Source organism: Camelina sativa, chromosome 15, assembly GCF_000633955.1.
Source record: "Camelina sativa cultivar DH55 chromosome 15, Cs, whole genome shotgun sequence".
Classification (NCBI taxonomy): Eukaryota; Viridiplantae; Streptophyta; class Magnoliopsida; order Brassicales; family Brassicaceae; genus Camelina; species Camelina sativa.
In genome coordinates, this window is record NC_025699.1 from 2,542,377 (window position 1) to 2,656,110 (window position 113,734).

Below are 113,734 nucleotides of genomic sequence, written 5' to 3' on the forward strand. Positions count from 1 at the left end.
AAAAAAAAAAAAAAAAAAAAAAAAACATCAAATTCCCGCTGGTGATATATGCTTAGGCTTCATGTGGGCAACTGGCAAGTGGCAACGAGAGGTGTGAAAGCAATGTCATCTTAAATAAATTAAATAAATAAAACAATTCCAAACGATCCGAGGCATTATAATCCTTTTACCATCAACAAATGGTTTTCCAAAAATTGTACCGGTTTTTTTGTTTAATAAATATGTACGGCTATGTCCACTTCTTTATAAAATAATTTGTTCCAAATCTGAGTGTGAGTGAGTTACTTAATTTAATTCACCCTAAAATGATGCAAATATGGTGCTAAAGAAAGATTTCATAGTTATGGAGAAAAAATTTCGTACCAAATAAAAAAAAAAACATATGGAAAAATTTGTTCATTTTCTCTCAATGACATATAATTTACAAGATGTATAGGGAAATGCGATATTAATGTGACCGTTATGTTAACTATATAGATGTTACGTACCCAGAAAGAGAGGCAATTCCGAATAGACGAATAGTCCGGAAGTGAACATATTTTTGATTTTAGAAGCTTTCTTAACTACGCACATTATATCTAATATGGCATTAGCATGCAAGACACTTGTATTGTATATCCCAAAAATGAGGTCAACAGTAGAAGACTCATGCGTCATGTCTAGATTTTCATGCTCCAAGATCCAAGCTTATACTATATCTATATATTGTGTTGGGCGGGTTTTATGGAATTCACAGACGACGAGAGTTTGATCAACGAAGTGTTTTCATGATGTACTGTGTGAAATATAAACTCGATGACAAATTTAATTAGAGCAATGCATAATCGTTAAATCAGGGAAGCATGTCGTTAGCGCGATATGCAACAAAAACGGATAAGAAAATTATCGTGAAATTTAACAAACCCAAAGTGACAGATCGAGATCGACATGATTATAATAATCCGTAATAAACAACTTAACACCAAATCGAAAGAAGCGAAAGATAGTTTAAACCTAAACCCTCAAGACGTCTCAACACGTATCGGGAGACTAAACCGGCCGGCGGCTTAAAATTATACGCTCATTAGTACCGAAGTCGAACTCCTGGTTGAGTGGAATTCTTCTACCAGAGTAATGGGGAGAACTGTCTCCTGGCTTCTGCCTCGGCGTCGAACTCGTCCACCGTGGTCACCACCTCCGCCTCCACCGTCACCACCGCCTCCGCCTCCACCACCTCCGCCTCCACCACCTCCGCCTCTAACTGGAAGTTCCATTATAGCACGTTGGGAACAAGGACCACAGCACTTGGTAAACAAAATGTTCTTTACCAATACAACAAACCAACAAATGAAGATCCCAACTATTCTAGCCTCGTGAGATTTACAGTAGTGTGTAAAAATAGACAAGATTATAGAAGCTATCCCATCTATGAACCCTAAATCATTCCCCACATGGCAAAGTTTGAAAAGAGAGACAAGGCTAAGATAACCACAGACAAAGCAGGAAGCAATATCTATTTCAGCTACAGATTTATCTGCAACATGGTCACTAATGTAAACCATTAACCTTAAAATTGACATTTCCCCAGCACTCTTACCTAGACAGTAGAAGTTAAACCCAACCTTTCCCTGAATATTAAAAAATCTCCTCATATTGCGTTCCCCAGCAAGAGTTGCAACCAAAACCAGAATAATGATAAAGATAAGGAAAACCCCATCTATAGTCCAAAGAAGTGGGATTAAATAAGATCTCTCCTGAGGTTTCTCATGTGTCTCTACAAACTTTTCCCATAGACTCGATCTCTCAAAGTAAAGAAACGCTCTCCAATAACACAATAGACCTTGCAGCATTAGTGTGAACCTAAACCCATACAACCAAGAGATCCATCCCAAAACCCAATTTATTCCCAAGAAAAGAGGTCTCAGTATGAAGTGGGAAATAGGACGCAAAACAAACTGGTAAACGAGACCGAGAAGAAGGGGATGGAGAACATACTCGTAAACGGGACGGAGAACATACTGGTAAATGGGAAGTAGAACAAGAAGAAAAAACCCTAAAAGAAATTCTCCACAATTAACCATTGAAAGAAAAGCTAGTCAGAGAGAGTAGAAAGCAAAGGGTAGAAGAAGAAGAAGAAGATGAAGCTCGGATTTGCAAATGGTGGAGAGAGAGAGAATCAAAGATGGGAGTGGCACTGGTTTTTATTAATAATAGGAAATCCATTTAACCTTTTTTCATCCTACAAAATGGTGCCGTCATTTGTCGAAATGCACATGCATTCTAAAGAAAGATGGGAGTGGCACGTGGATGGTTTTTTTTTCGAAATTTTTTGACCAATGGATTTATTTGTAAGCTTCATTACTGAAGCACATAAAATGTATTTAAGCAGAATTTTCTTAGGGTAATTTTTATAATTTCAAAATTAAATAAGAAATATATGGTTTTGGTTAAGTTGTTAGGTATGTGTATTCAGTTCGGATCATCAAAACTTTACAGTATATTATGTGACCCGCTTTATTTGAACTTTTTTGGTTTCAGAATTTTTTAAAAAAAACATTATTTAGACCAAGATAATTAAGTTTATCACATAACGACAAAAAAAACACCAAGACTAATGCAGAGTAACCTAATTATGACTAGTAGTAATCATTTTTCTTTTGTAACGTCGTATTAGTAAATATATAAGTTGATATGGTAATCTTATTATATTCAACAACTAATCTAGTGGCCTTAATTAATTTTTGGTTCTTTCACTTTTTTACTCATTTCACCTAAATACCATGTATTTTGTCTTGCATATAAAGAGAGTTGTACAGCGACGGGGTTGAAGGTCGCGATACTTTCCCAACGGCAACAAATACACACAGTGACATATATATATATATATATATCTATACTTTTAAAATTGAATATATTATTAAGTTTAATAAACTTCATACTTTTATAACAACTTGTTGGGAACTGTAAAATCCAGCCGGCTGTTCATTTTATCTTTCGAAATTCGATTTGACGAAGTCGTTTATTTCTTGTTAGGTGAAAACGATACTAGCTAAATTAATCTTCGTGTATACTAGACTTGTACACTAATTAATAATATAAATAGAGAAATTCTAATGGCAACGTACGTGCGGTCGTATATTTGTTTATTTTTGCTCTCATATCAGACGGAAATATAGATGATACAAAATTACAAATAGTTCTACCGGATAATTTAAATACGTTGAATTAATTAATAGACTGTGTTACATTTTTCCTGAAAAATAACGTATTCAAATAATTTGCAAGATAGTGTAGAAGATAAGAAAGTAAAATAGACAATGCTTGATTAGTCACGTGACAAGGTCACATCAAAACTTAAAAGGTCAGGTTCATAAAACAAATACCCTTCATTCCGAAAAAAAAAACAATTTACATGTAAAAGGCCAATAAGCTCTCGGCTTTAATGGGACAATAAACCAGAAGCATTCCTTATTTGGTTTCATTCACTGTATTCTTGAGGTCCCCTCTGGCACGTCAACGTCTACAAAAGAAACCCTCTGATACACATGTTCGACTCACTACAAAAAAGACATATCCAACGTTATACATTTTCTGTGTTTAAAAAAAAAAAAAAAAAACGTTATACATTTTCTAATAAAGCTAATATTGATCATCATACCGAACCGGATTTTCTAACGTTATTTTATATCCTTGAGATTCTAAGGGTATGTATGAAATATGGTAATCGTTGGTATCAGATTATCAGCAACATTCGTTAAGTTTATAGCATCTCACTAAAAGACTTGCATCTACCTTAGTTATATAGAAGCTTGCGGCGAAGTTCTATGGACCATATCAAATAATTGAGCGGATTGGGAAGGCTGCGTATCGCTTACAGTTGCCTGCATCGTCTAAAATTCACCCTGTTTTTCACGTTTCTCAGTTGAAACAGGTGTTAGGCGTTCACCATCAGGTTTTACCGTTTCCTCAATCTTTCTCTGAAGCAGATGAGGTAGTGATTGAGCCGGAGAACTTGTTGGCCTCGCGTTATTCTAACTCTGGTGTGTTGGAGGTGTTGGTTAAATGGACAGGTTTACCAGACCATGAGTCGTCTTGGGAGGAGGTTCGTGTGTTGGAGGTTCAGTTCCCTTCTTTTGCACTTGAGGACAAGCTGCGTCTCATTGGGGAGGGTATTGATAAGCTCAGAAGGGTGTACGTGAGGCGTGGGAACGCACGTGCGGGAGTCAACGCGAGTGAAAGGAGTCAAAGTTAAGAATTCAAATTCAAATTCGAAGTGAAGAAAGAAGAAAAGTTACTTTTAGCTTTCAGAAATATCTGTAACAAACTTTACAATAGTATAAATAAGGCTTTCTCATTGTTTAGAGATCATGTTGAATCATTTGTAAAAGTCTCGTGTGTGAGATTTGGAGTTGAGCTAGTGATGTGCTAGTGTTCACTCTTGGTTGTAATCCCCTTTCATATCAATAAAGCAATCGGAGTTTCTTCTTATCAGTAAAGTATCCTTATCATGTATGTGTATGTCTTGAGGACTTGAAGTGAGCACTTGTGACTTGTCTACGGTTGTATCTCAGCTCATCATAAATCCAATCTATATATATATATATATATATATATATATATATGCAACTTTCCTATAATTGAGTTTAAATTAATGCACCCTTAGCAAAAAAAAATATACTAGTAGTAAAGTTATATGTGGCACAAACAAATGAGAGATATTCTCTATATTAATTACCTTAATTTATGCCTTTCATGTAAAGTGCCTCTTCGAGCCCTAAATGAATTAAAGACATTCTCTATTTTTTTCCATTCTTGCTTGTAGTCCCCACATTATAAAAGTTAATTTAATTTGTTACATTTACATAAATTAATAGTATAATACCAATTGCTTGTTCAACTGACAAGGACCTCTTTGACTATATGTTACTCATGTGGATAGTTTTACAAAGAATGGAACAACATGCTGGTAACTCGCAAGAAAGATAATTTGATTTTAATTTTTTTGATAAACATCATTTCTATATTATAACGTCCTCTCCCTAATTAACTTTAATAAAAGTATTCTGAATATGAACAAATAATTAAGTAAAAAGTCAATCATGATAGCAAAAGCCAAAAACAAATTAAAACAGGTTCACAAATTTCCATAGTTAGCGTGTATGTGACCAAAATTGTTTTCTTTATTTTTATTTCTGTCACACTATTCATATTGTTTTGTTTCAGTAAATGAGGAGCGCCTGAGCGGTACGTGGACTTCCTTCACACCTCCCTAGTCTATACGAGACGAACACGATGGACCGGTCCGTAACAACTTCTCATTTTTCTTAAGTGAGAGCGAGTGACCTAACTGCACAACAGCCAAACACCCTTTAAAGTTTAACCAATATCCAAATATTAACAAGAATGAAAATAAAAATAAGAAAAGACCAATAAAAATATCATATAAACGTATCATGTTTTTATGTAACCGTCAGAAACTTTCTTAAATATCTCCACACAAAAAAAAAATTACTCTCAGGAAATATTAAATTTCGAACTGGAATAATGTTACTATAGTTGTATAAGGTTCATTCTTCATCGACTCATAATAGCTATTGGTTAGGCTGATTCACAGAATTAATGCTATCGTCGATTAGTAATTTAAAATAATATGTACTGTTATCGATAAAATAATTTGCAGTATATCCCAAGATGGCGTAAAGTCGACTACAAAGTTTTTTTTCTTTCTTTTTCTGCATTTATTTTGTCTCGTTATACTATATATATAAGTGAAGTTTTTTTTTCATTAAACAGTTTGCTCTTAAATATGAAAAATCTTGGCTACTAAAGGTGTAATTAAGAAGCCGGGAGTGATAACATATAAAGAAAAACTTAGTAACTCAAATTATAAAAGTTAAGAATCTTTAAAATATTCTATGATCATCGGCAGAAAATGGCTGTTAATAGTATCTTCTGCTACAAAACATAATTTTTTTATACAAATTAACTTCAACTGAAAAGGTAGACAATCGTTATGTTTATACGTCGGGCTATCCCAGCCCGTCCAACGCGTACGGTAGACCAATGGACATCTCTCCGAAACAATAAAGTTATTGTAGCCTTCCAGGCTTCCAGCTAACAGACAGCTCTAAAACAATTACAAAATTCTGACAATTTTCACAATATATCTAATTAAATAATAATATCATGCAAGAGAAACATATTAATAGATTAGGGTTGATTTTAAATATGATTTTTTTTCCTTTTCAGTAAAGAAAATCTAAATGCATACTATCCAAAGTTTATAAAATTTATCCACATGACTACAAGAATTTAAGATTTGAACATGCAATTTTCATGTTGATTAGGTTTTTTTTTTTTATTAATATGATTAATCGTTTTCTTGCAGAGATCTTGTGTAAATTGCTAACATTTTATGAGACTAGTTTTTTTTGGTAAGAACATTTTATGAGACTAGTTACATAACACATAAAATTTACACTTGAATAAAATGCGGACTACAAAAGAAGAAAAACCCACTAATTTATTATTGATCAAGACCATCAATTGTTTGTAGCCGTTTAAGTGTATTAAACTATTAGTTCTACTATTAGTTATAAACTTTATATAGCTCATTAGTTGTTTGACCCAAAAAAATTAAATGTGAAAAGAAGAAAGAGTAGACCCACTTCCAAGCAAATAAGTATTACTTTTTTTTTTTGCCAACAAGCAAATATTACTATTTGAAGAAAAAATTAGAAGCTAAACAAATACTACTATAAAACCTAAAAAAAGTTCATGATTACCTCTTTTTGATGGTTTTTAGAAGATAAGCAAATATGTTAATTACCCTTTTAGGCAGAATAATAACAACCATTAAAATGATTTTTTTTCTTTCTTTCTAAATATGAATTCTCTTTAATGTAATCATACGAATTTTAGATTTTCAAACAAGTAAATCCAGTGATCAAGGTTATTCAAATTTGGATGAACCTAACTTTAATTTACACAAAAGATCAAACGCAGTATTGCTTTTTTACTAAAGTTTAAAATTTTAAAATAAGCAATTATTTTATTATTTAAAAAATACGATTTTGTATCTCAACAAGAAAATAAACAAATACATCAAACTTGGTTATGATTAATAATTTGATGAAATGAGCAAAATTAACGAAATATAGTTGGATTTGGAAGCGTAAGATTAGAAAGACTATTCTAGATGGAAAAAGCGAGCTAGAAAAAATTGATGCTGGACTGGAACACTATAGGAAACGTTTTCAAAACATAGCAAGCGATATAAATATGCAAAGTACCATGCACTCAGCCAGTCAACTAACTCAATCTTCATTTTTACCAAAGAACTTGTTGACTACTTTGGTATCTAAATTCTTTATTAGAATTTACTGATTAACACCAATTAAGAAGAACACAAATATATTTGCGTTAATCAGTAAATTCTAATATATTTGACTTTTTCCTAGCAGCATGTACATCTTGTGTACTAATCCTCAAAACTAACCTTTTTTTAAGACAACCAATTTATTTTCTTCTCTAAATACATAAGTATCCACAAGTATCAATAACAAATACTTTTATCTTTTGTATAATTGAATATAAAAAATACCATTGGCGGCAAATAGCAAACAAAAGAAACAAAAATCTAAGCACTCAATAAAGTGGATTGTTTAAACAACAATACATAGTCAAATCAAATTCCATATATGACAATGGATTGCAATCTTAATTAAAAGAACATTAATAGAAAATAAAGTCACTAAATATATTGGATTTGGCATTAGAGATTAGTAATTCAAGATGTACATGGCGATTATTGAATCTATCAAGATTATATAATTATTTGAGTTTTGGCGAAGATCCCATAAAACGATTATTGAGTGTCGCAAGACTATAGAATTATTTTTGGTTTGTATTTTCTGTTTGGATTTAAATACGTATCCACACAACCTATACAAGTTGAAAAGAAAAATACATTTTAACTTAGTTACATGCTATTCACAGCAAATTGATTGACTCTCCTTTCGCAGCTTCTCCCAGAGACACAAAATTAGTCGAGGAGTTTGGTAATGAACAAGAATGTAATTTGATTTACAGTCACTGTTATGAAATCTTTTGTCATTGATGTACTTGACTCTTTTTATTGTCTGGTTGAACTGTTGAATCCATATCCCCATCGCCACATCTTCCAATTTGAAAAGCTTTCAACAAAAACAACATAAGAACAACAACTTCACTTAGTAATGATCTCTCTGATTGGTTATATAACCAAACTCTATGATGAAACTACAAATTAAACTCACTCTTAGATCTCTTTGACGATGACCCTTCACCACAAACTTCGCGATATCATGAGAGATGATGTAGCCAGGGCCATGTGCCCATGGAGGATATGAATCTAAAGGCCATTCCTTCACAAAGAGAAAGCCACCATATACTGTATGAGTTTCTAAGCGGATAGAGCACACAAAGGTGTGAGAAATATTGAGAAGTCTTACCTCTTTACGGATAAACCATTTGCTGCCTTGTTCACGGTCCGGTGATGAAGCAAATGATATCAAACCGTACAAAAGGGCAGTAGACGGCTTTGCTTTTAGACTTGATAGGAGTTCATCGATCCGCACAAACGCGTCATCATCCGTCTTCATTATGTATTTTGCTGGGAGGACTTTGGTCTGTATCATAGAAACATCAGAGAGGGATGGATTAACCAGACAAGGCAAGAAGTGATATGATATCTCACAGTTTCTATGTTTTGTGTAAACAAATAGCTTACCCCGAGAATACAAAGCGCAACTGTTTTCAAACTAAGTAAACCATAGTAGTCAACAAACGGCATAAACTGAATGTCTCCATATGCCTTAGCTTCTCTCCACATCTCTACATTGACCTTTTCATTTGTGTGCTGAGCAACAAAAAAAGCCAAGTTATTGCTTAGAAATGTATAAATCCAAGGATAAATGTTAACTTGCAGAAATACTTACAAGGCCTATGAGAAATCGAACAGCCACTTTGCCAGATCTTACTGCCTCATATTGCATCCAAGATCTTCTCAATGCCATACGCCGCTTGAAATTATTTCCAGTGGAGAAAACACCCACCAATAATTCGATTCTTGTCCCAGGAAGAGATGGAGCTTTAAGTTTCTCTTCTATAACTAAAGAAGCATGGCCATCCGGAATGGGCAGTCTTGTGGCTAAGACAGATAACATTTTCAAACCACCTGAGACCTTGACAGCACTGACTAACCACGGCTCGAGCTTCTACAAACTAAATATGTCAGTTTCAAACAAAGCAACAATCTCACAAACTAACTAACAGGGCCTAGTTATCTATACCTCTCTGTAAGCAAATGAAGTCTCGTGCTGCCCATTAATTGTCATATGAAAACCTTCTACGCCAAACCACAATGTGGCAGTAAAGGGAGTCCCTTTGAGAAATGGAAAATTAGCATTTGAAAGAGAAGAATCCATAGTTGCTTTATCATTGGAACTCTCCTCCGAAGTGATTCTACCGTTCTGTTTGTTGCAGAGAGGAAGTTTATCGACTACAATGGTTGCCAAGAGACATTTCAACAATCATCAAGATGGCATAAAAGGGAACAAAATATGTGAGTTCTGTTACCTAAATGGTTTTTAAATGATCCATGATATGGACATCGCACTTCGTTTCCCCAACCGAGCTTTTCTGTCCATGTATCTTGCACTATGGATGGCTTAGAAAAATTTACATTGTAACGCAAGATAATAGGACGGCGGGTTTCTCCTGATAATCCCGAGCCAACGAGCTGAATCTGAAAGCTTTTAGACTGTTCATCAGGAACACCAACCAAAGTTATTGAAGAATCTTCAACTAAACCACAAGGAAGCTCAAGTACAGGCTTTAAACCAGACAAATCCCCATCAAATGCAGTGACAAAATCAGGACAGTTTCTTCCAAGTTCCTTGGATACCAAAGCAGAAGATGCTCCTTTCTCTTTATTGATCAGAAAAACCAAATCTTTCATCGCCAATGTAGCTTCTTCGATCCCCTGAGCAGTTTCTGGCAAAGCATCTGGCCTTTCAAGAAACGGACGCATACGAGACCATACAAGAAAACCATTCAACTTTTCTTCTCCTCCGGAGATGCTCATGTTTGAAAAGAGATAATCAAGATCTTCCTGAACACTCTCTCCTTCTATACTACTAGAATCATCCGTAGTATGATTTGTTGGAAGTTTGTGATCAGATTGATCATAACGGATAATAATGATCAAAGTAAGAACCATGATGAAGATTCCCACCGACCAATTCCTCATTCTGACTGTAGTGAAAACAGATTTGAATCTCACCACTGACATGACTTGCATCATTTAGTAACCTAAGTAAAAACCAAGATTCCGAGTTAGATTTAGCATAATCCGATTCTTACTCTCCTAATCCTAACAGCCTGAAGGGTACTTATCATAATTAAATATAGAAGAACTCAAACAATGGTCAACGACCCAGAGAACTTTGGCTTTGGTGTTGGATATAACTAAACTAACCCGAGGCATTACCCTAAAAGAAGAAAGATTAAACTGAATTGGTGCAGAAAAGATAAGACTTGGATGGATACAAGTAGACCCAGAAGCAAGATCATGGCATATAGACAGTAGCACTAACAGGGAAATATATATATAGCTCAAAAGAGAGTTTTTGAAACATCTAAGTCACACTGTTTGAAGAGCTGAAAAAGTTCAGTTCTTTATAAAATTGAGAAGCTTACCCGTTTTTTATTGATGTATGGTGACTTTAATAGAAAATAATTCATGGGGATGTTCAGATGGAGATCCAAGATCACTCAATTTGCAGTTGCAGAACCCAGAGAGACCAAGGCATTACCACAGCTGAAGCAAAGACTCTACGTTGCGTATTATCATAACGATGTCGTTTTTATTACAACGAAACGATGTCGTGTCAATTTTTATGTTTAATTTTTTTTCCGCTTTGTGAGATAATTAATGTGTATTGTCATATTTTGAATTTGTTTAATAGGATAGTCCAATCAATATTAAAAAATATATTTAACCTTTTTTTTTTTTTCATCCTCTCTTCATTAGCCAATCAAAATGTTCTTTTATTTCATATTTATAAACTAAATCAAAACTAAAATTAAAAATAAATAAGTTAAAGAAACAAAATAATGTTAAAACTTTTATAAAAAAAATTATAAGTCGCTTTGAGTTTATAAAAAAAGGTTTATGATTTAGAGGTTAGTGCTTAGAGTTTATATTTTACAATTAAACGAAATAACATGTAGGTTTAGGCTTAGAAATGAGGAATTAGGGTTTATATTTTACAATTAAGCGAAATTATATGTTGATTTGGGTTTAGAAAAGAGGATTATGATTTATGGTTTAAGATTTAGGGGTTAGAGTTTATATTTTATAATTAAACAAAGTTATATGTCGGTTTAGATTTATAAAATAATGGTTAGAATTTAAAATTTATAATTAAATTAAAGGAGATTAGGTATCAGTTTAGGTTCTACTAAATTATTTTTTTTTGTTATTTTTATTTATTTAATTATTTTTATTCAAATGTAATATGATGTGGCACTAATTCATTGGTTAATTAAAATTAAGGGTTTTTTTCACCTCTAGCACCATCAATATAAATACCTCCAAATAGTAAGTTTGGGGGATGAAAGTGAAGTCGCCGAATTCAAGTGGTGAGTGTCTCACCGAATTTTTGGAACCCTATATTTTTTTGGATCCTCTTAGTTTTTAGATAGATTTTAGGTTTTTTTTTTCATTGATGCTCTGTTATTGGCTATCTATCTCTGTGCTTCCTTTGATTAGGATTTTTTTTTGCTTTCTTTGATGCTCCGTTCACTGTACTAGGTCTCTTTGTGCTTCGTTCGATATCATTTACACTTTGTAGAAATCGAACTTCAGCATAAATTTTGAAGAAAATTAATTAGTATTGCATGCTAATTCGTATTGTATATGGAATATATGAAAATATAAATTTGGGATTGCTAATTTAGTGAAAAACTTTTGATAAAACCAAAACTGAGACTCAACAATGAAGCTTAAGCCAATCTATTTGCTGTGAATAGATATATCAACCATATATTTGGTTAATCAGTAAATTCTAATATATTTGATTTTTTCTAGCAGCATGTACATCTTGTGTACTAATCCTCAAAACTAACTTTATTACTAAAGAGAACACATTTATTTTCTTTCTCTAAATACATAAATTTCCACAAGTACCAATAACAAATACTTTTATTTTTTTGTATAATTGAATATAAAATATACCATTGGCGGAAAATATGAGAGCAAACAAACAAAAGAAACAAAAACCTAAAGTACTCAATACAGAACAGTGGATTGTTTAAACAACATTACATTATCTCTCCGTGATAATAATCTTCGTTTCAATTATAAAAATCTCATAATGACATACAAATGGAATAACTTAGCAATATGTATATGGTTTGTTGAATTGTTGGTTTAGAAGGTTAGAACAAATATGCTATAAAAGAAAGACACTACAACACTATACTAAACAGACTTTCCTAAATTAGAAAGTCTCTGTTCTCCTCCTCCTGCTCCTCCGGCAGCAGATCGTGGACTGAACGGAGCTCTTCCAGCGGACGACCTTGGACTTATCTCTCCACCTCCTCCTCCTCTAAAATCACTTAAGCTCCGGATATATACTTTCTCCGACACTCTTGGATTCTGAAAACTCACCACCCTTCTCATCAACTCCACTCCTCCTGCCACCGGAGAACTTACTGCCGATCCACTTCCTCCGAGCTTTAAGCTGCTCACTTTCCTTATCTCTCCTCTGCTTCTTGTGAACATTCCGTCCATCACTTCTCCACTATCCGCAAACGACGTCGCACGGCTCACTTCCCCTTCCTGCATAAAGACGAAAAAAAACAGTATGTTACGTGTTACCGGTGTAAATTTTCGATAAAGCCCTAAACTTTTGTAGAGAGGAAGAGGAAGAAGAAGAAGAGAGTTTTAATACCGGTTTGAGGTTGAATGATAAGATAGCAGGTGCTTCTTCATACTCTGCAGCATCCAAGTCTTGAAGATGAGCTCCTTTGAAGAAATTAGGCAACACATATTGCCTAACCGGAACAAGAAACATTATCATCAACGGGAACAAAACTCCAGCCACCGGAACCCACGTTATCCCAAAGCACACCAGCAAGTAAGCCGCTTGAAAAAGAGTAAACATCGCCATTGTCTTAAACGGAACCGTTTCAACAAACACCGCATGATTATCTTCAAGAACTCTGTATAATAAAAAGACCAAAAGTCACAGAAGTTATAATAATGTAGCAGAAACAAGATACTGTATACTCTTGATTGGTGAGGAAAGGTTTGTTTTTTACTTGAATCTCCTGCTTGGAGCAGTGAAGAGAAGCACGATCCTTTCCCAGAATTGATTCCCTGGGAGGCTTTCGATTGCCATGTAAGCGAAGTAACCCCATAGAACCGAGCTTGGGATTCTTTTGATTACAGGCATTGCTGCAACACATCCAGCCACCATCATAGCTTGAAGAAAGTTGCTTACTCTTTGTTCTTTTACTTCCACTGGCAATATATTCTCGACTTCTGTCTCTACATCAAACACTGTTTCATCGACCAGTGTATCTGCGTTTGAAGCCTTTTGAATATGTGACTGTTTAAGTCCCTGAATCTGATATGCCCAGTGCTAAATCAGGAATGAGTAAATATGTCAAATTATAGACTGATATAGATGGATTCAAACGTACACGAGAAGGCTCTTGGTGTATCAGAGGGTTCTGCATTTGTTGGTAAGCTTCTTCCATGCTTTCATAGACTTCTCCTATTGTTGCATTGTTTCTGATGCATTTACGCGCAGCTGCCACGAGTTTGTTTCGAAGTAACTGCACATCCACTGGTCTTAAATAAATGCCTTTTGACAAATTTAATAGAAGTCCTACATAAAACACTAGTATGATAATCAAACCTGGTGATTCAATGTTGCCAAGCTTTTTGTGTGCATTGGAGACTGAGGGATGACACCATTGGATGGAGGAATCCCGAGGAGACCGCAAAGGATCGTCTACAGATGAAAATTTCCAACGCTTAATATTATGTAAATGATCAAGTCAAGAAAAACAGATACTTCATCTCTTACCAAGAAACCTAGAAGAAACAGATCATAATGGTAAGCAGGAGGCTTTCTGAGATTGAAATCTTCCTGCTGTGCGAGTTGCGAGGCTACACTATGGTCAAAGTAGTAAAGAACTGCAATCATTGAAGCTGGAACAACCGCTAAAAGAATGTAAAGCACAGGCACATCCACCATCTCCTGCAGTTTTATTGATCATGCACTTCTGATGAATATCAACATAAAGCATTAATAGTAAAGAGGGTAATAAGTAGAGAGGAAGTGATTAGTGCCTTAATGACAGTCCAATTCTGATATGCACCAGGAGACCATGGATTAGGACTAACAAGACGTCTTGGTATTCCTTGAGGAACACTTTTCCAAGGTATGTATGATATACCAGTCCACACAACCACCATTACTGGAACACCGTAATCTGCTATAAACCCGCGTAACCATTCTGCAATCACAAGGATACCAATGTTCCTGAGGTTCTTGCTTGAAGTAAGAAAATGAACTTTAGCCATTCCACAGTTAGAATGAACATTAAGGTTCCTTACCAGCACCAAATCTCCAAGACCTTGCTTTTCGGCTTTTCAGTGCAGTATACAGAAGTCCAGCAGACAAAACCAAACCGAACATTCCATTTGCAAACACCCAAGCAGGTTGAAACTCAGCTAACCTTGGATTTGTTCTTCCAGGGACACCAAACTCATCCACAATGCCCTGAAAAAGTGGAGTATCAACATAAAAGAACAAGCTTTTGATGCAAATGCTGCTAGTATAAGTTAGGACAGAAATAAAATAAAGGAAGCTCTTTTAATTTACTCTAATGGCTTCTTGCATAAAAAGCATGGCTATTAGGATACCAAACAGTTCCCCAGCAAGTCGAGTGAATCGATTGATGAAGGTGCAAGCGCCTAATACAGCTAACAAGAACAACAACAGCCCCGTCCACAAGCAAACCCTTAAAAAAGAAACCAAAGAAGACAATGCCTCATCTCATAAAGTTTTGAGACTTTAAAAGCTTTTTAAAAAAGGAATGCAAAGAGAAAGATCTGAGCTTACCATCCAGTCCAAGCGAGAAAGAGAGTAGAGCCCAAATCCGTTCTACTTTTAGCGAAATTGAACATGAATGTGTACATGATAACAGTAAGCTCTGCAACACCAAGAATCAACAATGGTTGTCCTCCAATAATGGAATGTATCACTCCACACAATGCTGTGGAGACTAAGGTTTGTACCGCAGTGATCTTCCCATCTTGTCAAGTTTACAAAAGAAACCAAACTCTGTTAATTTCATTAAAATCAAAAGGTAGTAAAGATGAATAAGGGAACCAATTCTGATACCAGTATCTCTTTCCAACTGTTCTCCAAATGTAATCACAGGAATCGCGGATACAAAGAATATGTAAGTTGTTGGTGCCAGAATCCTATAAAATATGTTGCATAAAATTAAGTTTTAAGTATCAAAAAAAAAAGCTCAAGCGTTACCACTTCTTGTAAAAGCAAGAAAAGATGAATATACCTAAATCCAGCTTTGAGACCACTGATCCAATCTTGCTTGTAACATTTGAGTCTCCCTTTGACATCTTTCTTTATGCCTTGAAACGGGACAAAGCTTTCTGCTTCGTCCATGTAGATTTGTTCTGTTCAAGCTTCCAACTTGACAGTGTCCTAGTCCCTACAAAACAACACTCAGTTCTGTTACTTAAAGCTAAAAACCCAGGAAATCTTGAACAAGATTATGATGAATGGTTAAGACAAAGCACTATTATAATCAAGACTGTAAATGAGTAAATCTAATCCAACTATAATGTTTCAGATTCAATACTTTTCCAGTAGCTGAAACAAAAAGGTGAGTAACAATTTTTAGCGGGCGTAATACTCTTTTGTTACTAAAGAAACTCAGATCCAAATATGTAGAAACCTTAAAAAGAAACTTTAAAAACGCTAATTGCGGAGGATGTCTTTTTAAAAAGGAGTTGTGTAGATTTGATAAAGGGGTGATTTGGCAAAAAAGGAGAGAACTTTACAACACACAATGTATTGTTGGAAAGCTCAAAGAAAATCAAAAGAAGTAAAAAGACATGGGGATCTAAGCTTTGATTCAAGAATTGACTGGGAGAGAAAAAAGAATACTTACCAGAGACAAAACAGCACCAGAATGGCTAAAAGAAGACAACTTTCTAAAGACTAAAAGAGAGGGAGAAGTAGAGAAGAATTTTCTAAAATGTGCGTAGCTTTCGTTTTTCTACGCTTTTGACCTCTCTAAACAAGAGCCGTGGGAGATTTTTTAATGTATCAGTTAAACAAACTGTTGCAGGTTAAAATTGTTGGAGAAGAAGAAAAAAATAAAGTACTGTAAGGGTTAGATTAAAAAATGAATAAAGCGAGTGTGATGTGTTGAGATCTGATGAAAGAGATAGAGATGTCTGTCTCTGTGCTCTCTGCCAGCCTCGGTATTCAGACCGTGCTCGTGATTGGTTTGGTTTTTGTACTCTTGTTCCGCGCCTAACCCGGTGTTTAATTGTCTGCGTCTCTTTTTTCACTCTTTACCACCCCCAATTTTTATATAGATGAGATAAAGTTTAGGGAAATTCTATAAATAGCACGATTTTAAGTTTTTAGTCCAAAACTAACACATCCTTTCAAATAACTTTACATATCATTAATAATATAAAATATTAACAAAGTTAAATTAAAACAAGGGTTAAAAAAAATGTTGAAATGGTGAAAATATGAGAATTAGTGTTCCACCGGCGAGAGAGAATATAATGAGAGAGAATCGGAGCATCGACGGTGACTATCACCGTTAACACGGCGGCGACGACTAGCGGGACGCTGATTTTGCTGAAGAGAAGAAATACAACTTTGAGTCAAAGTGAATCACTTGCGAACGGTGGTGTTAGGGAAACTTGTGGCACAAATAGAGATTTGAGACACGGTGAAGCTATGTGACGAGGAGGTCTAGTTTTGTAGCGATAGAGACTAATGCCACTGCCACGCAGCACCGGGCACAGAAGGTTACGACTCCAAAGCCTGAGAAAGTAGGATGGAAGAGAGTGGTGACTGGTGAGGATATTTGCCAAGCAGCTTCTGATTTTAAACTCAAGGTAAGCTTGATTCTCTATTTTGAATTCTAGATCCTCGATTCTGGATTCGATTCTTAGGTGTCATTGCTTTAGATCCTATGGTGTGATCGACTTCCCTTTCTTATTTTCAAAAGTTTTACATGTTCAATAGATTGCCTGATATGTGATTTGGGTCTCTCAATCATGAACTCTAGTTTCGTCCTTGTTTTTGTTTATTTAGTTTCTTGATTTGATAAAATTGTGTTGGTGAATTGAAATTAAGATGATGATGACGACGTTTAAGTCTACAAGGAACTTAGCTATTTGGTCCTTGGAGATTTCATATCTTTAAATTTTGTTAGGATTATCTCAGATTAGATTTGCCCATTTGTTCATTGTTCATGACAATAAACTGTCAGTAGAGGAAGAATTATAGATATCTAGCATTTGATGATGCATGCTTGTTGTTTTCTTTGAGTTTCGTGATTAAAGATAAATTCGATTGAATTGTTCTATTCAAGATTTCTAGAGCGACAATAGTTTGATTCATTTTTTCAATTCTTGATTTAACTTGTACGTTGCATTACCGCTAAGGAGCTGGGGATTTTGATGTGTTCCCTTGGACAAAACCCAACCAAAGCAGAGCTTCAAGACATGATTAATGAAGTGGACGTGGATGGTAATGGTACTATTGATTCCCTTAAGTTCTTGAAATTGCTGCTGAGTATGGCTATATTCGAAGGTAAGCAACCAAAATTTCTTATTTCCATGCATTACCCTTTATCTTATAACTCAAGATCTATCTGGCAACTATGCAGGCTGAATAAGATAGTAGAATATTAGAAATGGTGTGACAGCAAAAAATTGTTCATTGCAGAACATGTGATGGAACTGTACACCAAGATGACCAATGGATCAACAATCAAAAAGACAAGGAGACTGCTCTTGTTTGGAGTTATGATGATGCTAACCCTTATTTTAACTCATTTCCTTTAAAGCTCTATGTTAAATATGTGTGTAAACCACTGTTTTTATTTGTATTTTGCCTCAATGTGTACTCGAAGTAAAGGCTTAGATTATTGGTTAAACACCAGTTCTCGGGTTCACATCCTAATATAACACTTTATGAAGGCTTTCCTAAATTCACAGGATGCTTTCCTAACACTTTATGATGTCACTTGGTCGTGATAATGGTGAAATTCAGGAAGGACTACACGAAATTCAGGAAGGATTCTTAGAACTTCATGATGACCTTCATAACAAGTTTAGATTTCAGGATGACTTTCATAAAAATTCTGGATATTGGTAAACACTAGGGTAACACAAAAATGATGCTATTACCCTTTACTAATGGAGTTTTCTTTCTATGTTTTACATTTTTTTAATAATGCTGAGTTTTTATGTTGAACTTTTCTTCGTTTTATGAATTCAAATATATTTTCATAAAACTATTATTTATAGATGGTTCCTTGATAGCTTGTAGATTACCTTCTCATGTTCTTGTAACTTGAAAAATCAACAACATCTATCATTACTATAGAACGTTTAAACTTTTTTTGATAACCCAGTTATATTACGGAACCTATTTTTATGCACAATAAAATATTTAGGAAGGTTATCTAGCATTTTAGTAAGACCTTCATAAAAATAAAATAAAACATCATGCTAGATATTCCTATCTTCTACCTTTGTTGTAAAACACCAATATGTGCACCAAATCAAATTATTATACATCATTAATGAAGTAATATGTGAATGTAATACAATAAGGCACAAAACACATATAAAGAAATTTAAAAACACATTTTTAAAAAATTTAGGAAGGATTTAATAGCTTTTAGGAAAACATTCTTGAATTTTAGGAAGGCATTCCATAATGACCTTGACTTTTATGAAGGTCTTCCTAATTGTCTGAAACCAACATCTATTTACATGTTTAGAAATAGATATGGACGACGAAACTCACCTGCACCACTTTCTTACAAACACCAAAGCTTAGATCTTGTCCTAACCCATAGCCACCGGAGAATCTCATATCACCAACATCTTGATCTCTTGATGAAACAGAAACAAAAGATTGAGAACTCAAATCATCAACCTCTACATTTATTTCAAATCTTATATTCACATCTCCATCTGCTGAAAAGGTCGGTGATCTCCACGCAGCCCATCTTTGATCACCCCTGTCCAAGCTTCCTCTTTCTTTCAAAACCTTAAACATCAATAAAGAACTTTCTTGATGTTTTCTAGGCTTTACTAAACTACCAACCATATGAAGTATCACTTGAAAGACCCTTCTCTCGTCTCCTACTACATTATCCGGCAAAGACTTCTCCGCGTCAACCAAGAACCTGAACCCGTTGTATAGAGACAAACATTTAGTCATACAAGCTGCTTCATGGATGGTACGATGCAGACTAAACGGTTTCATCTCCGTACCAAATCTACCATCAGACACATCCATCGAGTCCCCAACCAAGTTCGACATCACATTCCCCATTTTCACCATCGTGTCAACAACAATCTTCTATTCATCATTCAACTTCTCGTCCTGAATCATTGACAGTAGTCCGAGTATCGAATGCATTGGATGTCTCATCCCTTCGCTCATTGTCTTCTTAAACGTGTTCCTCGCTTGGCTTGCCCTCAGCGCGTCCCTTTTAGCCATCTGCAACGCCCTGTTCTGATCCGCTAGCTTCTACCACATGAGCTGAGACTCTTCAAGAACCGCTGCATGATCTAACGCAACTGTTACTTGATCAGCCACAACTTTAACAATCTCAATATCTTGATAAGTCCAAATCCCATGGCTGCCCACTAGGTAATCCGCAACTTGAAAACAAGTCACAAACAAAACAAATTTGCATTCACCTTCGTAAGTGGCTCCACTAGGCCACAAGAATTTTTGTTTCCTGAAGCTTTGGCTAGTTTCCAATCACCTTTGTACATGCACCCATTTTTCCAAAGATACTTGTTGGATCCGTGTGAAAACCCACCGGAGAAGCTTCCGATGTTGAGATCTCCGTTGGGAAGCGGCTTCTCTCTTGAAAAAAATACATTGCTACCATCAAGCCAACTAAACTAAAATCACAGAACAATAAAACTAATTCATCTATATAGAGCCATAAGTTACAATTTCTTTCTGAATTTCAGAGAATTCAACAATTTCAAACTCTGACATCGATGATTGAAGGTATCGATCGAAGAAGAAGAAAGAGAACCCAACAATTTCAAACTCTGAAATCGAAGAAGAAGAAAGAAGAATTGATGATAACCATCGATTTAGTACCTGATTGAAGCTTCACAGGAAAATGTGAGATCAGAAAGAAGATCTCAGATCAAAAAATTCATCAAGCTATGCCGGAAATGAAAAAGAGATCGGATTTTGATTTTTTTTGAATATTTTAAATAATAATATTTCTCTATATTAATTACTCAATATTAAAAAATGCTGGTTTGGGAACATTCCAGTATGTGTGCTAGTTTTGGAACAAAAAACCAAAATAGTGCTAGTTTAGGGTATTTCTCTAAAGTTTAATAGTCAAGTTGCTTCATTATCTTCTTCTCTCCTCAAACATATACATAAACGTTTTCTAGGATTTGAAAATTTTGGAATCTTTTTTCCAAAGAGAGGTCACATTTCTGACAATGACGAATTTACAATGATTTATTGTTTTTCACATTTATTTGGACGAAATTCCGAAGTAAATATCTTCTATCTACTAGCCGATCATCCTAATCACATTCCTAATACACGGATTATTCAGCTGATTAATTATAACATCATTTGTAATCGTGTATCCTTGCTTGATTTATATACTAAAAACACTTGCGAAGGCCTGTTTTTCAGATTTTTTTTGGGTTTCAGGCCCAAAACAATTAAAAGGAAAAAAAAACTATAGCCCTTTATTATATATTTTTTAAAACGACAACTCCAACTCCAAGCCTTAAAACTTTTTTTTTGGAACATCATTATTAATGGTCATCACATTGATAACTAAATTTTACGGTATTACCTTCCCACGTTATGCATGATTGATAAAAGAATCGATGATGCATTTCTTACGATAGTGTACCTTCTTCCCACGTTAAAAATATTAACAAATCAATGCATCAAGTTATCCCACTTGAATATAGAGTAGCCGATTGGGTCATTTAAGCATCTGAGCCCTTAATTTCTCTCTCCCATATCCGCGCCGGGAGAACGGACGAGACGCATGAGTGAGTGAGTATTCACGACGCTATGGCATCGTTGTACTCCCATGTTCCAAAACAATCAAGAAGACGCTATGGTATCAGCACACTCCATTTAATATGTATATATAAATATGTACCATATCTTCCTCCAAATTAACTTCGACGTGGAATAATGGCATCAGTTTACTCCACCCTAACCTACTGGCTGGTGCATCACCCCTACATCGCCAACTACACATGGGCCGAAGGTGAAAATTTTGGCTCCACCGTCCCCTTTGTCTTCGTCGTAATCTCCGTTTACCTCTCCGCCACATTCCTCCTCCGACACTACATCGATGCACTCCCCACACTCGGTCCCCGCATTCTCAAACCAATCACAGCCGTCCACAGCTTCATCCTTTTCTTCCTCTCCTTAATCATGGCCGTCGGTTGCACTCTCTCCCTGATCTCGTCTCAAGATCCGAAGTTGCGTTTGGTACACGCCGTCTGTCTCCCCCTCGACGTGAAACCTAGCGGACCACTTTTCTTTTGGGCTCAAGTCTTCTACCTCTCAAAGATCCTCGAGTTCGTGGACACACTTCTCATCATACTCAACAAAGCAATCCACCCTCCACGTCTACCACCACGCCACGGTTTTGATAATGTGCTACCTCTGGCTCCGAACCCGCCAATCTATGTTTCCGGTTGGTCTCGTGATGAACTCGACTGTCCACGTCATCATGTACGGTTACTACTTCCTATGCGCCGTCGGGTCGAGGCCCAAGTGGAAAATGTTGGTAACGAATTGTCAGATTGTTCAGTTTGTTATCGGCTTGGGGTTAGGTTCCGGTTGGATGCTCCCAAAGCATTATTTCGGGTCGGGTTGCTCCGGGGTTTGGGGACTTTATTTCAACGGTGTGTTTAATGCTTCACTCTTGGCTCTCTTCTACAACTTCCATTCCAAGAACTATGCGAGGACGACAACCTCGACTATGTATAAGGTCGAAACTTTTATATTCATAAACGGAGAGAGGTGGGCAAGAAAAGCCATTAGATTGTTTTCGAAAAAATATGATTGAATATTTTCTGTAGTTGTAAAATGTTGGGATGGTTTGAAAAATTGTTTTATTATGAATAATAAGATGACAAAAGATATTAAAATGTCACATAAATCAACATCATTGTTCGTCTGATATATTCTTCTCAGATTGCATACATCTGTTTATGATATATAATATATACAGCCAATGTTTCTTCAAGAGTTGAACATTGAGATTAGTCTACAAAATAAACCAATTTAGGTTGTTACCAGTTTAAACCACTGGTCCTATCGTTCTAAAGCCTCTTCTACATATCTGTAACGACAACTCCAATTAATTCCCTCGTCTGCATTTTAAGAGCCACCCCGCGCGCTGCTACAATGGGCCTATCCCGTAGACGTAGTAGTCTTTCATAAACTTGGATAGGACTACGGCTATAGCTCAGGCTACGGCGGCCGTGGCCTAACTACTCAACTTATGAAGCTGAAATAAACGTAAAAGATTATATAGAGTGAAAAAATGTGATAATTAAAGTTACCAATTATCCTTAACCTAATTAATCGGGGTAATAAATGAAATAATTTATAGGATATACTATAAAACATAGATAACTGTCATTTACAATATTACCCTATACGTACTAATACGATACGTATCCCAAAAACTGAAGATAATAAAAACATGATCCGATGGGACCCACTTTAATGTAAATTAGCCGATTTGGGGTAAGTCTGACTCTGACCCCTTCGTCTCTCTCTCTATACAAAACCATATCTTCAAACTTCGTCTCCCCCAAACCTCGCCGCTCAATCCACCGGAGGCAATGGCGTCGTCGCTAACCTCCACTCTAACTTACTGGCTCGTAAACCACCCTTACATCGCCAATTTCACTTGGATCGAAGGCGAAACACTTGGCTCCACCGTCTTCTTCGTCTCCCTCGTTGTCTCCGTCTACCTCTCCGCCACACTCCTCCTCCGATCCGTCATCGATTCGCTCCCATCACTCAGTCCACGCGTCCTCAAACCAATCACAGCCGTCCACAGCCTCATCCTCTGTCTCCTCTCCTTAATCATGGCCGTCGGATGCACTCTCTCCGTAACAACAACAACATCGTCTAGATCCGAAGTCGCGTTTCCTCCACGCGATTTGTTTCCCCGTCGACGTGAAACCTAGCGGACCTCTTTTCTTCTGGGCTCAAGTCTTCTACCTCTCCAAGATCCTCGAGTTCGGAGACACGATCCTCATCGTGCTCGGCAAATCAATCCAACGGCTCTCGTTCCTCCACGTATATCACCACGCCACGGTTGTGGTCATGTGTTATCTCTGGCTCCGGACTCGCCAGTCTATGTTTCCGGTTGCGCTCGTGACGAACTCGACGGTACACGTCATCATGTACGGTTACTACTTCCTCTGCGCCGTTGGATCGAGGCCTAAGTGGAAGAGGTTGGTCACGGATTGTCAGATTGTTCAGTTTGTTTTCAGTTTCGGGTTATCCGGTTGGATGCTCCGAGAACATTTTTTCGGGTCGGGTTGCTCCGGGATTTGGGGATGGTGTTTCAACGCTGCGTTTAATGCTTCTCTTTTGGCTCTCTTTTCCAACTTCCATTCTAAGAACTATGTCAAGAAGACGAATGAGGTGCCCAAAAAAAGCGATTAGATTAGTTTCGTTTTGAATTGTTTTGATCTCTTGATTTCAGGTTCTTCATTTGTATTTTCTAATCCAGATTTTTTTCAAGGCAGTTGAAGGTCTTTACATAAACGATAAGAATTCTTCTCAAATACATTACAAACTAATTCTCCATGATACAACAAGAAAACGAGAAAGAAAAAAAAAATTAAAATAAAGTTACTCCGGCCAACAAATCTGAGAAGACGCATCAGCTGTCTAATTTGCTGGATCTGTTCAATAACCAAAAATTTGGGGATGAGTTGTGATATCTCTGCAGTGAGGTTTTATATCAGTCTTAACGTTCTGGCTTTTTAGGGTTCATCAACCACTGGTCGTACTAAAGCCGCTTCTACCTTCGATTCAACAACCCCATTCCCTTGTCTCTCAGACATGGTTGTAGGAACCACGGTTTCAACCGCATTCATGTCGGGGTTCACGACAGACTCAATTGGTGGTTTAATATCAAACCCAGACACTCGTGGCCGTCTATCTTGTCTTTCATAAACCGGACTAGGACTACGGCTATAGCTTCTGCTCCGCTTATGAGCACCACGGTCACGGCTATGTCTAGGGCTGCGACTCCTTGAACGTGACCAACTCCTGCTACGACTACGACTACGACTATAGCTCCGGCTCCGGCTATAGCTCAGGCTACGTCGCCTTGGCCGAACCAGATCAGGACTTCTGCTACGACTTCTACCTCTTCTGTTGTCAAACCTTCCAACACCACGACCAAAGCCTCTACCACCACCACGACCAAAGCCTCGGCCATCCATGTTATTATTGCCAAACCGACCAAATCCGCCTCTACCACCAACATTCATACGACCGGCATCAGGACCAGTGAAACCCCGACCACGATTCCCGCCACGTCCAAATGAGTCATCTCTGCTTCCAAATCCGCCACCACGGCCATCAAACCCACCTTCGCGGCCACGGCCATCAAAACCACCTTCACGGCCACCAAACCCACCTTCACGGCCACGGCCATCAAACCCACCCTCACGGCCACCAAACCCTCCACCACGGCCACCAAACCCTCCAGCAGAATCCCAACGGCTACCACCACCACCAGAGTCAAACCGGTTAGCCATACCTCTTCGATCCTGGCTATAACCAGGACCACCACCACCACCACCACGCATTGCAATGTCCCTTACTTGAGGCGGTACTTGCTGGTTTGCTCCTTCGAGGACTTTGATCAAATCAGGCGCGTATTTCCAATCTTGCTCTGTGAAGAAAGTGAATGCCACTCCAGTTGCACCGGCTCGACCGGTTCTCCCAATACGGTGAACATAGTCTTCAACTCCGGTTGGAAAATCGTAGTTGATCACAACTCTGTAGTAGTATAACACGAACAAAGATAAGGAATCTTCATAACAAACAACAACCAAAGAAATATATACCAAGAATTGTTACAACAAACCTTATGTCTTTTATATCGAGTCCCCGGGCAGCAACATCAGTAGCTATTAATACACAAGATTTACCGGTTCGGAACTGGCCAAGTACCCAATCTCTCTCACCTTGAGACTTGTCTCCATGGATCACAACAGCGCCAAAATGACGTCCGACACTACGTGCAAGATGGTCACAAAGCCTCTTCGTCGAGCAAAATATTATAACTTTTGAACCTCTTTCTTGCGACCTAAGGATTTGCTCCAAACGTCTCTCTTTCTCCATTTGAGGGACTACTTCAACATACTGCATCATAAGGATGGGTTTACTTCAGTAACATCATCACCAAGTCATGTGGAACAATGCTTAAGAGTGATAGAAAATGGTTTAGAAGATCATTACCTGTGTTATCGATTTGTTAGCAGCCAACTCATCTACCCTGCCTATGTTAACTTGGACAGGGTTCACAAGAAGATCACTTGCAATTTTTCTAACTTCTTTTGGCCAAGTTGCTGTGTACATAAGAGTCTGTCTCCGAGGAGGTATTTCATTCACAATCTTACGGATTTGGGGTTCAAAACCCATGTCAAGCATTCGGTCTGCTTCGTCAAGCACAAGAAGGGAAACCTGCTGGAAATCAATCTTCTTCATCTCCAGTATATCATTTAGACGCCCAGGAGTTGCCACCACAATATCAGCTCCTCGTTCCAACTCTTTCAATTGAGGACCCTTTGGAGCTCCACCATACAAACACTAATGACAAGAATACAGATTCGTAAACAAAAACATTTAGTATAGGCTCTATCAGCCCTGGTGAAAAATGTCAAAGAGACTCAAATAAAACTCACAGTGCATGATATCCTGGAAGACCGGCCGAACTTAAGGGCTTCATCTTGTATTTGTGTGGCTAGCTCCCGAGTAGGAGCTAGGATCAAAACTGTGGGGCCATTTCGGGAGTCGTTACGACAGTGCCGTAGAAGAATGAAGGCAGGGATCAAGTATCCCAAAGTTTTACCAGAACCAGTTTTTGCAATTGCAACTATATCCCTGCTCTGCAGAGCAATTGGCCATGTTTGAGCCTGGATCGGTGTTGGTGATGGAAATCCAGCAGAAAGCAACTGGAAAGTAAAATATACAAACATTAGCCCACCAGAAATATGAAGAACTACAAGCTAGTCGCTACACCACTTATAAAGTTCATAATAAAACTGACCTCTCTAAGTATTTCAGAAGGGAGACCACTAGCTTCAAATGTAATGTATGGTGCTGGAATGTTCTCGCCCTTCACAATAAAGGAAAAAAAGTCTGAGAGGCCGTACACATATCAGAATAGATGAGAAAAGTGCAAGGTTTAACACTATTCTCAAATGCTATTACTTATTCCAGTTGAAGTTCGTCCAATCCCACATTCACAGTAGAGTTTTATGGACAAACATTCACTGAAACAACAATTGCAAATTATTACAGCACATTACAGCTTGAAAAATTAACTGACAAGTTGAGCAACGCAACCAAGAAATATGAACTTACAGTTATTGTAACTTCATGTTGTTTCCGGTAGCTTTCAACGGGTGAGAGATGAGGAACATCAGGAGATGTGACAAAATGAGGCCTCACCAAGGATTTCTGTGGAAAAGCTGGACCAGCGTGTCCATATGTTCCATGCCCTGTTTGCCTCATGGCAGAATCAGCATTTGCAGGTGGACCACCACCTATCCTTATATCCTGCGTAGCATTTTACAAATGCTTCTTTCCGTAAGAAATAACTGTGAGGCAGAAAATATTTAACAAGACAGATAGAAGAAGTGATTATCTGTAGCTAACCTTAGGCATTGCAGCAGGATGATGTGGTTGGGCACCCCTAACCGGCCCTTCCATTCTTGCGTTAACATACGCGTCATTCCCAGGTCTAGATTGTACATTATTCTCATACGTTTTATTTGATTGGAAAGGGGAAGTATGAGACTTCTGGTGCAACATTGTTGGGTCCATTTGATTTTGAAACCTAGGTCCAAGCTGGTGGTGAATCAGGTTAGCCTCTGGTTGTTGAAACTGTGTGACTGCAACAGGATGTTGCATGTTTGCTTGCGGTCCATTGTATTTCTGAGCCATAGACAAGTTTGCATTTGTTCTTTGGGATGCTGTATTGGCTTCAAAGGGGGCATTTTGAGATGGTGAACCTTCAGAATTTGGCAAATGGGGTTGAGAAAACCCAGTTTTCTTACCCCCATGGAACTCATCCCCATCCCTCTTTGGGGCCAATGAGTTGTACTCTTGCTGGCTAGAAAACTGCTGACACTGGGGACCACCCTGATGTGAATTTTGAAGCCCTTGCGGTTGCATGTGAGGCCGATAACCCATGTACTGTTGTTGTGGATGTGCATACTGATGGCTTAGCTGCTGAGGCATTTGTGAATGCTGATTCTGCATGACTTGCTGCTGCTGCGTCGTTGGCTGATAAGTCTGTTGTTGGGGAAACTGTTGACCTGATTGTTGAGTCATTTGCTGGCCTGGATGCTGCTGCTGGTGCATCAATTGGGGTCTTACATGTTGGGATGGAAATTGCTGTGGCTGTTGTTGTAAACCATGCTGTTGAGACACGTGACCAACATGTTTTGCTTGTTCGTGCTGAGCTTGGTGACCTTGTCCTGAAGAGGGTATAGGAATCTGAGCGAGCTTGGGCGTTGTGGCAGCGTGCGGAGGAGCACCAGCCTGCAAAGGTGGAGGAGGCGCAGAAGGTCTTTCATACTGAGTGACATTGGTTTCAGGATTCCAGTAATACAGAATTCCAGTGCTTCCATCAATAAGTCCCTTCCATGGTTTAGGAAGAGTTGGATCCTCTGGAGCATATCTTGGACCAGCAGAAGCTGGAGTAGCTTCTGTTGTGGCCATAGGCAACGGCTCTGCAAGCATACAAAAACTCTCATGTTACCATACAAAAGCTTTCACGCTATCATTCAAAGGCTTTATGTCACAAGTATCATCAACGATATAGTCCAGCTAAGCTCAACGCGCACAGACCAGACCATTCAACATAATCTACTTCCACGAGACCATAAAAGAATCATGTCCAATTATAATTACAATCTCAATCGCAAACTATAGAAACTATACCTAAATCAAGCAAATAAAGAAACTGAGAAACGGATTCAAAGGTGAAGAAACCCGAAGACAGTTTGCACAAGTAATACCTGAGCATCAAAACATAAAGGGATGCAACGATTTAGGGTTTGAGGTAGAGACAAAGAAAGAGGCTTACATCGACAACGAAACAGCACCGCAGTCGCTTACGCGAGCCAGAGTTGAATAAAGAAACACAGGTGCGAATCAGAGATGGACCTCGATGGGAACTAGAGAGCACAGGGGATGGGTTCGGCGTATGGTAGAAGAAGAAGAGAGGCTGGGGTTCACGAAAGAGAAGGAATTCTGACAAAAAGAGAAGCCACACGACGTCGTAATGGAGAAGGCCAAAGACTGTACGATCTTTGACACAAAACGTAGTCGTTTCTTTATTATCCTGATTTGTTCGTTCTTGAATCTTGAGAAATTATTAGATTGGGAAAATTGGTTCTCAAGTACTAAACCGATCAAGAAAAAACATTTGAACCAGTGAAGAAAATCAAATAACCGGTCCAATTACAGGACTTTCTTCAATAACTGTTTTATCGAAGTAAACCAATAATGTTTTGCCGACATTGGGATACAAGGAAAGGGATTTTGCACCGAGAAAAGTACAAGGTTTAAATCGAATCAAATCAAATCAGAGGAGATTAAACTCACTTGGAAAAATCTCCATAATCTGAGTCTAGGAATCAAGAAAGCATAATGAGAGATATAAATGTCTGTACATTAAAAGAAACTAGAAAAGCATAAATAATTGAGTAATGTAGATCCCTCATCTACCATATTTAATATGTCAAAGACTCAAAGCTTTCTTCACTTGTTTGCCTGACATGAAGCTTCTCTTAGGGCAAAGGCTCTTGTGAATCTCCAAGACGAGACAAGTGCAAGTAAGCATCAGTCCCTGCACATTCCAACCGATACACATATATATTATCAAAACTGAATCTTTCTTATGAAGCTCATTGAGACATTTCAGGTCAAAACTTTTACTGATATGATCTAAAAATATGAAAATCAAATAAGTAATGGACTCACCATATCCTTCCATGGATATGATCTGCAAATCTCCACCAAAATATCGAGCATACAAGCGACTAATGGGGAGACCATAACCATAACCAGCCATAGTCACTGGAACATCAGCTGGTCCTAATTCCAATTCCTCCACTAGCGGGTTTCTTGCGGTACTGTAAAGATATGTGAATATTTTGGGAAGACCGCTCCTGGGTATACCTCCACCTTCATCTGAGACCTATTAGATTAACCCACAACAATAGTTGGTTTTAAACCAGTGCAACAAAAACATGGAAACGCTTAACAGAAAGGAGAGAAAGCACAGGATAACAACCTTTATTGTTACATCTTCGATTCCATCAGCAACTATAATACGAATAGGTGGTGCAACTCTATCGGAGTCAACAAATCTCTCTTGAACAGCACGTAGAGAGTTCTTGACTAGCTCATACATCATAAGATGCAAGTGCGTTGGAACATACCTATAAAAAGGATGAATTGTTTGCAAAGTGAGAACAAAAAGCTTATATGGAATCAATCTTAAGAACAAAGAGAAGGGTCAACTTGAACTCACGGAAAGGTGAAACTCGGATCCCCATATATGTTTATTTCAGGTGCAGAACCATACTCTCGGAAACAAATTGAGCGAGCATCTTCACTAGCATTCCTCGCTACCTCCATAGGAGACATCTTAGTGTGTATGTAACCCACAGTATGAAGTGGTGGATTTGGATTATGCAACTCAACATGCTGCCCTGAGAATTCCATTAAAAAATCTCAACAAGTATCAGCACATCAACAACAACAGAAAACAAAAAAACCTTTCCAAAAACAAAAAAACCCCAAATCTTACCAATAAGCATACGGATCCCAATACGAGACAAGTAGAAACGATCAAGAAACTGATGAATCTCATCAAGAGTTCCGGAATTCATGCCTTTCTTAAGCTGATTAACACCCAAAGCCATCATGGGAACCACATTGTTGTGCCTTACTTTAACAGCCTTAATCATCTGAGTGAATTCTTTCTCATCATTTGAATCCTTAATCTCAGGAAATGCTCTCATATCCCTGAATGATTCCAAATACCAATCCCGTACCTAGGAGAAAACAGCAAAATGTAACAAAGAACACATCATTCACAAAAATACCTGTTGAAGAGTTTCAGGTGTCAAACAAAATTAGCCAATTCTGGTTTCAATTCTCTACGCATTCAAAAAATTCACTGTAGCATTCCCTTGATTTTAAAATAATCAAACCACAGAATCTAATCTCTACTTTTTTCATTAAATCTACAATATCCAATTTCAATTCAAAACAATCTAATAAGAAGCAACCACCACAAATTCAATTCAAGTCAGAAATCATTAAAATTCAAAAAATCAGAAACCCAGAATTCGCGAACCTTCAAAACGGCAGGTTTATCAGAGAGACCATAAGGAAGCGTCTGGAGTTCGAGCGCTCTCCTGGCGACACGAATCGGAAGCTCCTTATGGAGAAACTGAGCGGAGATGAGAAGATTCCTCTCAGTAGGTTTGGAACCAAACTCCATCATATACCTGAGACTCACACCCGTTTGCTTCATGCAACCCCATTTGTGTAAATCCTCGATCAAATTCTTGGGAAACATTTCGCTGGCTTTCTTAACTGCCATAAGCGTTGGAACCCTATCGTCGCTCTCCAACGGCAACGTTGTTATCTATCATCGACTTGACGGAAACTGCGAAGAAGATGGTTGGACATCCAGAGAAAACAGAGAAGAGAGGATTGGCTTCTTTTTTTGGCTTTGGGAATCAGCAAAAGGCTGAAATTATAATCGTTTTAATTATGTGCTTAATACTAATCTGGTTTATGTGTTTTTTTTGGTTTTGGCCGCTAATTTTCATGGGATTACGATTTTTACTATTTGAAGTGATTGTGTGTGGTAGTGCGTACTGGCTCTTTTTGGAATAAATCTCTATTTTTTTTTTTTTTAGTATTTACTTATTTTTGGTACAAAGTTCTTTTTTTAAGTCATAAATAATAATTATTGATTGAGAAAAGGATGTGAATCAAACAAATATAAATATCAAAGACTTTTTTTTAGTAAAAAGGATCTCTACCCTATCCACAAGTCCACATGGGACATGGATGATGGCTAAAGGCTGAGATCCAAAACAACATGCCGTTCGATAGATTTATAATAATGTGTCGTCGTCCTTTATCATAAAAAACTACACGGTTTTTTTTGTCTCTTTTTGAAAAGAAGTAATTAGATGTCCAAAAGGCTCCCGACCCGTTCTTTTGATATAAGGCCCTAAAGGCCCAATATTCCAATCCTCCTTTCACTAATTTTTTTTTTTCTTTTTCTAATGATAAAAGGGTTTTTCTCAAATTTAAATGCAAGTACACAGAGTCGAGCAAAGCTTTTTGGGTTTAGCAGTTTGGGGGAAAGGTTTTAGAGAGTAGGGAGTTTAAGGGTACACTTAATCTATATTATAGAGGACCATTTTTTATAATTAAGATTTAAGACTAAGTTTATATACTTCCAACTTATAATAAGCCATACAACAAGTTTTTTATAGTTTTAGGCCATGAATGGCTGCCTGTTTTTTATTGGTTTTTAGATTTTGGTTTTTAGTTTTTAGATTTTGGATTTTGAGTTTTTGATTTTTGGTGTAGATTTTAGCATTTGTAAAATCTGGTAACTTGATTAGTTTTTGGTTTTTATGTATAATAATTATTTTTAAAATAGTAAAATAAATATTATAAAATAAAAAATACAATAATGTAGAAAAAAGTATGAAACGTAGATCTTTTATAGTAAAAAAGTATATAAGAAAAATTAGTTTAATAATAACAAATATGCAAGTCTTTAGGAAATATCCTTAGAATAGGTTTTAATTTGTTCATTGCACAAAAAAAGAAGGTTTCGTTTGTTTTGGAATTTAATAAGTAACTAAAATAAATAAATATATATTAGGAAAAAGAAAAAGAAAAATCACGCTAAAATCCTCTAAAAACTGGTTTTCCTAAATTTTAGGAAATCTATTTTTTCATAATCCTGAATGGCTCCAAAAATAGATTTTTCAGAATCTAAAGCCAAAAACCACTCTAAAATCAGGTGCCATTCAAAGCATTAGTGTTTAGACTTGATTTTTTTGGTTTTTTGATTTAATGTAAATCAGAATTTGTAAATTATATGTTGTAATAAAGTATTACTTCTGTAACATTAATACAGGAAAATATAATCAGTTCTTAATTATCCCATGTAATTCACAGTTTTGTAGCTAGGGCAACAAAGTCTTGGGCCAAACTCATAAGCATGCCTAAGATGTAGACTGCAGAGGAATCGCAATTTGAAGTTTCAAACAAATGTTTTGTTTCTTTTGGAACAACACAACAAAAGAGTTTGTGTTTGACTTCATTATCTTACCGACTTCATCCCCGAATCTCAATTGTTTGAAACGACGGTGTTTGATATATCATTGACCTTGATCTATTTTATTCATATTTTGTTACTTCTGCTTCTGCATGCTTGTTTATCTTTGACTTGTTCACTCCATTTTCTATCGTTTTTTTTTCTCCTCGGTACGAGGTTTTGTTGGACGAAACTCAAATTAATATATCATCTGAAGTCCACATTAACGAAGAATGTCTACAAAAAAATTCGGTATTTATAGTTTTATATTTTTACCGATTAATGAACTCATCTGTATAAGACTTATTTGCATAGGACAAGTTACTCATTTATGTAAATTTGCTTTCGACTTTGACTACGAAATGTTACCATCTCATTTCAAATATCTTTAATGATCCGTATTTTAAAAATAAAAGTGGGTTCTGACTGAAGTTTTTTATATTTCTACGCTAAAACTCTTGTTTGACAAATAAACTTGTTGGCTCTATATATAACTACTTGATTGAAATCGTACATTTTATGTTAAACAATGAAATGAAATATTTGACTTCACAGCAAACAATAGTAAATTAATAACCATGTAAAGAAGATCTAGAAACTTGTAGAAAACTTCTATTCAACCATACCTTATTAAGTTATTATAATCATCGTGAAAGAGGATTAAAAGGGATTTAGCTAGACTAACCACTAACTTGTGACAATTAAATAATGTAAAGTACGTTTAATTATGGGCTTTGGATTAACGCTTCCGTTGTTGACTTGTCAACAAAGAAAGAGAAGAGACTACAAAACGCACGAGTGGGTTTGTCATTTTAACTCGTATAGCTCTTTGACTAATTGACCGGGGACACGTCAAATTGATTAATATTCAATACTGTATATATCAAATCGAGTTACACAGGTCAAAATCTATCAAACTATTTTTAAGATCCGATATTGATATTAGACATAAAAATAATATTCCTAGTAGGTTCAATCCGAGATGAATACTGTCGAGCCTCGGTTCTCTCCCACATATTAGCTAGCTCTCTTATATATGTAATGTAGTAACTAGTAAGAGTATGGAAAGTTTATATATATGGGTGCTTAACAAGGAAATTATTTGGTATTTACTACTTCTTTTTAATTTTTTTACTAAATGAATTTTCTGATACTAAAATTCAAAGTAGTTATACAATATTTATATACCGCGTAACTGGTCAAGCACGAATGGAAAATGCTAATTGTTATTTACTACTTGCTGGTTTATTAAATAGTAAAACCTCTAGAGAGAACAAATCACATATGGCATTGATCATCATCATTGTTTAAAAAGCCATCTTGCACATATAGGTTTCTCTTTTTAAAATGTGGATAGCTATCTTAAATAAGATATATATAGCTTTTTTGGATGTGGGAAAAATTTATGTGACAAAAAAAAAAAAAGCAAAAGTATTAAAGCATTCTAAATGAAAACAAAATTGGGTTTAACGACAGAAATGTTTGTCTTTAAACAAACAACATGTTTCTTTAGCGAAGCATAGAGAGAAAAGTAGTACTAATAATCAACAAGCACTTGTGTTCTCCACTTCGGAGGAAACCAAATTGCTTATAATACTAATTTTGAAGCTACTTAAAATCCTAAATATTACTTTATGTTCCCTATTAGCTTTGTTTTCTTTCATAAAATATATAACTTCGGATAATTGCTTTCACACCTACATTAACATATTCCATCTTCTCGTTAAATTTTACTAAACGTGCGTCAATATATATAAATTCACATAATTAATTATATGAAAGTAAACTTAAATTAATTAGGATTAGAAGCTTCTAACCGATTGACTATGTAGATTACTACGAATACAAAATTTTCACCCTCATATATTCATTAACAGTCAACGTTCCTATAATTATTGTGAAGCTCTTTTGTAAATTTAGACTGATGATACAAACAATTTTTTTGTTTTCTATTTTCACGTATAACACGACACCACTATTAATTCATTTAAGCGTATTATATAAACGTTTTGATCGAATTATTGGTTTAGTTTGATTTCCTTTCGCGGTATATAAACCTTTAATCCTTAAAACTCTCTTTTTCTTTTCTTTTTTTGTCAACCCCAAAACTATTAAAAGATTGAAAACTGGTACTCTACGTGCTTCTTACAGCTATACATTGAAGTGGAACTAAATGTCGAGCTCCCGAACTAGAAAATCTATCGAAATGTGAAACCGTAGATGGTGGTGTATTTTAAATAGCAATAATGAAATGTTAAAAAATGAGAAGTACGTAGTTGTTCAAAATAAGTAATATAATTGTCAATATGGGTCGTTTAGTTAGTCCACTTCAAATCAATTGATAATGGAATTTTACTTCCCCTACATCCTACCATATTTTTCAACACAAAATTGTTTATTCCAAAAATATATATATAGTTTCATTCATTAAACTTCTAATTTTGCGGCCCTTAATCCAATTGAGTCATACCCCGATGATCAGAAGCGTGACTAGCGGGAAATTTTTATCTCCTTTTCTTTCTTTTCAAATTATCATCCACAGGAAACTAATCAAACTGGTTTCTAGGAGTTGTGTTCCTTCAACCTCATAGTATCTGAAGTTCGAATCTTTGTTACACGAGCAGTTCACGTGATGTACACTCATGAATATACAGAAACAATTCAAGTAAAAAATAGAGTTATATATATCTCAGAAATAGAGCTTGAATCAGTTAAAAGATCAATTAAGGCAACAAGTATCAAATATCTTGCAATGGGAAAAAGTCAGGTATGAACAACTATGAGTCTATAACCACCTGCGTCAGTAGCAAACCTATGTAATTTAACTATCGTACGTATCTTACAGTAAATAATACATATCGAAATATTTTATGGTGCTCTATTGTACACATTCTTTTGATATGGTGCATATAAAGAATGTCAAATTGATTCAACCATCTACTATGTAGCTATATAGTACACTTTTTGAGTCATCTTGGAAAAATGTACGAAGAAACATGTCGACCAAAAAAAAGTATACAGTATTTATCCGAGTGAGAAAGGCAATTTTAGTATTTATCCGAGTGAGAAAAAAATAAAAAGTATTAATGGAAAAATATGGACAAATATATAATATGAACATACAAACATGCGTTTAATTTTTATTTTATTTTCTCGCCAACTTTAATATTAATTAAGAGAATAAAACTCATCTAGGGGTACAAAAATCTCACAGAAAGGGAAGAACACACCTCTAAAAGCAAACAATCGCACAAAGGGTTTAACAATGGGATAACAATGGTTAATACCAAGCATCAGCGTTCGGAATGTTAAGTCATATCAACTTCGAAGTTCATTTTATTTGAAAGAATAATGTCTTCAAAAATATACAAAATTAAAATAAAAAATGATGGAAACTCAAAAGGGCTGTCATTGTTCAGGGAGGACTTTGTATGCGTAAAGGACCATTGAATCTAGACTTCAAACTACATTCGCCTGTCTTTTTCAAATATAACTTTCATAAATCTCAGCTAATAATCATAACTATTACTATTATAATTAAAGAAAAAGAAAAAAAGTTCTAATACCAATATAAATATCTAAATTTATAGAAAAATCTACAGCACGTATTCCAGAAACACAGAATAACAAAAAATACATGATACATATTAAGAGAATATAGTTGCTAACAAAAAATATTAAGAGAAGATATATTAATTTCCACACTTAATTCGGAACCAAAGCGCGCGGGCAGCTACAATACTAGTTTCTCTAGTCACCCGCCGTTTGGATTAGCCGAGCTTAGGTCGGACGTCGGAGTAGGACGTAAACTTTTTAAATTCAAAAGCAAAAACAATCTAACGGCACTTCATGCTATTTTAATATGTATCTCAATACATATTTCTGGAACAATCTCACCATCGATCGTTGTCGTCAATTTCATATGCAATTTTAGGTGTAATCATTTTCAGATTAATCTTATCTTATAACCCATCTTCATTCTCTTTGTATGTTAATTATATGCGAAAGTGGTCCTGAAAACAGATGCCCTCGTATTAACCAACACACGTAAGAGAATATTCAAGATTTGGAATTTGTGGACTGACCAATAAATCTATTTTATTAAGATTTAGTAAAAACTTTGATGGCCTGTTGGTTCGTGTGTTTTGGACTTTTGTGTAAACTAAGACATCAACTTATATACACTAAGTTGTTAACTTTATCAACTAATTAAGAATGCGAGATTCGTGCTCTTCTGATTATATTACTACGTGGTTTCATTACATTCTTTAACTCGTCATTAAGATATTTGATTAAATTGTTAATCTGACCTCTACGCTAAAACGAAAGAGTAAAATACACGTTAAAAAAAAGTGTAATCAGATAATCTCATCGGACGACAAAAAAATATGATTTTAGGGGGGTAACGTTAGTTTATTTTGAATGTTTTGTACGTGTCTTTTTTGTTTTTTTTTTTTTTTTTTAAGTCTTTATTTTTTTGTTAAAGATGTTTTTTGTACGTGTCATCATACTGTTAGAGATTGTAATAAAAATCTAGTAAAACTGTTTTGGGACTATGATTAGCTGCTGATGTTATAAAAAATGATAAATCTTAGCTGTCAAGAGATGTTAAAGTTTTGTTACAGGTAACCGGAAACGATTGTAATGTAAATCATTTCGCTGAACATCTTTTTTTTTTTGTTTTTTAACATTCGTTACTGTTATTTTTAGTAGTAAAGATTTGAGTTTTCTGAATTTTGATGCATCAAATATGAATTATATCACTTTCTAGATAAAAAAATAATAATAATAATAAAAGATTAGCCTTTCACTCTTTTTCAAAATTTGCAGTTTTATCTGTTCACACTACTTCGATTTTGTTCAAATACTTAAATCTTTGTTGTATAGGGAAAAGACAAAGCATTTTCCTTACTAAGATTAAATTTCTTGGACTTGTTTGCGACATTCTTGACCATATATAACTTGTTTATTGCGGCCAAAATTTATTAAAATAAAAAGCGTAATATTTATATATAAGACAAATACCTGTATACATGAATACATGGATGTATGCGAGCGTGTGGGTGTGTGGTTCTAGCTGGTTCCTTTGGATTTGTGCCTACTAATGATGCCCACAAATATTCTTTGGCACATTGTTTATTGTTTCACAATTTGGCCTAATCACATAACTTATGAAAACCAAGTACACTTTATTACCTCTTTTTAAAAAATTATATTTCATTAATCAGATTATGATATCGACCAACCAATCATAATAAGAGTTCAAAACTTACAAGTTTTGGAAGAAAAAGATTAATATCAGATGTATGAAAGTGGCGACGTGTCAGATATGTATGCTCAATGTATTGGCTACGATTCTTTCTTTATAAAAATAGTATTATTTGGACTTTCTAAAAGTTCTTTACAGTTTCCCGTTTCGACTTACCCCAAAATGGGGACCGATAACTTTTCCAAAACTGTCTAGAGTTCTATCTATGCTAATGAATTATTAACGTAATAGTAGTATAGATCGATGGGAGTTTTCACGTTGAATTTATTTTGTTGTTAATATTCACATAGGGTTTTAATTTTTTAAGAAATATTAATTAGGACCGGTCTAGACATATCAGTTATGAGTTATCTAAAGAATGATGCAACCATTAGTTGCATGTAACGACTACCGTATACATATCGATCGAGTCCAAAAGATTTTACAATTGCGTTCACAACCAACCATTGATTATCATACTTCATCAAGAAAGAAGATATTTTAAAGCATATTAATATCAAACTAAAAATCAAAATACAGTAAAATATCATGGACGGATCTTTAATCATTTGTCTCTGGTATAACTTTTTAATCATATTCAACAAAAAAAAAAAATAACTTTTTAATCATTTGTCTCTCGAATAATTTGGCCTTATATATAGTTTCTAGATTCATATATATATATATACTAGATTAAGACCCGTGCTAGAGCACGGGTTGAAATTTTTTTTGTTACATTGTAATTTTTATATAAAATATAATTTATGTGATTGTTTTAAAAAAAAAATTTGGATAAAACATTATGCAATAAAATCATATGCTAAATATGATTGCTTGAAAAAGACACATATTTTGTAAGTTTTATATTATTAATGATTCTAGATAAGTACTCGTGTTATAAAACTGGTTAAATTTTATTTATACAAAAATTTGTATATTTTATATTATTTTTTTAATATATTGTATTAGTTTATGTATGTGAAGTTATTTCAACAATGTATATTCTATATCATAACTTGAATTTCATTATAAGACATAATTTTGTAAATTTGGTTTTTAAAAAGTGAGTTCTTATATTATTAGTAATTTAATATATCGTTATACTTTTTGTTTTAATATACTTGGTTTCTTGAAATTCTTTCATATTATAATGACATATTATTGACATTGCTATAACAAATCAGTTTAATGCGTTTATAGTTTCTAACTTTTATATCAAGTTTCAATATTTTAAAAATATTTCAAAATAAATTATTTAAAGTTTATTATATTATATAAAATTATAAAATTCAACAAAAATATGAAATTGAATTCAAATATTCAAATTTTGACCCGTTACTCAGGAAAATTTTTAATTCAATAGATATTATTTTTAAAGAATAATATTACTAAAGTTTGAATATTTTATAGATTAAACAATTTATATTTGTTTTTAAAAATTCAACTTATGATATATCCGGAAATAAAACTATTTTTTAATTATAATAAATAATATGATAATTTATTTAGTTCAGCAAATAGACCTATATATAAAAATGAGAGATGAAGTATAATGATAATTAATAAATTAATATGTTAAGTTAGATATCAAAAGATTTTAATATGGATGAATAATTTAATAATAAAAATTAATATGATAAGTTAGATGATATCAATTGATTCTTTAGAATATTCTTTTTAAGATTTATGGAAATAATTTAAAGTTGCACCACTATTTAACTTGTAACCAATTATTTATCAATTAATCTATAACCTATTTGTAACCAACTTATTAAGATTATATAGTTTACAAAACAATGTTGTGTACTTCCCTTTTATTATAAAAGGGATATATGTGTATTCCAAACTTTTGATACTTGCAAAAATTATTCTAACTGAAAATTTAAAAGTATTTTATTAAAAAAACTATAATTTTCCATAGTATAATTCAATTAGGGAAAAACTAATTATTTGGTTTTGTAGACGAATTTTTAATATAAGATGTGGTTTCCTAAAAGAAAGACATGTGTGGAGCTGAAACAAATTTGTTTTTACATATTTTACTTTATAGTGGAACACGTGATGTCCGTGCATGCCACCAAAAATTTATCTTTTTTTGTCAAGTTAAAAGTCATATGCGCAGCATAATGAGCATATATGTATTCTTATTTGTATTTTGGGGCAATGGAGAATCAGAATTTACAAATACATTATCTAAGCGACCAGCAAATATTAGATTACGGTTGAGCCAATACAAACTAGATAAATTCGATATAGCTGGATCGATTAGAGTTCGAATAGAGTGGCGTTTGAAAAGGGTAATTTCAAACTATAGAACCATTACAAACTATATTAGTACTGAGTGACCAGTAAATTGAAGAAACTTGGAAGTATATGGATACCAAGTATGTAGTATATATATATTAGATAACAGGGAAATCTCATACCAAAATGCAAACTAATTTTCAAGGTTTGTGACAGAGTAGTTTGTACATATATATCAAATTACTGTGGTCTGTGGCCAGAGCCGGCGCTCAACTTTCTAGGGTTACAAGCCAAAAAAAAAAAAAATATCTAATTGCAGCTCATGGAGGTCAAACCTGTAAAGTGGTGCTTATTTTAGTACAACTAAATCACTGGCCTAAATAAAACTTTTGAAGAAAACAGCCGAAATTTTCTATTTATTATGCACGGCCGCAAGCCAATGCTTGGCTTGTTTGGCCTCTTGGCCGGCTCTGTCTGTGGTTTAAAAGAAGATTACAATTCTAGATTTTTGTGCATCTGAATGACTTTATACGTCTTAATAAAAGATACACAGGGTTTCAAAGATTTTACACTTCTATGAAATAAGTATATAAACACCATAACTTACAGTTTAAGTGGGTTTCAGTATATAGTGCATCACCGTACATTTCAAATCCATAGTAAGCAGGATTTGATAAACCACTTGTTATGTCTTTTTCAACATTTAGCTTGATAAGCAAAACCAGTTGATATATTACCTAGTTGACAAGTTGATGCATATATTAATTAGTTCGGCGTCGTTTAGTAGTAGGTTAAGTTTACATTATGGTGCACACAAAAGCGTAGTAAATGATGTTCAATTAACTACAGCAATTAGTGTAGTTGCTTTGAGCGTGGGGTGTATTAGAGAGTGGTCCTATATTTATATAATAATGTCGATTAGTCTCATAATTTGTGTATTACGTTATACGTTTGTTGGGATAAGTCATATGCTACAGTATATTATAGAAAGAGTTATTCAAACATATTGGTCTCGTTAGCCATTGATACGAATAAATAAATAATTAATATCACAATTTGACGAAAACGCGAAACGATCAAAAAAAAAATTGCTATGACAAACAACGCCTAAAAACAACACCATTATAAATATAAATTTAACATAACATTCATGTCAATATATGCTGCATAGTGCATTTAAAGATGCATGATTGCATGGCGTATAATCTATGATACAGTGATATTAGCTTAGAGATATTATCTAGGGTATATTCTAAATCCTGTGGGCAGGCGGAGGTATATGTACATATATGTAAGCGTAATGCATATATATATATATGTCAGAAATTCGAGTAGTACTCATCCAAATGAATCGTGGACGAAGGCTTGAGAGCTTTCAAGTTTCAACTACTTAAAGTGAGATTATACCAAAGTTCACTATTATATCTAAGTTCAACATATCAACTTGTCCTTTTGATTTTTACAAACTTTGAAAAGAAAAGAAAAATTTTAACAAAAAAAAAAAAGACACATTATCGAAAGGACGTGTGATACGTAGACATTTCCACTTTTGTCTGATACATACACAACTTAGCCAAATTAAGATAATACACCCACGATATATCAAATTGTACAATAGGTTACTTCAGTGTTAAATAATATTGGTTACCTCTTAAGAACCTTCACTGGAAAAAAAATCTCTGGTGAAAATCTCTTTACCTCGCATAGATAATCTTTCGAACTCTAATTTATCTTCAAAAGACATATACAAGTAACACAATGAAATCTAAACCTGCATGGGTCAGTTTAACTAATTTTGAAAATAATGATATAACTTTCGGGGCTGTAGAGTGCGTGGTTCTTGGGTAAAATGAATTCGGACTTTTTATGGTCAAATAAGAACTGGAAGAAATAAAGGGGAAGTGGAGAAACTAACGAAGGAAAAGGGGGAAAATATATATTTTTTTTTGCAACTTGTTTGAATAAATTAGAAATCCATAAAAGGAAATAAACTTATTGATTATTTTTGACACAAAAAAAAATTCAATAGAAAGTAGAAAACTGAACAGAGTTATTTTTACGCACGGAGTGGAAAGTCAGCGGGTCAACTTTTAAAACTCAGTGCTTAATTGTAAGTGCTAAGTGATAATTAACTCCTTACTAATTATTCCTTTTAACTGATATTTTATCTGGACGGCATCTTTTTCTACTTATAGACTTTCTAGTAGTATTATAACTTCATCCGTTTTTAATACTACTGTTTAGAATATTAATAATGATATATATAGATTTTAGATTAATTTTGCAATGTCTCTTATTTTATCAACATGACAGAATAAAATAATATGTTTATTTGCTTTGTTAAAAAAAAACTGAAATAACTGTAATTTTTAGCCTTATTTGTTGGCTTAGTCGTAAACATGCATGCAAATAAAAATAAAATTTATTTTTATGTTTAGTTAAAAAAAAAATTAAGAATGGAGTCAATGTATTATATTTTAAAGATGTGACATACTGTATGTGTTAATTAATACAATTCATAGACTCATAGTGGTTCAATGGTTAAAAAAATTATTATGGGTTTAAGGACGTAATAAAATTTGAATACAAAGACTTACCTCCGATAATTAAAGAGAATAATTTTCAGCCAAGTGGACTACCCGCATTCGATTATCCTTCACGAATTTTATAAGTTAAAGAAATAAAATCTTAACGAAAAAGAAGCTTATAGAAACAGAATTAAGGAGTACAAAGTTATAAAGAATTATAATCAATAAACATATAGTTCCTATATTACGGCTGTCTATTCCCTTCTTCGCACATGTTCCAAATAATTTTTAAAATGAAAAGAAAAATTGAAAACTATCATCTTTTTTTTTCTTCTATAAAACCCACAACTTCTCTTTTTCTTGTGCATTCAAAACTCATCCTTTCTCTATCTACACATAACACCAAAAAAAAAAAAACAATTCTCTCTCTCTTCGCAAAACCACAAAGAAAACAAAGTAGAAAGTCTCAATCTTTTTGCTGAATAATCTCTTTTGTGGGTCTCTTCTGTGTGTATCTATGGATGACAAAGGAAGAAGCTCAAAGAACAACAACAACATGGAAGACGAAATGGACCTCAAGAGAGGTCCCTGGACCGCTGAAGAAGATTTTAAGCTCATGAATTACATTGCTACTAATGGAGAAGGTCGATGGAACTCTCTTTCTCGTTGCGCAGGTATGATATATATTTTTTTATATACAGATATAGTTGTATATATGTATGTTCCACTTCCATGAGCATCTTTTTAAGCATAAAGAGACAAAGAACAAGTCGCATAATATAATAGATTTATTGCTTTTTTGTTCAATCCTTTTCATGTTTCAATCACCATGTGTGATTGTGTTTTTTTCTTTTAATTCGCCCAACCTTTACTATTTTTAAAGATAGTTTTTAGAAAAAAATAATAATCCGAAAATGGTTTCTTTCTATATATGCATAGATGAAAAGACCCTTCATAGGTATGAATCAAAAAGTGCAAACCTCTCATGTTTTCTCTTTCTCGTCTTCTTCGTATTTCTAAAAATAATTTCATACGAATAAATAAAAAGTATCCATGATTTGAGTGAGATATATTTTAGTAATGGATTCAATTATTAACCATCTCAAATTTGAATAAAATATCCAAATTTGGTTATTCAATGGGTGAAAATAAAAGAAGAACTAATGCGAATTAATGATCATCATCTATAAGGGAAGAGCACTAACTCAATGGGAGAAAGCTTGCTGAAGAAAAAGACCCTTTAGGACAATTTGCATCATAATATATACGGTTCATTCGTTGCGGGGGGAATTTATAGATATAACTTTACCGAAAATGAAACAATTATTATAATGAGTTTCTTCCGTATAAAATCATCATACTATACGTAGACATGACTGACCGGTAAATTAATCATCATATGTACTTTTGCCTATGAAACAGGACTTCAACGTACCGGTAAAAGCTGTAGACTGCGGTGGTTAAACTATCTCCGCCCTGATGTCCGCCGTGGAAACATTACACTTGAAGAACAACTCTTGATCCTCGAACTTCATTCCCGTTGGGGCAATAGGTATGTTTCACAAAAGAATAAATCAGAATATATATATCCTCTATTAATATAACATCTTTTTCCAAATAATATTATACAATTGTTTCTTTATACTAGTTGATGAAGTTTATTTAATTTGGATTGAATCTTTTTTTTTTACATATAATTTTGCATCAGTACTATAATAGGGTATAGGGAAAATATCAAATCATGTCGATGTTGATGGATAAAAGACACCACATATACATATATGATACTGAGATATCCAAATCAAATGTCATAGACGACAAGAAAATAAGAATTTGATTATCACTATGATTTGTTTAGAACCGTTCATTTAATCTTTGTTATATTGATGAATAGATGGTCAAAAATCGCACAATATTTACCGGGGAGAACGGACAACGAGATCAAAAACTACTGGAGAACACGGGTGCAAAAACATGCAAAGCAGTTGAAATGTGATGTGAACAGCCAACAATTCAAAGACACAATGAAGTACTTATGGATGCCTCGGCTAGTCGAGAGAATCCAATCTGCCTCGGCCTCAGCCGCAGCCACCACTACAACCACCAACACCACGGGATCAGCCGGCACGTCGTCATGCATGACAACCTCTAACAATCAATTCATGAATTACGACTACAACAACAACAACATGGGACAACAGTTTGGTGTAGTGAGCAACAACGATTATATCACGCCGGAAAATTCCAGCGTGGCAGTCTCTCCGGTGTCAGACTTGACGGAGTACTACAGCGCTCCAAACCCGAACCCGGAATACTACTCGGGTCAAATGGGGAATAGTTATTACCCGGATCAGAATATGGTGGTGGGTCCACAGTTATTACCGGAGAATTATTTCGATTACAGTGGATTATTGGACGAAGATCTAACGGCTATGCAAGAGCAAAGCAACCTCAACTGGTTTGAAAACATTAATGGTGCTGCTTCCTCTTCAGACAGTTTATGGAACATTGGAGAAAGTGATGAAGACTTCTGGTTCCTACAGCAGCAGCAACAACAACAGCTCAACAATAATGGTAGCTTCTGATGAATATAGAAGAAATGATTAGAAATCGTTTTAAGTTATATTAATTATACACTAAAGTATACGTGTGAAAGGAATTGTTGTAAGGGGAATAATTAAAAGACAAAGAATGTGTTCACTGATAGTATTTATATTAGGATATATGAGATCAGCTTTTTTATTCCAAGCTTGATCATATATATCATATGGCGTTTTAACAAAGCGCTAAATTTGATTGGTTTTTGGTTTTGTTTCGTTTATTGGGGATTGTAATGATATTTTGTGGATAATTCATATGAAAATAATCTGTGATTTAATTATAAGAAAAAATAAAACTCATTCGTCGGTGGGAGCTAGTATACAATAAACATAAATAATTGATCCTGTTTTCACACTATAGATTGAGTGATTTCCTCAATGGAAGCATAATATTTAACGTTATTCGTTTAATTATTAATATTCTAACGACGAAGCTCATAATTGGTTCCACCATGTTTAATATTTAACCCCAAGATATGACACAAACAAACAAAACAAAGACATCATAAAATATTATTAAAAGAGTATATAATAATGACTTTGGTACTATAAAAAACGGATAATCCAAGTGATATCACTTTTTAGGAACTATGTCTATAGAGCATGTATATGGAAAAATAAAATGAACTAGTGTGCAAGTGTGAGTGTGAAAGCCTTTCTTTGGGTTCAAAAGATGACATATAAAAAATGATTGTCATATTCGAAGGCTACGTGGCAAACTCTGGTTGGTTCTAATCTGGGCTTTGAGTTTAAGGTGGCCATTAAGGGGTTTATACATTGAAAAGTAAATAATTTGTTAAAATATATGTTAAGTGATGATAACCCACCACTAAATATGTCCAAAAACCTTAGTTAATTATTGTACGGACCGTTACACCATTATCTAGACAAAACCGTGTCGTTACTCGGCACCACGTCAGCAACACTATGTTATCTATATGTACAACCTCTCCTCCTCTGTTCTCACTCAGTTCTGTTTTAACACCAGGATTCCAATATGAGTGTCATGGTCTAGTTTTTAGAGCCTGAATCAATTCACATGTATTAAAAAAATGAGAAGATTACTTTTCGAAGAGAAACTGTTGGAATGTTATTGGGGCATATTATTAAAAAAAAAACTAGCTAGTTAGCTATCAGTTACAAGCCACGCATGATACCTAATTAGTTTTAGTTAAATCGTTGTGTAGTTATAAATATAATTGTGGATTTTGTTATTCATATATTGCTTTTGGCTTGGGCACGTAACTATAATTGCAGTAACTATATGTATTAATGTATACAGCTCTTAAAAGCCTAGCTATAATAAACGTTTATGGAATTTGCTAAGTTTTATTTTTTCTGTTATTTTTTTTCCCGCAGTACATGCATAATAATTGCAAAGCCGTCAAAAAAACTGTAGCGGAAGTCGTTTTCTCTCAGTATACCAACTTGATCCTATAAGCAAATACTGCTTAATTTCCTATCTTCTAAGCTTTTGCATATAGAACATAAGATATACATGCCCGCACATCTTATGGAATTGGCACGTGACAGAGAATATAAAAAGGCACGTGCTTAAATAGTGAATGTGAGGGGAAGACTTAAAGAGATGGCGGCGGCTGAGAATGAAAAGATCATTCATAGGCGGTGTGGTGTGGTGTGGCCAGCAAGCAAGCCGCCGACGCCTAAAAGCCATCTCAAGACCGAGAGTGGTCCCAAAATCCGAACAACTCTTTCCTCAGCAATATCTTTGATTTGGAACTTAATTCAAATTCAGTCCAAGGTTGAAAATATATATGTTGATCCTACCAAGAATTTTCTGATCCGTTATCTCATCTAAAATTAAAGCAAGTAGTTTTACGGAGAACCACTTGTTAATTAGACTACCACTTTACGTTTGGCAACGAAATGTTTACGTCAGTTTTTTTTTTTTTTTTTTTTTTTTTTTTTTTTTTTTTTTTTTTTTTTTTNTTTCTTTCTCAAAAACTTCGAAAAATCAAGTTCGATCCGTCCTTAATAAAGTTTAGAACGTACGGGTCATGTCATGTGAACTTTTTCCCTTTTCAACATATATCTAGTGTGAATAAATGACCTAAACTTATAAATGTTTATTTCATTCAGTTGGTTTAAATTCAAAATTCGTACTTATATATGCCAACAACGAGACTTAATCTATTCAGATGCAGGTACATACATGTTACGAGTTTTTCATTGAAAGTGAGAGGAGGTTTTCATTCCAATAGATATCTACATTCTTAGTTAATATTAATTTTTTAAAAAACCCCAAATATCAAATATACTAGCTAATGGGTTATTAATATTGAATTAGACGATGCAATGCATGTACGTATATATGCGCATAGTTATGTTAGCTTAAGATTGGATGGAAAAACCTATTCATCGAAAGCCTCTTGAACTAGTGGCTGACTTTTTTCCTCGGGTCGCTGTTGCGAACTTTATGATAATTTACTTGTAAATACAGAACATTAAACTCAGCAATATTATGTAAAATGCAACTCAAAAAAAGAATAATAATCATTGACGGTGTAAGATGAATTTCTTCTCTATTCACACTTGGAAACGTAATTTCTTTAATTAAAAAAAAAAAAAACTCTTCAAAAATCAAACTTGCAGTGTTGTTAATCAACGTTTATTCGGAAAAGACAGAACAGCTAGAAAAAAACAGAAAACAGATTCAGATACATGGGAGATTGGACTAAAGCGTGCGCCACATGGCATCCAATGATTCGATGAGGTGGATAATATTCCATTATTGTTGGGGAAGAGAAGCACAAAGAAGAAGAGACCGATATAGTCATTTGAATGGTCAAGGTCAACGCCTCCATAGACTTACACGTCGGCGTCAACATGTCTTTCCTTTGGGTTCCAATCCTTTTCCTTTACATACACTAACAATACCATATCTTAATCCGAAAACTGCGAAGTACATTGTATTTGGAAAATTTCACTTTCTTTTCTTCGTCTTTAATTTCTACATAGAAGAATATGCTAATGGTATTTTTGAAGTATGACATTAATAATATACGAATGAATAGGATACAAATGTAAAATCTTATGGGGCTTAATATTTCTTTCATTCAATTTTTATATACTAACGCATCCAGAATCAGAATATAGATAGTGTGGAAAAGCAATATATATGTATTGTGGATTAATTAATGATTTAAATATAAATGCATGCATGTATATATATGAATATTAATTTCGATATAGTTTTTGTGTATGAGGATCATTCATTCATTTGTTCCGATCGTTATGGGGAAAAAACAACTATAAATTGTTATGGAGATAGTTGTACACTTTAACCCCAAAAGAATAGAAAATATACTACTATTAGATAGTTTCTTATTATTATATAGCCATGTTTAGGAAATCGGTTGCTTTAGTTTTAATTATGCCAAAAATGAGATATTATTATAATTTAAAGGAAGCAATTAATTAATGGTTTATTCCATGCATGTAATCACAATTTATTGAAAGATCAAAGTTATTCGTAAAAGTTGAGTTTTATGATATTATTTTAAAAATAATAATAAACCATACTATAAACTTTAGTCTTATTAATCAATTGCTTTAACTTTTTATCTGTTCGTTTCTTTTTTTTTTTCTTTTTATAGAAACAAAGCATTTTAATGCCACAAAAGTCTTTAATCACTTGCGAAAAAACCATGCTAATCACGTGATAACACTTAAAAATAAAATTAATGCTTTATCAGAGAATCCATAACACTGAATCGAAACGCAACCCCAAATATTAATCAAATAAACGAATACCCAAATCGTGTAATTGATACGACACATCACACATGAATATTCGGTTTAATTGAAACTTCATATTATTGCTAATCTAGGAAAGATATTGATTTTTCGGTTTCCGTCGTACCTTTGGACAAGAGGTTTATGTTTTGTCTGTCCGGTCGTAAGTTGATAGATACCTGCCTTGAAATTTGCCATACCTTAGCAACCACTTGTTTGTTTGTCTGTCTTCTGTGGTTATCTTTAGTTTCTTAATCAAAATGTTGATTCATATCAAACATTTTGGTTTAACTATCAATTTAAAGTAATTTCAATATTATGTTAGTTATTATTATATATGTATACCGATGTACGGGTTGTAGGGTTTGTGAGATTTATTTATGAATCTATGATGCTTAGCGTAAGTATTGAGATAATCCATGCCTCCATGGTAATAAGCCGTTAGGGCATGTGTGTAAATTCATGAATGTAACATACATATTTTAACTTTCTTGTATATTATTTAAGATTAATCTATGTTTCCAGACTACATGAGTACGTATATATATAATTTTATAAATAATTAAATTTTCATGTACATAGTACTAGCTGCGAGCTTGTGAAGAAATCTAATTACCATTAAGTTAGAGAAGAAGAGGCCCTTCCCATCATTAAGATTACAAATTAAAAAAAAAAAAAATCTTAAAAAAAGAATATGGCAATGTGGATAAGACCGTATCAGCTAAAATATATATCAAGAAGATAAACTGAAGAGCACGTTATATAATGACATGATCCTATCCCTTTCTAGGTTATTCAAAAGCAAACGTTTAGTATTAAACCCACATGCTTCGATCCTCGTGGTTAGGCATCTAATATGAACACTAAGATAGATAGTTCTTATCATTTTGCAAATTTTTAACTTCTCCAGTCTCCTTCTCCACCAAGTAAAATAGATAAGTTCAAACAATTTATAAAAAGTAATATATAGTTTACGTATGCACTAGTTACATATTACGAAATTGGCTTGTCCGAATTGAACTTTCCAAAAAAAGAAGTATGATAGCATTATAGCAATATTGATCTTGGAGAAGTCTATAAACTCCCCACTTTCATATATATGCATTTGAATTATCAACTTGCAAAAGAAGATGCTGTAAGATTTATATCTATGTTAGTCATTTCAACAAAGGAAACAAAAAAAAACATTTTGCTCATACATTTTTTAACTATGGTTTGTGTGTTTGTGGAGTGGAGATTGTCTAATAATTTATAAGCAAAATGTGGGCTTTATTTAGATTATACAGTATACATTTTTTCTTTATAATATAGAGAAGTTAGTACATAGAAAAAGCATCATCAGAACCCATTTAAATGTTTAACAATTGCTAATCTGTAAAGCTTTCTACTAGTGAAAGCATAAAATGGGCCACAGATATTTTGGTCCAATGGGCTAAGAGGCCTGAATCCTTTTAATGCGTTTATATAACACGCGCTAAACCATAGCCTGTGGGTGACGTTTAATTGAATCGTGACAAATAGCAAACCGAAACTGACCGCGGCGACGCGCTTGCACCAAAATAAATATCTCAGACAACAAAATACTTTTCATTTTACATCTGACTAATTAAATTACGCCACGTAGTGCACCGGTTTTGGCTTCTAAGGCTAGTTCCGTAAATAGAATGCGTCAAGGGGGACAATAAGGTTATCGTCATGTATTTCTCCACATTTTTTATTTAACGAAGAATTCTTGTGGGCTCTACCACCGGCCCATCTGATCCAAACAGACAGATACAGAGAACAATATTGTCAAATATCATTTCTACCCCTATCCAGAAGATAAAAATACAGATATACTAGCTAGCAAACGAGACACGTAAAATAAGCTTATTTTCGTAATTTTAAAAGATAACTGAATATTAAAAAAACATAAAGTGCACGCGCGTCAACATGTTCATGTAGTTTTTACAATTTTGTCCACAGAGCTTTTTCTTTTTAAAGCAGCAACCTTTTTTACAAACAGTCTCAGATTTGATCATCTTCACCAAACGATTAGTATATCCGATCATCTTCTAAAAAATCTCATTCTTTGATCGTCTTCTCTTCCCCTTGTAAGTATATCCGATCTAAGTATTTGTTTATTTTTTACTTACCTTGAATTAGTTCAGACATTCTCCAATTCCTACGATCGGGTTCTTTTGTGTTTTTCGTCGATCAAGAAGCTGTAATTGGAGAGAATGAACAGTATGAGCTGTATCTGTGTCTCTACGATGAAACCCTGTTGTAGATTTCTAATTAGTTTTAAAAGTTCTTCGCTTTTCGGGTTTTCTCCCCCTAACTCGGGAAGAAGATTGATCAATTCGTCGAAGCTACACTGTACAAAGATTGGTTCCAGAAGTATTAGATCTGGTATTCATTCCCGTCGGAATGCTTTTTCTGATTCCGATTCCATTAGTATTAGTAGTAGTAGTAGTAGTAGAGGAAGAGGCTGCAGCAGGGGTGTATTATTAATTCCCCGTGTAGCTTCAGATTTTAAGAACCATTCGGGTTCTTCTTTAGATTCTCATGTAAATGATAAGAGCTTCGAGCGTATGTTTGTGAAGCCACTGGTTTTCAAGGATGTGGAGAAATCTGAAGAGATATTTAAAAAGGAAAGTGATAATGGAGGAGTAAAAGATACTAATTTTGGAAATGTGGGCGTAAGAAGGGAGACAGAACGTGGTTTGAGTCAGACTGAGGATGACAAGGAGGCGTGGAAGCTGCTTCGTGGTGCTGTTGTGAATTACTGTGGGTTTCCTGTGGGGACTGTAGCGGCTAAGGATCCAGGGGATAAGCAGATTTTGAACTATGATCAGGTGTTTATTCGAGATTTTGTTCCTTCGGCGTATGCTTTCTTGCTTGATGGAGAAGGGGAGATTGTAAGAAACTTTCTCCTTCATACATTGCAGTTGCAGGTAACATTGTCCTGAACTTTTTTTGTTTGAAATGTTTTCTCTTGAGCTATCATCTGATTGCTTCTGCATTCTTTCCATTACAACTGGTTTTAGACTGTCTAAATCAACAGTTTTAGAGATTGGAATTTGGTTAAGTTGGTTGGTCTTTAATACACGCATTAACTAGTTTGCTATGTAAATATATTCCGTTCATAGAGGAGTGATGTTTGGCTTGATTCTTTCAAAATAGTCTTACTTTTTCTTGGTTGCATGCACGCTCATTATTTGCCAATGGAATTTGATTTCTCATTCTAGGGAAGTTTAGCGGATTTTGAAAATGGGAAATGTATCTAGTTTGTTTACTGATTTATCTTGCCTAATGGAGAAAGGCAAGATCCAACGTTGCACTTTCAGGTATGTCTTCTTATGTTTAAATTTGTTTAGTCCCGAAATGTTTGATTGCGTTGTTTTTTTATAATTTAGTTGTTAAAATTAATGATACTTTGATATCCTTTAAGACGCCACCTAGTTTCATTTACCTCTCCTTGCCTGTTTGATTGCTCTCTTAGATCTCCCAAACATTTGAATCCTTATTTGATTAAATTAGTGTTAAATCGTCTTCTTAAGATTCTTTGCTATTAAATACGGTTTTGATGAATTAGCTTTGGTCTAAAGATTTGCATTTCCTTGCCTGCTACACAGACACAGTTTCTTGTTCCTAGAAAGGTGTTTTGCCTTTTATTCGGTTGACTTCAGTTCTTGTGAATGTAATTATAAGGCATTTGATATATGAATCTACACCGAAGTTTATTAGTCGAGCTTTGTGTTCTTTGGTTGTTATAGAGCTGGGAGAAAACAGTGGACTGTCACAGCCCTGGCCCAGGGCTAATGCCGGCGAGTTTTAAAGTGAAATCTGCGCCACTTGAGGGAAATGATGGTTCATTTGAGGAGTTTTTAGATCCAGATTTTGGTGGATCTGCTATTGGACGTGTTAGCCCTGTTGACTCTGGTAACTCCTATGCTTTTGACATTTTCTGCTTATCATGGAGAAACAAACATTAGACAGTCCAGCAACTAAATATTTTCTCTTTTCGTTTAAAAGTTGTGAATCTTTGACATTAGTGCAATGATCTTTCTTAATTTTGCTATAGGTTTGTGGTGGATCATATTGTTGAGAGCTTATGGAAAGCTCACTGGTGACTACACTTTGCAAGAGAGAATTGATGTTCAAACAGGGATCAAGTTGATACTTAAGCTATGTCTAGCCGACGGTTTTGACATGTTCCCGACTCTTCTTGTCACTGACGGCTCATGCATGATTGATCGAAGAATGGGCATTCATGGGCATCCACTTGAAATCCAAGTAAGTAAAGTGACTGATCGTGTATGATTGATGTAACAAGGAGCTTATAATAATTGATAATTAACAGTCTATCATTTTTTCATTCCCAGGCATTATTCTACTCTGCTCTCCGTTGTGCTCGAGAGATGCTTATTGTGAATGATGGAACCAAGAACTTAGTTGCTGCTGTCAACAATCGCCTAAGTGCTTTATCATTCCATATTAGAGAGTACTATTGGGTCGATATCAAGAAAATCAACGAGATATATCGTTACAACACTGAGGAGTATTCAGCAGATGCAACCAACAAGTTTAACATATATCCAGATCAGATCCCTACTTGGCTTGTCGACTGGATTCCTGATAAAGGTGGTTATTTCATAGGAAATCTCCAGCCTGCCCACATGGATTTCAGATTCTTCACACTTGGAAACCTTTGGGCCGTTATTTCATCTTTGGGAAGTCAGGAACAGAACGAAGGAGTCATGACATTAATCGAAGAGAAATGGGATGATCTTGTTGCTAACATGCCTCTCAAGATCTGTTTTCCGGCTCTAGAGAAAGAAGAATGGCGAATAATCACAGGCTCTGATCCAAAGAACACGTGAGCACCTTCAAAATACTATTTCGTTTTTGTTCTTTGGGAATTCTACTGATCTTTGGTTTCATATTTGTCATTCCAGGCCTTAGTCATATCACAATGGCGGATCCTGGCCAACCCTCCTCTGGCAGGTATAAACAAACAAGCAAAACATGCATCATTTAGCTGTGTTTTCAGATTGAAGAAACTCTAAGAATGCATGGATTTTTGTAGTTTACATTGGCTTGTATCAAGATGGGTAAGCTAGAACTGGCGAAGAAAGCAGTTGCTGTTGCAGAGAAAAGGCTCAAGGAAGATGAGTGGCCTGAGTATTATGACACGAAAAGCGGGAGATTCGTGGGGAAACAATCAAGGCTGTATCAGACCTGGACCATTGCAGGCTTTTTGGCTTCTAAGAAACTCATAGAACAACCCGAGAAAGCATCACTCTTGTTCTGGGAAGAGGACTATCAGCTGCTTGAGACCTGTGTCTGTGGCCTGAGTAAAAGCAGCGGACGGAAGAACAAGTGTTCGCGTTTCCAACCTCCGAGATCATAGTTTCCTGAAACCTGACTTGACTCTTTTGTCTTGAAAGCTCCATATTTCAAGTTTTCAACATGCATGTGATCATAACTCATAAACAAAACATGAGCTTGTTGCATAAAGTTTCCTCAAGTAGAAATTACGTTCATAAGTTAGATACGCTTACTTATGTAAATATAATTATAAATTAATTATGTACGACTCAGGAAGAAGTAACATAAAAGGATTATATATATACGACTAAAATACAAATATGTATACTTGATTGAAACATGTATAAGTAAACGAATATATGTTTTTGTTTCCTGAATTTCCTATCTCTCTAATTAGTTTTAATCAGTGGGGATGCAGAAATGTTTTTTATATCGGGCACAATAATCTATATATATAATAGCAAACCCATTTTTTAGGAACTACAGATGTCATCCTTATAATCCAACAGTTGAAGTTAGTCTTTATCTTGATCAAAGGGCTGTGATTTTTTTATGTTTGCTAAAAGTCACTAAACCAAAAGATGTGTCTTTAAATCGCAACCTTTTCGTTCATGTTTATGTGAAGCATCGCTTCCTTCTACTAAACCAAAGGATGTGTCTTTCTATTCTCATTAAAGGTGGTGAGAAATGAGAAGCCACGATGTCGTTTTCCCATTCCCTCTTTTTAACCAATTTTTTTTAACAAAACGATGTCGTTTTATTCAATCTATGTGGCATCCAAGTCAGCTACACTAACGGTAACGGCATCCGTAAATTTGGAGGTTTTGACCACATTTTAGTAGTTTATGCAGTAAATTCAAATTATAAGTTAGTTTATGTGGTTATAAGCACACCTTAAAACTTGATGCATGAATACGATAAAGTAACTTAGTTCAGGGAGGAATTGGCCGTTTTCCTTTCTGGGAATCGAGTTTACTTTGGCGCAACATCAATATATTCTCGGTTTGGGGGTTATCATGCCGTTACCATCATGTCTTTAGATGTTGTCGATGGGCATATCATTGCTACTTGCAGGCTGAGCAATGGACGTGAAGTTGGTATGGGAGGATATGTTAACGTTTCCTATCGGTGTTATATATGTGTGTGGGTGCTCCTCGGAGACGCTGGTGTTGCGGTCACCCATACTCTCACTTATCTCCTGAGCAATTTTGTCTTATTATGGGGTGAGAAGAAACCAGCTGTGCAAAGGCCAGAGATGGCCGAGACAAACTCCTATGTGGTATGTTTTAAAATCTCTAGTTTATATAATAAAATATTAAATAAATATAACTCTCTATCTTTAGTCTATTTAAAATTTCTTTGATTTTAAAATATCTATTTAATTGCACATTAGATATTTAAAATGAAATTGTACCTATACATATATTTTTATACAAATTTAAGTTATATACATATGTATTAGATAAACCGAAAGAAACCATCTTCTTTAACCTGCTTCTCTCTACTTGTTGTTTGTTAATAATAAACGGTTGATCAATAAAAAAATATTAAACGATACAATTGGATGAATAAATAACATTAAATAACTTTTCAAATTCTATGATAAAACAAATAATTTAAGTGATTTGAGATTCAATAAACACCATGGATCTTGTCGGCTAAATACATTACTGTGTGAATACTTTGTTCAGTCCCAAAAATATTTCATCCTAGCTTAGTAAATATATTTCAACCAAGAAAAAAAAGTGACTAAATTTCATGGATATGAATAATTTGTCAATTACCAACAAATGATACTACATTTTAAATCAATAAGTAAAATGATGTTACTATTTGTAACAATTACAATATTTGATGCCAATATTTATATCAGTTGTAAGCAATTGATGTTAAAATAATATCAGTTTTCATAACTGATTCAAATAATTGTGTCATTTGAAATAATTAATTTTACAATAATTATTATTCTATTTTCTATGATAATTAATTTTAACAGTAATTTTAAGCATTTTATTTTACAATTATTTTTAATAAATAAGTAAAGTTATATATAAATTGCAGATTATTATATCATTTTATTATAATTATAATAATACCACCACTGGTAAAAATTACAAACTAAAATCTATAACTCCAAAATCTAAAACATGATTGAAAGGATAAACAATAAACACAAATAACAACTAATAATGCTTAGTCGAAGGCTTTATGTCATGGGAGTGATGGTTTTGTATGTTTGATTGGCTTTATGACTGTACACGTTTTGTTCTTCATACGCTCTTTGATTTTGATTTGCTGATATATCTACATGCTATTTGATTTTTTTCTTTACTATTTGTATCAATTATGAATTAAATTGAAATCATTAACATTTTATTTTTATCAATTATAAATAATTATAGTTTAACTATGTCGATATGTTAATTGATGCAAACAAACTTTATTAATGTCAAATAATTACATTATGTTTAAAGAGGAATTCTTCAAAATGCCATTAAAAATATTTTTTTTTTTCCAAAAATACTACATTTTTGTTTTTGTTTTTTTTTTCTCCAAAAATACCATAAATACTCAAAGTGGAACTATAACTTTAGTCTCACCGACTATATACTCAAGGTGGAACTATACGGAAAAGATGCCCTTCCATATCAATTTAAGGGATGTAGAAAATCTTAGTGGACCACTCACCACAATTTATATATATTATAACCTCAATTTATATATGCAAAAATAAAAATTTGAAATTTCAAAAAGAAAGTGAATCAAAAATCTCAAAAGAAACAATCAACAACACATTGGAGACTATATAACTTTCACAAATTATTAAACATAGATGTAATTGTTATTGTATAGCAATACTTACTAAAAATGAAAAGTTTTAAAGTTTTAGAACTCACAATACGATTAAGATAATTTGGACAACAATCATAAATATTTTACAACCACAAGTTATTATTTTGGGTTTGAATGGTAATTGCGGTCAGGACGGCCAAATCCGTCTGCGGTCTGAACCGCTCTATTTTTGGGGCTTTATGTATATGCAAAAGCGGTCCACAGTTGGTCTGCAGCGGTCTTATCTCTGCTTTATTTGGACCGCACCACTGCGAACTATATTTGCTGAATGGTAAATAAAAAGCGATCTAGTCCGCAGACGGATTTGTCCGCCCCAACCGCTGCAACCATTCACACTCATACATGTATAAAAATCTCAGAAAAGAAACAATCAACACATATATCACATGTCAAGTTGGAAGGTATTTTTAATTAATCCTTAATCAGATTGGAGTCTATAGCTTTCAATAAATTAGTACTTAACATAGATGTATTGTTATTGCATGTATAGTAGTACTTACTGAAAAAGATAAGGTAGAGATACAAAGAGACGTACACGGACTGTGGAGCTAAGCCACCCACACGAACACGATAAGATAGAGCGAGCAGCAAAGTGATCACCACCACCCAACCACTTTCACGCCGTTTCAATGGGCCTTTAATGGGCTTTTCATAAACCCGTTTTGTTTTATCTTTCTACGCGCCGGTACGAACCATAAAAAAAAAGTTCCGGTCGTCAATTTCATCATCCGGCGACGATTATGGAATTAGTCGCATTGCTCATAAAGGTCGCCGGTCTTTTGGCCACTATCACCGTCGGAGCCAACGCATACTCCTACTCTCGTTTCCGTCGCCAGAGCCTCTCTAAGTTTCGCTCTCCAATCGACGAATCTAAAGAAGTTCTCGCCGATTTCAATTCCATTGGTAAGAAGCGAAGCAGCTCTTGAAATGTGTTCTTCCTTAAACGATTTTTGGATTCAGAATCAGAAGCAATCTTCACTACGTTTTTATCAGTTTATGTAGAAATTGAAATCAAATTTTGTGATGGAATTGCTTTTGAACATGTTTGTTTTCAGAACACAAGGAAGGCAAATTCTTCTTTGGGTTGGCTACTGCTCCTGCTCATGCTGAGGACGATCTTGATGATGCTTGGCTCCAGTTTGCAAAAGAAACACCATGTTCAGAGGCAGATGCAGAGGTCACTGATAAGAAAGCTAAGCGGAAGAAAGTTAAGCTTGCTGTGGGAGCTATAACCAAAGGTTTGGCGAAGAACTCACATGGGAAAGAAGATAAGTCTGCAGCTAATAAGCCACCCGTTAAAAATGTAGCTGCTTGGCATAACGCTCCCCATGCGTGAGATTTCTAACATCAATCTTTTCACTTGAATGCATGTATTGTAAGCATTAGTTTTGACAGCTCAAAGTTGGATTTTATCAAATTTTGTTTCAGGGAGGAAAGGCTTAAATTTTGGTCAGATCCTGACAAAGAAGTGAAGCTAGCCAAAGATACTGGCGTTACTGTCTTTAGAATGGGAATCGATTGGTCTAGGATCATGCCAGTAGAGCCTACCAAAGGAATTAAGGAAGCAGTGAGTCTAGAATACATAAACTTTGTCTCTGGATATGCTTCTTGTAGAGAACGCACCTTACCTTTTGTGCTTTGTAGGTTAACTATGAGGCCCTTGAACACTATAAATGGATACTTGGTAGAGTTCGTTCGAATGGAATGAAGGTGATGCTAACCTTGTTTCATCATTCATTGCCACCATGGGCTGCTGATTATGGTGGCTGGAAAATAGAGAAGACAGTTGACTACTTTATGGAATTTACCAGGTGACTTTCTCTTTAAATGAGCTTTATTTATGGAAATTAAGTAGGTCTTAATCATCTTTCTATAACATGCCAGGCTTGTTGTGGATTCCATGTACGATTTGGTAGACTCTTGGGTGACATTTAATGAACCACATGTCTTCACCATGCTTACCTACATGTGTGGATCTTGGCCCGGTAACAACCCTGATTTTTTGGAGATAGCTACATCTACTCTACCTATGGGTGTATTTCATCGAGCCTTACACTGGATGGCTGTTGCTCACTCAAAGGCATATGACTACATCCACGGGAAATTGTTAGTTTTCCTCCTTTTTCTTTAAAAAATACCATAGAGGTTTCTCTCACTAGCACATCTTAAGAGCTTCCAATTCTTATTTTGCAGTTCTTTGAAAAAACCTTTGGTAGGGGTTGCACACCATGTCTCCTTTATGCGACCATATGGACTCTTTGATATCGGGGCCGTTACTATTACAAATTCCCTCACTATGTTTCCATATATCGATAGCATTTGTGAGAAGTTGGATTTCATAGGCATCAACTACTACGGACAGGTAAGAGAGCTAAGAGTTAAAGTTGCTTTTAGTTCTCAAATTTGGATCAGTTATATTGCTTTCTCTCGAACAAGTATGTTGGAATCTGACTCCGAGAAATCAGGAAGCAGTGTGTGGTGCTGGACTGAAGCTTGTAGAGACTGATGAATACAGTGAATCTGGAAGAGGGGTATATCCTGATGGTCTCTACCGCGTCTTGTTGATGTTCCACGAGAGATACAAACATCTGAAAGTTCCTTTCATCATTACAGAAAATGGTGTGTCTGATGAGACAGATGTGATTCGACGACCTTACCTGATCGAGCATCTCCTTGCCCTATATGCTGCAATGCTTAAGGTGCTGAATCATTCAAACGTGATTAACTTCTTAAATGTTGATATTTGGTAGTGTTGTTGTGACTGGCTGGCCCCGCCCATTTTGAGCCTGACTTGTTATGAGCTTAATCTAAGCTTCCAAACACTACCATGATTTCGGGTCACAGGCCAGCCTGGGACCATTACGAAAAATAGTGGGTACCTGGCTCGCAAGTGACGGGCTTAGACTCAAAATGGGTCACGCTTTGGGTCCGCCATAACAACCCTAGTTATTGGCATATCTCTCACTGTGTTTGTGGCTTTCACGACAGGGTGTCCCTGTGCTTGGTTACGTATTCTGGACCATTTCGGACAACTGGGAATGGGCTGATGGATATGGTCCAAAATTTGGACTTGTTGCGGTTGACCGATCCCATGATCTTGCTCGAACCCTTCGGTCGTCGTACCATCTCTTTTCCAAGGTTTATCATTATAACCCCTTTGTGGTTTCCACTACACCTGAGATCACCGGATTGCTGTTCTTCTTAAATGGCTTTTGTGTTTTCTCTTTTCTTTCCTGCCCTCCAGATAGTTAAAAGCGGAAAAGTCACTCGTAAAGACCGGTCTCTTGCATGGAACGAACTCCAGAAAGCTGCCAGAGCAGGAAAACTACGGCCATTCTATCGAGCCGTTGATAATCATGGTCTTATGTACGCAGGTTGGTTACAGCATCCACCTTACGTTTGTTAGTTTTTTTCTTCCAACTGTTGCTGTATAATCTTACTTCCAATGCTGTGTTTGTTCAAAAGATGGTCTCGACAAGCCTCAGTGGAGACCTATTGTTGACCGTGACTGGCGGTTTGGTCACTACCAAATGGATGGTCTTCAAGACCCGTTGAGTCGCGTGGCTCGAACCCTTCTCATATGGCCGGTTATCATGAAAAAGAGGATAAGAAAAGTGAAGATCAAGCACACTGATGATGGTGGGCTCATTCTACATCCCGCTTTAGCCTCACCCTTTGACTAGAGGAAGAGAGTAGATAAAACCCGAGTGTAAAAAAACTCGTTTCCCTGTACGATTTGCCAAACCTTTGGCGCAATTAGAGACGATTCACCATCTTTGTTATTGTTCAAACGTTTGCCTACGGATGAGGCGCTGTTTTCACCTACGCGTCAGTTCGACCAATGAATAGCAAGCTTAACCGACCCAGTGTCCGGTTATTATGCTTAGCTTCATTCCTTACTTGGGATGGAAACGGCAAGTATTTAGATATAGAAAGATGGTGAATAACTTTAGGATGATGTGGGCTAGGCCGGCCCATTTTAATTTAAACTGTCCGTGAATGTTTTACTCGAAGACTTGAACTCCACGCTAGTCACAGAGATCAACTTAACGGTTTCTAATTTTGACACGTGAGAAAAAACACACAAACGCCTCCTCCTAGGGTTGTGTGATCTGAAGGAAATAAAAAACAGCAGGACGTTGTATTACATAAATAAGAAACGACGTGTTTTTTTTAAGTTTTCCTTTTTTTTTTGGTTTGTTTAGCGTTGACCAATCTTGACCATCCCCATAAAATAAGCGTGTTCGTGTTGCCACGGTCTCTTTCTCTATCTCTGCCCTCATCAGTCACTCTGTTCTCTTCTATTCTCTTCTCTGATTTGCTTCTGTAAAAGCAAGGTCTCTAGAAACTTCATCTTCTTTCAATATTTTTCTCGTTTCTTTTGCATAAAAAATTGATTACTGATGATGACGAGCGACGGATTCTGGCGCGGCGGCGACCGAGTTGAGGTGGAACGAATCGTTTCCGGCGCGACGGCGTACTTTCCAGCGACTGTGGTCAGCGCGCCTTCGGTAAGAAAGAATCACGTTTTGGTGGAGCACGAAGCCTTAACTGTCGGAGGTTCCGTACGTATGAAGGAGTACGTTACTCCCACGCGCCTTCGCCCATCTCCGCCGCGTGAACTCAACCGACGGTTCAAAGCTAAAGATGAGGTTGACGTCTTTAGAGACACCGAGGGTTGCTGGGTTAGAGGCAATGTCACGACCGTACTTGGTGATTCAAGGTACATTGTGGAGTTTAAAGGGGGAAATCGTCCAGAGATAGAGGTTGATCAGCTCGACATGAGGCTGCACCGTGAATGGCAAGATGGTTCATGGGTTCCCTCTCTCCAACAGGTAAAAATTTCTCTGCTTTTGAATTGAATCTATTAGGGTTTCAAGTACACAGATTTAGAATCAAATTTAGGACTGAGGTGACTAATATGTTAATTAATAAGATTTGTTGGGGTTTTAGCTCAATATATACTAACAATGCTTTTTATTTTTATTTTTATTTTCAGAGCAATGTTATGGAATCGACGCCACAACGTATTAAACTGAAGATAAAAATCAAGAAAAGAGAGAATCAATATGAGAAGGGAGCTCTAGTGGAAGTCAGAAGTGAAGAAGAAGTTTACAAGGGTTCTTGGTATTGTGCACGTATACTTTGTTCATTAGGTGACGATAAGTACATTGTTGAGCACTTGAAATTTAGTAGAGATGACGGTGAGTCGCTCCCATTGAGAGATGTTGTAGAAGCACAGAACATGAGACCAGTTCCTCCTCCAGAAGTTTCTCCTGTTGTGTGCTATGAGCCAGAGGATGAAGTTGATGTTTGGTTTAAGAAACGGTGGTGGATTGGTCGTGTTTCCAATGTTCTCGGAGGAGGTTGCAAGTATACTGTTTTCATCTCAAGAGGTGAAGAACCGACAGTCCTAAATTTCAACTTAAGGCCCCACAAAGATTGGATCAATGGAGAATGGAGTAATCCTTCTAAATCAAAGGTATTGACTGATCTTGTTATTGGTTTAAGATCTAAGTGTTTATGCCGTCATACTTACAGTTTGTGTATACCTTGTTATGTGCAGGGAGAATGTAACAGACCTCCATTTAAGAAGCTGAAATCCTGTGAGAGAGCAGAGATGGTGTTTAAAAATGGAATGATGGTGGAAGTTAGAAGCGATGAACCAGGTTACGAAGGCTCATGGTTCTCTGCGAAGGTCATAAGTTACTTAGGGGAAAACAGATACACAGTGGAGTATCAAACACTGAAAACAGATGATGAAGGAGAGTTGTTGAAGGAAGAAGCAAGAGGTTCAGATTTAAGACCTATTCCTCCTCCGCTGATTCCAAAGGCATATCGATATGAATTGCATGAAGATGTGGATGCTTGGTACAATGAAGGATGGTGGTCTGGTCAAGTCTATACGATAAATTACAACCACACGAGATACGGTGTCTACTTCAAGACGAATAATGAGAGATTGGAGTTTGCTTGCAATGATCTAAGGCCTTGCCAAGTGTGGAGAAACGGAAAGTGGAGTCGTGCTTAAAGAAAAGAATAAGTTGACTGACTTCAGTTACAGCTGTTGATTAAGAAGATGAGAAAACTAAGTTGTTTATAAGCAGTAGCACTGTTTTGTTGTTTATATAACAATTATGAAGTTGGTTGATGTCGTTAATTGTATAACTTCTAGTGAGAGAGGTCACGTGTTAAATTTTCTCTTAGTTCTGTGTTTTGTAGTGAGCTTTTAACAATGTTTTTCAATTCCATTTTTATTGAAATTCTGGGATATAACTTCCATTGGAAGTGATGACTGAGTGTGTTAATATTAGCAAATGATATGTAACAAGTAATAAAACCTGAAGTAAAAATATTTAAGTTCTATCAAATGGAGAGAGTTCTTCCACTCTACTTGTTTCAGACTTTGACTTCGTGGATTCAAAGGATTCTCCGTTTAACCAAAACGCACCGTTTTATGCAATAGCTGCAGATTAGAGATGGGGTTTTTAATCCAAATTTTAGAAGTTTGGGGTTTTAAACGTAAAAAACAAAAATTAGGTCATGCTTTGAAACGCAAATCCATTGAAACTCAGGGGTTTACTTTTAATTTTACTTTTATCCTATAAGGCTATAACTATTTGTTTGTCCGATTAAAAAATAAAAGGATCGTTAAACCCTAAACCCGCTTCTTCTTCCTCTTCACCGCCGCGTCTTTTTCATTTGTGTGTTTTTGTTTTTTGGTGTTCTTCTGCTACGCCGCGCTCTCTCTCTCTCTCCCTCAAACTTATTCTCCGATTTTTCATCAGAAGAACAATCTCTCCCCAATAGCGAGAATGAGTTCTACAATGGAGTCGCAGTTACAGGCTCTCAAATCAGTGATAAAAACCCAGACAGAGCCTTCGAAGAGACCTTTCACACGCCCTTCGATTCTCTTCAGTCCTAAAGAAGCAGCTGATTTCGATATCGAGTCCATATTCGAGCTCGGACTCAAAGGTCTGTTCTAGTTTTTTTTAATTGTTCTCTTTCTTGTAATACGTAATTCCAGTGAACAAGCTCAATGATGATGAATTAGATTCTAATCGTAATTTCGTGTTTTTGTTGTTAATTCAGGTCTAGAAGTACTTGGAAACAAAGATGAGAGGTTTAAGAATTATATGAATGATTTGTTTAGTCATAAAAGTAGAGAAATCGATAGGGAGTTGTTGGGCAAAGAAGAAAACGCTAGGATTGATGCATCAATCAGTTCGTATCTACGTTTACTCTCGGGCTATCTTCAATTTCGTGCTTCCTTGGAGACCCTTGAGTATCTGATTCGAAGATACAAGTATGTCTTTACTTATCACTACTATTGGCTATGTTATATTTGCCTTTTGTTCGTTCATCAGATTGTTCTAATTTGCTCTATTTTTGCAGGATTGATCTATACAACGTAGAAGATGTTGTTCTATGCGCTTTGCCCTACCACGACACACATGCGTTTGTCCGCATTGTTCAACTGCTTTCTACTGGGTGAGTATGGATCTTTCACTTCCAGTTTTTAAAGTGAAGTCACCATATTTATCAAATCGATTTGTTAACCTTGGTTCTCACTTGCATTACAGAAATACCAAGTGGAAGTTTCTTGATGGTGTTAAAAATTCAGGTGCTCCACCTCCTAGATCGGTTATCGTTCAGCAATGTATACGTGATTCGCAAGTTTTGGAGGCCTTGTGTGACTATGTAAGTAGCTGCCAATACTTCTCTTCCACAAACTAGGTTTTTATTGGCTATATCAAAGTGAACATCTTATTTCTTGGTTACATTGTAGGCATCTCGTACTAAAAAGTATCAGCCTTCAAAACCTGTGGTTAGTTTCTCCACAGCGGTTGTTGTTGGGGTGCTTGGTTCAGTTCCAACTGTTGATGGAGATATTGTAAAGAGTATTTTGCCATTTGTGGATTCTGGTCTTCAATCCGGTGTGAAAGGATGCTTAGATCAACAGGTTTGTAAAGTGGATTTTACCAAATATTGTTTTCTAATTGATTTTGTTATTCAGTTAATGTGACTTTTGTGACATATTTAAATGGTTCTAGGCTGGAGCGTTAATGGTTGTTGGCATGTTGGCTAACAGAGCCGTGCTAAATACTAACCTTATCAAGCGCTTTATGAGGGCCATAATCGACATTGCTCGTGAACATGCTAAAGAATCTTCTGACCCACAGTCCCTTCGATTGCCATTTATGGCCTTGATCAATTTTGTTCAGGTGCAATAACTTTCTGTTATCATGAATCTCTTGCATTTTAACTTTCAATATTACGAATATATAAACTTCTAATTATGAGGTGAACTATATCTTCTATTTCTCACTGAGAATTCCGCTCACAACTGGTTGGTGTTGGTCTTTTTGAACTAATTGTTTATCTTCATCAACTACAGCTGCAGTCCGTGGACTTGATCCCAAAGAAAGCGTTGGATCTTTTAAAGGAAATAAGGTAGTTGAATATTAACAATGTTCCATCTTAAGCTATTATAATCATATCCATTGTTAGTATTTTTCCATTGACGGCTTCAATTTTGTGCAGAGATATTTCTGGTATTCTTTTGGGCTTGTCCAAAGAGTTTAACATCAAAAGATTCATGGCAGTGCTACTGGATTCTTTGCTTCTAAACAGGTGTATATCTGACACTATTTATCATTTCAGAGCAGATGGATATATTTTGTTAGTTCATGTTTTGACCTACTGTCATCTGCTCTGCAGTTCGTCTGATGATCAATGCTGTGAAGCTTTAGCTTCAATAGTTGAGACTGTTCCAATAAACAATTTGGTTGATCATTTGATCTCCAAGGTTTTCTCATTGTGTATGACACAATACCAGAAGAATAGTGATATTACATCTTCTACATCTGGTGCGTGGAATGTCAACTACCCAGGCCTTTGGTTTTGGATGTTCAGTTTTGAAGATTCTCTTTCAGATTCCTCTTTCTATAACAACTATTCTTGTGATCTAATTGCAGGGGGCTGGGCCAAGAAAATTCTGCTTGTTGTGAGCAAGAAGTATCCTGCTGAACTACGCGCAGCTGTTCCTAAATTTCTAGAGGTCTGTGGTCCGACTCTCGATTTATCTTCTTTTTCTTTGTTATATGGTCCTCTGAGTCATCAAATATTTGTTGCAGGGTACTGAAGGTCAGTCGAAGAAAGACGATTTAAAGCTAGAGATGTTGTCTTGTATGCTGGATGGAAATTCTGACATGTCACACCCATTCGTGGATTCAAAATTGTGGTTCCGGCTCCACCATCCCAGGGTAATATAAACTCTAATCTTAATTATGTGAAGAAAATTTCTGTTACCTTTTTGCGCAAGACTGATGGCTTAATATGTACCATAGGCTGCTGTACGTTGTGCTGCGCTTTCTAGTCTGAATGGTGTTCTCAAGGATGATAGCTCTAAAGCAGAGGTATGTATGGGGTACTCATTCCAAGCATTTTCTGACTCTGTACTTGCACTTCTTGTCATCTGACTATTCTTCAACTTTTTTTCTACTCCCCATCCAGAACCTTGTCACAATTCAGGATGCTATACTGCGTCAGCTTTGGGATGATGATCTGGCTGTTGTTCAGGCTGCCCTGTCTTTTGATAAGTTGCCAAATATAATAACCTCTTCTGGTCTTCTAGATGCTTTGCTACATGTGGTGAAACGATGTGTTGGCATTCTCCTATCAGGTGATTGAAGATACTCTGTTCTTTTCATAACTAAGTTCAGTGTTGTTGTTTAGAGCCTTCTTAGCATATTAATAAAGAGTGTTGATCTTTAGTGTATCATCTAATATATCTTTCTGTTAGCAGTAATACTTTGATCAGATGAGACATTATGCGGACGAAATCTGGATATGTTTTAGGCTGTACTGTCTTTGTGAATTAAATTTCTTCCCTGTCCACAGCTGATACACTGTTTTATTTATAGGCTCTTGAACTGCTGAGGCCATAGTCGTGTTGCTTTTCTTATTATGGCCACTTTTCTTTAATGTTATTATGCATATTATAAATTTACTGGATGGATAATTACCTGAGGAAAACTATGTACACTGTTCTCGTCCAGTTTCTTTAATATCTGATGTAATGTTTTTTTTCTTTGTTCAATCAATTTATCTAAAATCATCCATTCTTGTTGCAGGAGTATCACATAATGTTGAATTGGCAGTTGATGTTGTTTCTTTGTCTCTTAAAATTGCTGTCTCAAGCTTCTGTAATCAAGCAGACTCTACTGAGAAAGTTACCTCTGCAATGTTTCCTTTTCTCTTAATTCAACCGAAGGTTCTTTCTTGTACTCTTCATTCCATACAGCTATGACGAAGTTCTTTTATTACTTTTGCTAATTGTTGTAATCATGTCTTTTTATAGACGTGGAATTTAAATATTCAAGTGATAAAATTGGGAAAGGATGTTAACTGGCCACTTTTCACGAATCTTGCTGCTGATGATGGAATGGTAAATCTGAGTTTACGGTTTTGTTTTGCTTCATACCCCTAGTCGCAGTCACTAATCTTTTTGTTGATTATTATTATCATGTCATCTAAGAAACTCTTTGTTGCAGAAAAAGATCCAAGATATCATGTCTACGACCTTATCCTCGATTAGCATGGATATTATCAACAATTTGGGGGAAGCACTTTCCTTGGATCCTGATGAGCGTAGGATTGAGCTTATTGAGAGTGCCTGCAACTTTAAGCTCTCTGAAGTTTTGGAAACATGCAGCAATATCAAATTGACAGAACAGGAACGTAACAAGTTGCAGGTTCGCCATTACTTTTTAAATCTTTTCTTGTCTTCACATATTTGGTATATTATTATCCGTTCTTTCTGAGTTTTTATGAATGCTCTTAATAAGTTGTTAATTTTTATCTCATATCAGAAGGGACTACTGATCCGTGAAAGTGTGTCCGCATTGAACATGGATATTGTTAACATGCTGGTGGAAGCATTTATGTTGCACCCTGGTGATTATATTCCGTGGCTTACTGTCAGTTGCCAAGACTTCACCTTGTCAAAGACACTGTTCTATATGTTGTTGATGCATTCACTGCAGAAGATAAATTCTTCATCTGGTAAAGATCTGTCCATAACGGATGTGTTAACTACTATACATGCTGATAATCAAGTTCTTTCTATATCTAAGCACCGTAAAAAAAAAAACATTTGTCTCATATGATAAGTAATCATGAAGTGATATTGATGGCTGTGTTTTCCTATGATTTAGACCCTAGCCAATTTTTGGATCTTTTCGAACTTTGCTCTCCTGTGTTGAAGACTGAGTGGGAAGAACTTGAGGTCGAAGTTGATGTTTCTTTGAAAGAGGTATAGTTTTCTACAGGCTGATGTAGATTGATGTTATCATTTTATGGTTGACACTTTTTTAATCTTGTTAATTTTTGATGTATTTGTGCATTACGTGCAGCTGTCGAAAAGCAACTGCCAAGAACTCCTATACCAACTTCTTGATACCTCTGATTTTACTGCTCTGAATTCGAAGCTCATGATCTGCTTGTTTTGGAAGTTTGGCGAGTTATTTATCAAACTTGAACCCGCCCATGTTGCTTCGGTAGGTGATGCTCAAAATGATCAGGTTAATACATGGTTATATTGAAATTCTTGCACCCAATCAATAGCAATGCTCACAACTGTATGTGTGCTACTTCTCCTTCGTTTAGGTTTTTAGCAAAAGGTTGTGTAGCGGACTTGAGGACTTGTTTTTCTTTTTTGCAACAACTCGGTCACGGCATGTCTTCAAGGAACATCTTCGTTACCGTGTTAGAGAAGCTAAAGTCTGTCCCGTTTTGTTTCTATCTCCACTGATCTCACGAGAAGGTTTGCATGGAAATTTATATTTCTGTTAGTTGTTCACTGGTGTTAAAAACGCTTGAGCTTTCACATTTCTTCAGATGATTATTTTTTGTTTCCCTAGCATTCTCGATTTCTGAATTTCTCGTCTGTTTTGTGCCGTTAATGGCTCATGGTATCTGGCAACTGTGTATGTTTTCTGTTTTCTTATGCTACTTTTTCTTCTTGCAGATGTTCCTCTAGTGGTCCAAATTGAAAGTCTCAAGTGCTTTTTGTATCTTTGCTCTAGCGGGAATAATGAATGGTTGACTCAAATTTTGTCAAGCTTTCCTGTACTTTTGGTTCCGTTGTCCAGTGATAATCAGGTGACACTTGAATTTTTTTTAATCGTATAATGTTTTGGTATATCTTCTTTTCTTAAAACCAGTTTTGATCTTGGTACTTTCACTTGTAGGACCTTAAAGTAGCTGCCATGAATTGTATTGAGGCGCTCTTTAGCCTTCGGTGTCGTGTCGACTCGAGCAAAAAAAATGGTAAATCTTAGTTTGGTATGAATTGTCATGTTTTATCAAAACATTATTTAAATTACATTTCTGAAATTGACAACCAGGGAGTGCTGCAATCTATAGTAGTTCTTTTGATGAACTTGTGGGAATGATCGTGCAACAAAGGAGGCTTATATTGTCGGACAATAAGTTTCTCCCATCATACTTGACATCATTGCTCAGCTCAAACCCTAATGACCTTCTAGTGCCAGTTGACCTTCAAAAAAGGTAGTCAGCTGGGTTTCTCGTACTAAAACTAATCGTAGTAAACTTTTCTTTTACTTAAGAATAGTTGTCTAGGTGACACTGGGGTACTACTTTTTATTGTTTCCACCATGATAAAAAGTGCAAAAGAACTTGTTAGATAACAGTAATACCTAATGACTGAAGAAACAATTGTATACATGTTGTTGGCTTCAATTGGCTTCTCATACTCTGTCATCTCTTCCTTATTTTCAACTTCAGGTTTGATCAGTCCACAAAGGAAAACATTCTTTCGTTCATTTTATTGTCTTCGCTAGAACTACCCGCTTATGGGAAGGTGTGTTTCCTCTACCGTTCTTTTATCTGTTTATGTTCCCTTTCCATTTGAAGGTCAAGAATCCTAATGGTTTGGGCAATTATTGATGAGTATTAAAAACTTACTTTTTTTTCTTATACAGCTGAGAGTCCTTTCATTATTAAAAAATCTGGGCAGCATGCTTCTGCATGAAGAAAATGTTAAGTTACTGTCTCAACTTCTAGATAAGCGTAGTCAATACTACACCAAACTGGACAAAACTTCCCAGCCAATATCAGACACCGAGGTCGATTTATTGTGCCTTCTTCTGGAGGTAAATTCACTTTTCTCCATTTTTGCCAGAGGAAACTTTACATACTGCATTGCACTACAGTTTAATTAAGTTTCCCTTTTGCTTTTCTCTCCCGGTGTCAGTGCTCCATGATCCGTTCAGCATCATATAAAGGGCAGTCTCTTGATGATCATATACTGAACGTATTGAAAGTAAGAATAGTTCATTATCTGATATTTTCCTTGTTAGCTTGGAGACCTTTTCGTTTCGGTGACAGATGCTTGCTTTTGCAGATGGATTGTATGGCATCAGAACATCCTGCTGTTATTTCTCCTTGTCTTACCATTTTGGAGAAGCTAAATAATCAATTTTATGGTGCACTGAAGATTGAAGTTCAGGTAAGTCTTAATGGCATAGTGTAATATAAATGCAATGTTCTTCTATAGCTGGGTACTCGTCATATATACCAGCCTATCAGGATAGTTTTCAACATGATTTTCTTTTCTGGATCAGATTCGTTTTTTCCATAAACTGGTGTCGTTGTTTCGAAGCACAAATGGCAGTATACAAAATGGTGCCAAAGAAGCTATCTTACGCCTGAAGGTATGTTCATTTTAAAAAACAATAATGGAAGAACTGATCATTTTTACTCAAAAGAGTTTCTGCCTGTTGTATTTTGCCTTAATTACGTGATATTTCCTTGTTACTGCAGATTCCTTCTTCAACTGTGGTCCATGCGCTTGATCATATCACTCAGCAGAATACACTTGTTATTGGTTCTTTGAGCAAGAAGAAGAAACAGAAGAAAAGTTCAAAGTCTTGTCCAGAAGAAGACGTAAATAGCGGGGAATTTCTAAGTGGGGAAAAGGCTATCTCTTTCATTGCCGCGTTACTTGACATACTGCTTCTAAAGAAAGATCTAGCTCACAGGTCTCTTGAAAATCAATATGCTTATTTTTTGCATTCCATTGTTAATTTTGGTGATCTGAGACTTTTTTGTTGCCCAACTGAAATTTTAATTTTTTTTTTTGTTTTTGTGCTTAGGGAAACCCTCGTAGGGCCCCTGTTTAAGCTCCTAGAAAGATCTATGTCTAAAGAATGGGTAAAAATTGCTCCTTCTGTTGAGGAAACCTCAGTCCAACCTCCACAGGATGTTCGTGAAACAACTCCTACATCTATTTCTTCCATCCAACAGACAGTGCTCTTAATCCTGAAAGATATTTTTGATTCTCTGAATATGGGTACTTTGAAGGTATGTTAAAATTTTAGTAGGTGATTAACAATATTGTTGCCTGTTTTCTTCTCTTAATTCTCTTCTGATGGCAGGCTGAAATAGCAAATGAAATCAACGTCAAAATGCTGATTGAGTTGGCTCATTCATCAAATGATGGAGTCACACGGAATTATGTCTTTTCCCTATTCACTGCAATTGTTAAATTTGTCCCTGATAGAGTTTTGGACCATATTATCAGCATACTTACACTTGTTGGGGAATCCACTGTGACACAGGTTTGTTAGTCTACATCTTCTTAGTCTTGTGCAATATTTCATTTTTCCCTTAAGACTCTTCAGATCTCTGGATCTTTCTTGGCATTCCCCAGTATTTTTGTCATGACTGTATATTCCCTAACGGCTGGTTTGTTATTTTGATTTGTAGTTTGACAGTCACTCGAAGTCTATCTTTGAGGGGTTTATATCAGTGGTCATTCCATTTTGGCTGTCTAAGACTAAGAGTGAGGAGCAGTTGCTGCAGGTATTTTTCCCTTAATAGTGTACTTCAAATGTAAAATCAATTGGCAATAAATATTTCTTAATTTGAATTTTAATTTTCAGATTTTTGTGAAAGTGTTGCCTGATATTGTTGAGCATAGAAGGCGTCAAATTGTAGCATACTTGCTGGGGTAATGTTTTCATTGTAAACATATTTCGATAGGATTTTGCGTTTTTCATCTGAAAATACTGAATGTCAATCCTTTATTTTTGCAGAGTTATCGGTGAACGAAATGGCTTGCCTTCTTTGCTTGTCCTCTTATTCCAGTCTTTGATTTCAAGGAAAGACCCAGCTTGGCTTGGTAATGCCAAGGCTTCTGAAAGTTTTGCTTCCGTTGTTAAGAGAGAATGGGAGTATGCTTTTGCTGTGGAAATATGTGAACAATATTCTTCTTCGACATGGCTCTCATCCCTGGTCACACTTCTTCAAACTACCAGCAAAGACAGTAAACAATGTCTCTTACAGACGCGGCTTGTCTTAGAATTTATATTCCAGAAGTTGCAAGACCCAGAATTTGCATTTGCAGTGTCACTTGAACCACGAATCCAGGTAAAAAAACTCTTCCGTCGTTTCTTTTTCATTCAACTTGTTACTAAACCTCCGTGTCTATGTTTTTTCTGGCATATTCAATATATCGAGATCTTTTTTACCTTGTTCTCTGTTTGTTTGCTTTCTTATATGTACTTTTTGTTAAATTTTTCAGCAAGAACTACAGGAGCTTATGAAGGGTTGTATATCTCTCCTTCAAGCTATTGATGCCAAAAAGGAAAAAGATGTGACTTCTGCAGTTAGAAATGAAATCAGAATGCGTATACATGATGTCTTAATGACTGTGACGGGAGCGATGGATCTGTCTATATATTTCAGAGTTGTTACTAGCTTGCTTCAGCAGCAGTCTGATCGTAATGGGACGAAAAAGGTATATGATATTGCCATTTAATACAGAGAAGTTTTCATAGTAATTGTGTGGCTGTAATGAGTACACATATATCTATTGTGTGGCTGTAATGACATATATCTACCAAAGATTCTTTGTTTTGTTTGCCTGGATGTAGCATTGTCTTATGAATTCCCTTGAGAATGCACAGATCCTTTGAAGTTACCTTATTCTTTATCGGTATTTTGATTGTTGGCTTAATGACTTTCTTTGATGCAAATGTTGCTATTATTCGTGAATGCAGGTACTTGGACTTATAAGTGAGAGAGCTAAGGACACATCTTCTTCTAAACTGAAACACAAGAGGAGGCTCCCCAATCAAAAAGGAAAAAATCCGTGGTTGAACTTGGATGAGGTAGCTGTTGATTCTTTCGGGAAGATGTGTGAGGAGATTGTCCATCAAATTGATGAGACAGATGGTGAGTCGGGTGTTCCAGCTAAACGAGCTGCCATTTCTACACTGGAAGTTTTGGCTGGCAGGTTTCCGTCAGGTCATCCAGTCTTCAGCAAATGCCTTGCTTCTGTTGCAGGAGGCATCAGTTCGAAGAATTTGGGAGTCTCGTCAAGCTGTCTTCGCACAGCTGGTGCACTGATTAATGTTCTTGGACCAAAGGCCCTTGTTGAACTTCCACGCATAATGAATAATTTGGTTAAACAATCTCGTAAAGTATCACCGGCATCCAAGAGTGGTGGAAACGCAACAGCTGAAGAACAGTTGCTTATGGTGTCTGTTCTAGTCACCTTGGAAGCAGTGATTGATAAACTTGGAGGTTTCCTAAATCCTCATCTTGGAGATATTTTGAAAGTCATGGTGCTCCATCCTGAATATGTTTCTGACTTCGACAAGAATCTCAAGTCCAAAGCCAATGCCATTAGGAGGCTCCTTACTGATAAAATACCTGTAAGTTCTTCACATACATATATGAATCTAATTTTTTGCTTATTTGTAGTGATTCTAATAGTAACTCTTCTTCCAGGTTCGTCTCACTCTGCAACCACTTCTACGAATATACGATGAGGCTGTTAGTTCTGGGAATGCAAGCTTGGTGATTGCTTTTGATATGTTAGAAAATCTAGTTGTGAAAATGGATAGATCATCTGTCGTTAGCAGCCATGGAAAGATTTTTGATCAATGCTTAGTTGCCCTCGATATTCGACGTCTAAATCCAGCAGCAATTCAGAACATTGATGATGCCGAGAGAAGTGTAACTAACGCAATGGTTGCTCTCACAAAGAAACTAACTGAGTCTGAGTTCAGACCTCTCTTTATTAGGAGTATTGATTGGGCTGAGTCAGATATTATAGACGGATCAGGGAGTGAAAACAAGAGCATCGACCGGGCTATATCTTTCTATGGTCTGGTGAATCGACTATGTGAGAGTCACAGGTGAATAAACATATGTCAAATACGGTGGTATCTTTTGCTTATACTTCTAGATAATTGGGAAATTAACTTTAGCTCTCTTACTTTGAATGCAGGTCCATCTTTGTACCATATTTCAAATACGTGCTTGATGGTATTGTGTCACATCTCACCGAGACCAGTGCTGAAGCTTCTGTTTCAACTAGGAAGAAAAAGAAAGCCAAAATTCAGGAAACCTCTGACGCTATACCACCAAAAAGCTGGCATCTTAGGGCGTTGGTTCTTTCTTCCTTGAAGAATTGTTTTCTGCATGATACCGGCAGCTTGAAGTTTCTAGATGCAAATAACTTCCAGGTCATTATTATGTATAATATTACTTTTTCTTCGATCAAACATATCTCCCTTTCTCTTGGAGTATTGACTTGGATTCATATTGTCTTCCCTCCACAGGTGCTACTGAAGCCTATTGTATCACAGCTAGTTGTTGAACCTCCATCTTCTTTAAAGGAGCATCCACATGTACCATCTGTGGGTGAGGTTGATGAATTATTGGTTGCATGCATCGGTCAAATGGCAGTAGCCTCGGGCTCCGACCTCCTCTGGAAACCACTGAACCACGAGGTAATAACATAATCTCGAGAAAGCATGTCTCAGCTACTTTGACTTATTGTTCACAACACTTGAATTTTTTAACTGACTTAAAATCATATTTGGTCAGGTGCTAATGCAAACGAGGAGTGAGAATCTACGGTCAAGGATATTGAGTTTGAGAAGTGTGAAACAGATGCTGGATAATTTGAAAGAAGAGTATCTTGTGTTGCTTGCTGAAACCATTCCATTCTTAGGTGAGCTACTCGAAGACGCCGAGCTGTCTGTTAAATCTTTGGCTCAAGATATTATCAAACAGATGGAAGAGATGAGCGGTGAAAGTCTAACGCAATACCTCTGAAACACTTGAGAGTACTAAGAAAACCTTTGAATCCCAATTTTGATTGCTTTTCTTTTTGTCTGTGTTGGTATATATATAACTAGATATGGAAAGTACAACTTTCTGAACTTTTTTGGGTTAATGATACAGTTTTGAGATCCTTTGTAACGACTTCAGAATATATATATCGGTTTCTGTTTGTCATTCGTGTTGAAATTTTAATTATTAACACAAAACTTTAATATTTTAGCACAAAGTTTAATGAATAACTTTTTTCTCCTTTATAATATGAATCAAGATCACAAATTTTTTGGATCACAATTTGAGTCCATGTTTCAGTTTTCGAGTCAGTCGGCTTCTTATTATCTCCTGCGAATAAAATAAAACGTGAAATCGTGTGACTATATTAAGTCACGCGCTGCGATCCTCTTTATTTCCCATTTATGCCAAAAAGCCCCAAATCGGAGGGTTATATAACCCACGGGTTTTAGTCTCACGCGCTCAACGCGCCGTTGGTGCGAATGGTTATGGATTTTTCAATTGTCCTATATTATCTCTTCCTTAGCGATCAAGTTTGGGGCTACATTGCATCTCTCTATAAAGTTAAAGTTACGTTGTTTACTCTCCTAATCTGATAAATTTCAGATGACAAAAGATAAAGAAAATGTGAAAAAAAATAAAAAAAATAAATCAATGTGTATAACAAGTTTTAAAACCAAACGGTTTCAATTTTCTTCTATTTCAACACCACCCTCGTTTTCCTCCGTTGTGTTTTCCAGTGAGGTCTCTTCTTTAAATAACTCTTCACTCCCCATGATTTGTTCATATAGCTACCAAAATCCAAAGATGATATCTTGTTTATACATAACATTATCCAAACCATACTTAATAAAGCAGTGTTTTCGTGTGGAGCCTTTACTAACCTTCACGGCTGATTCCACTGTCTCTTTGTAGTTCAAATTTTCATCTGGACTAGGCATGGAACTGATGGTACCTCCAAATTCACCCTGATCCAACTCAAAGTTTAGTGAAATGACCTTTTAACCAACGTCAGAAAATGAAGAGATAGATTCCAAATTCACATTTCCCACCTTGACTAGCTCTTGCACGTACAGTGCTCTCCAGAGTAGAAGAGGTTTTGCCTCACAAGTATCATTCTCAACAACAGAATCGTTCTCAGGAACAGGCAATCTGATGAGATTACCCATGGCTGATAACAGCGCTTTTATCCCTTGGTCATCGTTCTCGCAGAGAGTGGAAAAATACAACACATGCCTGCAGCAGCAAACTTATGACTTAGAGAACAGTTCAAGAGAAGCATATGGAAAGAAACAGAACCAAAATGAGAAAGGAGCATCTTAGGCTGAACTACAACTTACATGTCAGCAGGACAAACTGCTAAACCACTACCAAGCTGCAGAACCCGAATTGCAGTTAGCTGTTCAGGAAACAAAGCTAAGAGGAAAAACCTATTAGTGTTAGAACCTTCAAAACGCGAATGACGATAAATGTGCAACTGAAACAACTAACTAGTGGATCTTTAAAAAATATCTTACATTTAGGTGGATATACGATAAGAGCGTTCGATATATCAGATTTCACAGAACCTCTAATGACGCATATTCCTCTTGCTATTTTCTCCTTATTGATCATCGCCTTTGGGACAAGAACCCTGAGAGTTTCATTTTGTTGATCTGTCAATGACGACAGCGACTCCAATCCAACATTAATACATGGATCCAGAATCAACTTTTGGCTGAATATCTCTTGACCAGAAGCTAATCTAACCCCTTTGTAACCCCCAGTTTCCTGAAAAGAAAGTATAACATAAGCAAGTAAGAACCCTTTACTCAACGAAACCAACTGAACCTATCTTATGCTACAACTGTCAACTCACTTGCCTTGTCTAAAAGCAGAGCAGTAATAGGCATCCGAAGAACCTGCGAGTACATGGAATGGCCAGATAAGTAACAAATACAACAGCAGCAACACAGTACACAATGAAGAAAATTGTTCCAAACGTACATAGATACATCCTTTGACAGCAGCTCGACGACAAAAGGCTTGAGGAAGTTCTCCTTGTCCATAAATTGGATATATCAACGCTCCAAGTGCATTAGAAAACCTAAGGTATAGAGAATGATAAACAGATAAACCAATGAGAAAGATGATCACAAATTTAAAAGAGCCAAGAAAGACAAAAAATGATGAATGACCTGCCCATAGATTTGATGTACAGAGCCAATCGATCTATACCCTCTTTGGTCTTGAGTAAATGTCTACAAGTTTCCATATCGTCTTGATCATAATCTAACATCGCAATGGCATACAAGATGATCCTAAACAGAGTATACAAAAACCTTATCATCAACAATTCAAAGACAATATTTTTAGAAACTAAACCTACGAAGAAGTGATGAAGAAGGAGTCTATACGATTTGATGTTGGGTGGCAAACGCATCTTTGCCAAGAAGTCCACAAATGGACTCTCCATGTCTTCCTCCGATATCTTCACTGTTGTTGTTGTATCATCATCGCTTTCGGCCAATTGATTTTGAACAAGCTTGAAGAACTTCATCAGTAGATTCTTCTCCAACAGAGTCAAGCTCTTGCTCTTGAAAATCGCAGCTCTCGAATCCGGCACGTTTCGTAGCTCACCGCTCGAATCCCCAACGAAGCTCGCATCGATACTCTTGAACTCAACGTAATTGTTAGCTCCTGATTTCAACATGAGATTAATTGATTCATCGGCGCAGAAGACAACCCTAGGACCACACAAGTCAACGTTAAATCTCCTAGAGTGTTCTTCGAGGATCTTCGAATCGAAGCTCGATATCTCGACGGAGGAGTACAAGGATCTATGGACAAGATCCACTGAGATGAGTTCATGACTGTTTGACGGCGGAATTGGAGGAGATGACGGCGGCGGAGGAGGAGGAGAGGCGGAGTTTGAGTGAAGGAAAGAAGTGAGATCGGGAAGAGAAAGAGAGGCGAAGTGAGAGCCGTAGAAGGGGTTAGGGTCGAGGTGGAGAACAGTACTACCGGAGGAGGAAGCAGCGGCGGCGAAGACGGACTCAGAAACTCCGGTTCCGACGACAATGAGATCGTAGTTAGAAGGATCAAGCGGCGGGTAAGGAGGGAGGTCACTCATGGTGTGTGGCTCGAACCGATTTGGGTATCAAAATTCTGATGACACCGGAGAAGAGTTCGGTGATCGGAAAAAAGCTTTCGCAAAGGCAAAGTAAAGAAATTCTGGATTTGGGTCAAATATCAAAATATAAAGAAAAGCCCAAATCAATCATGAAGCCCATTAGTACTTCAAGCACATCATTGATACGAGTGCGACCCACAGATTTTTTTTGTTATAAATTGATAAACAATTTAATTTAATAAATTGGCTTATAGAGCCATATATGTAGTGTTAAAATTGGTTATTTGTGCTCATACGATTTTACTTGTTAATTTGTTTATTTTTTTATGTTTAAAATATGAATAAACTTATAGTGTGATTTTTTGAACTATTTTTTAATCATCTGAAGACATAGATGAATACAAATTTATATTTTCAAATTATTTTAAAATAATACTTTTTAGTTCTTATATACTTTGTTATCATATATAAAACAGAATTGTAAACACTTAAATAATAGTTTATAATACAAATCAAACAAATATAAATTATTTTGTGGTTGATAAGAACCTATATTAGAGCTTGATATATAAAATGGTCTATTCAATATGAAAATATGCGTTCATATTTTAAAAACTAGATTAACTTGCTAAAAATTAACATAAAAAAGCTTGTAAAAAAGCAAAAGAGAATAGAGCAGAATTATTGAAGTGAAAAGACACAAACGCATGAAATATACAAAGAAAGAATGCACGAAATTTGCTGAAGGAACATAAAATATTAATCTTGGGCATTTGAAGTCAAAAAGAAAAGACACTTACCAAGCATCTTTACATATAAACAACATAACATAGAATATTAGTAAATTATATGTCTATGTAATTTTTCTTTAGATAAAAGTAACAAAATTGTCATGAACAATGGAAAACCTTTTTAAATGTGTCATAAGGCGATAAATCTTTTTGAGAAATGCCATGAACAACACTGAGAGAGACGAAAACAATATTGACTAAATTTTAATTTTATAGACAACTATATTTTCAATAGACAACTTTAATTTTCGGTAGACAACTTTAAACTTTGGTGAATAACTTTCATGTATCTATTTCGTCTGTTGCTGATTTATGTGCCGAGAAATGAAGTGAAAGATTGGTGTAGAGGTCAGATCGCCAGACATTGGATACTCTACTATGGTTTAAGAGCCTTTGGGATAGGTGGTTTGCTTAAGCTGTGTATACATTGATCCGATGTTCTTGAGGCTATCTATTTAGTAGACTATCTATTTAGTAGACCACGACGAGGAGTGTGAAATTTAGAGAAACTTGTTTGTTTATTGACATTTTAGTAAAACAAGCGGGTTTAAATAGCTTTTACTGAAGAAATCAAGTGAGAATGATCAAAGGGGCAGCACTTAATAGTATTATTCATTCGATTCAATGTGAAACTCATCTTTTAGAGAAGGTGAGAAGATTCGACTGACAATTTGCTGGAACTTTGGTGCAGGGAGAAAGAAGTGGCTTCTTTGAAGATCAATCGTGCAGAACATCTTGGTCAAATAAGCGCATCTTCATACATGATTTGTGTATATATAATTATATATACAAATACGAGATGAAATGCAGTGAGGCTAAAATGGTCGACATAAATTCAAATTCAAACGTCAAACATGGTCTCCTGCATAGCAGGAGTGAGCAGAGAATTGATGCTCTTCACTCCCTAGCTATCATATTATTTGAGATTTGATGCATAAAAACTCCACTTACATTTGAGAGAGTAATCTGGATTTTATTGCTATAATATTACTCCCATGGATTTCCTTAACTTGGGGTAAACAATAACAATAAGTCTATACAATTACATCATCGTCAACACAAACATAAATAAACAAGAAAGAAAGAACACCGTATTCATAAATAAAATATACAGAAAGGTGACACTACAGCAACATTGTATGCATCTACCTCTTGACTTCTATCTTCGTGTATCTACCATATCGCGTAGTTCAACAACTCCTATGAATCCATTCAAATAATCCAGCCCGGTTCAGAATTGCCTTCACACCTGTTGTTTCCAATGAAATAACAAAACGTGAGATGTTACAATCGAATATGAGAGAATCGCATTTGTACTTGCTTTGTGTATGCACTAACATATCAATGAACTGAAAAGTAAGAGAATTGTTTTTGACTTGCCAGTTTTTGGGGAATTGTGATAAGAACAAACGAGAAAAAGTAGAGACAAGTGCAGATTACGAGTGCTGCGATTGTGTTGTAGACAAGGCGTTTGTCGTCCTTGGTTGGTATGAAGGCTGTTTTCAAAGTGTTGGTAAGCTCAAAGAGCCTATAGGAGATCTGAAACATATCAACAAAACGCCAATCAGTTTGTCTGGCTTTCAAATTGTCTCTATCTGTTATAGCAGGGTTTACTTACAGCGACGTAAATCGAAGTTGTGAGCATGAAGTTCAACAATGGGTAATCCGGGATAAGAGAGAGTAACAATTTGGGTTGACCATCAGGAACTCCAGATCTGTGGGTGAATTATATTATTTCATAGTTCAATGGGTCAAGAACATATTAATAGCTTTGTATCTATCCTCAACCATCAATATCCGACTTACTCTACAGTTGAGAACTGCGACAAGAAAAAGTGTGACATACCTGAGCCATATATGAAACTGGGAGATATATGTCTCCAGTGTTATCTTCCCAAGCCACCTGAAAGTTCATGAACAGATTTATTTTGGAAAAATCGTAACAAGAGGACGAATATCACTATTGACTGAAATATTTTTTCTTACGCCAAGAGGGTCAAACTGTAGCCGCGGAAAGACTGAGTGATGTTCCGGAGACAGATATAAACACTGAAAGAAAAGCAAAACAAAATATACATGTTAGGACTGGTTCTTGGATGAATCTGATGTATAGAGATTTGCAAGTAAAGTGGAATACGTTATAGGAATCCAAGAGGTGTAAGGATGATATTTGTTGTAAGTTAGCTTGTCCAGCTTGTAAATGTACTCGTACCAAAAATATCCCACCTAAAAGTTTCATAATAACAATGACAGATTAGCTGGAAGAACAGTACGTAAGGCTCTTTCACCTAGAAGAAAGTGAAATGATGACTTGTTATACCGTTATTGCTATAAGTGCCACAGTTGTTTTGATAGCCATCCTGAACTTAATCTCAGCTTCCTCCAGTTTATCCATCCAACTTTCAATCTATAAGATACATAATCAAGGAAATGAAGGACGAAAATTGGCAAGTCTTTATCACTAAACTACCCATTTCTGAACAGAGTTGATGTGAAATTCTAGTATTGGGAACTTACAGTTGGGTGGTAGTATGCGTATAGCATCCCGATTATCCATATGTACCGATCAAGGCCAGAGCGGAAATGCCACTCATGCAAGAGGGGAAGCTGTGGTTTTGCGGGATCATTGTAACCTGGAATTGTTGTTTTCAAGTACTTTCTTAGAAAACAGCGGTCTCATGAGCACATTTTATATTGTGGTAAACAAAGTTTTAGGATGTCACTAACCCATTAGGAGTGTAAATGGACTCCAAATCCATTCAAAAACGCCAGGAATTTCCCAAACGATGATGACAACAACGAAGCAGGTAAAAAATTTGGCAGCTATGACTGAACCCATCTCATTATACTTGTTCATAATACCAAGTGCTCCATAGACCATCAGAGTAAACAGAGTGTGCATTGGGCAGATGTAGTATAGCATATAACTGTTGTTGAGGACGATGCAGGAGAATATGACCAAAAAATTTAGCCGCCACATCATCTGTAGAACAAGAGTATGTTAGAATATAAAGTAGCTGACAGCTAGAAATAAGAAAGAAAAAAAACCGGGACAACATAGCTACCTGTGCAAACCTCGGAAGGCTAAAGTCCTTGCGAATGTAATAATAAGAAAAATTCCCAAATCCAGTCATCCATACGTAGCAGGCAATGAAGACACGGATTGCATTATAGTACTCTGCAGCAGCAAAGTAGTGGTACATCAAAAAGAGGACCTACAACACCAGAAAAAAGAAAACAATGATGAGGCAACAGCAAATGAACTGGCAGATCCAAAAAATGAACACTAGATACTTCTCTACAAAGTTATCCAGCAGATGCATTAACAGACATGAACAAAATCGAAGGGCAAGTCACTAACATAAAAGTTAAACGACAAACCTGCATCCAGCCTTTCCACTCCTCGGTTTGATGCCTATTCAAGTACATGATGGATTTTCCGTTGAATGCTGATTTATCATTATGAATAGTGAATGAAGTTAACGCTGAAACGATGATGAGAAGGAAGTATATGAACAGAAAGAGATCCCGGTTGTAACTCTGTGTCAAAAGATAAACAATAAAAGCTAGTCAGATTCGTAGAAGCACGGACGAATGGACCGACACAAGCAGGGTAATCATCATGACATATCAAATTTATTATCTTTCTTTTTAAGTCGCATCAAATTCACAATCCTACGAGGGTCTATTCTTTTCATGTAACATTTTTGACCAACCTTAATTATAAGAAACAAGTGTATATAAGATGTTGCTGAACAATGTAAAGACTCTGTAACTAGCTAGATAAACCATCACCTTCTTTGATGAATTGAAGATATCCGTGCGGTCACATATGTAAAAGTATACCATAAGTGCCGCAAACTCAATTCTGCATACAAAACAAGATCACTTAGATAAAATGGGAGTCTTTCAAAATAATGGACCTTTCAAACATACAAAACACTACTGTAGCAAATGGAACCAAGTACTCACATTGCTCTTAACGTCAGTCTGTTCTCAACCAAGAATGACTCATCCAATAGCACAAACCTGCACATAATTAAGCATAAGAAAAAAAACAGCAGAGATCACTGGTGGGGTGCTTGAGAAGAAGAAAAGGAACCTGATGAGAGGAGAATGTGTGGAAAGGGCCTTGGCTCTAGGAGAAGTAGACTGAAGACCACCTCCATCTTCAATCAAAAGAGCTTTGTCATCTTCTTTAACAAAATCTTTAGCAATTTCCACCAAATTGACATCAGAATGCCTACTAACACACACAGACAAAACCCAAGTGACAAAAATCAACATACAAAAATCAAAGCAAAAAAGTTCATTAATCACTTCAAAAAATAGAAACGTTGTATCAACATACGCTTTGGCCGAGACGGAGTATTTAGCATAGTGGAGATACTCGGAGTATAGCCAAGCAACGATCACCGGCACAATCCCAAGCACCACCGACATCTGCAATTTCCCAAACAAATCACTCTCAGTATCACTTCACTACCAAAACAAACTCACAAGAAGAAGCTTAGTTCTCAGAGACGAAGGGCTAGATCAAGCAAGATCTAAAAAATTAAACAAAGCTCAGAAGAAAATAACAACAACTAAAATAGCTCATAGAGACGTACTAGCCCAGGTGTAACAGGACTTGAAATCGCCATTCCCGATCAGAGAAGCAACAACGATCAAAGCGCGATAATTCGTCGGATTCCAAAAAAACTGTAATAATTTTGCCAGCAATTAGCTTCGCTCCAGAACCAGATCTGGTAGATCTCGCCTGATAAATCGAACAATGATGAACCAAAGAGTGGATCAAGTATGAGTATAGAGATAGATAGATGAATCCTAATTATAATAAAAGTAGTAACGACAACTCACAGATAGGAACGAGTGAACGAACTGTGTGTTTTTGAACGGTTAGTAGCTTTTTAAGCTCTCTCTCTATTCATTTTTATCAATTTTTTTGATTCTCCTCCAGAACAAAAATTACTAACCGACAAATTAAATTATAAAAATTACAATGAAAAAAAAAGAATATAATTCTTATGATTAATACGGGTTTGGGATTTTTTATACTCTTATATCAAAATCAGGGGGCCATCGATAGAAAGGGAATGCTTGCATGGTTACAAAAATATAAATTGTGTAGTGAGGATTTTAACAACCAATAATACTACACGTTTTATTAGATTTGTGTCCTAGTTATTAGTTAGAACTTTAGAACGAGACAAGTTAAGGAATAAAAATAAAGAGACATATTTTGTTTTACACTCGCTGGATTGTACATTTTGATTCTCAATTTTTATCAATTACAGTACGCATAGATTCCAATAACTAAGAAGGACATGTATATTTCTGGATATAATTTTGAGTGGCCAGATGCTGAAGATTTTTTTTTAAAATTATTTCTAACATTTTTGTGTGACATGTAATGTTTCAAACCTTATCTCATCATTGTACTCTAAATATTTAAAAGACTAGTGGATGATTGATTTTTGGATCACTATCCTCAACGGTGAAGTGTATCGTATGAACCAGAACCAGTGAACCACCACCGTCTAATAACCTAGGAAGGAGGAGTCATATATGGTCACATAGTAGTATATTTCTTTCTTCACATAAGCATTTATGTATTTTGTTCGTAATAAATTAGCATTTGAACTTTCATCTAGACTTTAATAGTGACGACTGACGAGGATGTGCTAGTGCGGTGTGGTTGTATTCGTATTGTTTGTCAAAGACGCGTTTCTTTAATTAGACTTTAATTAGTTACACTGAGAAGAAGTTTATAAACATTGCAATCATTTTCGAGTAAGAAAATTGAGACTTTAATAGTAATATTCACCGACATTAGATGTAGCTTAGGTACTCATATAGTATTAATTGAATTTTAAGGATCCATGTATATTATATTTATATACGTATATTGACTTTCTGAATTCTAATTAGTATTCCATTATAAGCGTGTCCACATTTGATCAATCATTTCATATCGTCTCATCCGTAGACCGTAGAGTCTAAACCCAACAGATTATGTCGAAACCTATGCAAAGCAGCCAAACATTGTATTTTACTGGGGACTGCAGCTCAGAACCATAAACTTGAACCCAAAAGTACCAAACCGAATTTATAAGATATATTCGATTAAGACCTTAACCGGTAGTACTAAAATACTCGAGAGTCGAGACCCAAGAGTTTCTATCTGAAGCCGAACCGGTACTCGAATACACTGGTCTAATTACGTGACTTGGGTTCTATATGTTGTTCTAAATGTAAATTAACCGGTTAATTTTATTTTATTTTGGTTAAATAATAAACCGGTGAATGAAAAACTTAAAGAGGAGAAAATTGCAAAATAAGAGGCCGAACATATGATATATGCCATAGGCCCAAGACCCAAAACAATAAGGGTAGTTCCCGTAATAGAAAGTCATCAAAAGCCCTAATTTCGTTTGATCATAGTTCCTTCTCAATCCCATCTGTATAACAGTTTCTCAATCTCCTCCCTCAATTGATTTGAGTTTTTTTCGTTATTGCGAGTGTTTAAAAAAAAATGGCTGGGGGATCATCAAAGAGGTCTAAAAGAGCAAGACTTTATTATGACAGTGAGTCGGAAGACATAAGCGACCAAGAAAACGTTGTTGAGGTATAATAGTTTTTGTTTGCTTGATTTCGTCTGGTTTATGTTAATTATTTAGATGGCTGTGTTAATGTTTGGGGGATTCTATTACGCACAGGTCAAAAGCGTGAGTGAAGATTATGAATTATCTGATGAGATAAGAGGATGGTGACGTAGATAGTGAGGATGATGGCGACAATAAAGATGCTGAGATGGAAGAGTTTGAGAAAGAGTACAAGGAGCTTCGTTCACAAGAAGAGTAAGTAAGATTCCATTTTTGAACTTGTAATATTTTCTCAAGACTTCTGTCAATAGTGAATTCTTCTAATTTGTTTCTAGAATTGGTAGATAGAGATAGTCTTATCAAAGAGTGTTGGCGAAGTAGGTTCAAATTCAATTTAAGCAATTGGATTTAATTAACAGACTTTTGTTGAAGGTTTATGTCAGATACTAAAATGAGCGAATGAGAGCCAAAAAAAAAAGAATCTTCTTTGTTTACTAACTTGGTTCCTTTTGTATACAGGGATATATTGAGGAATCTGAAGCGTGATAAGGGCGAGGATGCTGTTAAAGGTCAAGCCGTGAAGAACCAGAAGGTATGACATTTTTTTCTACAGTTTGTGAATTAGTCTACTAGAAGAAATCAAATGCATGCAGTTGCACATGTATATTTTTTTTTTCTCTATAGTTAATCTATAGCGAATTTCTGTTTAAGAGACAATTCAATTTCATTTCTATGTGAAGGCTCTTTGGGATAAAACTCTGGAGTTCAGATTCTTACTTCAGAAACCATTTAATAGTTCAAACAGATTGCCACAGGTACGCTATAGTCTCTTCTCTTCTTCTATTTATTGTTGTTTGTTTCCTTCATGCTTATGACAGAAGCTAATCCTCCTCTTCAGGAGCCTGTGAAATCGTCGTTTTGTTCGGAAGATGATGAGAATGTCTCGACAGCATATACAGATCTAGTTACTTCATCTAAGAAGACATTAGACTCCCTCTTGGAGTTGCTAGAGGTATGTATGCCTAGGGTTGAGATTCAGTAACTCTATACTGTCACTTAGTGTGTTTTGTCTTTCTGCCACCTTTGGTTTACTCGTTTTATCCAAAATAATTATTTTTGCAGGCTTTGCTTGAGAAGAACCCCTCGGTTGATCTACAACAAGTGAATAGTATGCCTTATTTTATACAGAAAACATAACTGTTATCAGTATAAGCAAGGGTCAATTTATAACACCGCTGTTTTTCTATCTGGTCAGGAACAGCTAGTGCAGAATCCAATAAATCACATACAGAAGATAGCGATGAAAAGGTATTCAAGCCTAACTGTACGACTTAAAAAGCTCTTGTCCGATTTAGTAAAAAACTTGATTGACTTCATTAGGAAATCAGTCTGATTATGATTTTATATTTTCATTGCTAACACAAAACTGGTCTTTGCCATGTAGAATGTCTGTATTCCGAAACAAAGCTGTGGACAAATGGCAGAGAAGAACACAAGTCACAAGCGGTGCAGCTGCTATTAAAGGAAAGTTCCACGCCTTTAACCAGGTATTGACGACAAACCCCATAAACGTTTTTGCTTATACATCTGCGGATCAATCAGGAATCTAAGTTGACCATTTTTTCTATAAAACAAAACAGAATGTTAGTGAACAGGTGGCTTCATACATGAGGGATCCAAGTAGAATGATCAAACAAATGCAACAGTCCAGATCAACTGTTGCTGTTTTTGGCACTGTAAGTTTTTTTCTTTAATAAGAAAAGCATCCCAGATCAGCTTCTCTTCAGTAAGTTTCTAATCTTGAAATTTCCATCTACAGGTCCCAGGGGAAGCCATGGAACCAAATCAAGAGGTAGAGTAACAATTTTCTCTAACCAAGTCAATTTGTATCAGTCTTATTTGATTATCTTTATTAGGCCAATTGTCTAACATGTGTACTCTCTTTCTTGTTCAGGAAAGACAGCTTGAAGGAGACCCTGAACTTATAGAAGATGCTGAATTCTATCAGCAGTTACTGAAGGAGTTCATTGAGACCATCGATCCAGCTTCCTCAGGTATTCATCTTGGACTCGTTAGATTGTTATGTCCAACAACTCGGAACTTGATTTGTAGTTTCTGCTTTCCCGTAAAGTCTATGGTATTATACTGAAAATCTCTATTTGCCAATGGCAGAAGCGGCTTACTATGCAATGAAGAAGTTTCAGACGAAGAAAAGGAAACTTGTGGATCGGCGTGCCTGTAAGAGCAGAAAGATCAGGTATAATAAATACAACATAAGATCGTCAAAAAAAAAAAAAAATACAACACACATACAGTAGTTTTCAAGTCTTTTTTTCTCCCTCTCGTCAATTCTCTCTTTTGAATCATTTGTGTGTAAAAAAACGAAACAGGTATAATGTTAATGAGAAGATTGTCAACTTCATGGCACCACGACCGGCAAAGATACCTCCAAACACTTCGGATTTGCTGAAGAATCTGTTCTGTCTAAAGAACAGAAACGTTCTCTGTGAAGCATAAACTATCATCAATCAAACAAACCGCAATTTTGAAACGGTTTCTTCACATTAATTTATGTATTTTTAATATGTCTATCAAAATGTCCCATCAAGATCATAATTCAACTTATCTTAATATATGTCTTTCATAAAATAAACTAATTAAAACATATATACCACGTGTCAAGAAGTTGATGGGACTGAAACTATATAGTAACGCTGGAATTAGTCGTTTCGTTTTATATATAACAAAGTTCAAAAGAAAGAGATCTTCGTAATCACCAATTTTGATTTCTTCACTTTTTTCTCGCAAGATTTTCTCGGGAAACAAGGCAAGAAAATCTGACATTCCTGGAAAATGATCAAGGGAGGTGGGAGAAATATAGGTTAGTTCCTCTTTTTTTTTCCCCGGCATAATCTTCTTCTCTCTTTCTGAGTTTTCTCCGATTGTGTAAATCGCAAACCGCCAAATATTGTCCAAGTCGTCACTGCCGCCCTTTCATCATCGTCACGTTTTATTCGATTCTTTTTTTATTCTATACTAAACGCTGATTTCGCTTTTTCTTCGATAAACCCTTTCTTCTTCCTCACGTAACGGCTCTGGTCTCTTGTCCCTAGGGTTTCCTCCTTCTATGTCTGAATTAGAAGATGAACGCTCGATTTCGCTTCGTCAGGTAAAAAGAATTACTAGGGTTTTTGCCTATTTCGTGTCAAAGTTGATCATCATATATTCAATTCATTGGGTTCTGTCTGGTCATCTTTTCCTTTTATCTTATTTTGTGTGGTGTTGGTAGCTTATGGCTGACGAAGGAATTATTCCGTCGTATAAAGACGAGGAGAAACGTAGGGTTGTTATTAGTAAGCTACGAGGGGTACGGTACATTCGATTTTTTCATGAAGTCTTTGTTTTTTGTTTTGTTTCTTGAGTTAAAACAGTGATCGATTGATGTCTCTGAGTTCAATGAAACAGATAGTGGAGAGATGGGTTAAGAATGTAGCCTGGGAACGCCGTCTTTCTCAACATCATGTTGACGCCACCAACGCCACCATTCTTGCTTACGGCTCTTACGGTCTTGGGGTTATTTTCTTATCTTTATATTACTGCAATGAATCCAACCTTTGGAACTTTATCAAATGTTATGTGTAAGATGCAATGAGTTCGTTAAATCAGAAGCAATGTTGAAGAATATGTAATGGTGAACCATCTATTGCCATGTAATTGTCTTTCTTGACATCGGCCAGGTTTATGGTTCTGAATCAGACATTGACGCTCTCTGCATTGGTCCTTTCTTTGCCTCCTTGGCTGTGAGTTTTGCATCCTTTGTTGAATGATTCTTAATTTTTTGTTTCGTAAATTTGAGATTGTTCTTTCTTATTGGTACAGGAGGATTTTTTCATCGGCTTGCGTGATATGTTGAAAACTAGAATAGAAGTTTCCGAGCTTCTTTGTGTTAAAGATGCAAAAGTTCCTCTGATCCGCTTTAAGTTTGATGGGATCTTGGTTGATCTTCCATATGCTCAGCTTAGAGTATTATCCATTCCACACGTTGGTTCTCATAACTTTTTAAGTCCCAGTTGCTTTACTTACACACTAGATGGCTTTTTAATATACTCTTAATTCAAAATTTGCGACCACTACTTCAGAATGTAGATGTGCTTAATCCTTTCTTCTTGAGGGATATTGATGAGACAAGTTGGAAAAGCTTGTCTGGAGTTCGCGCAAATAAATGCATACTTCGATTAGTGCCTTCCTTAGAGGTAACAGAGAGATTCTTAATTGATTCCTCCAGCATTATTGCTATAGACCATGCATGTCAACTTCTGTTTTATTGAGTGTATCTTCTTGTTATTTTAGCTATTCCAATCATTGCTGCGGTGTGTCAAATTATGGGCAAAGAGGCGAGGTGTATACGGTAACGTAAGTGTGTTATAGTATAAATGAATATCAACCATTGCTCTCATAACTTGTTTAATTGAGTTTTTTTTTTTTAACTTGTTTCAGTTGAATGGATTCCTAGGGGGAGTTCATCTGGCTGTTCTTGCTGCATTTGTTTGTGGATATGAACGGAACGCTACACTGAGTTCCCTTCTGGCAAATTTCTTTAACATATTTGCTCATTGGCCATGGCCTACACCGGTGGTGCTGCTAGAGGATGCTTTTCTACCTACTGGGTCTCCTCCAGGCTTAATGCCCATCCAATTACCCTGCGGCCCACATCAATTCTGCAACTCCAACATAACAAGAAGCACATTTTACAAGACAATGGCAGAGTTTCTACGAGGGCATCATTTGACAAAGGTTAAAAGTCTTACTTTCTCAGTGTTCCACCTAACAAGTAGTGGTTGCTGTAGGGTTATATCCTGTTTGGCTATGTTTTTTTTTAAGTCTCTTTGGATCTTCCTTGAGGTTTATGTGGTAGTCCAAGTCCTTTTATGATGTTTTTTTGGTCTATCTCACACACTTACTATGACAAATTTCAGGATTACTCGAAACCCAACTTCAGTTGGAAGAATTTGTTTGAGCCTTATCCATATGTAAACACATACACGTGGTTCATCAAGATACACCTCTCAGCTGCTAATCAGGAAGATCTAAGTAATTGGGTTGGTTGGGTTAAGTCACGTTTCCGTTCTCTTATGCTCAAGGTACGCACTTGCATCATAATTTGGTTCAACTCTTTCAGTACAAACACTTTGCCTTGTTTTGTGGTCTCTGTCTCATAGTATGGCCTTAATTTGCTTTATTCCACATATAATCTATAATGCAGATAGAGGAAGTCTATGGCTTTTGCGATCCAAACCCAACAGAGTATGTCGAAACCTATGCAAAGCAGCCAAACATTGTGTTTTACTGGGGATTACATGTACAGCTCAGAACCATAAATGTTTCAGACATTACATATGTGGAGAAAACCTTTCTGACGAATCTTAACAGTGGAAGCTTCCAGGTACCAGTTGGTAGAATCCATTTATCGGTTGTGAAAGCATCCCAGCTGCCTTGGAATGGTGATTGTGGTAGCAACAACAGAAGCAAGAAGGTGACAAGGACTTGTTGGAAAATCAGAATCCCGGAAGATAAGCAGCATTGCAAGAATGTACCGGTTTACTCAAAGCATATGCCCGGTTATGTGGTTGGGTATAAGAAGATGGATAACAAAGAGGCTGAGAGTATGGAGGTTAAATGTTAGGTTGTGTTAGTAATGATGGTTTTGCCTTTACACTCTTTTTATTTCTGTCTTTAACTTTGAGCTCTTGGCCGGTAAGTGTGTGCCTGTGAGTAGAGATGTAATGTTTGCAGGAAGTAACTAGTTTGACTTTCACTTTCTAATTTTGTAAAATATCTCCTGTCCAAATCTAGTTGTTATATTTTCTCAGTTAGTTTCCCTTGACATGACATGATTAGAAGTGAAACAAGAGACAATAACACAGTTGCATATACCAAAAGAACACAGACATCCCAAAAACATCATCGATCTGGCAATAAGCATTTTTACACATAAAAGCACCCATCACCGGATCAACCTGTGCCCATCTAGCTTCCTTGGAATTGTAAGCAGCCACACATCTCGTAGTCCAAGGCATCACGTGCAACTTCCCGTCAACATATCCGGTATTGCAGTACGAAAAAATGCCTTTAGTCTCGCCGTATATATCAATTGAGTCAAGTGATATATTTATTTCATAAATAATGTGTAAACAATTGTGAAAGAAAAAAATTTTGTCAACTCTACTATATATTTTTATTGATTTCAGACGAACATATTATTAAAAAAAAATATGTATACGAAGTGAAGTTGGGAAGTGGTACAATTGCAAACAATTCAGATTGAATAAAATTAATAAGAGAGGGAAATAAGTGTTTAGAGGTTGAAGATGGCAGCACCACTTGATGGCTTGGAAGCAAATAGGTAAAGCTCCATATCTTCTTCCTTCACAACTCCTTTCTCTACTCTCTTCGTGTAGTATTTCTCCTGTAAATACCCACAATTCCGTTTCTTTTACTACCAAAACAATGACCACAACATTAGTGTCCTAACACCATAAGGATTTTTATTTATTACCTTGACTGCGGCAATGAATTGAGTAACACCAGATTCCTTAACCAAGGCCACTGCGCAACCTCCCCATCCAGCTCCAGTCAGTCTTGCTCCAAGTGCTCCATTCTCCCTGCAAACTTCAACCAGTTCTTCTAGCTCGGGGCAACTGCACGATTACATCAAACTCAAAATCAAAATCCTCTTTCACACATTCACCGGTTTCACTCTGAACATTTGATCTTTAGCTTATGCACCTGCACTCGTATAGGACACTGCAGCTGTGATGGCTTTCATTCATGAGATCACCTAGTTTCTTTAACTTCTCTTCGTCACTGCACGCAGTTTATGTTTTAAAGTATTAAGGTTCCGGTTAAGATTTAATCAGAAGTTTCATGGGAAAAAACGGTCTCACCTTAAGCTTGAATAGACTGTGTCCTTGAAACCATGAACCCTCCGGGCTTCTGAATAAACGTGTGCAGCTCTCTGTTGATGATCGTAAGCATACCATTCTTGTTACGACTCAGGGGAAAAAAAAAGGAAAACAATACCCCACAGGTTTGTACATTTATACTTACCTGATGCAATTTGAAATGTGTGGCAGCATTGAGTACAGCCAAAGATGTTGGATCATTGTTCAAGATTGATGGTAATTTCTCTTCCAGGATTTTCTCAATCTCCTCAGCCGTGTATGGTTCTTCTTTCAGATATTCCTGCAGCATAGACAAGAACGCATAAATTAGATTTCAACTAAATAGATTTAGACTGATTAAATTTTGGCAGAGACTGACTGATGAGTACCTTAACAGCAAGGACAGGATCAGATGACCCACGATCACCAGCAAATGACACACATAATCCCTCCACATCAGAGAGAGTCTTAACTTTTGATATTGCTTCTTTTGGTTCCATTCCGAGCTTAACACCAAGTATGATCTACAAAGCCACATGGTAGAGAGAATCATATGCAACTCCAAAACAAAGTTAAGATATTGCAGCAGAAAAGTTATACACTATGACTTACAGAAGCAAGTCGACATTCAACGACCCTGTTATTGTAATTGGTAGCAGCCGTGACGGCCTTCTGCGACTCTGCAAGAGAATGTGCAATAACAAAACTCCCTCCATCAGGGAGTTTCACATCAGTTGCCCGGACTGGGTTGAAGTCAATAAGCTCAGCAAATCCAGTTTTAGCCATGATAGATATTGCCTGTGGAAAATGAATAAAATTTGATTAATCCAAATAATTATGGATAAAGAGGTAAACAAATCATGGATTAATCGAGAAAATTTCTGACCTGGTCCATCCCACCAGACTGTGTTCCAATATGTCGTTCACAGTCACATGTAAGCTGAGCAAGTTCTTTCTGAAAGGCAGAGAGAAGTTGGAGATTTCAATAATCAAAAAGAGATTGTGTGAAAAGCCTTGCATAGAGCACGATTGAGTAAGATACCTTTTCAAAGTTTTGCCCAAAGGCAGCCATAATAGCAATAGTTGCTGAGCAAACAAATGCAGCAGAACTTGACAACCCAGAACCTATATCAAGACAATCCAGTTTAAGCTTTACAAGTAAAATGATAAAAAAAAATTCTTGTTCAGGGAGTATCAAAGATGCACTAATTGGGAAAATATACCTGTAGGAACAATTCCATCAACAAGCACATCAAGTCCAACTGGTGAACCAAGATTCACACCTTTTGACTTTGCATACTCATGGAAACCTTTGTACCTGTAAGAATCGAAAAAAAAATCATAAGACACCTCAAAAAAAAAAAAGTGAGATATCTCAGTTTCTAATGGACACTAGAGCACCAAAACGAAACCCCTTACGCGCAAAAAAAGTAATGGCCCCATTTGTGATTCTTCAAGTCAATTTCCTGCAAAAAAAATTTAGCATAAACGAGATAAGTAAGGCAGTAGTAGTATTCTAACAGTCCAAGATCTCAACTCTATTATGTGAAAAAAAAAAACAGAACAAAGCAAACAAAGACATAATTTTTTAAAAGCAAATTCGACATTGCAGCTGTAATGATATAAAAAGAGGAAGAACCTGGTCAGGATCAGCAGGATAAGTACACATAAAGTACTTATCATTGACATTTGCAATCCGAAGCTGCTGCTTTTGATCCTCAGATTTCCGAATAGCTATAATTGTATCCTGACGAATAGCCATTGGCAACACAGAGTATCCTTCATAGTCTATGTGCTCTCCTATCAAATTCACTCTTCCTACACAAACACACACAAATCAAAAAACACCTTTCACCATCAATTTCACAATACAAGATCAGCTGATCTCATCCTCCAATTAATCATAAGTCAACGAAACTCCAATTTTATCAACAAAAAAAATGATTTTACCAGGAGAGCGAGCGAAGAGTTGGGGAGAAGCACCGAAGGTTTGGTTGAAACTGGCCATCAAAACATCGAATCGTTGTGTAGCTTCTTGGAGAAGAGATCCATCGCCGTAGACAGGCTCAAGGGATGTGAAGATCGGGACCTCCGATACGTCTTCTTGTTTCGCCATTTTTTTTTTTTGGTTGTAGTTTCTTTAGCTCTCTGTCTCTCTCGATCGATCGATCACTTGTCGTCGTCACTCTCAACCTCGCTATTTATCTATATCTTATGACGAGGTTTTCACAGTTGTCACGAAGCGTGTTCCTTGGCTTGCGCATAATTATTAGGGGGGATTGGATTGCCACCGATCTTATTTATTTCTCTAACAGATACTTTTGTTACTATTCTTTGTTAGATTAGATCTGTTTCCGGTATATTTGAAGATTAAATGAATATTTTGTGAATATCTTACTTATCCAAAAACCTCCTTTAGGTATAAATATTCTGGATTCCAGAACACGTTTGGATATCTTTTTATCCTATTTAATTCGTTGAAGATTATTATATATTCCAAATAAAATGATGTTTTTTTTGACTCAAAAGTTAATCTTGTAATTAACAGTAGAGATGGTGTCGTAATTCGAATTTTTAACTTTTGACGTGTCTGAGTTGTACATATTATTATTATACGCAACAAAAACACGAAAAAAAAAAAATTATACATATAGTATAATTAATTTCAAGATATATATATATATACTAGCAATCGATCCGCGCTACGCGCGGTAGTTAGATGAAGGTGTATTCTGAGTTTTGTTGTGTATATTTTTTTTGGTTTTTGTAAATTCATCTTTACGTTTGTTTTTGTATTTAGTTTTGGTTGCTTATGTTGTTTTGTTGGATATTTTAATAAAAATATGTTTTGGAGTAAGTATAATTTAGTTTGCTGTTTTAAAGAAAAAATGAGATCATTTTGTGTGTTTATAATGCTTTTAAAACAAGTTATTATTAGAAGTTAACATTGTTTAGTTGAAGTTGTTGTTTTGTTGTAGCTGTTAGTTGTCATTAATTTATTATTATTTTCTATTTTGTGGTTGGATTGTTATTTAATATTTTCATATGTATTTCGTAAACTGTTGGAGTAATTTTTTTTGTCAATGTTTTAGTGTTTGGAGTGAAAAATATTGTGGATTTTATTAAGAAAAATAAATAAGTTATTTATTGTGGATTTTATTATCAATTTTCTTTCTAGGCTATTTTTGTTTGTTTCATTCAGACCCAATTTCTCTGTAAGGTTTATAATTTGTGGGTTAATTAGACTATTATTTGTATGTTATTGAGTTGAAATTGATTTGTTCTTTTTCAAAATCCGATGTCCTCGTGAACGAATAGGAGAAGAGCAATTTTCCGATCTAGAGGTCTGTTTGAGGATTAAACTTATGTCTTTGATGCTCGTAATTGTTTTTTTCAGTCATTCCTATCTTAACCGTTTTTCCTTGATTTTTTTTTTTTGGGGTTTGCGTATTTGGTTGATTCGTTGCTCGCTTCGCATCTATTGGGGATATTTGGTTATCCCTTGTTGATTTTGTTAAAGGTGAATGTCAAGTGGGTTGCAAATTTGTTTATATGAAAATATGTTGGCTTTTTTTAAGTTTCCTAATTAAGTTGTGAGTTGTTTTGTGTTATTTCTTGTAATTTTTTTCTCGTTTGTCCTGTGAGTGATTTTGTTTTATTCGATGTAAGTTGTGTTTTGGGGAAAATTAATTTTCTTGTTTATCTTGCTGTAATTTTATAAAGTCCAAATTGTTTTTTTGTTTCTTCGTTTGTCTTTTTCATATAATTTTGTGTTACGGTTATCTGATTATGACATTCATATATCTGAATCTTCTTACTTTATTAAATGTGTGTTCATCTCTTTGCGTCTTTGTCTTTGGTGATGGATTTGTGAAGTGCTGCCAAATAATTATTTTAACTAATTTGTAGTTGTGTTTCCTTGATTCTTTGAAAGTAAGGCCCATAAAATTTGTAAATGGCTTATTAAAATTTGTAAGGCCCATAAAATTAAATAAGATGTGGCTGACGTGGCAGCTGAGGTGGCTGCACCATGAGTGAGAAAAGCTAACTTTATATATATAGATATATTTATACAGTACTAATTAAAAAAAAAAAAAAGCCGTTTTGGTTTAGGTGTTGATGTTGATCAAGAATTTAATGTTTAAAATTTGGAATTCGGTTATGATGCAAATTTATCATATATTTTTGAATTTAATATATAATCAATCTATTAAAAAATGAAATCGAAATTTTTGCAACAAGATTTTGCAAAATAGTATTCCTCAAATGGAGTCTCTCTCCCGGAAGAAAGTGGTTGTTTAAGGAGATCTTGACACGAGTGGCTTCTTCTTCACTCAAAAAACTTGTTCAATCTCAGCCTCGTCTGCAAATCATTGATGAGTTTTCTAACGCAGAAGCATTGTCTCGTGAAGGAATTACGAAGTGATTTTACCAAACAAGCTAGTGATGTAGAAGAGGAAGGGATCAAATGTCTAGCAAATTAAAGCCGCGTCTAAAGGACACAAAGCGGCAACATACCTATATGGAATGATCTCCTTTTATCGTGATGGCGATCTTCAAGTCTATGGTGATCTTCAAGTCTTCAAGTCTTCAAGCCTTCCTTTGTCGTGGAATCTTCCCCCGTGAAGACTAGGAGAAACATGGTAGAGTGTCTGCTATGGATAAAATACATATATAAAGATTGTTTGTGGGGAATATTGAGGCTCCTTGATCGTAGTTGCGCTCGCCATGACACGAGGTTTATCCCGACAAAAGACCAAGAGTGCGAGTCTTGTCTTTTGTTTGCATGCGGAACCTGCCCGTTTCGTTTTCTTGTCTCATAAAGGTTTCTAATTAAGTCTGTCTCCCTCTTAACGTCTTCAATTTTGTGTTATTTATTATATTTATCATGTGTTACAATTTGCGAGTTTGAACCCAAACCTCTCAACAATAGTACTGCGATATTTACTCTACTAGTTTGTCCGTTTTGGCGGTAATAGTTCAGATATAAACATATATGATCAAAATAGGAGAGTTATAATGCAAGTTAATAGAGGAAGCTTGAAAAGAAAGAAGAGGACAATGCATGGCCACTCCCATGTGCCTCCTCATACTTTTTTATAAGGTCACTTCTCTCCATATTTTAATTTTAATATTTTTGCTTTTGTCACTTCTCTCTTGTTGTCGCTTAGTCATACTCCAGTGTTCATCCTCAAAAATTGTAAAATATAGAAAACAACAATTATATTCGTTTTTTTTCCTTTTCTTTTTGGGGTCATATATATATACGAAGGCTTCGTAACGAAGCTAATGAATCAATCATGGTTAGTCCATATAGGTTCGTAAAATTTTGTTTGGTGACGAATCCTTTAAGAACGTACATCCAGAATTGCAGATTAGTGTTTGAAACAACTTATTTATATTGGCAGGGAAGAACCGAAGAATTAGCCAATGTAATTATGTAAAGATTTCCCTTTTTTTTTTTTGTTTTCGTGTGAAATAAGTTAAAAAGGAAAAGGAGACAAACAACCTAGAAAAGTGGCAAATATGAGAAAGGGAGTGGATGATTGAGTGAGACAGATATATCATCTCATCATTGAATTCAATGCATTTGATTGTATGATTTCATTCTCTAGTTAATGCATCATCACATAATCAAAAATTATTAGTGTCTAACCAATTCATTAATAGGAAATTATCTTCTTTACACTTTACTGCAGTATATATCTTTTTGGGGTTCTATACTACATACATACTACATAGTAAGATGCCATATTGAAAGGGGATTAAAAGTACATCAAAATTTCCATACATTTCCCCCCCCCCCCNCCCCCCCCCCCCCCACTAACTGCAATAACGTAGACGACAATTTAAATCCACTACGATTCTGAACCTTTAATGGTAACGACTAAAAGACTTACTTTATATATGAGTTGAGGATCGTGAAATTGAGATAATTATTAATTAATCTATTTAATCAGTTCAAAACTAGTAACCTTTAGTTGTTATGGCGAAGAAGAAATCAGCAGTTGGGACAGATGATATATATACTCAAACCGAATCTTCTATTTATATGAAAGTTTTTGGTGTACAGAGAGAGAGAGAGAAGAGGAAAAGGATGAATATTGGGAAAATGACGAATTTAACCTTCATCAAATCGGTGGAGGAGGTGGTGAGCCTGAACCGTAGCTGGAGAGAAGCTCAACTAAAGAGTTCATGGCTCTAACTTGCATCTCCAAAGCCTGAATATAATCCGTTGCTTCTTCTAGAATCACCGGTACTGATTCTTTCCCACAACCCGGAACTAACCGGCCTAGAACTCGAACTTTCCGGTTTACAACCGGTATACTCTTCTTATTCAATCTCACCACCGCCGAGACTCTTCGTTTTCTCCATCTGTTGTTGTTGTTGCTGCTGTTCACCGACACCACCGTGGTGTTCGGGATCGCCGTCGTCGGCGCTCTCGGACGTTTCTGTTTACGAAATTTCAGTTTAATCCGATTAGCTAAGATCGCTCTGCTCCAGAGCGTTCTTCCGCGAGCTGAAACGGCGAGAGCTCGGTCTGCGGCTTCACGAACGGCTCTGCCTCGTTTCTGAGCCGTTGGAGACGATGTCGCCGCGGCGGAAGAGTTGAGGCGGACTTGTTGCAGCGCTTGGATCAACTTGGCTGAGTAGATCCGTTGTTGCTTCTCGGATCTCCATCGCGTGTTGCTCTCACCGGAGATGGAAGCTGCGCTTGTGCGAGACGATGCGGCGGAGGAAACAGAGGATCTCTTCTTCTTCTTCCTCCGAACGAGATCTGTAGTAATACTCGTCGGCGGTTCATTATCCGAGATCAGAGACGCCATAACCAGAAGAATAGGTTTTGATCTCTCCTTAATCTTCTTTTTCGTATTCACAAAGCTACGGAGTCTGAGAGTTTCTCTGAAGTTGAGGAGAATAAAATTATGAATTTGTAGAGAGAATATTGGAAGGGAAGAGGGAAGAAGACGAAGATATATAAAAGGGACAGAGGTATATAATAAACGGCGTCGTTTCAAATGTAGCAGTTTTTATTCGGACGGCGTCGTATTGTCTATATGTATTTGTTTTGTTTCACTCGGGGAATTATTATGTGTTTTAGCCAGATACGACAGTGGCATTTGTAATGCACTATTGCATGATAAGGACTTCGTGAATACCACCAAGAAAAAATAATTTAATTTTCAACAGAAGCCTAATGGAAATAATAAGTTATAAACTTATAATTACTGGCTCGCAGAAGACTATGGTTATGGAATTATTAAGAAGACATTATTGTGACGTAAAAAGCAATGTTTATGAATACATACTTACAAAGATCATATTATCATAATGTGGGTAGTAATAGACTAATAGGGGTATCTTTAAGATAGTTTCCCATCACGTTTAGGGTTCAATCATAGTTAGTAATTTTTTCTTGCCTTCCTGGTAGGAGTGAAATGAGCTTGGTTCATATCTATAATTGTTTTAAGAAAAAACAAACTTGTATCATATGCGTCATAGACTCATATTGTAGTCATATAAAAGGCCGATACGTTGGTGGTGTAATGGAGGAGGAAGGTAGATTCAAATGGTATGATGACATGTCACGTTACTATTGGAGAAATCCATTTATGACTTCTATTGGTCGTTTTAGTGGACTGACAAGGGGAAAGAGAGGGGCCGAAAACTAAAACTTTGGATTTTGTATTCAGTGCAATCATTTCGTAAATATTGAATTGTTGCAATTGTGTTTAAATACTACTTTACGCATAAAGTAAAATACCAAACGAAATGCATGTGCGATGTAGGGTAGTGGCATTGCCTCTCTTTAAGGCTTTATCAAATTTTTTTTTTCCCCCTGTAAAGATCACTAAAATTAAGTCGTTTATTTTATTAAAAGAAAAAGAGTTTTGTATGTGTATGTATCAACATGCACTAATAAATCTTCATTATATTGTGTGGATGTTTAAGTAAGTATTAGATTAATGAGTTTGTTGGGTGGGTGTGTGGGAGTGGCATTTGGTCCATATATCCTGCTGAAAAAATGATCTTCCGAACTTCTCCATTTGGTTAGTATAAAAATAGAAAAGTATAAGCTAAGACCAGCTTCTTTTTCTAGAATATTGTACTGTTAGTTTGATTTTTGGATATCATTTATGTTATATAGTTCAATAAATTAGAGAGATTAACTAACATTATTTCTGTTAGACAAAAGTACCACAATAGCATAAATTACTGTATAAAGATGTTTCAGGCGTAGAATGCGAGGGTGGAAAAGATGTTAAAACAGAGTGGATGCTTAATACTATTCATTTGACCTAAGGGCCGGTTAATTATTGTATAAGTAATGTGGCATATTCTCTGTACCTTAGAAAGTTATAAGTTACAATGATTGCACATGACAAATTAGTAGTATGATAAAGAAACAACATATTATATATCCAGTTATCCACTAAAGTGCCACTTACAATATAATAGTTTATCTGTTTCGACTTTAAGAATGTATTTTTCGACTTAGATACTTCAATTTTCTCAATTAATACTTTCAGCTACATTTATAAAACACACGATTCTTTTCCTCGGATAATTCTACATTTCTTTTGTTGGTCAAAACACAAAAGCAACCTAATGAATTATCTGAACTGAGTCAAAGAAACCATTATTCGTCGTATCTGTGTGTAATTCTCTTGGCTCTACTTTCTTTGGTTTTTAATGTGACTCTTGGCTCTACTTCGAAAACAATCGGCAACAAAAATATACGCATTCACAAATTATACTTGTTGACTAATAAATAGTTGAAACTATGCAAAATTAGCGTAATCCATACTAAAATCATAGATGTCTAATTCATTTGTGAATCAATAAAGAAAACTTGTACTACTGATTTGGGATTATGTAAGGAGCCTCAGCTAATAAAACTTTGGACGGATCAACAGGTGAGCCATTAAACGTGGACCTAATTTTTATGTTATAATAAAGGAGTACACATTTGAAATCCCGAACCCTATTATTATCTATATAAAATTGAATTTGGAAATAATCATGAAGCTTATCCATTACTTGTTAAAAAGAAATAATTGCAGCATGTGCGGATATTATAGTAACAAAACAATCATACAGAATAATACTCGATAAAAACGTAAAAGTAAATAATAAATGAAAAGGAGTTTTGGAATTCTATTTTTAAAATGTAAAAACTTGTTTAATTTTTGTTTATGTTCTATGTAGGATGTAGTGTTTTTTTTTTCCTCTCTTTTTCTCATATGTTTATATATATATCGATAGAAAAGTTGATAAGAAAGGAAAATTAAGTATTAAGTATGATGAAGGTGGTACAGAGATTGCCTCCCTAATTCTAGACACCAAAGAAACTACGTGAACGACAGACAATGGAAGGAGAAGGACTATTTTTAAAAAGAAGAAAAAGAGAAGCACTGATGAGATAACGGATGATGCTCAATCATTGTTTTTTCAACGGTCTACTTTGAATTGCTAATATGAAATGATTAATAGTCTTTTGGTAAATTTAATATCAACTACACGCTGTTCTGAGGCAAACATGAAATTACTAACCTGTGTACGAATTGTTTTCATATGATCTTTTCTAACTTTAACATGCTTCGCGCTTCTGAAGTAGTGTTGAGTTTTAGGTCCCCGGTTCCCAGTTATATATATTAGCCAAACCTGTTTAAATAGCACAAATATTACACTAAATTATAAGCATTTCGAAGCCTAACTCTTAAGTTGCTATCACTGTTTTACCAACAACACTGAGCAAACGTGACAGTTACTTGACCAATGACAACTTTTGCTGCGAATCTAAAAGCTGAATTTCCAACCCATGATTTGCCTAGATGCCTAGGTTTAATACCAGCTTTTCATCATAAACGTGAAATATGCTTAGTGAGAATTCGAATTTGAAAGCAATACTCAGTTCTCACAAAAAATAAATCCCTAGACTTAACTATACAAACGCCACAAAAGCAAGCAAGAAAAATGATACAAACCATTGCTTAAAAAACACAAAATATGGTCACTAATCAATGTCAAGACACAAAGACTATTATCATGAAAAAAAAAACTCCAATAATTGGTTTCTAGTATCCCACTAATTCAAATCACTAAGCCGGATTTTTCTTTAATCACACAGAAACAGAGAAACTTTACTTCATCGACAAGAGCTGCTTTTCTTTAACACATGTCATATATTAGTATATTTTATTCCTGTGTTAAGTGGCCTACTATTGGGCCTTGAGGTTTCCTCTAATACCTACTACTATAATCTCCAGTAGAAAAGCCAAACACCAGTCTGGATTATTCTGTCATTCAGTTTTAAATTACAGGAATAGTTCCCAAATCCTAATCTTTGTATCATTTTATCCATAATGGAGAATAAACCTAACTTAACACCTCAGAGGAGTTTATCCTAATATTTCTAAAAGATCAAATCAAGTAATTACATAAAAAAGTTTCACATGCTGGACTTTCCACAGGGTTGTCTGGCTTATTATACTAAAAAGCTAAAAAGTAAAGAACAACTTGCATAAGAATGTAAACAAAGACTAGCACATGTCTTGGTAAGATCTATAAGCTCTACAGATGCCTAGTAGCTAACTTGAAATTAAACAGTTGGGGACTTCATAAGCAGAGAAGCAACAAAAAAATGACAATCAGGATAGATGTGTTGTTGAAGGCAAATCACTATACAACCCCAATCCTATGCAACATTGATATTATGACTGTAATCATCTAATGAAAAGGAAGCCAGAATCAATGTAACAAAGGTAAGAAACCTAAAGTGAGTTACCTTCATGTTGGAAGTGGTCCATAGTAATCAACGTTCTCTCCTGAGCTGAAGAAGACCACAAACGCAGCTAAGATACCCCAAATGATGAAACTCAAAAGCACAACGCGGAATTTCATAGTAACAATTCTATCGACCCAGCTCCTTTCTTCAGAAGAGACAACTGAGCAGATCAATTTCTTAAGCTCATTGATCTCCGCACGCAAGGATTGCACAGAAGCAGACAAGTCCACAATCGAATGGATCTGATCAGTCGAAGAAGTGTCAATACGAGCCTCCACACTAGTAGTAATGGTTGAAACTGTAGAATCATCAGTCGGGAGGCAAATCTCTGGCGTTGACGAGAAGTCTAGCTTCGATCCTTGGATAACACTCTGAAGAGAACATCATAATTCGAGTATCATCAGAGAGTACCCAAACACCAAATCGCTACGATTAAGGTTTAATTCTTCCTATTCGTTATCAATCACATACCCAATCGATTCAATTTCCAAAAATAAACATCCGAATATGAACAGATCTGGGCGTTTGCAAAATAACAGATAAGAAAACATCGACGGAAACGAAACCTAGTTTAAAAACGCGGAGAGAAGCTAACCTCAGCCTCGGAATCAGAGATCGCGCTAGAAATCTGAGAGATAGGAGTAGATTCGATCGGATCCTTCGTGCTCTCAAAAGAAACGTCGGAAAAGGTAGCGCTCTGTCTCTTCTCCGCAACCTTCAGTTCAGAGAAGCAAAAAAAATTGATTGGAAATCTCAGTAGTACGATGGAAGGAAGAAGAAACAATGGCGATTTCAAGGATTGAATTTACCTTGCGATTCTTCATCTCTGGATCCTTGACTCTCTTAGCTCCGAGATCGGATGAGCGCGCGAAGTTTTTCCTGGGGATTTGAATATCCTTCATCTCTCTCTCCAATGTTTTCAAATTTGGAGCTCGTCAATGTTTTCGTAAGTGAAATCGTGTGTGAAGAAGTGTGTGAACTAGAAAATATCAAGCAAGATATTTTTGTAGTGCGCTTCTCTTCCATGGGCTAAGGGCCAGTACGCATCTCTTTCATGGGCTAATAAGGGCCGATAACAATTTGATGTAAGGCCCAATATAGATCGTTATCAACCAAATAAACCGTCCGATTTTTGGTTCAATTGAGGTTCAATTGAGTTGTTTCAGTTTTTTTGGGTTCGGTTTAACTTATTATGGGTTGGTTTAGGACAGTTATCTAAATTAAAATTGAAATAAAACGGTTTGAACTTGAATCCGGCTCGGTTTGGTATTTTGACCGGATAGCTTTAAGCTGCCTTTATTAGGGTTTCTAACGTTGAAGATTGAACACTTTTCGAACCTCAAAATCTCTCTGTTGCCGGAGATATCATTCACCGAAACTTAAAAGAAGAAGAAAGAGAGAGAAGAGTTAGAAGCAATGGAGGGAACAGATGAAGCTGGTGCGGAGATAGCGATTGATTCAAAGGACTTACAGCAACAAAGCAAAGCTTTCGACAAGCTTACCGATCGTGTCGAGGATCGCCAGCTCGATTCGTCTCGTGTTCAATCGGTTTGTTTCTCTTTTCTCTTTCGTAGTTTAGTAGTTTTGATTTGGGAATAAATTGGGAAATCTGTAAAATATTTGAGCTCAGTTAGTAAATTGAAATGTCGGTGTTGTGTTTCAGGCTATGGCTTCGATTGCTGCTTCTAGGGAGGCTGATCTGAATGCTAAGAGATTGAGGTAAAAAAAAAAAAAACCCTTAGCTTTCTTGTGTTCTAAATTCTGGGAAAGGAGATGATTAAGGAAGCTATAACATAAGTTAAACCCGTTTGTTTTCTTCTAATCATATTTTAGAACTAAGTTGATACTGTTCAAGTAATGTGTCTGTATAAATTGATGGTACACTTAAAGGCTATCTATTTAGTAGATCAAGAGAGTGAATTTTAGAGATTCTGTTTGTTTCTTTACTTGGTACACTTGAAGTCTAACTAGTTAGTAGACTAAGAGAGTGAATTTTAGAGGATCTGTTTGTTTCATGGCATTAGTCACATGAAGGTAGTAGTATTGACGCCATATTTATCAGTTGTGCTGTAACAGCTTTTACAAGAGAATACAGTGAGAAATGAGAATGGTAAACGAAACAAGTGGCAGTTATGTGATCTAGTGTGAAACTCATCTTTCGGAAAAGATGAGAAGATAGAATTAGACTTCTTTTTCGTTGTATTAGATTGATAGTTTGCTGGAATACTATGCAGGGAGAAAGAACTGGCTTCTGTGAAGATCAATGCTGAAGATGTTGAGATTATTATGAACGAACTAGAGGTTAGCTTTTTTCCTTTTATCCATCACAAGCTTAAACATGTATACTTATGCCTGTGTGCACGAAGCTCAAAAGTTTGTCTCATTTGTAAATAAGCAGCTGGAAAAAAATGTGGTGGAAAGAACCCTAAGGGAGCATAAAGGGGATGCAGTTGCTGCGACTAGGGAATTGCTTTCTCGATATCCTCTATGATAGGCCATCTTTCTTTCTTTTTTCTTACTTCCAAGGTTTTTTTGTTTGTGTGAGAGGTTGAGAGATCCAAGTCTCCAAATATTTAATTGAGTTGAAGTTGTCTATTGCTGAATCAATCTCTCTTAAGATGCCCTGAATACAGGTACAATTCATTCTGGGGTGGTGTTTTGTGTTTCTATCTTATTATCAAAACTTTTAAGAAAGTTGTTCCTGATTTACTTGGTCTTGGAGCTGTAAAAAGCATGTGGGATTATCATGTAACATTAGTATTACTGTCAAAGCAAAAGAAAACAAAACTGAAATAGTTGGTAGTAAAAGATTAAAATGAGTATGATTCATTCTTATATTGGATACAACGAGAACTTGCAAGTTCCAACCAAAGACATTCAAAACCAGATATTTGTTGATTAACAAACTTCCAAGTTCTAATTTGACAACCTTTCCACGTGAGTTTGCATACTTTGGCCTAATTCCAATAGATACAACTACATAAATAAAAAATCCCCCCATTGGTATCACCACATTCACTCATAACTGGGGTTCTAAATCCCTTTTGTTTCCTCTCACTGTACAACATATCATCAAATCTGTCACTCTTCAAGGCATTAACATTTAGTATGCATATAATCTCAATAACATATGCAAGTGCAATCTCTTGCCCATCTAACCAACTAGCGCGTGGTATTTTTGCAATCAACCTCACATCATATTCCTTTCACGCACTTCCTTTAAGCTTTCACAATAGAAAGAGAGAGCAGAAGCCAACCACCGAAATTACAGTAACTAACCTGAGCCATACGTTGTTTTTTGTAGTTTGTGTAATGACCCGAATACATCACACAACACATGTCTCAGAATTTCAGTGGCTGTCTCTGCTCACAGTCTCCTCCACGTTGCCATTACACCATCCTACTGTTACTGCTCAAAATTAGACCAATTCTCTATCTTTCTCTGTTTTCATGAACGTCTTTAGAGTCTTGAAGCAGTGCGTTGAGGAACAAAAAGGCAAAAAAATTTCTTCTCTTTAGCTGTCCTTAAGAAGAGAGTTGTCAGATAATGCAGCACGAGTCGCTTGGAACTGTATGGTATACTTTCTTTGTAGGTCTCTTAGTTTCTCCATCAGTTCTTGGAATGTAGGTCTCAGCTTTGTATCGCTGCCATGTGGGACAGACCAAAATTGACACAGATCAATGTCAGCATTCGCCGTGAAATATGTAGAACACTTAAATTAACGAGAACCATAATAACTAAAGGCTACACAGAGATTAATGCATGTTCCCTATGTTAATGTACCTGTGCCAACAGCTCTCCATTAATGAGATCCAACGAGGATCAATGTCTTTGGGGATTTCCAGCCTCTGGTTCATGAACCCCACAGCTCCAATCACCTGCACATATTTTCAAATAAGTGTCTCTCCATACTTTGATTTGTGTATGTGTAACAAGAGGAAATGCAGTGAGACTTAAAACGAAAATTTTCAGCAAGCAGGTCGAGAAAGGGAGTTAGGACATCAAATTCGTAGAGATGTTGTAAAATATACCTTCTAAGTATCTAAACAATATATAAAATAACATTTCACTTGTATCAGTATATTTTAAGGCCAGTACAATGGTTCCTATGATTTTCACAGATCTACCCTGAAACCAATCTTTTGACATAAAGATTCTTGTTAAGTTTCTTAAGCATAATTGATAGCACAGAAAATTTGAATTAGTGATCTCTAGGCCAGATTGTCAATTGGAGACATCTTCTTCTTATTTCTCTATCTATCAAAAACGATACCTGCATCGAGTTGAGAGTTTCCCATGGGATCTTCTCAGTGGCGAGCTCCCATAGTACTACTCCAAAGCTGTAAATGTCAGACCTGTATCAATGAATTAGAGATGGTTAGCGATGAAGGCTAAAAATATCAATTAATCAAGGGAACTTAATTAAAGAAAAAACAGAAGTATACTTCTCATCAGCAGACTCATTTCGAAGAACTTCTGGTGCCATCCATTGAGGCTGCATAACCATTAAAAATTCAATAACGATCACTGTGAGAGATTGAATATAATTGAAGATCTGAAACAAGGAGAGTCTAGGTTAAGTACCGTTCCCTTCCCAGACTTGCTGGTTAAGTATGTTTCATGCTTGATACGAGAGAGACCAAAGTCAGCTACCTGTCACATATGTCGCTGTAAGTTGACGATGTTTCTAGTTCTATTTTGGAGATCTGAGTCTCACTTTTCCTTTTTTTTTTCTTTCTAAAGCTTAGTTTTCTTTGAGAAAGCTATATAATCATTATGAATATGAAAACTTATAATTATCTGGATTATAGGAACGTAAGTGTATCTCAAGATAAGTATCTTACTTTAACAGTCCAGTTCCTGTCTACCAGCAGATTTGATGACTTCAGATCACGATGGATAATGGGTGGACTACAATGGTGAAGATAATTCATACCGCGAGCCTGTGTGAAGAATTATGTAATATGTTCGATGAGATGAACGGTGACTAAGTCAAATATGGGGGAAATAAGGATCACAAAACAAATAATACAAAGAAGGATCACACGTCAAAAACGTGTAACTAACACTCACAATGTCTAAGGCCATATGGATACGCCGTCTCCAATCCAGTTTTGACGTGCTCCTCTGTAATAGACGGAAGAGACTTCCACTGCAAATAGTGATTCAAATGATTAGGGGCATGGATCAGAGTATGGTTTGAGGGCCGAAAAAAGTAAAATGAAAGTGAGAGATATAATTATAAGAGATGAGACCGAACCGTGGAAGAAACTCGGACACTATACAGAGGCGCTGAGGTGAAGTCACAGCTCCCATAAACAGCAGGACATTAGGGTGTCTGAGTCTTTTCATCAACAACACCTTTACAATAACACAAGACCAACATATATAACTTAGAATATGGAATTAACTATTCTCAGAAATTATTCATTTTTCAGTGCGATGCAGTTTGTAAGTGAATATTTTGTTAGTACAGAAAATTGTTGTAGTTGAAGAAGCAATCTGACTACTAGGAAATGAAAGACAAGAGTTAGAAACCAATATAAATGTCAACGGTCTATTTTCCAAAACTATACTCAGAGCAATCACTGTGGAGAAGGGATTAAAAATGACACCTCTTGTTTGAAAGATTCTATGACCTCTTCTGAATATTCTTGTTTGGAGAATACTTTTACAGCTACATCCTGCGGGACATTAGCAGCTGTCAATAAAACAGAATTTTGAACTTGAGAATTCCTTTTCTTTCTCATGGATGCGCGTATAAATTAACAAATGCATATTCTACAATATCACAAAGCCAAAAACGTACCGATCCAAACCAGAGACCGTGATAAACAGTTCCACATGAACCTGTAAAATGGAAATTACTGAATGTTAGCAGGAGGGAGATAGAATTTACCCAAAAAATACCAGTTTTAAAATGAATGAATGTGTCTGGCAAACGAGATAATCTGTTTGAGAGAATAAGTAACCTTGTCCGATTTGTTCTCCAATTGTCAAATCATCCCATAAAATTTCATATTCCAAGCTTTCGCTATCAGTATCAACCTTGTTCATAACACTGCTTTTGGTACTTCCGCAGCTACTAGCGCTGCTTGTACTGTTCGCATTTACAGAAGACGACCACAAACTAGAAGCCTCATTATTGATAGGCTTATTACTTTCAAAGGGAGGGCTTTCAGACTCAACACCAGCAAAAGGATGAATCTGGAGAGACTTCTCTTTCTCTTGTTCATTCTGTACCCAAGGCCATACAGAATGAGTAGGTCTTCCTTTTGAACCTTCCTGCTCATTCACTTTCCATGGCCATGACAAACCTTTCTTTACCATCCACTCTTCAGCTTTTGAAGTTAGAACCTTATGGATTGCAGGCTTTCCATCACTCTCATCACTGGAATCTTTGAAGGGTTTCGAAGAAAGCTTCTCATCTTTACATGTGAATACACCAAAAGGAGACTGGATAAAATCCCCTCTTGGTGTGCTGGCACCACTTGATGCTGCATCGTCCCTATGGTCAGCGAGAGTAGCACCGAAGACACCATGGTCTGAATAATGACTATCCTCACTGCCACCCTCGGAGAGTGTGGCACTATTATCGCCTGCTCGCATTTTCGATCTGACCTTGTTGCTCACCTTGGATGCCTACAATTTTAACATTGGTCAGAATGTCTAAGAGCAAGATAAAAAGGTGAGAATATGCAACCCTACAATTGAACTTACAAAATCTGATATCTTTGATGCTATGGCGACTTGTATAGGCTGATCGGAGTCAAGGCCAAGTTTTGATACAACAGCNTACCCAAAAAATACCAGTTTTAAAATGAATGAATGTGTCTGGCAAACGAGATAATCTGTTTGAGAGAATAAGTAACCTTGTCCGATTTGTTCTCCAATTGTCAAATCATCCCATAAAATTTCATATTCCAAGCTTTCGCTATCAGTATCAACCTTGTTCATAACACTGCTTTTGGTACTTCCGCAGCTACTAGCGCTGCTTGTACTGTTCGCATTTACAGAAGACGACCACAAACTAGAAGCCTCATTATTGATAGGCTTATTACTTTCAAAGGGAGGGCTTTCAGACTCAACACCAGCAAAAGGATGAATCTGGAGAGACTTCTCTTTCTCTTGTTCATTCTGTACCCAAGGCCATACAGAATGAGTAGGTCTTCCTTTTGAACCTTCCTGCTCATTCACTTTCCATGGCCATGACAAACCTTTCTTTACCATCCACTCTTCAGCTTTTGAAGTTAGAACCTTATGGATTGCAGGCTTTCCATCACTCTCATCACTGGAATCTTTGAAGGGTTTCGAAGAAAGCTTCTCATCTTTACATGTGAATACACCAAAAGGAGACTGGATAAAATCCCCTCTTGGTGTGCTGGCACCACTTGATGCTGCATCGTCCCTATGGTCAGCGAGAGTAGCACCGAAGACACCATGGTCTGAATAATGACTATCCTCACTGCCACCCTCGGAGAGTGTGGCACTATTATCGCCTGCTCGCATTTTCGATCTGACCTTGTTGCTCACCTTGGATGCCTACAATTTTAACATTGGTCAGAATGTCTAAGAGCAAGATAAAAAGGTGAGAATATGCAACCCTACAATTGAACTTACAAAATCTGATATCTTTGATGCTATGGCGACTTGTATAGGCTGATCGGAGTCAAGGCCAAGTTTTGATACAACAGCTCCTCTGGAGTCTAAACCAAGCTTAGAGGCAAAACTATTCCTTACAGGGTTAACGCTCGTTTCACCTTCAGGCGCCTTTAATTTAGCTAATGAGATTCTCGGGTTCAGATACGGCGCAGTGTTACTTGTGATACAAATGATCCCCATAAGAGTACCGTCGTCATCACAGAATGCAGAACATGTAGTGACAGCTGAAAATCTCTGCCCTGATTTGCTCTTGACAGGAAACTCGCCGGTCCAGCTCTCTCCACTAGCACAACGTCGAGCAATATTCATTGCAAAGGCAGCGTCACGATCATCAGCAATAACATTAATTGGATTCTCCCCAAGTGCTTCTGCTGCAGAGTACCCATAAACCTTTTCCGCCATGGCATTCCTGTAACAGTCATGTCACCGAATTGGAATCTTAAGTAACAACATTGCAACTCAAACCTAACTCCCTAATTAGACATTCTCTAAATTCCATAAACTGCATTTCACAAGAGGGAAGCTACTCACCAGAAGATAATACGCATATTGAGATCAAAGGCATGAACAGCTTGTGCCATGGACTGTAGTATATTCAAATACTGTTTATCCGTGAATTTACCAGCCGATGGTCCACCGCCACCAACTTCAGACCTCAATCTCATCGAACTCTGGAGGATACGGCTCTCCTTCCGCAACGGCGAAGCGTTACGAAACGAGGCGGCGGCACCGCTTCTCCTCCACGAAGGAGCTACTACATCTCCGATGTTCCTCCTCGCCGGAGACACCGAATGCGATCGCTGCCTAAGCTCCGTAGAAACCTTAAGCCTAGACATCTCCATCTTTAGATGCTCCTGACTCTCTTCTAGCTCCAGTATCTTCTTCAGCAGCTCCTCCGCAGGTGGATTCTCCATTTGCGCTCCCGATCAAATCTGAAAGAGCTAAAACGAGTTTGAATCGGGAATCGGTGGCCCGAGTTGAATCGGAGCGTTGAAGAAGGTGATTTAGTGCTTAATCCATGACGAAATAGGGATTTTGATTTGACTAAAGGACACTAATAAAAGGAGATGATGATGATGAAGATGACAATCTCTGTTGGCTCCCTAACCAAAGAACAAAAGTCTCTCTCTCTCTCTCTCTCTTTGGAATGAGGAGATGCGAGAGAAACGTTTTCTCAAGCAGTCAACAATAATGGAAACCTTTTCTTCGCTTATCTTTGCTTCTTTTTTATTCTTCTTTTTTTTTGTTCTTTACCTTCACTTTTTCCACTTAATTAATAATTATTCCTTGATTTTTTTTGGCGGTTTATTTCTTTTTTTTCCATTAGACAGACAATCATAGATTTCTTATGTATTTATTTTGGGTAGATTCTAAATTAGATTTTTTTTGGGAGAAAATAAAAAAAATTCTGATTATTTTCTAAACTGTAAATGTTGGTTCATTTTAAAATATGGTAATTTTGGTTTTGTTGTTCTGTAAATTTCTAATTAAAAAAATTGTTTAAAAGGGAAAAAAAATAAAAAAAGATGAACCAAGAAGATGGATACAGATTGATTTGTTCCCAGTTTATTGGGAGTTCTATGAATTCATTGTATATGAAAAAAGTGTCATGCATGTAATCACTAATTTGCAAATAAGTTTAGGTTAATTGTGGGAGATAATCTTCCTAAATGGACACATATAATAAGAAAGCTTTGTGGTTGATGTGGACGACTTTATTTGTTTGCTTTTGCAATTAGACAAATTAGTAGTTTTTTTATATATTTAATTAGAAACAAGTTGATTCATTTTTGAAAATTTATAACTAATTAAGCACTATATCACATGTTTGTTTTGGCACCTAACTTATACTACATTTTAAGTGAACATGCATGTTTCTCTGTATTTTTTTTTTTTGTTTTTTTTGAAACTCACAATCACACTAAAGTAGATCATTAGATTTAAGTTTTTAAATATAGACAGGACAATGACTGGTTCATATATATCTCAACTCAAATTCTGATCGGGGAAGAAATCAAAAACATATATATATCTTCAGTTTATTATCTTGCGGTAGTTTATCTTTATAAATATATCCAGTTAAAACCATGATCAAGAGCTTGACAAAAAAAAAAAAAAAAAAAAAAAAA

General features: G+C 35.9%; 18 protein-coding genes and 3 pseudogenes across 25 annotated transcripts; 10 read left to right on the forward strand and 11 right to left on the reverse strand.

The window, feature by feature from the left end:
• On the reverse strand, positions 7,832-10,843 carry LOC104744811 (hydroxyproline O-galactosyltransferase GALT3-like). Its single transcript, XM_010465915.2, has 8 exons — positions 10,720-10,843; positions 9,598-10,332; positions 9,312-9,520; positions 8,958-9,236; positions 8,750-8,878; positions 8,472-8,648; positions 8,277-8,384; positions 7,832-8,174 (listed from the first exon to the last, which is right to left on the reverse strand). Exons 2-8 carry the CDS (start codon positions 10,322-10,324, stop codon positions 7,968-7,970), a joined length of 1,836 nt encoding a protein of 611 aa, XP_010464217.1. The 5' UTR covers positions 10,325-10,332; positions 10,720-10,843; the 3' UTR covers positions 7,832-7,967.
• LOC104744813 lies at positions 12,360-16,409 on the reverse strand (annotated as a pseudogene).
• On the reverse strand, positions 18,995-19,676 carry LOC104748049 (ethylene receptor 2-like). Its single transcript, XM_010469743.1, has 2 exons — positions 19,134-19,676; positions 18,995-19,078 (listed from the first exon to the last, which is right to left on the reverse strand). The coding sequence occupies exons 1-2, from the start codon at positions 19,674-19,676 to the stop codon at positions 18,995-18,997; spliced, it is 627 nt and encodes a 208-aa protein (XP_010468045.1).
• On the forward strand, positions 21,537-22,489 carry LOC104744814 (annotated as a pseudogene).
• LOC104744816 lies at positions 23,023-24,143 on the forward strand (annotated as a pseudogene).
• LOC104744815 (DEAD-box ATP-dependent RNA helicase 40-like) lies at positions 24,140-28,860 on the reverse strand. 3 transcript variants are annotated; one of them, XM_010465917.2, is made up of 8 exons: positions 28,711-28,860; positions 27,276-28,354; positions 26,982-27,176; positions 26,665-26,733; positions 26,300-26,569; positions 25,854-26,204; positions 25,480-25,757; positions 24,365-25,391 (listed from the first exon to the last, which is right to left on the reverse strand). In XM_010465917.2, exons 2-8 carry the CDS (start codon positions 28,341-28,343, stop codon positions 24,365-24,367), a joined length of 3,258 nt encoding a protein of 1,085 aa, XP_010464219.1. In that variant the 5' UTR covers positions 28,344-28,354; positions 28,711-28,860. The 3 variants fall into 3 exon arrangements, with proteins under 3 accessions (XP_019092738.1, XP_010464219.1, XP_010464220.1); XM_010465918.2 differs by having other exon boundaries at positions 28,643-28,843; XM_019237193.1 differs by lacking the exon at positions 28,711-28,860 and having other exon boundaries at positions 24,140-25,391; positions 27,276-28,343.
• Positions 29,153-31,242, reverse strand: LOC104744817 (pyruvate dehydrogenase (acetyl-transferring) kinase, mitochondrial). The gene is made up of 6 exons (XM_010465920.2): positions 30,994-31,242; positions 30,442-30,688; positions 30,163-30,343; positions 29,923-30,070; positions 29,610-29,826; positions 29,153-29,475 (listed from the first exon to the last, which is right to left on the reverse strand). Exons 1-6 carry the CDS (start codon positions 31,240-31,242, stop codon positions 29,417-29,419), a joined length of 1,101 nt encoding a protein of 366 aa, XP_010464222.1. The 3' UTR covers positions 29,153-29,416.
• Positions 43,394-45,908, forward strand: LOC104744818 (transcription factor MYB108). The gene is made up of 3 exons (XM_010465921.1): positions 43,394-43,682; positions 44,431-44,560; positions 44,903-45,908. The coding sequence occupies exons 1-3, from the start codon at positions 43,526-43,528 to the stop codon at positions 45,591-45,593; spliced, it is 978 nt and encodes a 325-aa protein (XP_010464223.1). The 5' UTR covers positions 43,394-43,525; the 3' UTR covers positions 45,594-45,908.
• LOC104744819 (alkaline/neutral invertase C, mitochondrial-like) lies at positions 51,338-54,977 on the forward strand. The gene is made up of 6 exons (XM_019237004.1): positions 51,338-52,300; positions 53,123-53,288; positions 53,431-53,642; positions 53,732-54,225; positions 54,305-54,353; positions 54,436-54,977. The coding sequence occupies exons 1-5, from the start codon at positions 51,584-51,586 to the stop codon at positions 54,309-54,311; spliced, it is 1,596 nt and encodes a 531-aa protein (XP_019092549.1). The 5' UTR covers positions 51,338-51,583; the 3' UTR covers positions 54,312-54,353; positions 54,436-54,977.
• On the forward strand, positions 58,099-61,372 carry LOC104744820 (galactolipid galactosyltransferase SFR2, chloroplastic). Its single transcript, XM_010465922.2, has 10 exons — positions 58,099-58,433; positions 58,586-58,862; positions 58,959-59,097; positions 59,175-59,341; positions 59,415-59,636; positions 59,724-59,892; positions 59,996-60,229; positions 60,519-60,668; positions 60,775-60,904; positions 60,996-61,372. The coding sequence occupies exons 1-10, from the start codon at positions 58,271-58,273 to the stop codon at positions 61,211-61,213; spliced, it is 1,869 nt and encodes a 622-aa protein (XP_010464224.1). The 5' UTR covers positions 58,099-58,270; the 3' UTR covers positions 61,214-61,372.
• On the forward strand, positions 61,519-63,824 carry LOC104744821 (DUF724 domain-containing protein 6-like). The gene is made up of 3 exons (XM_010465923.2): positions 61,519-62,365; positions 62,530-63,012; positions 63,097-63,824. Exons 1-3 carry the CDS (start codon positions 61,934-61,936, stop codon positions 63,559-63,561), a joined length of 1,380 nt encoding a protein of 459 aa, XP_010464225.1. The 5' UTR covers positions 61,519-61,933; the 3' UTR covers positions 63,562-63,824.
• LOC104744822 (uncharacterized protein At3g06530) lies at positions 64,217-75,869 on the forward strand. Of its 2 annotated transcripts, none has more exons than XM_010465924.1 (40): positions 64,217-64,505; positions 64,623-64,836; positions 64,926-65,021; positions 65,114-65,231; positions 65,320-65,493; positions 65,585-65,755; positions 65,929-65,984; positions 66,075-66,164; positions 66,252-66,400; positions 66,509-66,591; positions 66,668-66,796; positions 66,881-66,949; positions 67,047-67,215; positions 67,667-67,806; positions 67,894-67,980; positions 68,087-68,287; positions 68,405-68,597; positions 68,750-68,847; positions 68,948-69,115; positions 69,201-69,357; positions 69,562-69,695; positions 69,785-69,863; positions 69,941-70,103; positions 70,341-70,416; positions 70,538-70,708; positions 70,810-70,878; positions 70,960-71,064; positions 71,180-71,269; positions 71,379-71,596; positions 71,711-71,918; positions 71,993-72,175; positions 72,324-72,419; positions 72,500-72,567; positions 72,653-72,986; positions 73,141-73,356; positions 73,619-74,275; positions 74,352-74,761; positions 74,854-75,091; positions 75,188-75,358; positions 75,456-75,869. In XM_010465924.1, the coding sequence occupies exons 1-40, from the start codon at positions 64,346-64,348 to the stop codon at positions 75,684-75,686; spliced, it is 6,639 nt and encodes a 2,212-aa protein (XP_010464226.1). In that variant the 5' UTR covers positions 64,217-64,345; the 3' UTR covers positions 75,687-75,869. The 2 variants fall into 2 exon arrangements, with proteins under 2 accessions (XP_010464226.1, XP_010464227.1); XM_010465925.2 differs by having other exon boundaries at positions 68,948-69,091; positions 75,456-75,686.
• On the reverse strand, positions 76,258-78,941 carry LOC104744824 (rab escort protein 1-like). Its single transcript, XM_010465926.2, has 9 exons — positions 78,101-78,941; positions 77,882-78,004; positions 77,691-77,790; positions 77,567-77,605; positions 77,222-77,474; positions 77,045-77,120; positions 76,757-76,940; positions 76,589-76,672; positions 76,258-76,495 (listed from the first exon to the last, which is right to left on the reverse strand). The coding sequence occupies exons 1-9, from the start codon at positions 78,814-78,816 to the stop codon at positions 76,391-76,393; spliced, it is 1,680 nt and encodes a 559-aa protein (XP_010464228.1). The 5' UTR covers positions 78,817-78,941; the 3' UTR covers positions 76,258-76,390.
• On the reverse strand, positions 80,566-84,571 carry LOC104744825 (protein REDUCED WALL ACETYLATION 2). 3 transcript variants are annotated; one of them, XM_010465927.2, is made up of 17 exons: positions 84,468-84,571; positions 84,218-84,366; positions 83,959-84,050; positions 83,710-83,850; positions 83,580-83,636; positions 83,403-83,475; positions 82,989-83,147; positions 82,673-82,822; positions 82,335-82,590; positions 82,125-82,240; positions 81,928-82,014; positions 81,745-81,833; positions 81,594-81,656; positions 81,454-81,510; positions 81,226-81,322; positions 80,988-81,146; positions 80,566-80,856 (listed from the first exon to the last, which is right to left on the reverse strand). In XM_010465927.2, exons 2-17 carry the CDS (start codon positions 84,248-84,250, stop codon positions 80,851-80,853), a joined length of 1,635 nt encoding a protein of 544 aa, XP_010464229.1. In that variant the 5' UTR covers positions 84,251-84,366; positions 84,468-84,571; the 3' UTR covers positions 80,566-80,850. The 3 variants fall into 3 exon arrangements, with proteins under 3 accessions (XP_010464229.1, XP_019092961.1, XP_019092962.1); XM_019237416.1 differs by having other exon boundaries at positions 83,710-83,853; XM_019237417.1 differs by lacking the exon at positions 84,468-84,571 and having other exon boundaries at positions 83,710-83,853; positions 84,218-84,459.
• LOC104748050 (protein AATF-like) lies at positions 86,143-88,845 on the forward strand. The gene is made up of 13 exons (XM_010469744.1): positions 86,143-86,194; positions 86,371-86,467; positions 86,732-86,804; positions 86,953-87,027; positions 87,111-87,224; positions 87,335-87,380; positions 87,468-87,522; positions 87,633-87,759; positions 87,853-87,948; positions 88,032-88,064; positions 88,167-88,266; positions 88,385-88,469; positions 88,603-88,845. The coding sequence occupies exons 1-13, from the start codon at positions 86,143-86,145 to the stop codon at positions 88,727-88,729; spliced, it is 1,080 nt and encodes a 359-aa protein (XP_010468046.1). The 3' UTR covers positions 88,730-88,845.
• On the forward strand, positions 88,690-92,081 carry LOC104744826 (nuclear poly(A) polymerase 3-like). Of its 2 annotated transcripts, XM_010465930.2 has the most exons (12): positions 88,690-88,765; positions 89,022-89,093; positions 89,326-89,381; positions 89,502-89,579; positions 89,678-89,785; positions 89,950-90,012; positions 90,092-90,253; positions 90,352-90,465; positions 90,563-90,625; positions 90,710-91,006; positions 91,189-91,353; positions 91,476-91,895. In XM_010465930.2, the coding sequence occupies exons 2-12, from the start codon at positions 89,066-89,068 to the stop codon at positions 91,893-91,895; spliced, it is 1,554 nt and encodes a 517-aa protein (XP_010464232.1). In that variant the 5' UTR covers positions 88,690-88,765; positions 89,022-89,065. The 2 variants fall into 2 exon arrangements, with proteins under 2 accessions (XP_010464232.1, XP_010464231.1); XM_010465929.1 differs by lacking the exon at positions 88,690-88,765 and having other exon boundaries at positions 88,928-89,093; positions 91,476-92,081.
• LOC104744827 (galactokinase) lies at positions 92,416-95,523 on the reverse strand. The gene is made up of 13 exons (XM_010465931.2): positions 95,104-95,523; positions 94,793-94,971; positions 94,573-94,619; positions 94,377-94,471; positions 94,196-94,278; positions 94,040-94,108; positions 93,766-93,951; positions 93,543-93,677; positions 93,320-93,454; positions 93,157-93,227; positions 92,999-93,076; positions 92,769-92,910; positions 92,416-92,678 (listed from the first exon to the last, which is right to left on the reverse strand). The coding sequence occupies exons 1-13, from the start codon at positions 95,267-95,269 to the stop codon at positions 92,568-92,570; spliced, it is 1,497 nt and encodes a 498-aa protein (XP_010464233.1). The 5' UTR covers positions 95,270-95,523; the 3' UTR covers positions 92,416-92,567.
• On the reverse strand, positions 99,177-100,157 carry LOC104744828 (transcription factor bHLH148-like). Its single transcript, XM_010465932.2, has one exon. It carries the CDS (start codon positions 99,978-99,980, stop codon positions 99,285-99,287), a length of 696 nt encoding a protein of 231 aa, XP_010464234.1. The 5' UTR covers positions 99,981-100,157; the 3' UTR covers positions 99,177-99,284.
• On the reverse strand, positions 102,579-104,910 carry LOC104744829. The gene is made up of 4 exons (XM_010465933.2): positions 104,752-104,910; positions 104,538-104,657; positions 103,943-104,313; positions 102,579-102,819 (listed from the first exon to the last, which is right to left on the reverse strand). The coding sequence occupies exons 1-3, from the start codon at positions 104,842-104,844 to the stop codon at positions 103,945-103,947; spliced, it is 582 nt and encodes a 193-aa protein (XP_010464235.1). The 5' UTR covers positions 104,845-104,910; the 3' UTR covers positions 102,579-102,819; positions 103,943-103,944.
• LOC104744830 (huntingtin-interacting protein K) lies at positions 105,239-106,636 on the forward strand. Its single transcript, XM_010465935.2, has 4 exons — positions 105,239-105,490; positions 105,606-105,661; positions 106,177-106,243; positions 106,341-106,636. Exons 1-4 carry the CDS (start codon positions 105,359-105,361, stop codon positions 106,431-106,433), a joined length of 348 nt encoding a protein of 115 aa, XP_010464237.1. The 5' UTR covers positions 105,239-105,358; the 3' UTR covers positions 106,434-106,636.
• On the reverse strand, positions 106,743-112,811 carry LOC104744831 (serine/threonine-protein kinase EDR1-like). 2 transcript variants are annotated; one of them, XM_010465937.2, is made up of 13 exons: positions 112,137-112,811; positions 111,564-112,014; positions 110,816-111,485; positions 109,753-109,793; positions 109,559-109,627; positions 109,204-109,304; positions 109,017-109,095; positions 108,788-108,886; positions 108,528-108,596; positions 108,389-108,438; positions 108,217-108,298; positions 107,727-107,821; positions 106,743-107,587 (listed from the first exon to the last, which is right to left on the reverse strand). In XM_010465937.2, the coding sequence occupies exons 1-13, from the start codon at positions 112,517-112,519 to the stop codon at positions 107,458-107,460; spliced, it is 2,319 nt and encodes a 772-aa protein (XP_010464239.1). In that variant the 5' UTR covers positions 112,520-112,811; the 3' UTR covers positions 106,743-107,457. The 2 variants fall into 2 exon arrangements, with proteins under 2 accessions (XP_010464239.1, XP_019092831.1); XM_019237286.1 differs by lacking the exons at positions 110,816-111,485; positions 111,564-112,014; positions 112,137-112,811 and adding exons at positions 109,916-110,585; positions 110,664-110,732.

Excerpts from the sequence above, each read along its gene's own strand:
- LOC104744811 (XM_010465915.2), bottom strand. The coding sequence starts at position 10,324 with ATGATGCAAGTCATGTCAGTGGTGAGATTCAAATCTGTTTTCACTACA. Across the intron at positions 9,521-9,597 it reads ATCATTTAAAAACCATTTAG|TCGATAAACTTCCTCTCTGC; the intron begins GTAACAGAACTC and ends CAACCATTGTAG. Across the intron at positions 8,385-8,471 it reads AATGGTTTATCCGTAAAGAG|GAATGGCCTTTAGATTCATA; the intron begins GTAAGACTTCTC and ends CTCTTTGTGAAG.
- LOC104748049 (XM_010469743.1), bottom strand. The coding sequence starts at position 19,676 with ATGGTGAAAATGGGGAATGTGATGTCGAACTTGGTTGGGGACTCGATG. Across the intron at positions 19,079-19,133 it reads TTTGTAAGAAAGTGGTGCAG|ACAATTAGGAAGACCTTCAT; the intron begins GTGAGTTTCGTC and ends TGTTGGTTTCAG.
- LOC104744815 (XM_019237193.1), bottom strand. The coding sequence starts at position 28,343 with ATGGCCACAACAGAAGCTACTCCAGCTTCTGCTGGTCCAAGATATGCT. Across the intron at positions 27,177-27,275 it reads ATCCTGCTGCAATGCCTAAG|GATATAAGGATAGGTGGTGG; the intron begins GTTAGCTACAGA and ends AATGCTACGCAG. Across the intron at positions 26,734-26,981 it reads AACATGAAGTTACAATAACT|GGCGAGAACATTCCAGCACC; the intron begins GTAAGTTCATAT and ends TTTATTGTGAAG.
- LOC104744817 (XM_010465920.2), bottom strand. The coding sequence starts at position 31,242 with ATGGCAGTTAAGAAAGCCAGCGAAATGTTTCCCAAGAATTTGATCGAG. Across the intron at positions 30,689-30,993 it reads ATAAACCTGCCGTTTTGAAG|GTACGGGATTGGTATTTGGA; the intron begins GTTCGCGAATTC and ends GTTTTCTCCTAG. Across the intron at positions 29,827-29,922 it reads TCGAAGATGTAACAATAAAG|GTCTCAGATGAAGGTGGAGG; the intron begins GTTGTTATCCTG and ends TTAATCTAATAG.
- LOC104744818 (XM_010465921.1), top strand. The coding sequence starts at position 43,526 with ATGGATGACAAAGGAAGAAGCTCAAAGAACAACAACAACATGGAAGAC. Across the intron at positions 43,683-44,430 it reads CTCTCTTTCTCGTTGCGCAG|GACTTCAACGTACCGGTAAA; the intron begins GTATGATATATA and ends CCTATGAAACAG. Across the intron at positions 44,561-44,902 it reads CATTCCCGTTGGGGCAATAG|ATGGTCAAAAATCGCACAAT; the intron begins GTATGTTTCACA and ends ATTGATGAATAG.
- LOC104744819 (XM_019237004.1), top strand. The coding sequence starts at position 51,584 with ATGAACAGTATGAGCTGTATCTGTGTCTCTACGATGAAACCCTGTTGT. Across the intron at positions 53,289-53,430 it reads TGTTAGCCCTGTTGACTCTG|GTTTGTGGTGGATCATATTG; the intron begins GTAACTCCTATG and ends ATTTTGCTATAG. Across the intron at positions 53,643-53,731 it reads GGCATCCACTTGAAATCCAA|GCATTATTCTACTCTGCTCT; the intron begins GTAAGTAAAGTG and ends TTTCATTCCCAG.
- LOC104744820 (XM_010465922.2), top strand. The coding sequence starts at position 58,271 with ATGGAATTAGTCGCATTGCTCATAAAGGTCGCCGGTCTTTTGGCCACT. Across the intron at positions 59,098-59,174 it reads CCAAAGGAATTAAGGAAGCA|GTTAACTATGAGGCCCTTGA; the intron begins GTGAGTCTAGAA and ends TGTGCTTTGTAG. Across the intron at positions 60,230-60,518 it reads TATATGCTGCAATGCTTAAG|GGTGTCCCTGTGCTTGGTTA; the intron begins GTGCTGAATCAT and ends CTTTCACGACAG.
- LOC104744821 (XM_010465923.2), top strand. The coding sequence starts at position 61,934 with ATGATGACGAGCGACGGATTCTGGCGCGGCGGCGACCGAGTTGAGGTG. Across the intron at positions 62,366-62,529 it reads GGGTTCCCTCTCTCCAACAG|AGCAATGTTATGGAATCGAC; the intron begins GTAAAAATTTCT and ends TTTTATTTTCAG. Across the intron at positions 63,013-63,096 it reads GTAATCCTTCTAAATCAAAG|GGAGAATGTAACAGACCTCC; the intron begins GTATTGACTGAT and ends TGTTATGTGCAG.
- LOC104744822 (XM_010465924.1), top strand. The coding sequence starts at position 64,346 with ATGAGTTCTACAATGGAGTCGCAGTTACAGGCTCTCAAATCAGTGATA. Across the intron at positions 68,598-68,749 it reads GAAGATAAATTCTTCATCTG|ACCCTAGCCAATTTTTGGAT; the intron begins GTAAAGATCTGT and ends CCTATGATTTAG. Across the intron at positions 72,568-72,652 it reads ATTGTAGCATACTTGCTGGG|AGTTATCGGTGAACGAAATG; the intron begins GTAATGTTTTCA and ends TTATTTTTGCAG.
- LOC104744824 (XM_010465926.2), bottom strand. The coding sequence starts at position 78,816 with ATGAGTGACCTCCCTCCTTACCCGCCGCTTGATCCTTCTAACTACGAT. Across the intron at positions 77,791-77,881 it reads TACATCAAATCTATGGGCAG|GTTTTCTAATGCACTTGGAG; the intron begins GTCATTCATCAT and ends TCTATACCTTAG. Across the intron at positions 77,121-77,221 it reads TATCGTATATCCACCTAAAT|CTTTGTTTCCTGAACAGCTA; the intron begins GTAAGATATTTT and ends TTTTCCTCTTAG.
- LOC104744825 (XM_019237416.1), bottom strand. The coding sequence starts at position 84,250 with ATGGCGATTTCAAGTCCTGTTACACCTGGGCTA. Across the intron at positions 83,148-83,402 it reads TCTTCAATTCATCAAAGAAG|AGTTACAACCGGGATCTCTT; the intron begins GTGATGGTTTAT and ends CTTTTGACACAG. Across the intron at positions 82,823-82,988 it reads AGTGGAAAGGCTGGATGCAG|GTCCTCTTTTTGATGTACCA; the intron begins GTTTGTCGTTTA and ends CTGGTGTTGTAG.
- LOC104748050 (XM_010469744.1), top strand. The coding sequence starts at position 86,143 with ATGGCTGGGGGATCATCAAAGAGGTCTAAAAGAGCAAGACTTTATTAT. Across the intron at positions 87,028-87,110 it reads GTTCAAACAGATTGCCACAG|GAGCCTGTGAAATCGTCGTT; the intron begins GTACGCTATAGT and ends CCTCCTCTTCAG. Across the intron at positions 88,065-88,166 it reads CCATGGAACCAAATCAAGAG|GAAAGACAGCTTGAAGGAGA; the intron begins GTAGAGTAACAA and ends TTTCTTGTTCAG.
- LOC104744826 (XM_010465930.2), top strand. The coding sequence starts at position 89,066 with ATGATCAAGGGAGGTGGGAGAAATATAG. Across the intron at positions 89,580-89,677 it reads TTATTAGTAAGCTACGAGGG|ATAGTGGAGAGATGGGTTAA; the intron begins GTACGGTACATT and ends TCAATGAAACAG. Across the intron at positions 91,354-91,475 it reads TCCGTTCTCTTATGCTCAAG|ATAGAGGAAGTCTATGGCTT; the intron begins GTACGCACTTGC and ends TCTATAATGCAG.
- LOC104744827 (XM_010465931.2), bottom strand. The coding sequence starts at position 95,269 with ATGGCGAAACAAGAAGACGTATCGGAGGTCCCGATCTTCACATCCCTT. Across the intron at positions 94,472-94,572 it reads GGCCATTACTTTTTTTGCGC|GTACAAAGGTTTCCATGAGT; the intron begins GTAAGGGGTTTC and ends CGATTCTTACAG. Across the intron at positions 93,228-93,319 it reads CACATTTCAAATTGCATCAG|AGAGCTGCACACGTTTATTC; the intron begins GTAAGTATAAAT and ends GATCATCAACAG.
- LOC104744828 (XM_010465932.2), bottom strand. The coding sequence starts at position 99,980 with ATGGCGTCTCTGATCTCGGATAATGAACCGCCGACGAGTATTACTACA.
- LOC104744829 (XM_010465933.2), bottom strand. The coding sequence starts at position 104,844 with ATGAAGGATATTCAAATCCCCAGGAAAAACTTCGCGCGCTCATCCGAT. Across the intron at positions 104,658-104,751 it reads CAGAGATGAAGAATCGCAAG|GTTGCGGAGAAGAGACAGAG; the intron begins GTAAATTCAATC and ends TCTGAACTGAAG. Across the intron at positions 104,314-104,537 it reads TCTCTGATTCCGAGGCTGAG|AGTGTTATCCAAGGATCGAA; the intron begins GTTAGCTTCTCT and ends TGTTCTCTTCAG.
- LOC104744830 (XM_010465935.2), top strand. The coding sequence starts at position 105,359 with ATGGAGGGAACAGATGAAGCTGGTGCGGAGATAGCGATTGATTCAAAG. Across the intron at positions 105,491-105,605 it reads ATTCGTCTCGTGTTCAATCG|GCTATGGCTTCGATTGCTGC; the intron begins GTTTGTTTCTCT and ends GTTGTGTTTCAG. Across the intron at positions 106,244-106,340 it reads TTATTATGAACGAACTAGAG|CTGGAAAAAAATGTGGTGGA; the intron begins GTTAGCTTTTTT and ends GTAAATAAGCAG.
- LOC104744831 (XM_010465937.2), bottom strand. The coding sequence starts at position 112,519 with ATGGAGAATCCACCTGCGGAGGAGCTGCTGAAGAAGATACTGGAGCTA. Across the intron at positions 109,628-109,752 it reads ACGGTCTCTGGTTTGGATCG|GATGTAGCTGTAAAAGTATT; the intron begins GTACGTTTTTGG and ends AATGTCCCGCAG. Across the intron at positions 107,588-107,726 it reads ATGGAGAGCTGTTGGCACAG|CGATACAAAGCTGAGACCTA; the intron begins GTACATTAACAT and ends CCCACATGGCAG.